General features: G+C 34.4%; 4 protein-coding genes across 5 annotated transcripts; 1 reads left to right on the top strand and 3 right to left on the bottom strand.

Annotated features, from left to right (window-relative positions):
- Positions 1-8054: 8054 nt before the first annotated feature.
- LOC141346100 (cortexin-2) lies at positions 8055-8416 on the bottom strand. Its single transcript, XM_073851013.1, has one exon. The coding sequence runs from the start codon at positions 8354-8356 to the stop codon at positions 8111-8113; it is 246 nt and encodes an 81-aa protein (XP_073707114.1). The 5' UTR covers positions 8357-8416; the 3' UTR covers positions 8055-8110.
- A 9695-nt stretch (positions 8417-18111) lies between these two features.
- Positions 18112-36917, top strand: LOC141345605 (myelin expression factor 2-like). Its single transcript, XM_073850485.1, has 17 exons — positions 18112-18258; positions 19998-20185; positions 23322-23374; positions 24002-24009; positions 25694-25787; positions 25856-26047; positions 27445-27598; positions 29878-29927; positions 30012-30072; positions 31181-31279; positions 31683-31724; positions 31807-31896; positions 33341-33436; positions 33515-33571; positions 36084-36265; positions 36343-36394; positions 36467-36917. The coding sequence occupies exons 1-17, from the start codon at positions 18134-18136 to the stop codon at positions 36628-36630; spliced, it is 1707 nt and encodes a 568-aa protein (XP_073706586.1). The 5' UTR covers positions 18112-18133; the 3' UTR covers positions 36631-36917.
- A 3749-nt stretch (positions 36918-40666) lies between these two features.
- LOC141345832 (sodium/potassium/calcium exchanger 5-like) lies at positions 40667-56780 on the bottom strand. Its single transcript, XM_073850751.1, has 9 exons — positions 56624-56780; positions 53672-53851; positions 53520-53603; positions 52760-52863; positions 52588-52688; positions 50284-50567; positions 48230-48436; positions 41539-41640; positions 40667-41459 (listed from the first exon to the last, which is right to left on the bottom strand). The coding sequence occupies exons 1-9, from the start codon at positions 56778-56780 to the stop codon at positions 41137-41139; spliced, it is 1542 nt and encodes a 513-aa protein (XP_073706852.1). The 3' UTR covers positions 40667-41136.
- Positions 56781-59089: 2309 nt separating this feature from the next.
- LOC141345641 (thrombospondin type-1 domain-containing protein 4-like) lies at positions 59090-106089 on the bottom strand. Of its 2 annotated transcripts, XM_073850526.1 has the most exons (13): positions 105992-106089; positions 104267-104403; positions 74365-74569; positions 71854-72029; positions 69403-69502; positions 69035-69229; positions 68219-68348; positions 66597-66801; positions 64965-65138; positions 64713-64886; positions 62843-63022; positions 62610-62754; positions 59090-61185 (listed from the first exon to the last, which is right to left on the bottom strand). In XM_073850526.1, exons 1-13 carry the CDS (start codon positions 106026-106028, stop codon positions 61040-61042), a joined length of 2004 nt encoding a protein of 667 aa, XP_073706627.1. In that variant the 5' UTR covers positions 106029-106089; the 3' UTR covers positions 59090-61039. The 2 variants fall into 2 exon arrangements, with proteins under 2 accessions (XP_073706627.1, XP_073706628.1); XM_073850527.1 differs by lacking the exons at positions 104267-104403; positions 105992-106089 and adding an exon at positions 92175-92275.
- Positions 106090-120698: the final 14609 nt, after the last annotated feature.

Below are 120698 nucleotides of genomic sequence, written 5' to 3'. Positions count from 1 at the left end.
GTAGTGGATAAACAGAGTCCCGTGCCAATTGTATAGTATTTTTTGACTGCGCAGATTGAGTCGACACAGTAAAAAACAGGGAATCCGCAAACCAAGTCCAAAGTCCTTTTATAACTTCAAACGAACATGAAAAATAAGATTCTTGTAAAGATTTCTACGGTTTTCTCTTTATGATGTAGGCATGTGGCGCGGGAGGTGTGATACCTGGTCATGTGAAGTGTTTCTCTCTTGATGGGGTTAATGTAAAGCCAGCAATAATGGGAACTTGCTCTGGGCGCTTCTGACACATTACTAAAATACTTCCTTATTACCTATAACTCCTAAGTTGTATAATGTTTTCACACACCGAGCCGACCTTGGGGAGGTTAATAGGAAAGGTCACCGGACGAGCGGTCGCCGATGTTGTTCTCCATCTCTCCTCTGATTGGCTGGAGGTAAAGCGGGCGTGGTCGTTTGACCTCTGACCTTGAGCCTAGCTGCGTTCTAGATACGCCAGATGTGATTTCAGGCCGATTATGTGATGTAAATCTGGTTTGACTCCCTCACAGTCGACATCAATTGAGTGTTTTGCTTTTCTGCCCTTCACGAATCCCCCGGCGCGCCTCCGGTAAGAAGACATAATGTTATCAGTGAGGTTCTGTGTGTGTGCGGCTGAAGGAATCGCTGTTAATAGCCAACTGTCTGGAAGCGGTTTCCCATCAATATGATGCTATAATTACAGATGCAACCAATGGTCAATTTCTACACTGCAAAAACAAAAAATGCTTTTCTTACTTAGATTTTTGGCTTGTTTCCAGTCAAAATATCTAAAGATTCATACACCAAGAAGGATTTTCTAGACGAGTAAAACTATTGTCAAAATGAAGTTAGTTTTCGCTTAGAACAAGGAAAATAATCTTCCAATGGGTTAAGCAAAAAAAAAAAAAAAAATCTTATTTTTAAACAAAAAACAAGATAATTCTTCTTACCCCATTGGCAGATTATTTTGCTTTTTTTTAAGAAAAATGCACTTAATTTAGTTCCCCCCCAGAAACAAGACTAAATATCTTCGGTCATTTTGCCTATTTAGTAAATTAATCTCAGTTTAAGAATTTTTTTGATATTTTGACCGAAAACCAGACTAAAAATACTAAGTAAGACAAGCTTTTTTCGCAGTGCAATGCTTTTCTTACTTAGATTTTTGTCTTTTGTCCTCCAGCCAAAATATCTAAAGATTCATACACTGTAAAAAGTTTTCACCAGTTTCAACTTAAAAACTTAAGTTTAGCAGCTGCCTTAAAATTTTAAGTTAAATCAACTTAAGTCATTTCAACTCACAAGTTAAATCAACTCAATTTTGTTGTAATAAGTTAAAATGACTTGTTGTTTTAAGCTGATTTAACTTAAAATTTTAAGGCAGCTGCTGAACTTAGGTTTTTAAGTTGAATCTGGTGAAAGCTTTTTTACAGTGTACATCAAGAAGGATTTTCTAGACGAGCAAAAATTATTGTCAAAATGAAGTGAGTTTTTGCTTAGAACAAGGAAAATAATCTGCCAATGGGTTAAGCAAAAAAAAAAATCTTATTTCAAACAGAAAACAAGATTATTTTTCTTACCCCATTGGCAGATTATTTTGCCTGTTTTAAGCAAAAACACACTTAATTTTGACTTGTTTTATTCTGAAAACAAGACAACAATCATTGCTCTTCTAGAAAATTCTTCTTGATGAATGAAACTTTAGATATTTTGGCTGGAAACAAGACCAAAAGCATTTTTTGCAGTGTATGGACACAGAAGCTGGCATAAAAACGGCAAAAAAAGGCTTGTCTTTAGTATTTTTGTCTTGTTTCCAGTCAAAATATCGAAAAATTCTTAAATCAAGTAGGATTTTCTAGATGAGTAAAAACTATTGTCTTGTTTTCAGAAAAAAGTGTGTTTTTGCCTGAAACAAGCTAAATTATCTGCCAATGGGGTAATAAAAATAAACTTATTTCAAACAGAAAACAAGATTATTTTTCTTACCCTATTGGCAGATTATTTTGCTTGTTCTAAGCAAAAACACACTTAATTTTGTTTTTTGTTTGTTTTTTTGAAAATGAGACAATAATTGTTGCTCATCTAGAAAATCCTTCTTGATTTAAGAATCTTTTGATATTTTGGCTGTGAACAAGACAGAAAATCTAAGTAAGAAAAGGCTTGTCTTTAGTATTTTTGTTTCTAGTCAAAATATCGAAAAATTCTTAAATTTAAATTATTTTACTAAATAAGCAAAATGACGCAAGATACACTGCAAAAATGCTTTTCTTACTTGTTTTCAGCCAAAATATGAAAAATTCTTAAATCAAGTAGGATTTTCTAAACAGGAAAAACTATTGTCTTGTTTTCAGAACAAAACAAGTCCAACATAAGTGCGTTTTTGCCTGTAAAATAATCTGCCAATGGGGTAAGAAAAATAACCTTATTTCAAACAGAAAACAAGATTATTTTTCTTACCCTATTGGCAGATTATTTTGCTTGTTTAAAGCAAAAACACACTTAATTTTGACTTGGTTTTTGTTTTTTTGAAAATGAGAATAATTGTTGCTCATCTAGAAAATCCTTCTTGATGTAAGAATCTTTAGATATTTTGGCTGTAAACAAGACAAAAAGAAAAGAAAAGAAAGAAAGTAAGAAAGTAAGAAAACGATTTTTTGCAGTGTATGGACACAGAAGCAGAAACATCTTATTCAGGCTTGATTGCACTGATATCCAGACTAAATCCAGCAGCGTGTGTAGTCCGGTTTACTGTGATAGTTAACACACGTATTCTGGGACTTGGTCTTTACTTTCTGAGAAAGAGCCACAAAGTACTGATTGATGTTTGCTTTACAGACCATATAAAAGAGCATGTACAATCATGTTACTTGCTTATTAAAATGCATTTCTGAGTGCAATCGGAAAAAAAAAAAATAGGGCGTGTGTGTAGATGAGAATGCGAGATTGCAGTGGATTTTGCAGCGTTTGCAAAAGTGGAGAAGTAGAGACACTTTTCAGGAGCATCTCCACGTATCCCAAAGGTAATGCATTGTTCTTGTCCTAGCTAGTCCTTATCTGATATTACTGCTGTAACCTTTATTTTAAGGGGAGACACTGCAGGCAAAAACTGTTTTTTTTTTATGCTCCTGTCAAGTTTAAGACTTTAGGCTATTTCGTTTTTTTATAGTGTTTTTTTTTTTTCAGACTAGTGGAAAGAAAACATCTAAAAGAGTTTTATACAACTTTATCTATTTGTGCACTACAAAAAATGCTTTTCTTACATATATTTTTTGTCTTGTTTCCAGCCAAAATATCTAAAAATTATTAAATCAAGAAGGATTTTCTGCGACGAGTTAAAATGGTCTTTTTTTCAGAAAAAAACAAGTCAAAATTAAGTGTGTTTTTGCTTAAAACATGCAAAATAATCTGCCAATGGGGTAAGAAAAATAATCTTGTTTTCTGTTTTCTTGTTTTCTGTTGCAGCTTGTTTCAGGCAAAAACACACTTATGTTTGACTTGGTTTTTTTTTCTGAAAACAAGACAATTTTTCCTGTTTAGAAGATCCTACTTGATTTAGGAATTTTTCGATATTTTGGCTGAAAACAAGTAAGAAAAGCATTTTTTTTGCAGTGTATCTTGTGTCATTTTGCTTATTTAGTAAATTAATTTAAATTTAAGAATTTTTCAATATTTTGACTAGAAACTAAAATACTAAAGACAAGCCTTTTTAAGTAAGAAAAAAAACTTTTCCTACTTAGATTTTTTGTCTTGTTTACAGCCAAAATATCTAAAGATTCTTAAATCAAGAAGGATTTTCTAGACGAGCAACAATTATTGTCTCATTTTCAAAAAAAAAAAAAAAAAAAGTCAAAATGAAGTGTGTTTTCACTTTAAACAAGCAAAATATTCTGCCAATGGGGTAAGAAAAATAATCTTGTTTTCTTTTTGAAATAAGTTTATTTTTATTACCCCATTGGCAGATTATTTTCCTTGTTCTAAGCAAAAACACACTTAATATTTTTCTGAAAACAAGAATATTTTTATTCGTCTAAAAAAATCCATCTTAATTTAAGAATGTTTAGTTATTTTGACCGGAAACAAGACAAAAAAATCTAAGTAATAAAATTATTTTTTGCAGTGTGTCAACAGTTTTAAATTACGATACATATTTTTAAAGGCTGTTTTCTCAAAATGATTTTATTTTTCTCCTGCGTTGAGCCATAAATCTCCATTTGAGCAGCACTTAAACACTAAAATGTATTTTTCTTCAGAATCCTGTCTATATCCTGAAGGTTTTTACAGAGGGATTTGTTCATATATAATTTGCTTGATTACATACATTGTATTCCCCCCAAAATTGTATTTTTTTTTTAATTATGGAGTGACAAAAATGAGATGCCCAAAAATTCCCTCTATAAAACATTTGATTGTTACACATCAAAAACAAAGTTGTAAACAAGAATTTTGAAACTGACTTTAATTTAATATGCAAATTAGTGCATATTTAATTAAACAATGCCTCATTTGCATATTTGAACCTAACATTTAGCCCAACTTGTAATACAAAAAGTTAGCAATTATCAATGTAATAAGTCAACTGGGTAAGTAAAGTGATAACTATTAATTTTCCAACCTATTCACCTGCAGTGTCTCGCCTTAAATGTTAATCAGCATGAAGTGATGTGTCACTGCATCATAATGTGCACAGATGAATCATTTACAGTAAGACGTGCATTGTGCATTTACAGTAAATAGAATGTTTTTTTCATGTTTCAGGAACGAAACAGGCCGCACGAGGAAAAGGTCCAGAACTGTTTTATTCCAGCAGATGAACACAGATCATCACTGCGAGGGATGTTCTGTCCTCTTCAGCATCAGAGAAACACAAAGAACAGTGGTCTTCATCCTCTTCATCATCATCACATGAACCCACACACAGACAGACGCACACAAACACAGAGCGTCCTGTGAGAGATATACGCTACCGTCGCTAAATGAAGGCACAGAAATCCAGTAAGGCAGATTGACAGCACTAGAACACTGGAGATGAGCTACGCTTTCATTGGTGCATCACTCGCATCCAGCTCGCATTTTTCTGCTGTTGTCATGGTGACACACCCCTTCCTCTGTCACACACACAAACAAACACGGAGGTGGCAGGATGTGTCACAATTTCAGACGTGACATTCAAGAATCTTCACTCGCAATGTCCTGCGGAGTCTCTGCGGATTGTGTGCAGATGTGTTCGTAGGCAGTAAGTGAAGAGAAACTGATTGCTAACACTTGCTAGAAAAACAGACACGGCTCTACAGAGATGTTTGCACTGCGTTAAAGGAGTAGTTCACTTTCAGAACAAGAATTTACAGATAATGTACTCACCCCTGTTGCATTCAAGGTGTCTTTCTTTCTTCAGTCGGAAGGAAATGGTGTTTTTTGAGGAAAACATTTCAGGATTTCTCTCCATATAGTGGACTTCTATGGTGCCCCCGAGTTTGAACTTCCAAAATGCAGCTTCAAAGGGCTCTAAACGATCACAGCCGAGGAAAAACGTCTTATCTATAGTGAAACGATTGGTTATTTTCTAAAAACATTCATAATTTATATACTTTTTAATCTTGCCGAGCTAGACAAGACGAGACGCATTTGATGTTAAAAGTATATACATTTTTTTTTTTTTTTTTAGGAAATAACCTGTCGTTTTGCTTGATAAGACTTTTTTTCCTCGGCTGTGATCGTTTAGAGCCCTTCGAAGCTGCATTTTGGAAGTTCAAACTCAGGGGCACCATAGAAGTCCACTATATGGAGAGAAATCACCACCAAACTTGACATTTGTCTTTAGATTCCTGTCTATATCCTGAAGGGTTTTACAGAGGGATTTGTTCATATATAATTTGCGTGATTACATACATTTTATTTTATTCTCCCAAAAATTGTACAGATATATTATTTTCTGTCTTTTCTAAGTACTTTCAGAATTACGGAGTGACAAAAATTAAATTCCCAAAATTACACAAAACATTTTTTAAACTGACTTCATCCAGTGTTTAAATTTTTGTACCAGATATTTATGCAAATTAGTGCAAATTTCATTAAATATTGGAAGAATTCCATTATATGGAGAGAAATCCTGAAATGTTTTAGGCAAAAAACTATTTCCTTATGACTGAAGAAAGAAAGACATGAACATCTTGGAGATCAAAAAGTATATAAATTGTAAATGTTTTTAGAAAATAACCAATCATTTCACTATAGATGAGACCCTTCTTCCTCGGCTGTGATCGTTTAGAGTCCTTTGAAGCTGCATTTTGGAAGTTCAAACTCGGGGCACCATAGAAGTCCACTATATGGAGAGAAATCCTGAAATGTTTTCCTTAAAAAACACCATTTCTTTACGACTGAAAGACATGAACATCTTGGATGACAAGGGGGTGAGTACATTATCTGTACATTTTGTTTTGAAAGTGAGCTACTCCTTTAAGACTTCACAGCTTTATACTTCTCAGAAACAGCAGGTTGTTTTAGTTCGATTGGTAAACAGTAAACAGGAGAGTTAGGCCAGTAACATGTGAACATGCGGTCCTCTGAAATGTGAAGGTGGAAGCTAGATGGACGAAATGAGTGAAAGGGCGAAGTTACCCTGTTTACGTCCAGGCATTGTCTTGCACGTGTGCCATCTTGTTATCTTTGAGTTCAAGTCTTCTCTACTCTTCCCTGAGATGCCCATTGGCTTAATGGTGTGACATCATATTCCGAAAATCCGTGTCTGTCCGAGAATGATGCCGTAACAGCAGGCCATGCGTCACAGTGTGTCGTTTGGATGAATGCACCACACCCTTTGGGGGCGTCCACACAGAATGCATTCTAATGATCCATCGCTATTGGGTGGGAAACTTCCCAAAAGAAAAAGTGTCCAAAACAAATAAAAATCCACCCCTTTGCAACCTTGTGCATGCACTGCAAAAAAAGGTTTATCTTACTTAGTATTTTTGTCTTGATTCTAGTCAAAATACCTAAAAATTCTTACATTAAGATGCATTTACTAGATGAACAAAATGACACAAGATAGGTCTTGTCTTAAGCAAACAGCACTTTGTAAAATATTTTTTAAACAAAAGTATTTTTCTTACCGCTCTGGCAGATCATTTTACTTATTTTAATCAAACTCCACTTAAAGGAGTAGTTCACTTCCAGAACCAAAATGTACAGATATTGTACTCAGCCCCTTGTCATCCAAGATGTTCATGTCTTTCTTTCTTCAGTTGTAAAGAAATGGTGTTTTTTGAGGATAACATTTCAGGATTTCTCTCCATATAGTGGACTTCTATGGTGCTCGTGAGTTTGAACTTCCAAAATGTGATTTAAATGCAGCTTCAAAGAGCTCTAAACGATCCCAGCCGAGTCTTATCCAGCAAAACGATCGGTTATTTTCTAAAAACATTTACAACTTATACTTTTTAATCTCAAATGCTCGTCTTGTCTAGCATTTGAGGTTAAAAAGAATATAAATTGTAATTTTAATTTTTTTTTTTTTTAGAAAATAACCCATTGTTTTGATAGATAAGACCCTTTTTTCTTTGGCTGGGATCATTTAGAGTCTTTTTGAAGCTGCGTTTTGGAAGTTCAAACTCGGGAGCACCATAGAAGTCCACTATATGGAGAGAAATCCTGAAATGTTTTACTCAAAAAACATAATTTCCTTACGACCGAAGAAAGAAAGATGTCTTGGATGACAAGGCGGTGAGTACATTATCTGTAAATTTTTGTTCTGAAAGTGAGCTACTCCTTTAAATTATTTTTTTCCCTTTGGGAAACGAGACTAAATATATAATGTAAGAATTTTTTAGATACTTTGACTAGAAACAAGACAAAAATACTAAGTAAGATAAGCCTTTTTTTGCAGTGTTCATCAAGTAGACATCTTTGGCCATTGCTTCACCAAACATTACGTATTTCTAGGAAGGTCAAAAATAGTCTCAAGTTAAAATGTTTTGCATCTCGAAACTTCCAGAATGCGTCCTGTGTGCACGTCCCCATACGGTGCAAAGGCTTTATATGATTCAAGGGGCTCTAGAATGAAGCCATGAACTTGCTATTTGGCGTCTTTGGGAGTGTAGTCTCAGGTAAGAGCGTATTCAAACGTCCCTTTTTCCAGGCCTTCCAGTCCGTCGCCCCAGCTGGACGATGGCATGCTGCTGTAGGGGTCCAGTAGAATCCGGAAACACCTGACGATCAGCAGGCCGAGGAACACCAGCAACATCCCTACGAAGGCAAATGCCGTCTTCTGCTCCAGGCTCAGAGAATAGGCCATGATATCACTCCCGCTCATGGCCGTTAGGCTGTGGTTATAGTGAACGCTACACATGTTCCAAGACGAGCCCCGTCATCCTGCATGCGGCGATAGGGTGGGGATCAGCATGGATAGATGGACGCCTGTGGAGATAGAAGGTTGGAATTAATTTACAGAATCAATCAGACAAGCATGCATGAGAGAATGTTAGGACAAGGGGTATTTTGGAGCATGCAAACTTGCGTAAAGTCTTCAGGGATGTGCATGAAAATATGGCTAGTGTTATGCAACAGACAGGACGTGGCTTCCAGCTATGGGGAATTCGTGCATGTGAATCCCGGAGGGAGTCGTCGTTTGATGTTGAGGATATATTACAAAAAAGTTCTAAGGCTGGTGCATCACGGTGAGGCATTAATGCAAATGCACTCGCTTATATCTTAAGTAAACAGGTTAGATCCGTGCATGCAGCACTTGACTCGCGCTCTATTAGTAACCACCAGCATGCACCCGTTTAATCGCAGGTGATAAGATTCTCAGCAGCACACTGCTGCAACAATAAAACGAAGACAAATGCACTCCCCCAGAAAACAAGCAGAATGCGGTGCAGCAAACATTTGGACTGCTTGGGAGGGATTGCTTCTGCAGAGATTACAGCACACATAGGTGACATCTGTAATCGGAGTGGCCACTTGAGTCAGCACATGCAGGGAATGACAGCTGGACCTGTTGCATTCCGCCTGCGACTGGAGCGATAACGCTCACTATGGTGTGTCGTTGGCATGCGTGCTTCATGCAGCAGGAAAGTGTTTGAGAGGAGGTGGGTGTGGATGAGCAGCAGGTGGCTGAGGAATGGCATGCATCGGAGCTGAAATTGAAATGCATCTCACCTTCATTTTGGCCTCATTCTGTCAGACCTGTTGTAGGCGGTCAGTCCGTTATTCCTGCGGTTGCCATTGTAGCCCTCATCGCTGCAGAAGAGCGTGTCGAGCCCTGCGCACAGCCAGCAGGAGTTCCACAGGCTCGGCTCGACTGCTCCTGAACAAAAAAAAAAAAAAAACAGAGGGTGATGGGAGGAGTGAGAGGCAGAGGCAGCGGCGCAGACACGCTCAGAGAAATCTGCGACTGCAATGCTCTCGCAGCCCTCCTGCCTGCTGTCGCCTGCGCTTCCTGAGCGCGCAGCTGCTCTGTGTGTCTCTGCAAACACACTCTCTCTCTCTCTCTCTCTCTCTCTCTCTCTCTCTCAGCCTGGCAACCACTTGTTAGTCTCAGCTGGTTTGACTCTGAAATGTTTTTTTTTCTCTCTCCTGCGCTCACCTGTTCTTGTTTATTTGGCCGGTCTGTGACCGATCCCCCTGATATATGATGTTCCCAGCGGGCTGTTCTGCCTCGGGGCATCTGCTGTCTGTGAGGACGGCTGGTGCAGCGGCCGCTTCGGCGTGTCGGTTTCATCAGCATGTAACTCAATTAGACCTTATGCTTAAGGCATCATTAGATGCTCCTGCATAACTGCTTTTAAAGGCACAGCGACGCCTTTAACCCAACATGACACCAATTGAGTATCGCATTGTGATATTTTTTACGTTACGCTGAACATGAGTGCAGCGCATGGGTGGTTGCTAGGGTGCAGTGTTTGCGTAGTTATGGATTACATAATCAGATTCTAAAAAGTTATTTGTAATTTAGATTAAATTACATTTAAAAAAAACTCTCATAATCAGACTACATGTACTTTTTCATGGATTACATATTGTTTACACAATAGCAATTAATTATTTTATATTAATAATAAATTATTATGTACCTTGTTTAAAAAATAGCATAACGCTTATATAATTCAGAAAGTCTTGTTTTGTGGATATTCACACAGCGTTTGACCACTAGATTTACAAAAATCATTTCAGGTTTAAGAATTCTTTCAAAATTGCGACAATTACTGATGTACACATTTTTTTTTAATTAACGCTCTGTAGCTAATTTAACCATGTATTTCTGTCTTTAAAAGGCTTTTGTCATTCAAACGCATTGAAATGCAAAAAATCATAACCTTTTAGTCATCTGATCCTCTTTCACTATATTTTTTGTTTGTTTAAAGTTCTCCTTAAAATGATTGATTTTAATTTAACATTTTTTATGATTTAATTATTAGCTTTTCGTTAAACTTATAAACCCCTGCAGTTCCTTCACAAACACTAGTTTGGGAAACCTTGACGTAATATGTGACCCTGGACCACAAAACCAGTCAACCAGTGAGATCTGAGATGTACCCTACATTTTTTTTTTTTACTGAGATTTATACAGTTTCTCACAAAAGTAAGTACACCCCACACATCTTCTAAAGGGACAATACTATAGAAAAGAAACTTGGATATATTTTAGAGCAGTCAATGTGCATCTTGAATATCAGTATAGATTTACTGTCCTCTGAAAATAACTCAACATACAGTCATTATTGTCAAAATAGCTGGCAACAAAAGTAAGTACACCCTAAGTGATAACCGCAGTGTGTTGTTTAACCATGCAAAGCCACATGTCATATTCATCATGTTTATGTTTTTGTCTGCTTGGCAGGACCATACAAAGTTGTGTATCTTCTATTAGAGTAGTTAAAATTAGACGCTTCAGGTACAATTCTCTCATATTGACCACTGGATGTTCAACATGACATCTCATGGCAAACAACTCTCTGAGGATTTGAGAATTAGAATTGTTGCTCTCCACAAAGATGGCCAAAGCTATCAGAGGTTCAGTAACACCCTGAAACCGATTTACACTACAGTAGTCAGGGTCATGCAGAGGTTTTCCAAAATGGGTTCCATTCGGAACAGGCCTCGCAAGAGATGATCAGAGAAGTTGAGTATAACTCCTCCGTTTAAGTTTTATTAAGCCTTAAAGTTCAGCATAATTAAGGGCGTGGCCACTTGAGTGACAGGGGGATTGCCGCTGCTGTCACCACTGTTGCACTAGGTGGGTGTGGTTTCAGCAACCAACTCCGCCCACATCCTGCCATTTTCGATTATGACACACGGTGATGTGATTCCAATATGGCGACAGTCGAATCCTGCCCACTATAGGCTTCAAAATCGCTCTTCAGAATCCTACAGGTGACTTCACTGACACTACATCCATATTTTTTTACAGTCTATGGTGCTAACACAATATATTGACACTTTGGACAAGTTCACTTAGGTTGTACTCACTTTTGTTGCCAGCTATTTTGACAATGACAACAAACCTCAGTTTGGGATACCCTTGCATAAAGTAATGTTTAAGACACGTCATGATGTTGAGTGGAATATATTTTGGGTCAAAAGTTATCTAAGAGTAATTAAGGAGTAGTAAGAATATATTACGTATTATGTGTAATCCAATAGATTACATGACAAACTATCATTTCTGTCATGTACTTTGTAATCAGTATAAGAATTAATGTGTTTTTCATTAATGTGTTTTTCAGTGCAGTTTCCTTGAGTTAATATTTTGTAGTTTTGTTCTTTGCAGTTTACTTCAGTTAAGAGAAACAGTTCGTTCTGGGAATGTTTTGTCTGTCTGTTTCAGGGTTATCTGTCGTCAGGAAACCAGTTGAGTGCGGCTGCACTATCTTCCTCTCATCCTTATAGTTGCCCTGGATCATCTGTAATTTTCCTTCCCATATGTAGAAGTATTTGCTTAAATGATATGTGAACCCCCGCCTACATGAAGGCTTGTAAGGGTGCTGTATAAAAGATGGGACTGCCCCATCTTCTTTAGTAGATAACAATAAACCAACTTGTATTAGACTTTGGTGTGTTGTTGTCTATCCCAAGCGCTTGTTGGTGATCCACTCGACAGATCTGAGAAAGGCCTGAGAAACTGCAGTGACCCAGAAACGAGGTTCTAACAATTTGGTGACCGCGACGTGATGTCTCTGATCAGGTAAGATGAAGTATAGTTTGTCTACCTGATTAGTTACATTATTGTTCGTGTTGTGAGTAGATACGATGAAGTATAGTTTGTCTATCTAGATATTGCGCAGACCAGGTAAGATGAAGTATAGTTTGCCTATCTGAAGGCCGCCGCAATATTCTCAGCTAAACTGAGAGAGCGCGCTCAAATAAATTAAAAGCAAAAGTGTGGGTCACGAGTTTCGGTCTGTCCAGTGGTGAGGTGAATATCTGTATATATTATCTGTATATATTATCTGTATATCTATCATGGGAGCCACCTATCCTAAACCAAATCCTGGCAAACACCAAATGATTGGATGAATAGATGTAGTTGGGGTTTTTAATTTAGTTAATAATTTGGTGAATAATTTAGCGGGTTGGACCGAAGCCAATGGGATGTATCCTACATATCCGCGAATGGGTTCTTTTGACCCAAATCATATGGCACAAGCTTTTCGATTGACATATAAAGGTGAAGGTGACCCTGAATGGGACCAAAAATATATGAAAGACGGGTATGATGTTTGGTTAAAAATGCAAACTGTATGGAATGATAAACAGGGTATTTCACTGCCAAAATCTGTCAGGAATGTGGTACCGAAAAAGCCGACAGGAAAGAACGAGAAAAAATTATTAGACGAAGCAGAGTCCAATTTGAAAAAAAAAAAAAAAACGACCAAAGCGACTCAATTTACAAACAAACTCTATCCAGTCTGTTTTCACATTCTCGCCATGCGCGCCGCCGCCTTATCCTGTACCCGCGCCTGTCGTGCCCGCGCTTACTTCAACAGCACACAGCGCGCCCCCACCAGCGCCCGTCGAGAAAATAAATGAAGCTCATTTATGGATAACAAAACGACAGGGCCACAGTGAGATAACTCCGCCGTCCGTCTCGACTTTGAAAGACATTTTGAGCATGTTACCAGAAGTGGACAAACCATTACACTTCGTGGAAATGTTGATAAAATTGTCGTGGCACAGCCATTTCACTGGCGCAGATTATAAATTTATAATAATGTCAAAAATGTGTAATAAGTATGATGAGACGCGTCTGCTCGAGGCTGTTCCCTGCCTAAAACCAGAAAATTATCGACCTAAGTGTGTGTGTCCAACACACTGATAAAGAGTCTTGCCTGGCTAAGACAACCTTGAAGATAGATAAAGCCTCTATGTGTGTGTGTGTGTCAGTCTCTATCTGCACTCAGTCGCTGTCTGCACTCCATCGAGAGTGTTGAAGCTGACTTCTGCTGATGAAACTGCAAATTATTTTCTTCAGTAAACAACAGCATCTTGTTGAAACACTTATTGAGGCCTCTTGTCGTTAGCTATAGTAAAAACAAAGGGTCACTCGAATTTATACACAGATGAGGCTACAGTAAGTGTAACTCACTGGCTGACTTAAATGCAAAAAGGGCAGCCCAAGAGGGGCCTCCAAGCCCCTATGTTAATGTAGCTCTAGTGTCAACCTCAAAAATGAAGTCATCACTAATTCCAGATGTTGACCTTATCGCTGTCCAGAAAGCAGCAAGTGAATCTGACCGTCAATTCTGGTCAGTTTTTTCTGCGTCTCAGGGACCTGATGACCTCTGGCGTGACAAAGATGGTCGACTGTGTTTACCTACGTCTGTTTTACCGTTTCTCGTCCGCGAATTTCATGGTATCACTCATCGCGGCCGAAGAGGGGTACTAGATACAATGCGAGGTCTATTTTGCGTCGACCAATTACCGCAAACGGTTAATGACATTCTTGACAGATGTTTAACTTGCGCTAAAAATAATATAAGCAAACCTCCAGCAAAACATCAACACCTGCCGAGGCCTAACCAACCATTTACTGAATGGCAGGTTGATTTTACACACATGCCCAAGAGGGGACCTTTTAAATACCTCTTGGTGCTTCTGGACAAATTTTCTAAGTGGGTAGAGACCTTTCCATGTGCCAAAGAAAACACCAATATGGTCGTACAGTTTTTAAACAAAGAAATCACACCCAGATATGGTATCCCGGTATCAATAGATTCCGATAAGGGCACACCTTTCACATCAAAAGTATCTTAACAAAAGATAAGAAAAGCAATGATCAGTATGAATACATCCGATTGGACAAGGGTTCTTCCAATTGTCTTAGCAGACCCAAGAATGATGCCTCAGCCAAATTAAGACAACTTATCACCCTATGAGGTGGTGATGGGCCGACCTTTCCCCATCCCTTGGCGCCACGGAATGGTAGGGATAGGTGTGGTGTTAACTGATCATATGTCTGAGTACTCTGTAGGCCTAATAGAAAAATTAACTGAGTTCTGGGAAAGGGTTAACATGAAACACCCTGAGATCCCTAAAGCTAACTCACACCCCTTTGAAGTGGGCAATCAAGTATTGATAAAGAAACTAAAAACCGGGGGCCTTAATGACTCTCTGTATGATGGGCCTACAGAGATACTAGCGGTGACCAGAACTGCTGTTTTAACTGATCTTTTTCCACAGTGGATTCATGCAACCAGAGTGAACCCCTTGAAATGAAGAACAATGTATTACAAGTACTAACTGTTTTTGTTTTCCAGAGCAATAATGTGTATTGTCCTAGCTGGACTCATGGTACCCAACGCTTCAAAGGAGGAGGTCAAAAGAAACCTCTTCTGGCAGTATGCCAACTGGACAGCGCGTCAACTGACCAATGAATCATGTGTGGTGTGTCAAGAATTATTCCCCACCATAATAACTGTATCCTTGAAACCATTTGTCTATAACTGTGAACCCCCCAATTTTACTGTGTTCTGTACATATTATGCAGGGGAAATGTATATATGGTCTCCTAGGTGTGTAAAGAGGGTAACAACACCCTATACTGATGAAACTAAACGGTATAATTACTGTTGTATGAATGAAACGTGCAAGAAAGAAGGTAGTGCATCAAGTAAAAATGAAACTGAAACTGTTGATGTAAAAGTTAGCCTGGTGTTACCAGAAGGTTTTATGTTTTCTTATTGTTTTAATGGGACATCAGGTGAAAGCGTGACAGGTATAAGTGCTACAAATTGTAAACAAATAATAAACCAAGGGCAGGGTATAGACATGTGGCTGCAAAGCTACTGTCCAAGGTTCGAGAGGGGCTCATGTGAGAAGAACACCGCAGCCTGTGCTAAGGGAAATAATAGAACTGTTTGTTACACCTCCACGAACACTGCCTGTGTATCACTACTAATGTACTGTGAGTCCCCCTGGCCAGCGAAAGGTGCAGTGCTGGCTGATAACTGGTACTGGTACTGTGGTAAACAACACTTGCAGAATGAGCTGGACAGGCCTCTGTGCACCAGTGCAGCTGCAACATCGTGTGACTGTTATGCATATACAACGTGATTTGTCTTTCAGGAGCAAACGATCAGTGGACAACGAGGACGTCCCTGAGGAACATCAGATGAGGTCACACTGGACTCGGTTCTGGAAGTCTATGGTACCTCAGTTCGGCGTCTCTGACCTACTGAGACAACAGAACATCATGCATTATCGACTGGCATCATTTGTTAACAGCACCACAGCTGCACTGGTAGGAGGGGTACAAAGCGAGCTGCGTGCACTGAGACAGGTGGTCGTGCAAAACAGGTTGGCCCTGGACATGCTTCTTGCCCAGCAGGGAGGGGTTTGTTCTGTTGTAGGTGACAAATGCTGCACATACATACCTGCAAATGATGAGCCCGAGGGATCAATTGGCACTGCTGTAGCTACTATGAAGCAGATCTCATCCCAGATATATGAGGATGAGCTAAAGTCTAGAACTAACAATTGGAATTGGGGTATTCTCTCTAGCCTATTTGGCACGTTTGCACCTTATGTCTCAATGATAATACCGGTATTACTTATTTTGTTTTTATTGTGTATTTTTGGTCCATGCATTGTGAAATGTTTCACACAACGTATGTATACTATGGTGTCTGCTATCTCTGCAGGATATCGCCCACTGCCACAGAAGGATAGAGAAGAATCCAGACTCTAGAGGAGAGTCTGGAAGAGGGGATTATAAGAATTAATGTGTTTTTCATTAATGTGTTTTTCAGTGCAGTTTCCTTGAGTTAATATTTTGTAGTTTTGTTCTTTGCAGTTTACTTCAGTTAAGAGAAACAGTTCGTTCTGGGAATGTTTTGTCTGTCTGTTTCAGGGTTATCTGTCGTCAGGAAACCAGTTGAGTGCGGCTGCACTATCTTCCTCTCATCCTTATAGTTGCCCTGGATCATCTGTAATTTTCCTTCCCATATGTAGAAGTATTTGCTTAAATGATATGTGAACCCCCGCCTACATGAAGGCTTGTAAGGGTGCTGTATAAAAGATGGGACTGCCCCATCTTCTTTAGTAGATAACAATAAACCAACTTGTATTAGACTTTGGTGTGTTGTTGTCTATCCCAAGCGCTTGTTGCTGATCCACTCGACAGATCTGAGAAAGGCCTGAGAAACTGGCCTTTTTCTAACAGAGTGAATGGAGTCAGAGTTTATAGAAGGTTTCTAGGAACTTTCTTCCTATTTCTATGATTTCCTGTCTCCTTTAATGTGCATCTGTGGAATTTTATTTTTATCTAGTACACTTTATTGTCATCATAAAAGCTAAAATTGTAGTTTATTGCACATTATTACGATAATTACCCACTGACTTTTAAAATAACGATATCTGTTTCTGTTTCAGTGTTCCCATATCTTACTCAAAAGTTGTGTAAATTGTGAAATGTTCACAAATGTGACCCTGGAGCACCAAACCAGTCGTAAGTAGCACAGGTATATTTGTAGCAATAAACAAAAATACATTGTACGGGTCAAAATTATAATTTTTTAGATGCCACAAATCATTTGGATATTAAGATCATGTTCTATGAAGATATTTAGTAAATTTCCTACCGTAAATATATCAAAATATAATTTTTGATTAGAAATATCCATTGCTAATTTTACAACTTTAAAACACGATTTTCTCAATATTTATTTATTTATTTGCACTCCAGATTTTTGAATAGTTGTATCTCGATCAAATATCTTGTTCCATCCTAACAAACCATACATCAATGGTAAGCTTATTTATTTAGCTTTCAGATGATGTACACATCTCAATTTACAAAAAAAAAAAAAAAAAAAAAAAAGAACTTATGACTGGTTTTGTAGTCCAGGTTCACAAATGTTCACAATAAATTGCATTGTGGTGTGGAAAACTAACGAAATGTGAATTAACCCAATTAGAGAAGATCCCTTTTGGAAATAAATGATCTTGTTACAAAAAAAAAAAAAAATACAAATGTATTTTATAGTTTTCCTCATATCTCTTTCACAGATATTTGTTACTCTAGACCACAAAACCACTCATAAGGGTCTTTTTTATTGAATAAATAAGCTTTCCATTAATTTATAGTTTGTAAGGATAGTACAGTATTTGGTTGAGATACAACTGTTTGAAAATCTAAAATCTGAGGGTGCAAAAAAATCTAAATATTAAAGTTGTCCAAGCAATGCATACAGTATTAGTACTCAAAAATTCAATTTTGATATATTTACAATAGGAAATGTACAAAATATCTTCATGGAACATGATCTTTACTTAACATCCTAATGATTTTTGGCATAAAAGAAAAAAATATCATTTTGACCCATACAATGTTAGCTATTATTACAAATATAGTTATACTTAAGACTGGTTTTGTGCTTCAGAGTCACATTTTAGTTTGCATTAACTTACTGTGACCTACAAAAGACAACAAATGTTACAAATGTTTTTTATTGTTTTTGAGTTGCTGGAGATACAATATTTCCCAGATAAGTATAATAATATTTCAAACTGAAAATGGCTTATTATCAAAAGGAATCCAGCAAAATCCAGTAACGCCACTGTTTGTCCCGCGTGTTCTCGCGATAGTTGAGTAAGCGGGGACGCGCGCCTGAGAGGAGCAGCAGTGATGGCGGACGAGGAGCTGACGCTGGACCTAACTGACACCAAACATGAAGAAACAGGCGATTCTCCCGCTGACGAAGAAGACGCGGAGTCCCAACAGACAGAGGACAACACTAATGGAGTTAAAACGTAACTGAGAGCTCTTTAAAACTCAAATCTTGCGTGTGTCTCGTCCATTACGCGCGTATTGTTAGCGAGGCCTGTGCGCGAGCAGAGCGCCATTCATAGTGCCAAGGAAACGCGTTAGTTTTTTCCTTCATATCAGTTTGTGTTCATAGTGCATGTGTCTGAAGACATATCCTCTAGTTCTCCGTTTCTCTCGGTGTGTATTTTTCTGTCGTTTGTTTGTTTTGAGGCGCTGAGTTCGTTAGTGGCGCGCGCCAATCAGAACGGTAACCCATAGCAACCGCCCCATCCTCTGCCATTGATCAACAGAGGCCGCCTACTTTAGCAACGGCCGAAAGATTTTTCCTGTTTAGTTTTCGTTAACGATTGATAAACCAATGAACCAACCCGACCGGATGAGTCACAACATTACAAACTTTGAACTGAAGCTAAAAAAGAAGTATTTGGGACAAAGATACATTCGCAGTGCTTGATATGAGTGGGCGGAGCTAGAGTTTGCAGTTCTTTGATTGGTTGAGATCTTTTGACTCTGCTGAATCATGGGTAATGTAGTTTCTCAACTGGATTCCAGCTGTTAAACATTATTATTTAGAAATTAGTTGAAATAACGGCGTCCGCAAACGCAAAAATCATCGGTTAATAACCTCGTAGTTCACAGTAGGTCTGTGTTTAGCGGTTATGATTTAGTTTGTAAATCAGTTCCCTCGAAAGGAGTCTGACGCAATCTATTTCCTCTTTAGAAAAGTGCTGCTTATAAATTAAAGTTTATGCTTATGGGCCCGGTTTCACAGACAGGGCTTAGACTAAGCAAGGATTAGCAGATAGTTCAATTAGGATATTTAAGTAATTTTTATAAACATGCTTAGAAAAAAACATTAAAAACGTTTATCCTCTTCACCAGGAGATAGCGGCAACTACACGTTTAAAAAAAAAAGTATTTGTCATTGAATTATACATTCAAGAGATTCCAATAGTAAAGCAAGCCTTTATTAATTGAGACATGGGCTCCTTCATTTTTATTTATTTTTTTAATTATTATTTCAGAACCACTAGTAAATTACATAATTTTGTTTAGATTTCTAATCCTTTTTTTCTTCTGAATCGTGATCTCCAGTTTATAAAAGAAAATTGTTTTTCAGTTTACCCAGAATCATGTAGCATTAGTTTACATTTTTATTACTGCATATAATTCATTAAAATATACGTTTGATTTCGTAAAGTACAAGTTCTTATCAAAATGCACCTACATTGTTTTGCATTTTGTTTACTGCTGAATAAAATACTATTTTCCCCTATATATTTCATTATTGAGGATTTATTTTAAAAAATTAAAAAAAAAAATCTTGCCTCATCCCGTGAGATAAGTGTCTCGTCACACCCCTAATATATATAGATAATATTATTTTTATTTATTTTCTATTCATTTTTTTTTTCTTTTTTTTCACCAATAGAGAAAATTTATTATAATTATTATTATTTTTTTTTATTTATTTTTTTTTCCCGTGTTTGGGATAAAGAACAAATACTACGGGTCAAAGACTTTTAGGGCAAAAAAATATAAAAAGTAAACTAATTAGAAAGCAGTTGTTTATAACTGAAGGACAAACTCCAACATATTTCTCCTGTAAATGTGTTCTGGTGCATTTTAGGTTGTTAGCTTTTCATACGATTTCTGTGTGTTTCTAAAGAAGGGTTTTTTGTTCTGTGAGTTAACCATGTCTCCTCTCTTTGTGTGTTTGCAGCGATGCAGAGGAGAAGCCGGAGCCCAAAGAGAAGAGCCGAAAGTCGCACCGCTACCATCCCTACAAAGAGCGTCACGGAGGCGGCGGCTCGGCGGACAAGAAGGCCGCCCACAGGAACCGGGTGTTCATTAGCAATATCCCTTATGATATGAAGTGGCAGGCAATTAAAGATCTAATGCGCGAGAAAGGTAACCCACGCAGAGACAGAGCTGCGTCCCGTCCCGTCCTCTCCTTCTCTCAGCTTTAGCTCGTTCAGTCTGTGTCGATGTAGAGAAGCGTGTGGCCAGGGGAGTTGACTGTGTTCTGGTGTGAATATGCCTGTGTTCTGGTGGTATTTGCTGTAGTCATTCACTGTAGAGATGATACTGATACTGATGTTGAAGGATTGTACAGGTGGGTGGCCTTGTGATTTTTCAACCTGTGTACAGTACCTGCCTAGAGGAATGAATGTAGCGCTAGAGCGGCCGGGTGTCGGCTACGCAGGTGCCGTTCGAGGAGCGGCCGCAGGGCTCAGGTGTATGTTTGTGTTTCACTGGGCTTTTCTTAGGGCTGGACAATAATTCTATATCAATATATATCGCCATATTTTTTTTTTTCAAAAACGGTGATATGATTTTTAAACGCATTTCTTATATTTCGATATGCATTAGCAGTGTTTTCCATACATTTGATTTATTTGTGTCATTTGACTTCGTTAAATAAACCCAAGAACGGAGCCGGTTTTTAATGTGAAGGTCAAAGACATAAAAGGGTTTAAGTATAAATTGTTGTTTTTCTAAAAAAAAAAAAAAGTTTTCTGTTTAATTTAATAGCATTTTTGTTTTTCTGAGCAAAAAATTAATATAAATTTTTTCCCTAATTTACAGAAGACACCCACAAAAATGTCATTCAGTGTCAATCTTGTCAGGCATATTTACAACAAAAATCAGTTTATGACATTAAAAGACTTACTTTCACCCCAAATACTAGTTAGTTATGATTCTACATGTTCAGTAAGAATTTTTACTCATTTAAAACGCAATGAAATGTAAAATGCTCCCTTATTCTTTTCTTTATTTTAATATGTACAAAGCAGAATAAACATGTTTTTTTGAATTTTTACATTAATATTGTGTTACACTAAATGACAATGGAACATTATTTCAACCAAATTTTGACAATTTATTCTCGAAAAACTTATTTGAAACCTTAAAAGTAGACACTTTACTTACATTTAATCACTTACATAAAATCAATTTGTAAAATTCTTTGATGTGGACATCTTAATGTCTTTGACCCATGAATGTATCTCTGAAGGGAACCGACTGTCTTCTAAAAAGTTGGGATGGCAGTTTCACTTGATCTAATATTATTATGTTGGCTTGGAGAGCCAACATACTGTTATGCTATTTAAACTTATTATTATTCTTATGAGACAAAATTTTTCTATACGCTACTCCTCCTAGGCCTTTAATGCCACAAGCCCCAAACTTGGCAGAGACTTGGGCCCTGGCTGCGAGATTGTTGCTGTATCTTTTTAGACTGATCAGACTTACAGTTTATTTATTATTAATTTTTGAATATGAAAAATGTCCCATAGACTTACATGGGCTGAGAAAAAATGCCCCCTCTAAAGGAGCAATTCACTCCACTGAACGGGCGGGGGGAGTGACCTTTTACCTAGTTTCACTTTGAAATCGGTGGAAAATACAAATAAATACCGCCTTTAATATTAAAATATTCCGATTTAATTTACTAAACCCATTAGAACACATCAAGAGCTAAATTCAGCTGTTTGTGAGCTGTTTTATTTCAAAGTTAAAAAAACCGTCTTTTAAAAGCATTTAAATAAAAACAGTCCAGCAATTCTACACAATAAATATAGAAGAACATTTTAAAGAGCTACATTGAGTGCATATGAGCTGTTTCATAGGTTTAACTAACATGGGATGCGGCTCAGAAATTATTGAAATAAATACATTTCATGCTTTAAATTGATTAAAACATGATGTTAGAAAATATGTCTATATCAGATAAATGCTGTTCTTCTGAACTTTCTATTAAAGACACCTGAAAGAAATCGACATAATAATAATAATGTTTTTGGAGCAGCAAATAAGAATATTAGAATTATTTCTGAAGGATCATGTTACTGGAGTAATGATGCTGAAAATTCAGCTTTGAAATCACAGGATTAAATTAGGTTTTAAAAAATAGTATTTATGTTAAAAGTGCAACTATTTCACAATATTACTGCTTTTGCTGTATTTTGGATCAAATAAATGCAGGCTTGATGAGCAGAAGAGAATTCTTTAAAAGAAATGTTAATGTTCCAAGTCTAACATACATAGTTAGAAATTAAAGATATTAATATTAATGACGTAAGTCTGGTTCTGCTTATTTGACAGTGATTTCACATTTCTTATTTCTTGTATGAAGACTTAATACAAGTAAATATGAATATTAATTTATTTGTTTATTTTTTTAGAAGCCATACTGATGCCAATTATTTGCATGTTTATGTGCCCGATTACCGATATGCAGAACCGATATTTGTTTACTGTTATAAAATAAACTAATGTAAGTCCATACTTCACTTTGATTATTCCTTCTTTCAGTCATTTAAGAAAAATAATTATATAAAAAAAAAAAAAATATATATATATATATATATATATATATATATATATATATAAGCATCAGCTGCAACACTAACAAGCAAAAATAATTTTGTAGAATGTCTAATGTCTTCAAATGGAGAAAATAAAGAACAGGAGTCATAACTTTGTTTTAAACTACAGTTTTAGCAGGTTTATAAGCTGTTTGATATAAAGAGTGAAGAATAATTCACTGAATAATCTCTGAAATATTGGAATATAACAAACAAAACATATTTTATTGCATTTCTTAACTGGTATGTTCAGAATTATTCATGTTTTTGTCATTCTGCATTCTGACAGCGCTGTTTATCTTTGCATTTACACAGAACTATACTCAAAATGCGTTTGCGGAGATAATAAATAATTTCAACTGATGAATCTGAAATGACAAAACCGATATCCGATTATGGTAAAATATCGGTAAACAGATATATCGGCCGATCTGTAGTTATGGGCATTCTTGGCAGTTTTTCTGAGTTGCTTTTAAATATTGTTTATATGGCTATTGGAATCATATCATATCGGCCGAAACGAATGAATATATGGTGATATAAATTTTGTCCCTATTGTCCAGCCCTAGCTTTTCTACCTGTAGCGTTGCAGCCAGGGCGACCCTGTGTTGAGACCACTGGTGATTTAAATGCCTTGTTCTCTGTGGTATTTTCCCTTTGTATGTCTCATGTAGTTGGTGAGGTTACATACGTGGAACTCTTTAAGGATGGAGAAGGAAAGTCAAGGGTAAGTGCTGGTGACTCTGCGCTGCCTGCGCGAGGTTTGAAAGGCCTCCGCAGCCTCACTCTCATGTGCTCGGGGCCGGTAGAGCCGATTTACGGTCGTACCTTTGACCTCGGGACGGTGTGTTGATGTGTAGCGTTACCGTAAAGCCCATTAAGACGATTATTTGGATGTCCTTTAAATTGGTGGTGACCCGTTTGGCTGGGGTCCATCTGTCTCTCTCACATCTGATGATTGCTTAGGTGTTTTTGATTTGGACTTAACTGACCTTACGAGAGTCATCTGTGTCAGGTGTCTTTCCTTAAACCCCTTCATCCATCTGTCTCTTTCCTTTCTCTCTCTTCCTCTGTCCCGTAACAACAGATCCAGTTTCATTTGCCCCGAGTTCATTTGCTTTCATTCGTCCATCTCACTGTAGCCACGTCCAAATGAAATGCTCCAAACAGCTAAAGTAGAGTCATGAGCATGAGCTGTAATTGATCTTTCTGAAGCACTAATGATCAGTCAATCAGATCTTTCTCTTTGTGCTGAAGCGCTTTGAACTGATGTGGTTCTGATCATGTTCTTTCTTGTCCTTCTCTCGCCTCCTCCTCCTCCTCCTCCTCGTTCTCCCGGGACGTGCTCCTGCAGGGCTGCGGGTAAGAACCGCCGTGGAGAAATTTATCAGACGCTAGCATCAAAGATTCAAGTAGAAATTATTCATATTTTTCCCAAACATTTAAAAATAAAGGTACTTACATTATTATATAAGTAATTATTATTAATTATTAATTATTATTCAGATTTTTCCAAGCATTGACAAAATTAATCAAACTTTGAACCATTATTTATTTATTTTTTACTGTTTTTAGTGCTTGGAAAAATCTAAATGATATGTTAATAAATAAATGTTAATATGTTAAATGTTAATAAGCTAGAATTTAAATTAAAAATCTATGATCAATTTTTTTTTTTACTTCTTTTTAGTGCTTGGAAAAATTTAAATGATATTGTAATCCAAAAAAATGTAAAAAATAAAGAAATGGTAATAAATAAAATGTAAATAAATGTTAATAGTAATATTTATTTAAATAAGCTAAAAAGTTCAAAAATAATTTATGAACTTTTTTTTAACTATTTTTAGTGCTTGAAAAATCTAAATGATATAGTAATAAAAATGGTAATAAATAAATTAACGGTAATAAATAAAATGTAAATGTTAATAGCAATATTTATTTAAATAAGCTAGAATTTAAATAAAAAATTATGAACACATTTTTTACTCTTTTTAGTGCTTGGAAAAAACTAAATGATATGGTAATAAAAGTAGTAATAAATAAAATGTTAATAAATTTTATAGTGATATTTATTTAAATAAGCTAGAATAAAAAAAAATTAGGAACCATTTTCTTTTACTCTTTTTAGTGCTTGGAAAAATCTAAATTACATGGTAATAAAACTGGTAATAAATAAAATGTAAATAAATGTTAATAGTAATACTTATTTAAATAAGCTAGAATGTATTTAGTGATGATAAAGACATTTATGATGTTTACAAAATATTTCTATTTGAGGTAAATGCTGTTCTTCTGAACTTTCTACTCATCAAAGAAACCTAAAAAATATTCTACTCGGCTGTTTTCAACCAAAATAATATTTTTTTTTTACCAGCAAATCAGTATATTAGAATGATTCCTGACGGATCATGTGACACTGAAGACTGGAGTAATGATGCTGAAAATTCAGCTTTAAAATCATAAACTTGAATATTTATAATATTCAAGTTTAAATGATAATAATTATTACTAGAATTTTTCAAACATTTAAAAAGGTAAAAAAAGGTTTTTAAATAGTTTTCTAAGCAGTGATTAAATTATTTTTTTCCAAGCTTTTTAAATAAATTAACTGTGAATAAATTTAAATTATTTAATATTATATTAGTTATTTAATAGTAATAGTAATATTTCTTTAGGTGTCTTGACAGCAGTATGACATAATTAAGTAATAATAATAATAGTTATTTTTATTCCAAACCTTGAAAAAAATTGACTTAAATGTTTTATAGAAATGATTTACCGGTATATTCTAAGCACTGAGAAAAGTCATCAGCTGTAAAAAAAAAATATCAAAATATAAATAAGCTAAAACAATGGGATGATTCCTTCAAGTATTTGTTCAGGTAGTTAACAGCCGTGACAAGTATTCAAGAAAGAAATATTATTGTTTTTATTTTTCCAAGCAGTTTTGAAAAAAGTAATCAACTGTAATACAAAGTCACTTTATTTTACAAAGTGTTCTGTTCTAAGCAGTACCGATTTAGTGACAGCTGCTCTTGTCTTTCAGTGTGGTTGAGTTCAAAGATGAAGAGTTTGTGAAGAAAGCCATTGAGGTCATGAGCAAACATGATCTGAACGGACGGCCGCTGAACATCAAGGAGGTAAACGCTCATCCTTGTTCATCCAGTGTGTGTTTGTCCAAACGCTTCCTGACGTGTGTCTGTTTCAGGATCCGGACGGTGAGCATGCGCGACGCGTCCTGCAGAGATCGGGCCGGATGTACGGAAGCGGCCGAGGGCAGGACAGCGGTCCGTCTGGAATGAACGTTCCTCCTTCTATCGCCAACAACCCCAACATCCCTCCAGAGATCATCAGTGCGCTGCAGGCCGGACGGCTGGGAACCACTGTGTTTGTCGCCAACGTGAGTCTGAATGCATCACGCAAGTCCTAAAGTCTTACAAAATCTTAATTTGATCTCTACTACAAATTAAAGCCTAAAAAGGTCTTACATCATAAAATTATGGCATTAAATGTTGCTAAAGTGCAAAAAATAAGTAAGTTCTCTCAGTGTTTTTGTCTTGTTTTCTAGTATAAATATCTAAACATCCTTAAATAAATCATCTGAGTAAATAAGCTGTTTGGTTTGTTAGGATAGGACAATTTTTGGCTGTACAACTATTTGAAAATCTAGAATCTGAGGGTGCAAAAAAAAAAATCTAAATTCTAAGAAAATCGTTTTTAAAGTTGTCCAAATGAAGTTCTTAGCAATGCATATTACAAATCAAAAAGTTCTGATATATGCTAGGACATTTACAAAATATCTTCATCAGGGTGTCTGCGGGTCCTTAAAAAGTCTTAAATAACTATTTCCTAATAAAAGGTCTTAAAAAGTCTTAAAATTTCGTCAATTCAGATTCGATGGGTCTTGAATATTTTTGGTCACATTACCAAAAAATATCTTCAGTCATTGGACACAACGAAGATTCCCCCAAACATTTCTAGTTTGTAAATTCATAAATGTATTTAAAACATTAATCTTATAACATTATTTATATATTATCTATTGCACTTGTAATTTTGCAGTGTAAAAAAATCTGCCTGGTAACAGCCCTATAGAATTTATTATTTGAATTTTATTGTAATAATTTGAAATAAAAGGTGATGCATACATTCAAAAAGTAAAAGAAAATAGGCCTTTAACATATTTAAATCAGCATATTTTTTATTTACCTGTATAAAGTTGAACGATGAAAATATTGCTTATAAAAGATTTTTGTCTGCTGATATGGACAGTTCACTGTGTATTGTAGTAATAAACACATTAAATAGTACATATACTGTATGTGTGTAATATAATGTGTATTTCTGTTACAGGTTTGTGTCTTAAATTTCATATAAGCAGGTATTAAAAAGTCTTAAATTTCACCCTGTTCATGGAACCTGATCTTCATTTAATATCCTACTGATTTGTGACATAAAAGAAAAATCAATAATTTTGACCCATACAATGTATTGTTGGCTATTGCTACAAATATACCCTTGCTACTTAAGACTTGAGACAAAATTAAGTGAGTTTATGATTAAAACAATAAAAAGGCAACGAGTCATCTTGTTTTCCTTTGAATTGTAAATTTTTCTGAGCTCATTTTCAAATATTTGTTCATGTTTTAATTGTAAACTTAGTTTATTTGACCATTTTCTGAGAAAACAAGACGACTTATTTAATGTCATTTTGCTTCTCCAGTAAATGAATCTTTGAGAATCATTAGACATTTGCACTGAAAAACATGTTTGTGTTTTGGTCTCTGTCGACTGCAGCTGGACTTTAAGGTGGGCTGGAAGAAGCTGAAGGAGGTGTTCGGTATGGCGGGGACGGTGAGGAGGGCCGACGTCAAAGAAGACAAAGACGGGAAGAGTCGAGGGATGGGGACGGTCACCTTCGAGCAGCCGCTGGAGGCCGTACAGGCCATCTGTATCCTCTCAACCTGAACCTCCGCATCCAGAAATAGTGCATGAAGTGCATGATGAAAGAATTAGTTTTATTTGTTTATTAAGATTAATTTATCTGTTCATGCATTTACTGAGAATCAAACCCAGGTAAAACTTTAGTACAGAAAGTAATGATTAAAAAATGAAAGGATGAAAAGAGTGAACATTTTAATTCATGTACTGTGCAGTTAATCAAAATTCAGTTTCGATTTCAGCTTTAAACAAGATAAAACGATTATTGCTCCCGATTCCGCCCCGTTTGTGCGCTTTCGCTCCTCTATAAAAGGCTAATTTCACATGCAAATCAGTCAGATTACGTAATGTGACTTGCATAAAATTGGATGTGCTTTATAACATGATTTATTAATGTTTATTTGATGTCGTGTTTTTAAAAGCATGAAAGAGAATTTGCGCTGTTCTGTGTATGCGCTCAGAGACTGAACAGAACAGACAAGTGAACGTTTAGCTAAAGATGTGTGCCTAAACGCTCAAATACATGCAAATATTGGTGATTATTCTTGTAAACCTTCGTCAATTAACAGTTGAGAAATGAAAATGAAATGCGTATGTAACAGTACAGTAGTCAACATTCGAAGTGGATCAAAACCTTTCATCAAATTTGTCCTAAAACCAAAAAGAATACCTGTTCTTATCTTAGGACAACTTTTGAGGAACTTTTTTGATCCACTTCGAATGTTGACTACTGTATATTGGATACATGCAGCTCTTAAAGCGGTAAAATTCCTTCTGCCGTCTCTTTGCTTAATGTTTATCAAATCAAAGATCGTACATTTTTTTTTAATGCTCTCTTTAAATTAATCAATCTTATATAGTTCTGGACCCACTCATAATCATGTTAAATAATCGTGATTATGGTTTTTGCCAAAATCGAGCAGCCCTAATACATTCCCCAGTTGATTAACTCTTTTTATCACTCCATAAATGGGAAAATACTGTCAGCAGACAGAAAATATACATTTTTAGCATGAATTTAGGAGTAAATGTGATATACACTGCTGCTCAAAAGTTTTGAATCAGTAAGATTTTTAACGGTTTTTAAAGATGTTTCTTATGCTCATCAAGGCTGAAATTATTTGATCAAAAATAGAGAAAAAATGTAATATTGTGAAATGTTTTTTAAATTATATATATATAATATATTTTAAATTAATTTTTTCTTGTGATACAAAGTTAAATTTTCAACATCATTACTTTTTTCTTGGAAGCTTTTTTTGTTTGTTTTCTCCCTAGGATTCTGTAACAAATAAAAAGTTGAAAAGAACAGCATTTATTTCAAATTGATAGTTGATAGTTTGTAACAATATAAAATAGTATGTAAAAGATTGAGGTCAGTAAATGTTTCTTTCTTTTTAAGAAAGTATAATACTTGTATTCAGCAAGGATGGTGTTCAACTGATAGATTTAAAGTCTTATATTGTTAGAAAAGATTTATATTTTGATTAATTGGTGTTCTTTTTAACTTTTTATTCATCAAAGAATCCTGAAAAAAGTATCACAGGTTCCAAAAATAATATTAAAGAGCACAACTGTTTCCAGCATTGAAAATAAAAGTAATTAATCAGCATATTAGCATGATTTCTGAAGAATCATGTGACAACGAAAACTGAAGTAATGGCTGATAAAAATTCAGCTTTGCATCTCAGGGATAAATTATATTTTTAAAAATATTATTCTAGAACACCATTATTTTTAACGGTAATAATGTTTCAGAATATAGTTTTTTTCTATATTTTTGATCAAATAAATCTAGCCTTAATGAGCATATAAGAATTTTTTAAAAAACATAAGTCTTACTGATCCCAAACTTTTGAGCAGCGGTGAAATGAAATCTGAACAAACCTTTAGAATGTAGAGAGGAATAAAACTAAAGTTTGGTGTGTGTAAGAGATGGCTTGAGATTGAAATCTGCAGGCAAATAGATAAAATAAACACATTTTCTTTCCATAAGTCTGAAAGAAGACATGATATGGAAAAATACTAACCATAAATTGAGCAGTGCATGAAACAAACACTGGGTTTGCCTGTAGTGTCTCTCTTTAAAATTGTAAATGTTTTATGTGCCGTTTATTTATAGGCTTATTAGAGCATCACATCATTATCTTTGCCACAGTTAATCTAATTCTGTTGGAATCATTTTCGACCTTCTAGTTTTTCTGGGTCACTTATTAGTGTGTACTGCTCTTAGGGTGTAAACAGTGTTTTTGAGCATCAGATGGTGTCTTCCTTTACTCACGGTCACAGCCATGTTCAACAATCAGATGCTGTTTGACAGACAGATGCATGTGAAAATGGTGAGCCGCTTGAGTGTTTATTCTCCTGCAGTATGTATGTGTTTATGAGGCTCAACATTCATTTATCTGTTGGTTTTACTGTAGGATGAAAAATCACTTCCACCAGATGACTTCAGGCCTGCAGAGAAACCGCCACAGTTACCCAGTAAGAGCTTTGTTGTGTGCTTGTTAGGGATAAATAAATATATAATATAATATTTTATATATATTTTGCCCCTCAAAGGTTTGATGTTTCTTAAGCTCGTCAAGGCAGCATTTATTTGATCAAAAATACAGAAAAAAAATAATATTGTGAAATACTATTTCAGTTTAAAATAACTGTTTTCTATGTGAATGTATTTTAAAATGTAATTTATTCCTGTGATCAAAGCTGAATTTTCAGCATCATTACTCCAGTCTTCAGTGTCACATGATCCTTCAGAAATCATTCAGATATGCTGATTTGTTATCAATGTTAAAAACAGCTGTTCTGCATAATATTTTTAGGATTCTATGATCAATAAAAAGTGAAAAAAAGAACAGCGTCTATTTAAAATAGAAAGGTTTTCTAACAATATACACTACTGTTCAAAAGTTTAGGGACAGTACATTTTATTCTTTTTTTTTAAAGAAATTAATTATTTTATTCACCAAAGATGTGTTAAATTAATAAAAAGTGATTAAAAAGCATGGATTTACAATGTTAGAAAATATTGATATTTAGAATAAATGCTGTTCTTTTAATTATTCTGTTCTGTTATTCATTAAAGAATCCTGTAATCAGAATCACAGCTTATTATAATAACAAAAAAATAATAATAATAATTTATATTTATCTTTTCATGCATTTGCATGTCTATATGTGACCCTGGACCACAAAACTAGTTTCAAGTAGCACAGGTATATTTGTAGCAATAGCCAAAAATATATTGTGTGGGTCAAAATTATACATTTTTCTTTCATGCCAAAATTCATTAGGATATTAAGTAAAGATCATGTTCCGTGAGGATATTTTGTAAATTTCCTACCGTAAATATATCAGAATTGTATTTTTGATTAGTAAGCACTTTTTTGAACATTTGGACAACTTTAAAGACGATTTTCTCAATATTTAGTTTTTTTTTGCACCCTTAGACTCCTGATTTTCAAACTACACATCAATGGAAAGTGTATTAATTTAGCCTTCAAATGTTGTTTGCATCTCAATAAAAATAGACCCTTATTTTGTGGTCCAGAGTCACATATATATTGTGTATAATAAACGTGTTTTGCAGGAGGTCTGGGTGGAGTCGGGATGGGTTTGGGTCCTGGTGGTCAGCCAATAAATGCCAACCGTCTCAGTGGAGGAGGCGTCGGCTCCATGGGACCTGGAGGTGTGTTCTTGTTTGCTTAATTATTCATGCAAATATTGCACTGTACACTTTATTTTTAAAGCATGCATGCTTACATGAATAAAGTATAATTTATTTGCATGCAAAGTAAAGCAAGTGTCATTGAATCAAGTGGTTTTAATTGATATATTTAAATGCACAGTTCAGATTGATTCACAGAATAATGATAGTGTGCTCAGTTCATCAGCTGAAATGAATCTAATTGACTGGAACAGCATTTTTGCTACTAATGCTACTTCAATCAGAAGTTTACATTTGATGCTACTAAGAAGTATCTGAATGCTGATGAAGATTATTAAACATGATGTGATTTTTAATGGCTGAATAAAAAAGAGCTTAAAACTGCTGGGATTGATGAGTTAAAGTAGGATTGGTTGTTTTGCAGGGATGGATGGGCCGGGATGCAGCAACATGAACCGCATGAGTGGTGAGAGTCACGTTCATCTGGAGTAGATCTGTCAGAGATCATGTGAGGACGCTCATCTGAGAGTGTGTGTGTGTGTGTTTAGGGATGGGTGGAGGCTTCTCTGGGATGGACTGTATGGGTGGAATGGGAGGATTCGGTGGCAGAGACATGGGACCCATGGGCCGAATGGGAGGTAAAACATCATTCCATTAGTCTGAATGTCTGACAGCATTAATCAAATCTAATCTAAATGTATTTCTGTGAAGTCATTCTAGGACAAATCTATTAAATTTCTGAATTTGCATTTTTTTTTTTTTTTGAAGACAAAGACTAATATAAATATTGATGAAATCCAAAATATGAGATGAATGTGTAATATTTTGTAGAGGAGGGTTAAAATGACCATTTTCACCTGAGATTTGGAGCTAAATACAGGAGGATAAAAATGACTTCAGAAAAATGGCAGCATCATTGCATTATTATTACACAGAGATTATTATATGTTAGTAAAATTAGTTTACTTTAGCAATCTTTGCTGCATTATTTGTGACCCTGGAGCACAAAACCAGTCTTAAGTAGCACAGGTATATTTGTAGCAATAGCCAAAAATATATTGTGGGTCAAAATTATACATTTTTCTTTTATGCCAAAAGTCATTAGGATATTAAGATCATGTTCCATGAAGATATTTAGTAAACTTCCTACCATAAATGTATCAACTTAATTTTTGATTAGTAACATGCATTGCTAAGAACTTTATTTGGACAACTGTAAAGACGATTTTCTCAATATTTAGATTTTTTTGCACCCTCAGATTTCAGATCTCGGCTAAATATTGTCCTATCCTAAAAAACTGAGCATTATAACTGGTTTCATTGTCCAACAGGTCACATATGCCAATAGAGGCAGGTCAAAAATATGAAAAATGCACTTTTCACGTTTCGTTTCAGAAGTTTTGCATGCCTGCAACTCAAGTAGTATTAAAAATATATTAATATCCTTTTAGATGTTACTACTTAACACACTTTTCTTTTGATATCTTAATTTTTAAGGCTGTATGTGGTTCATTTCCAGAGATATTGGGACCATTGTGAGTCCATGAGTTCTTTGTTAAATTGGTCACATTTTTAGTAGTCATAAACCAAACCCACTTTGCATTTACCTGAAATTTTTTTCTTATAATGGTAAATGGCTGAAGAACAAAAAATGCTGAAACTAAAATGTATATCTTGTTTTACTCTGTCTTAACTGCATAGAACATGCCTGAGCCTTGTCTGAGTGACAAAAATGATATTTTCCCAAAGTCTAGAATTAAAGAAGTTTTAAAGTTATTTCTGTGTAATTGTGGATTTTGGTTGCCAACAAAAGTTTCTTTTGATATGTTTATTTGTAAGGCCCTATATGGTTCAATCCCAGAGATTTGAGGACATAAGTGTTGCTCCATGGGCAAATTTTCAATGGTCAGAAAACATTAAACCAAAAAGTTTGCCAGGCACCTCTGGTTTAAATCAGCTTTACAAAGATAAACAGGATAATAACAGAATCAGTGATGTAAGCTGGATCAAATATGAGACAGATTCAGCTGTGACTATAATGTGTTCTTCAGATGAGTTTTGCTCACTCATGTTTGTGCACAGATATGTATCGCTCTGGAATGACGGGGATGGACAGAGACTTTGGCAGAAGTGACATGGGAATGAACCGCCCGTTCGGAGACTCGTTTGGAGGACTGGGTGTGTACAGCTGTTTGTGTGCATGCTTTTTTACACTTGAGTTGATGGTGATGTTGACTCTGTTCTCTTTATCCTCAGGTGGAGGATATTCTGGAATGGGGAATGCTGGGATGGGACCCATGGGGTCTGGATTAGGTCACTCATCTTATGCTCTCACGCACAAAATTACTTTAATTTAATATATCAGTAGACCACTATCCTGTGACCAATGTGTTTATGAAGTCATTAAATCAAATTAATTTCAAGTCATAATTCATAATTTCGTAATTGTAAAACATAGTCATAATTTTGACTTTTTATCTCATAAATCGAAATTGTGAGATAAATCAAAATTATGAGATTAAAAAAAATTAAATTATGAGATAAAAAAATTAAACTATGAGATAAGAAAAATTAAATTATGAGATAAAAATGTAAACCTAAGTCATAATTTTGACTTTCTATCTCGTAATTATGACTTAAGTATGTCATCATTTCAACTTTGTATCTCATAATTTTGACTTCCTCATAATTATCACTTAAGTATGTCATCATTTCAGCATTTTATCTCGTAATTACGACTTTTAAAGTCAGAATTTTTACTTTGTATCTTGTACTTATGTCTTAAGTCATCATTTCAACTTTTTATCTGGTAATTAAGTATATCATAATTTTTACTTTTTATATAGTAATTGACCTAAGTATATTATAATTTCGACTCTTTTATCTCATAATTTTGACTTCCTCGTAATTATCACTGTCATAATTTTGACATTTTATCTCGTAATTACGACTTTTAGGCCCGTTTCATAGACAGGGCTTAGCCTAAGACAGGATTAGGCCGTAGTTCAATTAAGACATTTAAGTAGTTTTTATAAATGTGCCTTAAAAAACATTACTGGTGTGCATCTTGAGACAAAACAAAAGCACTGATATATTACAAGATCAGTCAGTGCAAGTTTCTTTCAGCTGAAACAACTCAGACTTACATTTTAGTCTAGGACTAGGCTTAAGCCATGTCTGTGAAAACCGGGCAATAAAGACCTACTTCTAACTTTGTATCTCGTAATTATGACTTAAGTCAGAATTTTGATATAGTAAATCAGAATTTACACTTTTTATCTTGTAATTATGACTTAAGTATGTCATAATTTTGACTTTTTATCTCATAATTTTGACTTTCTCATAATTATCACTTATGTCATATTTACATTTTATCTCGTAATTACGACTTTTAATCTTGTAATTATGATTTAAGTATGTCATAATTTTGATTTAGTCATAATTAAATTTTTTTATCTCATAATTTAGACTTGGGTATATCATAATTTAGACTTCTGCCAAGTCAGATCATACGAGAGCTGCGGAAACACACACAACCCTTATCAAACACACTTCAGTAACTTCGACTTATCTCATAATTTCGATTTATGTCAATTTCGATTTATCTCATAATATCGATTTATCTCAATTTCGACTTAAATCATAATTTCGACTTCTCATAATTTTGACTTATCTCATAATTATGACTTAAGTATATCATAATTTCGATTTATCTCATAATTATGACTTAAGTATATCAAAATTTCGACTTATCTCATAATTTCGACTTATCTCAAAATTTTGATTTATCTCATAATTATGACTTAAGTATATCAAAATTTCGATTTATCTCATAATTTCGACTTCTCATAATTTTGACTTATCTCATAATTATGACTTAAGTATATCAAAATTTCGATTTATCTCATAATTTCGACTTCTCATAATTTTGACTTATCTCATAATTATGACTTAAGTATATCAAAATTTTGATTTATCTCATAATTTCGACTTCTCATAATTTTGACTTATCTCATAATTATGACTTAAGTATATCAAAATTTCGATTTATCTCATAATTTCGATTTATCATAATTTTGACTTATCTCATAATTATGACTTAAGTATATCAAAATTTCGATTTATCTCATAATTTCGATTTATCTCATAATTATGACTTAAGTATATCAAAATTTTGATTTATCTCATAATTATGACTTAAGTATATCAAAATTTCGATTTATCTCATAATTTTGACTTATCTCATAATTATGATTTAAGTATATCAATTTAGATTTATCTCATAATTTTGATTTATCTCAAAATTTTGATTTATATCATAACTATGACATAAGTATATCAAAATTTCGATTTATCTCATAATTTCGATTTATCTCATAATTATGACTTAAGTATATCAAAATTTTGACTTATCTCGTAATTTCGTTTTATCTCTTAATTGTGAATTCTCATAATTTCGATTTATCTCATAATTATGACTTTTAGTATATCAAAATTTCGACTTATCTCGTAATTACAATTTAAGTGATAATTTCGACGTATTAAGTCATAATTAGATATACCCAAGTCTAATTTTGACTTGGTCATAATTTTGACATTTTATCTCATAATTTTGACTTTTAAAGTCATAATTTCAATTTACAAAGTCATAATTCAGACTTTTTTAAGCATGATTTCCTGGCGGAAATGGGCTTTCATAGAAGTGTTGCTAATATAAAACATTTATATTCAGGGATCATTTTGATGTGTTGTGTTCCATTCAATTTATTCCTTAAATTTTCTTTACCTGATCTTTAAAAGCTCTTAATTTTTTTTTTTGTTTCAGGTGGAGGAGGAGGGATGGTGAACATGGGAATGGACCGCATGAATTCTGGCTTTGACCGGATGGGTGGGAACATGGACATGGGGCGTGGCTTCGGCCAATACGGAGGTGGCTCAGGTCACATGGGTGGAATGAGCGACAGGGGGGCGGGGTCTAAGGCCGGATGCCAGATATTTGTGAGAAATGTAAGTATGTCGATAATTGATTATGATTGTGTGTGTTACTGAAGTGTGTTTGATAAGGGTTGTGTGTGTTTCCGCAGCTCTCGTATGATCTGACTTGGCAGAAGCTCAAGGAGAAGTTCAGTCACTGTGGTACGTCTCTCTTATTTCTGAAATGGCACTGTGTAATACAAACATAGAAATGAACATGTCTGTGTTGTTCAGGTCAGGTGATGTACGCTGAAATAAAGATGGAGAACGGCAAATCCAAAGGCTGCGGGACGGTGCGTTTCGACTCTCCGGAGAGCGCTGAGAAAGCCTGTCGGATGATGAACGGAACCAAGATCAACGGACGAGAGGTTGATGTTCGTATCGACCGCAATGCTTAAACTACACACACACACACACACACACACACACACACACACACACACACACACACACACACACACACACACACACACACACACACACACACACACACATCACAGAGCCCAGCTTTTGTTTTGTTTTAAAAACATCATGACTGTCATATCAGCACTCTCACCAGCCGCTTTAGCTCCATGTGTTAGTGACCACCTCTCTTTCTTTTTCTTTTTTTGTAAACATTTTAATTTGTGGGACATTCGTCTCAAACTCAATTTTAAAAAAATAAAAGCTGGCTGTTGTAAATTCAGTCTGGGTCTCAGTCTGTCAGATCTCACATTGAAGATTTACTGTAGAATTCTCGACTGGAGCACAAAACAAGTCGTAAGTAGCAATAGCCAAAAATACATTGTATCGATTCTTCTTTTATGCCAAAAATCATTAGGATATTGTCCTATTCTAACAAACCACACATCAATGGAAAGCTTGCTTATTTGGCTTTTTCAGATGATGTATAAATCTCAATTTCAGAAAATTGACCCTTAGGACTGGTTTGTGGTCCAGGGTCATATATTTAGAAATTTTATCTTATTTTGTTCCAAAAATACTTGCTTTAAGATGAAACTTCATATTTTTAAAGGTCGTTGTAAATAGTTTTACGTAATTTAAAAATAAGTTTTCAAAAATGTGTGACTAGTTAAGTTGGAGTTCATTACATTATTAAATAGCTACATAAAATACAAATAGTGGATAAAGTAAATTCAGTTAATTTCATTTTCACATCTCATACTACATTAAAAAAAAGTGTGAATATAGGCCAGGGCTGCTCAACCCTGCTCCTGGAGATCTACCTACCTGCAGACTTTTGCTCCAACACAGCTGTCTGTAATTATCCAGGGCTACCTAAGAGATTAATGAGCTGCTTCAGGTGTGTTTGATTAGGGTTGGAGCTGAACTTTGTAGGATAGATCTCCAGGAACAGGGTTGGGCACCCCTGATATAGGCATACTTACTAGTGTGAGGCTTGAAATTTGTGTTAAGACAACCATATGAAAGGAGGAAACAAAACCTGTTCATTGTCTTAAGAACACTTTAAATTTCTTTAAAATTTAAGAACATATTTGAGACCTTATGAAATACTTTTCATAATTGCACTTTATGAATTTAGGATTAATTTGAGAAATCTTAATGTTCTTATACATTTCATAACTGCTATTTTAATTTAAATAAAAAAACATTTGTATTTACAAAAATACTCAATTTTATGAAGATTGCACTTGAGTTCAATAATAGTTATAAAGTCACCAAAAATATAACATTTAACACAGTGTTTATTAAATGGTTACAGTTCTTAAGATTATTTATGTCATCATTTAGTTTTATATCATAATTTAGACTTTTTATCCCATAATAACAACCTAAAGTCATAATTTCAACTTTGTATCTTATTTCGACTTAAGTCTGTCAAAATTGACTGTCATAATTTCGACTTGTCATAATTACAAAATAAAAAAAAATCTAAATTATGACTTCTCAAAATTATGACTCAAGTCAAAATTTCGACAAAGTCGAATATATGATACTTAGTAATTGACTTAATTATATCAAAATGTTGACTTGGTCATAATTTATTTTTATTCCATAATTATGACTTAAGTATATCATAATTTTGACTTATCTCATTATCACTTATGTCATATTTACATTTTATCTCAGAATTGCAACTTAAGTTATAATTTTGATTTACTAAGTCATAATTTAGTTTAGAAAGTCCTAATTTACATAAAAAATTATGCATCATGATTTTTTTTATTGCAATGTAATGTTACAGTAATAAGAACCTCCAAAAAATAAAATAAATTACATAATTACAACTTAAGTATATAATTGCGCTTCATGAATTTAGGATTAATTTGAGGAATCTTAATGTTCTTATACATTTCATAACTGCTATTTTCTTATTTTAATTTAAATAAAAAACATTTGTATTTACAAAAATACTCAATTTTTTGAAGATTTCAAGAGTTCGATAATTGTTTTAAAGCCACCAAAAATGTAACATTTAACACAGTGTTCATTAAATGGTTACAGTTCTTAAGATGATTTATATACAGTAAAAGAGAAACCGAGGAAAAATGTTAAGAATGTTTTGTATTCTTAAAAATTCTTAAGACATAACGTAAAATTATGCTTAGCAAGACATTTAATGGAATTTATTAGACTTTCAAATATTAAGCATTAATCGCACTGATCTAGCAAATGAACTGTCAATGTCAAGATGGACAAATATATGACTAAGATTTACAGTCATGCAACATAAAAAAGTTTTGAGAACTTTTCATCTGTGCACCAGACTTTAAACATTCTTAGAAACTTCATAAGTCATAATTTCGACTTCATAATTTAGACCTTTTATCTTATAATTGTGACTTAAGTATAAATATATATACATTAATTTCAACTTTTATCTCATAATTATGTTTAAATTCATAATTTCAACTTTGTATCTCGTAATTATTTGATTATATTGATTATTTAATAATTAACTTATAAAGTAAATTTCGATTTAGTAAGTCTTTTTTTACTTTTTATCTTGTAACTTTTTAAGTCATTATTTCGACTTATCTCATAATTATGATTTTTAAAGTCATAATTTCAACTTAAGTCATAATTGTCACTTTTCTAAACTCGTAATTATGACTTACGTGTCGTGATTTCGACTTTTTAAGGCATGAATTTTTTTAATGAATGAACCAGACTTTACACATGCTTAGAAACTTAGAATTCATCTTCAGAACTGTAACTTGACACTAACCTTTATCAGATGCATGAATGTAAAAATGCCTTTCAAAAAAAAAAAAATTATGAAAAAAATTATGCATCATGATTTTTTTTATTGCAATGTAATGTTACAGTAATAAGAACCTCCAAAAAATAAAATAAACCTTGTCTGGATGAATTCAGTGAGGTAGAAAACGGGAGTTAAAGCTTATACAAGTGATTCTGTGACTATAAACACTGGAAGATAAAACATGAACATACTGAGGAAATACATGATCTTTGACATATCGATTACTAAAAGAATTGAATTTAATTTGTTTTTTCAAATAACTCATTTTATCACATTGACCAAAATCCCTGAGCAATACAGTTTTAGAAAAACTCAACTCTTGCCACCATCAAAACAAATTGGGAAACCAGAAATAATTTAGACATCAAATGGTCAACTGGAGAAAATTACTGGAAATAACAAATGTATTACTGTTGTTCCACTTCATTTTTGGGTCACACTTGGTACATTCGTGGTCAAAAGTGATGAAGGCCTTGAAATGTTTTTTTTTTTTTTTGGAAAGTCAATGTACTACATTGAGTATTGTTTAGAATTGTAAGGGGATGTTACCATGCTATGCACTGTTTATGAGCCGTTTTACCAGTCATTTTTTAAATGCAAAGGTAACAAGTGTTACTTTATTCTTTGACTCTTTAACATCCAAATCATGATTTTGTGTGTGTGTGTTTGCATATCTAATGTGACAAAAGTCACCAAATGTCATCCCATTCCAAGCCAAAAAATGTACAAATTTTGAAAAGGTAAAAATTTTTAGTCTGACTTAACTGACTGCATTTTGGAAGTTCAAACTCAGAGCACCATTGAAATCCACTATATGGAGAGAAATCCTGCAATGTTTCCTCAAAAAACAATTTCTTATCGACTGAAGAAAGAAAGACATGAACATCTCGGATGACAAGGGGGTGAGTACATTATCTGTACATTTTTGTTCTGAAAGTGAACTTCTCCTTTAAGTTACAGTCTAAGAATTTTTGCTTCTTCCATATTAAAAAATAAAAATATTTGACTTTTGCATCGTTAACTAGTGCACAAAAGGAAAATGCTGAAAAGTCAAAATCAGTTTTGAAGTTATGTGAATATAAACGTTTTTATGATAGAGCGAGGTCAAGAGCATCCATTGTTACAGAATCACTTTATGGACAATTTTTTGTGATTTGTTTTCATTAATGTGACGCACTGATGCTCTGATGTGGTTGATGTTGATTGTGAAATCAATAAGCCAGTAAAAAAATGGCTTCTATTTAAAAAAAAAAAAAAAAAAAATGCACAACACTGCAAAAAATGCTTTTCTTAAGATTTTTTGTCTTGTTTCCAGCCAAAATATCTAAAAATTCTTTAATCAAGAAGGATTTTCTAGACAAGTTAAAATTAAGTGTTTTTGCTTGAAACAATCAAAATAATCTTCCAATGGGGTAAGAAAAATAATCTTATTTCAAACAGAAAACTAGACTATTTTTCCCCCACTGGCAGATTATTCATCTTGTTTCAAGCAAAAACACTTACTTTTGACTTGTTTTTACTGAAAACAATAAATAATTTTTACTCGTCTAGAAAATCCTTCTTGATTTAAGAATATTTAGATATTTTGGCTGGAAAAAAGACAAAAAATCTAAGTAAGGAAAGCATTATTTTGCATTGCCTCATCAGTGAGGTTATATCAGATCGTCCCATTTGGGCTTCAGTCACCGCAGGCGCGGATGGGATTGTTCCCAATGATCCCGAGCTCGTAGAGGATGGAGAGCGTGGCGAAGAGCACGTAACACGCCAGAGACACCAGACCCAGCTTCCAGTCCAGCTTCCATCCGTTGACGTGAACGGCCACGAAGAGGAAGACGATGGAGAGCAGCAGCGTGCAGGACATGAAGACCAGACCTGAGCTGTTGACCTCCACCGGAGACCCAGTGTCCACAAACACCGTCTTGATGAACCACGGCAGACCCAGACACAGCATGTCGAACACGTTTGAGCCCACGATGTTGGACATGGCCATGTCAGCTTTACCTGCGAGAGACACACAGAGCAGCTCTGATGAAGAGCACCTTCCACACAGCGACGACTGGACGCACGAGGGGGCCTTTACCTTCACGAGCGACCATCACGCTGGCCACGGTGTCTGGGATGCTGGTTCCCGCCGCTAGAAGTGTCATTCCCATCACCGTGTCCGGGATTCCCAGCGTCTCTCCTGAACACAAACAACAGATGAAACCCATCCACTGCAGATCCTGTTAAGATTTCCTTTAGTAACAGACATAACCACACAGCTGGCTGTTGACTTTCGTGGTATGAAAAATAATACTATGGAAGTCAATGGGTCAAACTGTTTGGTTCCAGACACCCTTTAAAATATTTAGTTCAACAAATAAAAGAAACTCGTAAAGGTTTGGAAAGACACGAGGAAGAGTAAATGGCAGAAGTTTCATTTTTTTCTTTAGGGTGAAGCAGCATATCAGCATATTAAAACTAGATTAAAAAAAGTTTGTCAAGACTAACTTTAAAGTTGGCTTGAGAAAGCTAAAACAGGAAGTTAGAAAGTTTTAAAAGCTAGAAGTTTGAAGTAGTTTTAAAGAGATTAGAAATAGTAGATAGCATTTTGCATGCAGCATGTTACTAGCAAAATTTGTAAGTGTTTATAACATGATTAGCATATTACTAGCTTGTTGTTAGCATGATTAGCATGTTGTTAACATGTTTCTAGCATGATTAACAAGTTACTGGTATTTTGCTAGCATGATTAGCACGTTACTAGATTGTTGCTAGCGTGATCAAAATGTTTCCAGCATGTTATTAGCATGATTAGCATGTAGTTAACCTGTTTCTAGCATGTTGTTAACATGATTAGCAAGTTACTAGCATGTTGTTAGCATGTTTATTGCATAATTAACATGTTATTGACATGTTACTAACATACTGGCATGCTTCTAACATGATTAGCATGTGGCTAGAATTTTTATAGCATGATTAGCATGTTGTTAGCATTTTGTTAGCATGATTAGCAAGTTGCTAGCATGTTAACATGATTAACAAATTGGAAGCATGTTACTACCATGATAGCATTATTAACAAGTTACTAGCATGTTTCTAGCATGATTAGCATGTGGCTAGAATTGTTATAGCATGATTAGCATGTTGTTAGCATGATTAGCAAGTTGTTAGCATGTTAACATGATTAACAAATTGGAAGCATGTTACTAACATGATAGCATTATTAACAAGTTACTAGCATGTTTCTAGCATGATTAGCATGTGGCTAGAATTGTTATAGCATGATTAGCATGTTGTTAGCATGATTAGCAAGTTGTTAGCATGTTAACATGATTAACAAATTGGAAGCATGTTACTAACATGATAGCATTATTAACAAGTTACTAGCATGTTTCTAGCATGATTAGCATGTGGCTAGAATTGTTATAGCATGATTAGCATGTTGTTAGCATGATTAGCAAGTTGTTAGCATGTTAACATGATTAACAAATTGGAAGCATGTTACTAACATGATAGCATTATTAACAAGTTACTAGCATGTTTCTAGCATGATTAGCATGTGGCTAGAATTGTTATAGCATGATTAGCACGTTACTAGCATGTTAACATGATTAGCAAATTGGAAGCATGTTACTAACATGATTAACAAGTTACTACAATGATTACCAAGTTAATATCATGTTACTAGCATGATTAGCAAGTTAGTAGCATATTACTAGCATGTTGTTAATATGTTTGTAGTATGATTAACATGTTACTAGCATTTTGTTAGCACGATTCTAGCATGATTAATATGTTAGTAGCATGATTATCAAGTTAGTAACATGTTAGCATGATTAGCAAGTTACTAGCATGTCGCTAACATGTTTGTAGCTTGTTACTTGCATGATTCTAGCATGATTAGCATGTTGATAGCATGAATGAGTCTCAAGGGATTCTGGGAGTTTAGATTTGAATTTTGACAGTTGGAGTTTGAAGAATCTTCACTGGTTTGACCATTCCGTCAATGTAAGTCTACAGGATTTTTGATAGTCTGGTTTTCGAAAACCGTAAGCCGAATCAGTCTAAAAAGATACAGCAACCCCTATCAGACCAGTCTGAAGGTCTGGGCCAAGTTTGGTGATTGTAGCTTAAAAATTCTAGGAGGAGACATATTTTATAAATTTAGTCTCATAAGAAGAAGTTTAAATATTATAACAGTAAATTGGCTTTTTCAAGCCAACTTGATGTTTTCTGAAGGATCATGTGAGCTGAAAATTCAGCTTCAATCACAGGAATAAATTACATTTTAGCATAGATTCACAAAGAAAACTGCTATTTTTTAATTGAAATAATATTTCATATTTTTCGATATTTTTGATCAAATAAATGCAGCCTTGGTGAGCAGAAGAATAACATTCAAACTCCATCTCAGGCGTCAGTGAGCTGCTTTACTGAGGGGCAGGAGGTTCAGTGGTTCCTGCAGTGGATGACGTCCTCATGGTTTCTCTCTGTCAGTACCTGCTCTCATTAGTGTTGCTCTAAAGCTCCGCCTGCTCTCCAGCGCTCATGTGAATCTGTGTGACCGTGTGCAGGATAATAATCCTATTATATACGGCTGCATCACATGGTTTCTCATGGGCCCCGTGGGCTTCAGCCGGCCGTAATCCAGCACGGACCGAGCGGAGAGACTGGAGTCTCCAGCATCATAATCCTTCAGGATACAGCGCTGGCATTTCAGGAATGGAGATCTGAGCATGTGACCCGATCCAAACCCCAACACACAGCTACTGGACGACTGCGATGCTAAATAATTGATCAGAACTAGACTAGACATTCTGATAACAGCCATACTGAACAACAGCAGCTTCTTCTTCTGTCAATTTCATACAGGAAACTTCCAGACAGTATGAAATATTCAGAAAGGGCAAATCAAATCACTAGATCTACTGCATGTTGCTATAAATCAGTCCTGCATGTCTGCACTGATGCTGAAATAATTGAGATGTTCTGGGAATTGTTTTGTAAGCCTTTAGTTAGTCTTTAGTTGAATACAGTTTTAGAATCACTCTTGCTTTGAACAAAACAAATGTTTAACAAATGTCAATGTCTTAATCCAGGGCTATTCAATTAGATCCATTTGAGGGCCGGATTATCGAACTGGAAATTTGAAGCGGGCCAAGGGGATGGGGGCCGTCCCGATCTTTTTCTAGGGGGCCTATACAATTACACTGAAATGCATTTTCACTAAAAGGAACTAATATTACCAACACCAACATCTATAAAAGGTTACGGTGCTGTCTGTCAATCAATTTAAAAAAAAAAAAAAATCACACATTTTTTTGTAATTAATCATGAATAATCGCATATTTATACTGTCATAATTTCACAATGAACCTCCAAATTAAGGTAGAAACAACAAAGTATTTTTAAATATGTGTTTAATAGCATCTTTTTACCAAGTAGCCTATTATTAATGAAGTATTGATTTCAATATTGCTACTGGTGACTCTATTAAATGAATTTTCTCTCAGTTTTACATATTAATTATGTCCATTAAACATTACAGTAGAATTGAAAGCCCAACATTTAATAGGCTCTGAAATATATAACAGCTTTTAATTTAGGTGATTTTAAAACAATCTTCATATAAACTATAAATTGTATATGCATAAAATAGACAGATTATTATTGCCATATACTGGTTATAATCGATATTTTATGTTTTTAATTTTACATAAGTGTTTGTTTACCACAAAGTATATTTTCAATATCAATATCAAGATAACATTCAAATTGAATCATAAGAGCTTTAAAGTGCTTAAAATGGTTGTGCAAAATGCTTGAAAGTCATTGAAAAGTGCTTGAATTTCTCTCTCAAAAGGTTATACAAACACTGAAATGAATAATGTAATAACATTCGACTTTGCTTAAGTTGGTGTGACTGGTTGTCTGACATAGCGTACATCAGCGCTGTTAAAAACAGAATTCTGAGCAGAATTTGAATGATTCTCACTGATCTTTCAGCAACCTTAATTCATTCTGGGCGAATTCAAACACTTTTCACTGGATCTCGCAGCACTGTGCAGTAACAGTGTCGCGAAATCAACTTTGGTTCCCGATGCTGTTCTGAGCTTGGACAAGTGTGTTTGCGTTGCGGTCCGAGCTGATAAACGGTCCGCGCTGCGCAGCTCAAATGTGGCGCGCTTTGGTTTCTCTTTCGCTTCGTTTGCCGTTTAATGTTTCTCATATGAAACAGAAATAGCAGCGCTTATGAGTTGAATAACGCGGTGGTCGCGCCATTGCGACCACTCACAAAATTTAGTCGCACCGGCAGAAAAAATGCGACCATTTGGTCGCAGTCTGGAGCCCTACAAGCGCTTGTCAAATCTGCCGTCTATTGATGATGTTGCGATCTCCGGTAGATTGTTGTTGTTCTTGGCTCTCTTGCTTTTCTTTTTTGGCTGGCCCGCCGCCTAGTGGACAAACTAATTAGTGCAAAAACCATTCAAGCCACCTGCTGCTCCCTCGGGCCGGACGAAGATGATTGGCGGGCCGCATTGGGCCCGCGGGCCGCCAATTGAATAGCCCTGTCTTAATCTAACAAAATCGACCAATTTTTAAATCTGTTAATCGAACATAGCTGACCAATATTTAAGTTTCGCAATAAAACAAACCTGACTGAGGTGTAAATCTGTTAATTGAACAAAACCAAACAATATTTAAATCTTGTAATCAAACAAAACCAATTGACGTTTAAATCTAACTGAACATAACTGACAAATGTTTAGTTCTTGAAATCGAACAAAAACAACCAATATTTAAATATCGTAAACAAACAAAACCAAACAAGTTTTATACTCTCGAAAAACAACAAACATTTAAGTCTCTTAATTGAACAAAACCAACCAATATTTAATTCTCATATTTAAACATAACCAACAAATATTTACATCTCATAATCGAACGAAACCAACCAATATATAAATCTCATACTCGAACGAAACCAACCAATATATAAATCTCATACTCGAACGAAACCAACCAATATATAAATCTCATAATCGAACGAAACCAACCAATATATAAATCTCATAATCGAACGAAACCAACCAATATATAAATCTCATACTCGAACGAAACCAACCAATATATAAATCTCATACTCGAACGAAACCAACCAATATATAAATCTCATACTCGAACAAAACCAACCAATATATAAATCTCATACTCGAACGAAACCAACCAATATATAAATCTCATAATCGAACGAAACCAACCAATATATAAATCTCATACTCGAACGAAACCAACCAATATATAAATCTCATACTCGAACAAAACCAACCAATATATAAATCTCATACTCGAACGAAACCAACCAATATATAAATCTCATAATCGAACGAAACCAACCAATATATAAATCTCATACTCGAACGAAACCAACCAATATATAAATCTCATAATCGAACGAAACCAACCAATATATAAATCTCATAATCGAACGAAACCAACCAATATATAAATCTCATAATCGAACGAAACCAACCAATATATAAATCTCATACTCGAACGAAACCAACCAATATATAAATCTCATACTCGAACAAAACCAACAAATATTTAAATCTCATACTCGAACGAAACCAACCAATATATAAATCTCATACTCGAACAAAACCAACCAATATATAAATCTCATACTCGAACGAAACCAACCAATATATAAATCTCATAATCGAACGAAACCAACCAATATATAAATCTCATACTCGAACAAAACCAACCAATATATAAATCTCATACTCGAACAAAACCAACCAATATATAAATCTCATACTCGAACGAAACCAACCAATATATAAATCTCATAATCGAACGAAACCAACCAATATATAAATCTCATAATCGAACGAAACCAACCAATATATAAATCTCATAATCGAACGAAACCAACCAATATATAAATCTCATACTCGAACGAAACCAACCAATATATAAATCTCATAATCGAACGAAACCAACCAATATATAAATCTCATACTCGAACGAAACCAACCAATATATAAATCTCATACTCGAACGAAACCAACCAATATATAAATCTCATACTCGAACGAAACCAACCAATATATAAATCTCATACTCGAACGAAACCAACCAATATATAAATCTCATACTCGAACGAAACCAACCAATATATAAATCTCATACTCGAACGAAACCAACCAATATATAAATCTCATAATCGAACGAAACCAACCAATATATAAATCTCATAATCGAACGAAACCAACCAATATATAAATCTCATAATCGAACGAAACCAACCAATATATAAATCTCATAATCGAACGAAACCAACCAATATATAAATCTCATACTCGAACGAAACCAACCAATATATAAATCTCATACTCGAACGAAACAACAAACATTTCAATCTCGAAAGCTAACAAAACCAATAAATATTTAGATCTCTTAATTGAACAAAATGACAAATATTTAGATCACATAGTTGAACAAAACCAACCAATATTAAGACCTCATACTTAAACGACAAATATTTGAATCTTCTAATCAAACGAAACTGACCGCAATCAAACAAAAGCACTGAAGCATTACAGACGAAACAGTATGACAGTCTGTAAAGCTGCTTTGAATCTATTCTTTTTAAAGTGCCATACAAATAAACTTGACTTGTATTTCCTGTAGCTCATCGGGTTGAGCATGATGTTCGTAACACAAAGCTCATTGGTTTGAATCACTACATGAACAGAACAAACAGACAAAGGTGTGTTTACCGACAATGGTGACCATCCACACCAGCACGTATGTGAATGCGGAGATCCAGACGGCAGACATCAGGAAGGTGATCATGTAGCATTTCCTCCAGAATCGTCTCCTGCAGTCGGGAACGGTCAGGAACAGCAGAACGATGATCGGCAGAGACAGAACCCACAGGATCCGCTTCACATCGTGATCCGGCATCGTGAACACACTCTTCTGCTCTGAGAGAGACAAATGTGCAAATGCTAAAAAACACTATTATTATGGTTTGTTACATGCAGCACAAGGTTATTTTCTTTAACGAAAACTAAAACTAAGACAAAAAACGACTGATCAGAAAACATCTTTGTAAACTGAAATAAAATAAAAACGTCAAAATAAATAAAAAACTAAAATGAAACAAAACTAACAACTTTTATTGAAAAACTACCTGGAATAAAAAAATAATAATCAAAAATAAATAATCGTTTTCGTAATCATTGCGTTCTCACCCCATGGCGGAAAAATAAAGACACGAACAGCACCTGCATTAAATCTAGTTAAGCTAAATTATTTAATTTTTATGTAACACAAGCAATCAAACCAATATACTAGAGCTGATTAATCATTAAAAGATAGAGATTCAAACACACACGTAATCTCATTTCTAAATGACAATGATTTTGATGGAACATTTAAATCTGTATTTGCACTGCCACTGACACAGAAAGAGCAGTCATCATGTTTAGGTAAGAAACAGTCATTAATATCATCACAGCAATACTGAGATTAAAGATCATAGTTTGGATATAAACACTGATGTCTATGATAGAAACCAACATAGAGCATGTTATCTTCTGAAAGTAATTGGCGCTTCAAATAACGTATGTGTCGATTGCATTGTTTGGCCTCTAGGTGGCAACAAGTAACTGTTAAAAAATGTATTTATCATTGAATAGAGATTCATTTAAAATGCTGATTCATCCAGTAATGTTTTTATTCATCCAAACCACTTTTTCATAAAAGTAATATTAAAATTGGTGAATTAAATACAGTATATTATATTTTAAATACAAATATTATGTATTGCATCATTTATAATTCATTCAAATAAATTAAACAATTTTAAATAGACTGCAGCAATTGATATTTTGTCTCACTTTATTTAGCTTACTTTAGAATCAAAATTGCGATACATGAACGTGCAATTGCAAGTAGTAGTTTATATCTTGGGATTCTTATATTGCAATATCTGCAGTTCTCTGGAATTGCATGATATAAACTCACAATTCTGAAAAATAAAGTTGGAATTGCATGATATAAACTTGCAATTGTGAGTTAAGTCAGAATTGTGAGATATAAAGTAAAAATTTCAAGATATAAACTCACAGTTCTGAGATTATTTCTTGCAATTGCAAGTTTATATCATGCAAATTGCGGCTGTTTCTCAGAACTGCAAGTTCATATCTCGGGATTGTGATATTGCAATATATACAATTCTCTGAAATTGCATAATGTAAACTCACAATTCTAAGTCGCAATTGCATGATGTAAAATTGTATTTATCATTGAATAGAGATTCATTTAAAATGCTGATTCATCAAGTAATGTTTTTATTCATCCAAACCACTTTTTCATAAAAGTAATATTAAAATTGGAGAATTAAATACAGTATATTATCTTTTAAATACAAATATTATGTATTGCATGATTAATCATTCATTCAAATAAATTAAACACTTTTAAATAGACTGCAGCAATTGATATTTTGTCTCACTTTATTTTTTGCTTATTGGTTGAATCTAAAACTGAAACTGAAACTGAAGTATATAAAAACTAAATAGAAATGTGTTCACAACATAAAAACGAAACTCAAAACTGATCAAACTGTTAATGAAGCTAATAAAAATGAAATTGCAAATTTGAACATTTAAAAAAAGCAAAACTATAATAACCTTGATGCAGCGGAAACGTGTTTTGTGGAGACGGGATTCTTTGTAGGTTTTACAAAAATTCAAAAAAGTGAGATGCAACAGAAAAGCATTTTTTATGCAAAAGTGCAGACGGACTGTGTGATGAGATGCTGTACCATCGGTGATCTCGTTGAGGCCGTGCAGGCTGAGTGACAGATGGGAATATCCCGAATCGTCCTGGAAGATGCCGCTGTCTGCTCTGGAGCGGCGGTGGAGGCGGAGGCTGCTTTCGTCACTCCATCCCACCAGCGGCTGCTGCTCGTCACGCTCCTGAGAACTCTTATTCAGACACGAGCAGCACGGACTGAAGCGCTGCATCACGTACTCGCTGATCTTCAGATCGAAACACAGCACACACACGTACACGCCGTACACCAGCAGGAGACACGCGCTGTCATACCTGCACACACACAACACACCACAGTCACAGCTCAAACACAGCAGATATACACACATGGATATTGGGGATGATGTGCTTTCATACATGGAAGCCTGTTTCCTCCACTGAATAAAACATAAAAAAGGTATTTGCGACTTAGCATCTCAGAATTCTGACTTTTCTTCTCGCAATTTCAAATTTACATCTCGCAATTCTGAGGTTTTTTTTTGAGATATAAACGCACAATTGTGAGTTATAAAGTCAGAATTACAGGATATAAAGTCAAAATTGTGAGATATAAACTTGCAATTCTGAGTTTTTTTTTTATTTCTCGGAATTCTGACTTAACTCGCAATTGCAGGTTTATATCAAGCAATTGCAACTTTATTTCTCAGAACTGTGAGTTTATATCATGCAGTTCCAGAGAATTGCATATATTGCAATATCATAATCCCGAGATATAAGTTTGCAATTCTGTAAATAAAATCAGAATTTCGAGATAAAAACTCAGAATTCTGAGAAATAGAGTCACAATTTGCATGATATAAACTTGCAATTCTGAGTCAGGTTACAAATTTCTATTATGCAAATTGCAACTTTATTTCTCAGAATTCCGAGTTTTATCTCGAAATCCTGACTTCATTACTCAGAATTGCGAACTTTTATCATTGCATGATATAAACTCACAATTCTGAAAAATAAAGTCGCAATTGCAAGTTAAGTCAGAATTGCAAGATATAAAATCAAACTTGTGAGATATAAACTCGCAATTCTAAGTTTTTTTCTTGCAATTGCAAGTAGTATCTCGCAATTCTGTCTCAGAATTGCAAGTTTCTATCCTGCAAATTGCGACTCTATTTATCAGAATTCCAAGAATCTTGAAATTCTGATTTTATTTTCAGAATTACAAACTTATATCTTGGGATTTTGATATTGCAATATATGCAGTTCTCTGGAATTGCATGATATAAACTCAAAATTCTGAGAATTAAAGTCGCAATTGTGTAATATAAACTTGCAATTGCGAGTAAAGTCAAACTTCCGAGAAATAAACTGCCAATTCTGAAAAATAAAAGAGTCAGAATTGTGATATAAGCCGCAATAAATTTGTTTAAATTTATTTTTAATTAAGTGGTGGAAACGGGCTTCCAAATTCATAGGCAAAACACTTCAATTTTCAAAACTATGCAATTTTGATTAAAAATTGCAAGTTGTTGCAAGACAGTTGTGAGATGGGTTTTTTTTTTTTTTTTCATTTTTGTAAAAAAAGTCAAACTGTAAGTGATTTTTACAATTTTCAAAATTTTGCAATTTTGATTTTAAAAAAGTGAATTGTAAGTTGGATGTTGTAAAAAAAAAATCTGAAATGTTTAGATTTTTTTTATTTTTTGAAAATTTTCAAGATTTTCACATTCTTAAAACAAATTGTAATTGTTATTTTTTTTTTTGCATTTCTAATAGAAAAATAGAAAAAGTCAGAATTGCGAGATATAATTGCGATTGTGTAAAATTGCAAAAAACCTTAGAAATGTGAGATAAAATCCACAATTACATTTTAAAAACTTTATTTTCTGGTCTGAGTTTGTATCTTACAATTCTGACTTTTTTTTCCAGGAAAAAGATGGATGACACGTCTCCAGTCCACTATAGAAAAGTGAAGCCAAAACATCTCAGAATTGCCACTGTCCTTTTGTAAAAATGAAGTCACGTGGAGCAAGCTCACAATCATGACGCCAAAAGCAAACTTATTAGAAAAACAAACACTTGAACATACATCAGCTTGACAAGAACTACCTAAAATGTAACCCTGGACCACAAAACCAGTCGTAAGGCTCAATTTATTGAGGGTTTATGATCTATACTGATACCAGCCACCAGATGGCGATCGAAATTCGAATTCAAATCGATTTCAGCTTCACTTTTCAGGATATGTGTAAACACTTGTTCTGAACAATGTGCTGCTACTAAGCACAAACAATGCATTTGTATTAAAACTGCTTTATTCAGGCTGTGTTTGGAAACAGAATGATCACAAACTCACCAGTGAACTCTGTTATCTGAGATGATGGCGATGACTGCAGCGACGCTGATGGCGTACGCCACACAATCCCTGAACAACGGCCAGCAGGAGAGACGACCCACCTGAAACAAACACTAAATCAGATACACAGACAATACAGATACGGCATGAGAATAATACTATGGTCACACACCACAGAGGACAGCAGGCCACACGCCGCACAGATGCACAGCAGGTTATAGACGGCTGATCCCATGATGGTGCTCACGCCGATGTCTCCCTTCGTCACAAACACACCTGAGCACAAACACACCTGATCATACTCTGCACTGAACGCCACGGATTCAATCTCACCATATGGTGCATTCAAGTCATCTCGGATAGATCTTATTTATGAGTTGGATGCACATGAATGCCACCACAAAGTTCTTATTATGAGTGGGAAACTCAAAATTTTCTTGTTAGGGCCGTCAGTGAAAAAACATGTCGGGGGCAATGGGCACATTAGATATTCAGTGTCTGTATTGACAGTAAATGTATTGAAATGAATAAAATTGTTATTTTTTGTAATGTACAATAAAACTTATGTATATGTAAAAAGTTACATATACAAAATATTATATTACGGTATAACTACCATAGAATATATAATGATGCAGTTTACATCACCTTCATAAACTGAATAAAAAACACAAAAAACAAAAAAGCAATGATGCACATTCTTTTTTCGTCACTTTGTAGATGCAGAGTTTTAAAAAAAATCATTGAATTTTATGCAGAAAGGGTAAATCGCCATCTTGTGAATCAATTAATCAGTCATTTTAATCATTCAGTAATAATTTAACAAAAAAAAAAAAAAAAAAAAAAAGTTACTACAATATTAGTTGTCTTTATGTATCAATTTTGTCTAAGATTTCTCTAAAAACTTTAAATAGAAAAAAAAAAAAAATTACCCAGAAATGCGGTGACGAGTTCCGGTGCTGAGCTCCCAGCGGCCATGAAAGTAGCTCCAGCGACGTCCTGCGAAAGACCGAGACCTAAAACACAGATCTGTTGAAATCACACTGAACACACACAAGCAGAAACACCACAAAACACAACTTACGTTCGCTGATGAGCTCCAGAGACGGCAGGAAGTAATCATCACACACGATCGACACAGCAAGAAGCATGTAGAAAATGATCATAAAATAAATCAGAATCCCTCCATCCTTCCTCTCCTGAACCGTGAAGAATCCATCAGGAAATTCAGACGACTGCGGTGGGATGCAGTCAGACACATTTTCTGAAACACACACACACACACACACACAGACACACACAGACAGACACACACACACACACACACACACACACACACACACACACACACACACACACACACATGTTGGGTTTACATGTTTTATGGGGACATTCCATAGGCGTAATGGTTTTTATACTGTACAAACCATATTTTCTATCGCCCTACACCTAAACCTAGCCCTCACAGGAGATTATGCAAACTTTTACTTCCTCAAAAAAACTCATTGTGCATGATTTATAAGCCTGTTTCCTCATGGGGACCTAAGAAATGTCCCCACAAGGTCAAAATCTACTGGTATTCCTATCCTTGTGGGGACATTTGGTCCCCACAACGTGATGAATACCAGGTACACACACACACACACACACACACACACACGCACACACACACACACACACACACACACACACACACACACGCACACGCACACGCACACACACACACACACACACATGTTGGGTTTACATGTTTTATGGGGACATTCCATAGGCGTAATGGTTTTCATACTGTACAAACCGTACTTTCTATGGCCCTACACCTACCCTACACCTAAACCTAGCCCTCACAGGAGATTGTGCACACTTTTACTTCCTCAAAAAAACTCATTGTGCATGATTTATAAGCCTGTTTCCTCATGGGGACCTAAGAAATGTCCCCACAAGGTCAAAATCTACTGGTATTCCTATCCTTGTGGGGACATTTGGTCCCCACAACGTGATGAATACCAGGTACACACACACACACACACACACACACACACACACACACGCACACACACACACACACACGCACACGCACACGCACACGCACACGCACACGCACACGCACACACACACACACACACACACACACACACACACACACACACACACACACACACACACACACACACACAGACACACACACACAGACACACACACACACACACACACACACACACACACACACACACACACACACACACACACACACACAGATCTTTGAGAGGTGTTTTTATCTCAGTGAAATAAATTTTCTACACTTGTTACAAGTAAATTGACTTAAGATATTATGTCTTGTTTTTGCTTAAACCAAGCCAAAAATATCTGCCAATGGAGCAAGAAAATTAATCTTAATTCAAAGGCTAAACAAGATTATTTTTGCCCCATTGGCAGATATCTGTGCTTGAATTAAGCAAAAACAAACTTTTTTTAAGACATAATATCTTAAGTAATTTTACTTTTAAAGTAAATTCATCTTGATTCAAGAATTCTTAGATATTTATACTAGAAAACAAGACACAAATACTATGCAAGAAAATCACTTTTTGAAGTTTAGTTTAATCATATTTTTTATTTAATATTTTGTATATTTAAGGGATGTTTGATGGTTCTGAAACCTATTTATGGAATAGTTTATTATTGGTTATCTATAACATGAAACTGAAAATGAAATTTTCAACTTGAACTATTTGGAGCACAAATTTGAGTTGACTCAAGTCTCTTTTTTTAAACAAAAACATTAAAAAGTAAAAAAAAAAGTGAAACTAAAAAAGCTTTGAATTTTTTTTTTTACATTTTATATGAAATATATATATGTTTTACTCTAAAACAGCATGCAAATAAAAGCCATAAATCTAAACAAGTTGTGTTCTGAATTTGAGGTTGATATCACAAAACAGATTGATATCACAGATTTTGTTTAGCCGCAGTACAAAGCATTTTCCGTGAACAATACAAGTGTGTCTTTTCAGGACCATTTAACCGTTTTTTTTTTTTTTTAAATTAAGTCCATTATTTTTTTTGTCCACATAGTGAATGTAAAAACCTTTACCAATTTTAAACAATACTAAAAAACCAAAACATAACTTTTTTGGTCAAAACTGACAGAAGCGCACCAGAGGGTTAAAGACAATTAATATGAAGTAATATGTGACCCTGTTCCACAAAACCAGTCTCAAGTAGCATGAGTATATTTGTAGCAATAGCCAAAAATACATTATCAATTTTTCTTTTATGCCAAAAATCATTAAGATATTAATATCATGTTCCATGAAGATGGATGTAAATTTCCTACCATAAATATATCAAAACTTAATTTGTGATATGAGTAATATGCATTGCTAAGAACTTATGGACAACTTTAAAGGCGATTTTCTCAATATTTAGATTTTTTTGCACCCTCAGATTCTAGATTGTCAAAAAGTTTCCAGCCAAAATATCAAAAAATTCTTAAATCAAGAAGGATTTTCTAGACGAGTAAAAATTATTGTCTTGTTTTCAGAAAAAAAACCAAGTCAAAATGAAGTGAGTTTTTGCTTAGAACAAGCTAAATAATCTGCCAATGAGGTAAGCAAAAAAATCTTATTATAAACAGAAAACAAGAATATTTTTCTTACCCCATTGGCAGATTATTTTGCTTGTTTTTTTGTTCAGTGTTGGAAAGCTTAATTATTAGCTTTCAGATGATGTATAAATCTCAATTTCAAAAAATTGACCCTTATGACTGGTTTTGTGGTCCAGGGTCACATATTATCAATTTGACACTATGAGACGAAATCAAAATCTGAACTGAACTGATCTGAATAATGTCTCTATTGTCTACTGGAAAGCTGAAAATTTGTTTTATAACTAATGCATTATACAACATTCACACAGTTATTTTCTTGTTTATTTCTGTAAAGCTGCTTTGCATTGTATAAAGCACAATAGAACTTCAGAGTTCAATCCGTGTCTGATTCTCAAACACTTGTTGAATGAATGAAATCTCTCTTACCCAGATCCCGCCGGACTCTCGCAGCAGCCGAACCCTGAAAACTCTTCCCAGCGTAGAAGATGAGATGAACCACCGCGAATATCAGCAAAACTACAGCGATGATGTACAGCAGAACGTCTCTGCGCTTCTTCCTGTGAAGAAGCACGTCTGTCCTCATCATTCCCACCTAAAGACTAAAGACACGGCAGGAGGAGACGCATGGAGACTCTGACGTTCAGAGAGTGTGTGAGTCAGGGTTAGAAGAGTGTGTGAGTGTCACGGGACTCATTTTTCTGCATGAATGAGTCTTAAGCCTTCAGGCCTGAAGTGGTTTGACAAATACAAATGTTATCCTGCACAATGATGTGCCTCTTAAAGAGATCATTTGATTCTCTGCGCATGTTGAGTCTGTGATCACTCTGATATATACTTCCGCTTAAAAGTTTGGGATCAGTAAGATTTTTAATGCTTTTTAAAAGAGACCTTTCTGCTGATCAAGGCTGCGTTTCCTTGATTAAAAATACAGAAAAAAACTGTAATATTGTGAAATATTTTTGCAAAAGTAAAGCTGAATTTTCAGCATCATTACTGCAGTCTTCAGTGTCACATGATCCTCCAGAAATCATTCTAATATGTTTAATGTTTAATATAATTTTTGGAACCTGTGATATTTTATAAATAAAACGTTAAAAAGAACAGCATTTATTTAAAATTGAAAACTTCTGTAACAATAAACACCTTGTTCAAAGTTTAGGGTCAAACTATGAAAGAAATTAATACTTTTATTCAGCAAGGATGTGTTTAAAATGATCATATTTATATATTTGAATAAAAAATGTTCTTTTAAACTTTTTATTCATTAAAATATCCTGAAAAAAGCATCACGGGACCAAAAAAATAAGTATATTCAAATAAAAAAACTGTTATTTTAAATTGCTATAATATTATTTTTTTCTTTATTTTTAATCAAATAAATGGAACTTTGACAAGCATAAGAGACTTTCGTAAAATAAAATAAAAACATTACAAGTCTTATTTTTAATCTTATCTTAAATGTTTATTTGATTAAAAATACAGAAAAAAACTGTAATATTGTGAAATATTTTTGCAATTTAAAATAGTGCATTTCTATTTTAATATACTTTAAAATCAAATGTATTCCTGTGATGTAAAGCTGAATTTTCAGCATCATTACTGCAGTCTTCAGTGTCACATGATCCTTCAGAAATCATTCTAATATTCTGATTTATTACTTTTATTATAAATGTTGAAAACAGTTGTGCTGCTTAATACTTTTGGAACCTGTGATACTTTATAAATAAAACTTTAAAAAGAACAGCATTTATTTAAAGTTCAAAAGTTTAGGGTCAAACTATAGAAGAAATTAATACTTTTATTCAGCAAGGATGTGTTAAAATGATCATATTTATATATGTTCTTTTAAACTTTTTATTCATCAAAGAATCCTGACAAAAGCACCATAGGTTCCAAAAAATATAAAGCAGCACAACTGTTCCCAACATTGTTAATAAAAGTAATAAATCAGTAAATTAGAATGATTTCTGAAGAATCATGAGACACTGAAGACTGGAGTTACAGCTGATGAAAATCACAGAAATAAATTATCTTTTAAAGTATATTCAAATAAAAAAACTCTCATTTTTAATTGCAATAATATTTCATAATATTACTTTTTTTTAAGAGACTTAAAAAATAAACATTACACATTTTTTTTCCTTACTTATTTTTAAATTATATTGAAATATTTTAATATAAATATTTTGTTTAATATTTTAATTTAGCAGTAGTAATAATAGAAATTTATAATTTATTTTTAAAAATCACTGTGATTATTATTATTATATATTATTTACAATAAAATTAATATGTAATCTTAAAATTGTCAGCCAAATTGTGCAAACAAGCAGCAAATCTGAAACATAAAACATCACATATTAAATAATAATAGCATTTTTTTATCCATTTTTTAACCCTAAATTGTGCAGTGTTACCTTTTTTCCTATTATGAGCTGTTATTATTTTATTATTTGATGCTGCAAAGATAGATGTTTTGATTCATCTCAAGATTCAGTCAGATCAGGAGGAATAGAGTTCAACATTAGACTTTAATCAGCTTTACAAAGATAAAAAGATAAAGCAAAACGGTTCTTAATGAGTATGAAAATGTTAAGGAATCTGTTTCAAAATGACAGAACTGAATGTGTTCGAAATATAAATACATGTGAGTACAGTAAAAATAGAGGATTTACATGTTAATGTACAGACGGCAGTGATCACGTCAGTTCAAACACACTTCATTGCTGTTATTATTATGGAGCTAAAATAGTCTCAAAATAAATCAAGCAACATTTTGCTAATTGAAAGCATCAAGCAAAGCACTTTACTATTGGCTAGACATAAAACTCACATCTGATTGGCCAGAGCAATTGAAATATACAGTATATACAATATGGAAATGTTCAGAGATGTGCTAAAATATTTATTTAATAATAGCATTTTAAGCAACGTTCAACGTTTAACTGAAACCACAGTTATAATGCATGAAAATACTCATTGTTACACCTTCAGAAAATCTAATGCATTAAAACATGACAAATAAACTTTCAAATATACTAAAGCCCGTAGGTATTTGCGACTTTTTATCTTGCAATTCTAATTTATCTTTAAATTTTTGTCTTTTTTCTTGCAATTGCAACTTTGTATCTCGCAAATCTGACTTTTTTCTCGCAATTGTGAGATACAGACTCTAAATTCTGTCTTTTTTCTTGCAATTGCAACTTTGTATCTTTCAATTCTGACTTTTTCCTTGCAATTGCGAGTTATAAAGTCCAGTTCTGATGAGAAAAAAGAGTAATGTATACAGAATTGAAAGTTTATATCTCACAATTCTGACTTTATTTCTCAGAATTGTGTATATCTTGCAATTCTGACTTTATAACTCGCAATTGCGAGTTTGTGTCATGCAATTGTGAGAAAAAGCCATAACTGCGAGTATGCATCATGCAATTCTGAAAAAAAGCCAGAATTGCCAGTTTGCATCATGCAATTGTGAGAAAAAAAGTCAGAATTTGCAAGTTCCTTTGCAAGAATTTGCAAAGTTGCAATAACCTTTTAAAAAAAAAAAATTCAGTGTCAGAAACAGGCTTCCATACGAATATTATAATGCATTTTAACTTTATAATTATTTATAAAAATATATAATGCATTTTAACATACAGTATTGCATTACACATAAAGGCTTTGTTTAATGAATGTGAACTAGCTTCTGCATTTGTGGCACTAATTTTGAGACTATTTTAGCTCCATATGTTAATTCTGACAACATGAATCATTGTCCATCTTTGTGTTTTTGCTCTTGAAGCTCAGTGATGAGAGTTTATTCATCAATAACAGATGAAAGAAAGCATATCTGAGGACTGCGTGAGAAAGCGGTTCCAGTTTTACAGTGAGCTGAACATGTTTCATCTTGCAATTTTCTCAGAACAGTGAGATATAAACTCACAATTGCGAGAAATAAAGTCAGAATTGTGAGATATAAACTTTTTTTTTGCAATTGCAATTTTCTTGCAGTTGAAACATTGTATCTTTTAATTTAAAAAAAATTCTCACAATTGCAACTTTGTATCTTTCAATTCTGACTTTTTCTCGCAATTGAGAGTTTGTATCTAGCAATACTGACTTTTTTCTCAAAATTGTGGGATATAAACTCACTATTGCGAGTTACAAAGTCCAGTTCTAAGGGAAAAAAAAGACAAATATGTTCACAGAATTTCAGTGTATATCTCACAATTCTGACTTAACTTGCAATTGCAATTTATATCATGCAACTCTGACTTTATTTGCTTTTTAACAGTACATAATGCATTACACATAAAGTCTTTGTTTAATGAATGTGAACCAGCTTCTGCATTTGTGGCATTAATTTTGAGACTATTTTAGCTCCATATGTTAATTCTGACAACATGAATCATTGTCCATCTTTGTGTTTTTGCTCTTGAAGCTCAGGGATGAGAGTTTATTCATCAATAACAGATGAAAGAAAGCATATCTGAGGACTGCGTGAGAAAGCGGTTCCAGTTTTACAGTGAGCTGAACATGTTCACACTCCTTTGAGAGATCGATTCTGTTCTGTTCACACACTCGATTCACTCTGAAGAACACTGAATTCACATTAAACCCGTGCAGCGTGAACAGAAGTGGTTTTTAAGGCAGTGATGTACAGAGAATCCCATTCTGATTCTCTCCTCATCCTCACACAGAGTTCATACTGATCTCACGATCACACGATCGACACGCTGCACCTGATCTGATGGAAACGTCCTCCGCTGCCGTTCTGTCTGGATGAGCTGCAGTTCCAGGTCATCTCCCGTCCAAAGACAACTAGTGAGGTCTGTGTTTGGGTCAGAGAAGGGCTGGTCATGAGCGCTGTCTCCAGTGTGCGGAGCTCCTCTGAGCCACACGCGTGCAGGACGCGCAACACGCTTTCTGATAGTAGTCGTACACGCAGAGACGCGCCTGCACCACCACGTTACAGTTGAAGTATTTATCACGACACTTCTCATCTGAAACACACAAATTCAACAGGTGCAACGGTGAAGCTCATGAAAACATGCACACGTCATCCTAAAATCAGAAGAAAAGAAACACATTTTTGCACAAGGATGAATGATAATCTTTTGCAGAAATAAATACTTTGCATAAGAAATGAAGCCTATTTTTGAATTCTGACATTATATTCATGATAACTAGGCAGATTTTCATGCAAATGCTCACTGCTATCTGTTTTTTGTTTTGTTTATTTGAATTTAGCACTTTTTATGATTTTATTAATTTGTATTATTTTCATCTCACCCTACCCTAAAATCATAAGATTTTTTTTTCATTTTCATATATTTTTTCTATTTTTGCATTTTGACATTATATTTATGATAATTAAGCACATTTTCCTACAAATGTCTCATTACTGCAATGAGTTTTATTTTGTTTATATTTAGCAATTTTATGATTTTATTAATTTGTAGTATTTTCATCTTACCCTATATATATATACCATATATATATAAATCATACTTTGCATAAGGAAATAATGCTTGTTTTCGCATTTTGACATTATATTCGTGATTATTAAGCATATCATTACAATGATTTTAATGATTTTTAGTATGTGTTTATTTTGATTGTGTTTAATTTACAGGTTAAATATTAATCGTAAAGATTTTCATCTGAAAAACACCAAAGTTATTAAATTAAATTATTATTATCTGTTATTAGTTAATATTATCTGTTTGATTTTGATTGTTTTTATTTTTAAATAATTTGTAATTAATTAATTAATTAAATTTATTACTATAATAGTATTTTAGTTTTTTTTGCTTTGTTTTTTAATGAAAGCAAACTTACTCTAATATATAGAAGCTATGGAACAAAAATGAGATAAAAACTGAAAAAAAAAAAAAAAAAGGTCAAAATTAAGTGCATTTTTGCCAGTGGGGTAACTAAAATAATCTTGTTTTTTTTTTTAAATAAGATTTTTTTGCGTATCTCAGCTTATTGGAAGATTATTTAGCTTGTTCTAAGCAAAAACTCACAAGAAAACAAGAAAATAATTTTTACTCGTCTAGAAAATCCTTCTTGATTTAAGAATTTTTAGATATTTTGGCTTGAAACAAGATAAAAAAAAATCGAAAAAAGAAAAGCACTTTTTGCAGTGTAAGTTTTTTTTTTTATCTCAGCAGAAATAAACTTTTATAGTAATATAATGTTTGTTGCTTATATAAATACCAGCATGATTCAAATAACTTCAATAACTTCAAATAACAAGTCATTATTATTCATATTTAATATTTGATATTCATTTTCTTCATGCAAAACACAATTTCTTTCATTTGATTTTGAGCAAATGTGTCAAGATTTCCAGAGGTGCTTTTATGAAATGAGCACAGCTGAATATGCAGTGGCATGTTTACATATTAATGAGGCGACTGACCAATCAGAGGCAGGCAGGGCTCAGGGTGACACTCCTCCTTGTCGTGTGGCTTCAGTGTTTCCTGGCAGCGGTCGCTAGTCGTCATTTCATCAGACAGACAGCGCACCTCTCTCACGCGGTAGCCCGTCTCACACGTCTTTGAGCACTGCACACAAACATCCCAGAAGAGCCACATGCGGTTATGCACTTCTTAGGGCAGTTTTAAGTGTGTTTGGATGGTGTGATGGTCTCACCGTGCTCCAGTCGGTGTGGTACCACTTGGCTCCACAGGTTTTGATGAAGCAGCTCTGTTGGCTGAGGGGTTTGTCCAGAGATGAGCACTCGAACGCCGGCATTACGGCCAAACCCTCGTCAGACCGCATCAGACACACCACCGCCCTCTGCTGACTGCCGGAGCCACACTCCGCCGAACACTGACGCACACACAAACACATCAATATTGACATAACCACTAACACTTTCATCACAGAAACCCTGCTCAAGTCAAATACTTTCATTAAGTTAATATGTGACTCTGGTTATATTTGTAGCAATAGCCAAAAATACATTGCATGGGTCAGAATGATCAATTTTATGCCAAAAATGATTAGGATATTAAGTGAAGATCATGTTCCATGAAGATATTTAGTAAATTTCCTACCGTGAAAATATATCAAAACTTAATTCTTGATTAGTAATACTGTATGAATTGTTTGGACAACTTTAAAAGTGATTTTCTCAATATTTAGATTTTTTGCACCCTCACATTCCAGATTTTCAAATAATTTTAAATCATTTAAATTTTAAATCATAAAAATGCTAAATTTGGAGCACAGGTATATTTGTAGCATAAGCCAAAAATACATTATATGAGTTAAAATTATGCATTGCTAAGAACTTCATTTGGACAGCTTTAAAGGTGATTTTTTTCAATGTTTTGATTTTTTTGCACCCTCGGATTCTAGATTATCAAATAGTTGCATCTCAGCCAAATATTGTCCTATCCTAACAAACCATACATCGATGGAACCTTGTTTATTTAGCTTTTTAGATGATGTACAAATCTCAATTTTAACAAATTGACCCTTATGACTGGTTTTGCGGTCCAGGGTCACATTTGTCAGTAATTTATCAACACATACTATATTGCATCTTCTTCAGTGTTTATTTTGATCATTTATTTTAATTTTGCATTTTGATTACATTTTTAGTACTTATTTTGTTTTTTAATTAAACATTTAGCAAGTGTTATATTTTGATTGCTTTTTTAAATAATTTATATCAATTTTGCGTTCTGACTTGATTTTTTTGTGTTTTATTTTGTCTTTATTTAAAAAATGACTCAATTTTAATTTATCACTTTATGATCTAATAATTTTGAGTTTTTTTATTTCGAACGTTTTGTATTTTAAAATCATCAAGTGTTTTTTATTTGTTATAATTTTTACTCGTCTAGAAAATCCTTCTTGATTTAAGAATTTTTAGATATTTTGGCTGGAAACAAGACTCTTAAAAAAAAAAAAAAAAAAAAAATTATTTTACTTACCGTACTGGCAGATAATTTTACTTATTTTAAGCAAACTGCACTTAATTTAGGTTTTTACCCTGGAAACAAGACTAAATATCTTACGTCATTTTGCTTATTTAGTAAATGCATCTTGATTTAAGAATTTTAAGATATTTTGACCAGAAACAAGACAAAAATACTGAACATCCACTCTGCAAAAGATGCTTTTCTTACTTAGATTTTTTGTCTTGTTTCCAGCCAAAATATCTAAAAATTCTTAAATCAAGAAAGATTTTCTAGACGAGTACAAATTATTGTCTTGTTTACAGAAAAAACAAGTATAAATTAAATGCCTTTTTGCTTGAAACAAGCATAATAATCTGCCAATGGGGTAAGAAAAATAATCTTGTTTTCTGTTTATAATAAGATTTTGTTTCTTACCCCATTCGCAGATTATTTGCTTGTTCTAAGCAAAAACTCACTTCATTTTGACTTTTTTCTGAAAACAAGATCATTTTTACTTGTATCGAAAATCCTTCTTTGATTTAAGAATTTTTAGATATTTTAACTAGAAACAAGACAAAAACAGTAAGATAAGACTTTTCTTGTAGTCGTACCTGACTCCAGGGCCCGGTGAACCACTCTGTGCGGCTCTCACAGGGGCCGTTGTTGCAGGGCTGCACTTCAGTGGGTCGTTGAGAGCCGCAGCCCTCCAGAGGCAGACTGCTGACCTGATTGGTCAGACACTGAACGCTGCGAGTCCGCATACCCGCGCCGCAGTCCGCCGAACACTGCAAACCCAGCAAACATGTTCATCACATTTAGTGGAGCCAGCGAGAAACGCCTGATCAGACACTAGCGGGACTCACCTGAGCGCTCCAGTCGCTGAAGAACCAGCTCTTGGTACACGCACCCGCATCGCAGTTCTCCACATCGCTGGGACGCAGCTTCATGTTGCACTCGTCATCAGCCACAATATCACCCACATTACTGACACAGTGCACCTCACGTGACCTTTGACCCACACCGCAGGGCACCGAACACTGACAACACACACAGGGCGTAATGTTAACCAAGCCAAGCATAAATGTATGAAAGCATATGGGTAGCAAAATTCAATTTGAAATGTGATATGCAAAATGGCAATGTATTTCTGCATTTAAATGCATCTTTTCCCATACATACATATGTGCAACATTACAAAATAGCTGTAAACACTGAGAGATGTTGTGGCAGCAGGGTTGCCAGGTCCCAGAAAAATTTCCAGCCCAATGTTTACTCAAAACCCACCCAAAAGGAATGAAAACTAGCCCATTTTTTTTCAAACACAGCTGACAGCAACTTTATTTTATTAGCCCTTTAAAATAAACATTTTGATTTTATTTATTCTATGTTTTGAATATAGCAAGACTTGTTTATATGTAGTTTTCTTTTTTAATTTTACCCTTTGTTTCATTTTAATTTAAAGCACTTTTCATAATGAATTTTTCCAGCACTTTTTCATAATCACACATATATATATATAAAAAAACAACAACTCATAGATGTCTGGAATCTGAGGGTGCAAATAATCTAAATATTGAGAAAATCATCTTTAAAGTTGTCCAAATGAAGTTCTTAGCAATGCATAATACTAATCAAAAATAAGTTTTGATAGATTCATGGTAGGAAATTTACAAAATATCTTTATGGAACATGATCTGTACTTAATCTTCCAATGATTTTTGGCATAAAAGAAAAATCGATCATTTTGATCCATACAGTGTATTTTTGGCTATTGCTACAAATATATCTGTGATACTTACTTATGACTGGTTTTGTGATCCAGGGTCACATATGTATGGGAAAAATGTAAATTTAAATACAGAAATACATTGCCATTTTACATATTGCATTTCAGATTGAATTTTGCTAACCATATGCTTCCATACTAATGTGTTACACACAATTAAAACTATGTTAAAATGTAAAAAAGTCATAAGGGTCAATTTTCTGAAATTAAGCTTTAGACATCATTTAAAAGCTGAATAAAAAAGCTTTCCACTGATGTACGGTTTGTTAGGATACAACAATGTCTGAAAATCAGGAATCTGAGGGTGCAAAAAAATCTAAATACTGAGAAAATCACCTTTAATGTTCTTAGCAATGCATATTAGTAATTCGTAGTTTTTACAGTAGAAATTCACAAAATATCTTTATGGAACATGATCTTTACTTAATATCCTAATGATTTTTGGCATAAAATCGATAATTCTGACTCGATGTTTTTTTGGCTATTTTTACAATTATACCCCTGCTATTTACGACTGGTTTTGTAATCCAGGGTCACAAATTAGTATTATAAATGCAATGTTCTTTTATAAAATAATAATACTAATAATTGCAATTAGATGTGTTTTTCTAATTTGCAATTCTCAACCCCAAGCTCCGCCCACTGCCCCCGCTCACGTGTGTGGCCAATCAGCGGGGAGGAGGGGCAGTGACTGACAGCTGTCACTCACGGGGCTCCAGTCCGAGCGGATCTGCCACTCGCTGCAGATCTTCAGCTGGCAGGAGCTGCTGGTCTCGGGTCGCTCCAAGTGTCGGCAGCGGCTGCTGTGAACGTTCAGCGTACGGTTGGCGTACGCCTGGCGACACAGGACCTGACGATGCTGCATGCCCAAACCGCACGTCTTACTGCACTCGGACCACTCGCCGATGTCCCAGCTGAATACACATTGAAAATCAGCAGTGAGAGATGAGAAACCGGTCAGAATGTGAATTCTTATAGAGCAAACCAATCAATATTTAAATACAACAAAACCTACGAAAGCATAAACATCATTATATGTGACCCCAAATCACAAAACCAGTCTTAAAGGAGTAGTTCACTTTCAGAACAAAAATTTACAGATAATATACTCACCCCCTTGTCATCCAAGATGTTCATGTCTTTCTTTCTTCAGCTGTAAAGAAATTATGTTTTTTGAGAAAAACATTTCAGGATTTCTCTCCATATAATGGACTTCTATGGTGCCCCTGAGTTTGAACTTCCAAAATGCAGTTTAAATGCAGCTTCAAAGGGCTCTAAATGATCCCAACTGAGGAAGGAGAGTCTTATCTAGCAAAATAATCGGAGAAACAATGTTTCTAAAAACAATTACACTTTATATACTTTTTAATCTCTACACAGAGTACACACAAGAGCTAGACAAGACAAGCATTTGAAGTTAAAAAGTATATAAATTGGATTTTTTTTTTTTTTTAGAAAATAACTGATCGTTTTGCTAGATAAGACCCTTCTTTCCTTGGCTGGGATGGTTTAGAGTCCTTTGAAGCTGCATTTTAGAAGTTCAAACTCGGGGCACCATAGAAGTCCATTATATGGAGAGAAATCCTGAAATGTTTTCCTCAAAAAACATAATTTCCTTACGACTGAAGAAAGAAAGACATGAACATCTTGGATGACAAGGGGCTGAGTACATTATCTGTAAATTTTTGTTCTGAAAGTGAACTACTCCTTTAAGTAGGTTTACTTAAGGTATATTTGTAGCAATAGCCAAAAATACATTGTATGGGTCAAAATTATAGATTTTTCTTTTATGCCAAAAATCATTAGGCTATTAAAGATCTTGCTCCATGAAGATATTTTGTACATTTCTTAGCATAAATATATCCAAACTTAATTTTTGATTAGTAATATGCATTGCTAAAAACTTCATTTGAACAACTTTAAAGGCGATTTTCTCAATATTTACATTTTTTGCACCCTCAGATTCTAGATTTTCAAATATTGTTCTACCCTGTCAAACCATACATCAATGGAAAAAACTTATTTATTTAAAAAAAACAGACCCTTTTGACTAGTTCTGTGGTCCAGGGTCACATTTGACTTACACCACAAGATGTCAGTATAAGCTCAAGCTGACTGTTATTGAATCATTTACTGCAGTGTTCTTCAAATCTGGTCCTGCTGAGTTTACTTCAAACCTGATCAAACTCACTTGAAGCAGATCATCAAGCATTCAGGATCATTAGAAATACCAGACAGTTTGATTAGGATTGGAGCTGAATGTTTCAAGAGCCCCGATTCACTGTGAACAGCTTAATCGACACACATGAAGAAGAAGAAGAAAAGACTCACAATGCAGGGCAGGGCTGGACGTTACAGGGTTCCTCCTGTGGGCTGGGTTTGGTGCTGCTGTCGCACAGAACGATCGGCACTTGAGCGTGAGTTACTCGATGAACACAGACGAACACAGTGAACCTGCTACCTGAACATCACATACAGTCAACAAATCAGCAACCAGCAAACCCTCAGGAATGTGTCTTTCTATCACTGTCTCACCAATGGATCCTCTGGAGTGAATGGGTGCCGTCAGAATGAGAGTCCAAACAGCTGATAAAAAACATCACAATAATCCACAAGTAATCCACACCACTCCAGTCCATCAGTTAACATTTTGACAAGACAAAAGCTGACACAAATCCATCATCAAGACGTTTTTAACTAAAATATGAGTCCATAATCCATAATAACGCTTCCTCCAGTGAAAAAGTCCATCTCCTCCAGCCTCATGTTTATTTAGAGCTGTTTTGGCTTGTAAATGTCTGTGCAGATTTCTCTCCTGATTCAGACCAGACTACTTTCTCACTGGAGGAAGCGTTATTATGGATTATGGACTCGTATTTTAGTTAAAAAAACATCTTAATGATGGATTTGTTTCAGCTTTTGTCTTTGTCTGGAGTGGTGTGGATTATTGTGATGTTTTTATCAGATGTTTGGACTCTCATTCTGACGGCACCCATTCACTCCAGAGGATCCATTGGTGAGCAAGTGATGGAATGACACATTTCTACAAATCTGATGAAGAAACAAACTCATCCTAATCTTGGATGGCCTAAGGGTAAGAACATTTTCATTTTTGGGTGAACTATTAGTGTTTCTGTAAATGAACACCTTGTCCGCAGGAGGCGCTGCAGTCTGTGGTGCCGCTGAGTTTCCAGTTATATTCTCTGACTCTGGTTGAAGGCGGAGCAGCAGGAAGCTGATTATCCGGGACTGGAGAAGGATATCTGACCCCTGGCCTCTCACGATCATCTGGGGTCGACCGGCCGTTTGCATCAGAACCAGCCTGACCGTTCACAGCATTCACTGTGGAGCAACGCAAGATTCATTGTAAAGATTGCAATATGATTTCACAAGACAGATCTCTAATATTCTAAAACAAACATTTCACAAGTGTGTTGGATTGCATGACCATGACATAAATCACATCTCTTCCCACATCCCTTTTCAAAAAATGAGCTTAATATATATTGACTAACCATCCAGCTGGTTCTCTTTAGGACGTGGGGCGTCTACGGCATTCTCTGACGGCATGATGAACTCATAATGAACGCCTGGATTGGGCTGCTGGTAGATCATCTGAGGACACACAAACACAGATGATCAGTGATGATTAGATGAGCGCATTACAAACTACTGTCAGCTACAGACTTTTAAAAATATTAGTAGTTCAAATATTAAAATTTCAAATATTAATTAGCAATTACAGGGCCAAGCACTAGGCAAGCAAGGCAGCAAGCAACTGAAGCAATAAGTAATTGAAGCCATTTAAAGATCAAAATTGGTAAAAAATAATTAAAACAACCCTAGTAATATATTTAATGTGTTATCACTTTTGACCAATAGGTGGCACTGTTATCAAATTGATGTGGTGTGTTTAGTCTGAGGTGACAATGGCGCATAAAAAGTTTGGTGTCAATATGTCAAAGCTTTGCAGAGATACAGCCTGAGAGTCATTTTGGCATCATGTCTCACATTTATTGCGGCACTGTACAAATATGTCTATCGACATGAAATCCCTAACTTTTTGTCAGCAGAGTCTAAAAATGATCTGACTTGATTTTGATGAAAATCAGAAGAACATTAACCAATAACAATAACTACTGTATTTCATATATTTAGATGAAATCCGTAACTTCTTGCCAGCATGGTCTGAAGATGATCTGAGCCAAACTTGGTGAAAATCGGACCAACAGTCTAGGAGGAGTTCGAATAAGTAGGTTTTTAACATAAATCAAAATGGCGGACAGGAAGTTTGGTATCTATGTTCTCTGCATGACCCAAAGAATACACTGAGACCAGTTTCAAAAGGCTAATACATTCAAAAGTTATTAGCATTTTTGCAAATTTCTATATAACTCTGCTGCCACAAAACCATCAGGGCAAGACGCCAAAGATACTTACTGAGTTTTGTAATGATATAGTAATGCGTTGTGTAAAAAAGTAGTGTTTTCGAAAACTAAACCTTACAGTTTTTGAATGTGTTAAACAATAACCATTTTATATATCGACATGAAATCCATAACTTTTTGCCAGCATGGTCTGAAGATGATCTGAGCCAAATTTGCTGAAAAATGGGCCAACAGTTTAGGAGGAGTTCGAAAAAGTAGGTTTTTTAACATATCTATGTTCTTGGCATGACCCAAAGAATATATTGAGACCAGTTTAATTACAATAGGCTAATATATTCAAAAGTTATTAGCATTTCTTTACTTTTTGAACTTTTGAGGTGGTGTTGCCACATAACTTTTTGAGTACCATCAGGGCCGATAATACATACTGAGTTTCGTAACAATACGGCAGTGTGTTTGTAATTATAGCATTTTATGACAAAATTCAAAATGGCTGACATGGGAAAATTGGCATGCTTCACTGAATCTAAAGAGACCAGTTTTGTGACTTTTGGCCAAAACATTCAGACGTTATTAGCAAAAATAGCAATTTTTCATATCTCCTGACCACTAGGTGGCGTTTCTCTGAAACTGTGCAGGTAGCCTCAGGTCATGCTCATTATAACACACACCAAGTTTGGTCTCAAAATGCCAAACCACTGCGGAAATACAGCCTTACATCCATTTTTGTGTGCTTTTCGTCAAATTCGTTTGTGCGTTATTTGAGAACAGTTTGACTAATCAACTTGAATTCCGTAACTTTTTGCCAGCATGGTCTGAAGATGATCTGAGCCAATTTTGATGAAAATCAGACAAACTGTCTAGGACGAGTTCGAAAAAGTAGGGTTTTTGAATTATTAAAAATAGCTAAAAAACTAAACCTTACGACTTTTTAAGTCCGAGAATTTCTTATGCATTTTGACAAGTTTTTTCCTATTTGTAATCCTTTTCTATCAAAATGCTTGCTATGGATGCGAAAATGCAGAAAATCAAACTTGATCTGAATTTTATGACAGACGAAAGTTTTGGAGGCATTGTGTAAACGTTTATTTTTTAACAAGCGAAAATTTCAGACGAGATAACATACACAGACCTTAAGTGTTCATTTGACTCGGCATGAGCCAAGAATTGAGAGGAAAAATTTTCCTTCTAGACCTTACGGTTCAAAAGCTATTAGTATAAACATGAGTGAAATTTTGGACAAGTGGTGACGCTAGAGAGTTTAAGTTAGAGACTCCAAACTTGCTATGGTTAATGTTGAGACTGTCCTCTATCAGTGTGCCAAATTTCAGAACTTTCCAGCAAGCGGTTCAATGGGCTTCCATAGATTCAATAGAGGAAGAAACGGAAGAAGAATCAGATATCTTAACAGATAGAAAAGGTGCCTTCGAACCTTCGGTGCTTGGCTCCTAATAATAACAATACTTAACTCTAAATTCTATTAGAGTTAAAAGAATAAAATAAAACATTATATTAATATAATATTACTTAAAAATGTGTTACAATGAAAGTGCCAACAATAGATATTCATTCACTCACAAACACATCCAGGATTTCATTGGTCGGCCCCTCAGCCAGGAAGGACTCTCCCGCAGTGCTGCTGATCTCATTGGGCCGTCGGTACGTGAACATCGTTCCCACTCCCTCATACATTCCTGGACGGTCAATGGCCCAGTTTCCATTAATAATGGATCGTCCAGACCGGCTGAGCAGGGCTGCACACACACACACACACACACACACACACACACACACACACACACACACACACACACACACACACACACACACACACACACACACACACACACACACACACACAGTAGCTGCTCAGAGTTATGGCCAGATTGTTGCTGACAGGGAAGTTCAGCAGTTAACGGTGCTTCTGACACACGCTGACACACACATAAAACTCAAAGCGCTCGCTGAATAACACACACAGCTCGGGCTCAGTGACCTCAGGCCAGCACACGGCTCATCTTTGCTCTCTGAGTGTTTACGTGGGATGTTTATTGAATCCCGTGGCTCATAAATCAGCAGAAGGAAAATCCGGACACTGTGAGAAAAGAATTTTCCATCCTCCGCTGAGTTTGTCATTGAATAAGCCGCGGTTAGTCCTGCAGCACTGACATCTGATCCTCCGCAACACAAACCATGTTCAGCTACTGGAAACAAGCAGCAAAAGCGTCACACTGTTGAATTAGAAACGCTGAGCTGGAGGCTGAATGATGGGGAATGCGTTTATCTGCGCAGCCGTGAAACCGCTGAGCAGCAGCGTGACATTCATTACAGCAGTGACTATAAAAACTCATTCAGTCTGGGTCTTTAACTAACAAACCGGCACTTACAGAGACTGAAATATACGTTAGGATGTTTTGCATTGTAATTGCACAGATCTGATGTGTTTTACAAGCGTATGTTGGTTAGGAGCTGGTTTAAAGTGAGGGGTTCTGAAATAGTTGGAGAAAACAGATCCTGATTTGACTTTTTAAGACGCTTTTTAAGCCACGTAATTATAGCCAATCAGAACTCTAGTTCAATCTGTGTGATGTGACAGAAACTGTAAACATGTGATGGTGTGATGAAGGCTGGTTATAAGGAGCTAGAAAATAAGAGCCTTTCATTCCAATAATTAAAACTGTAACAATAATGTTTTCAGAATTACACATTCCAACTATAAAAAATAATGACAGAAGAATGGTATAATTGGAATCACTGTTAAAATGTTTCTTTTTTAGCTGATGAATGAAAAAACCATTGACAGATCAGATCAGATTTGTATAAATGTGTCATTCCATTACTTGCTCACCAATGGATCCTCTGGAGTGAATGGGTGCCGTCAGAATGAGAGTCCAAACAGCTGATAAAAACATCACAATAATCCACAAGTAATCCACACCACTCCAGTCCATCAGTTAACATCTTGACAAGACAAAAGCTGAAACAAATCCATCATTAATATTTTTAACTAAAATAGGAGTCCATAATCCATAATAACGCTTCCTCATGTGAAAAAGTGGTCTGGTCTGAATCAAGAAAGAAATCTGCACAGATCAAGCACAGTTTACAAGCCAAAACAGCTCTAAACAAATATGTGGCTGGATTTTGATGTGAGCGACAACAGGAGATGGACTTTTTCACTCGAGGAAGCGTTATTATGGATTATGGACGCGTATTTAACGCCTTAATGAAGGTAAGTTTTAGCTTTTGTCTTCTCAAGATGTTAACTGATGGACTGGAGTGGGTTATTGTGGATTATTGTGATGTTTTTATCAGCTGTTTGGACTCCCATTATGACTGCACCCATTTACTGCAGAGGAGTTTTCAGTAATTACAGTAATTGTCATAATGCTATAGTTATCATAACAGTCATTGGTTATGGTTATAGTTACTCTCACATTATTAAGGAAAGGCCATTTGCAAAGATGCATAAAAACCCTTATACTCTCTTCTGCTGTGGGTGAAGCTGCATCACGAATGATTTGCACGAACATAGACGCATATGTAGATCGGGATCGGAGCTTTTCTTTCAAAAACGAAAGTAACGTTAATTCTCTGTGTCTTCAGCGGCTCAGATGTCAGGAGTAAATGACTACTGCTGTGTTCATTATTACATCAGTCGCTCAATTAGAGTCTTCCTCTGTACCTGAGTCACACAATGGCGATCTGAGTCGGACTGTTTCAGCTTGGTGAGGGCGGGGCTAAGGTAAAGCGCTCATGTCAATCAACTATCGTGGGAGGGGCCTCTGTCTGTGTGTCGTCACACCCACAAGAAGCTGAGAATGAGCTGATTTTAAAAAGGGGATATTACGTTTAAAGATTAAGAAAATACCACTGGGTGGATTTTTATCATTGTAGGGTGGTTGTGTTCACAAACTGCCAACACACAATAATGTTCAAACAACATGGAAAAGTGAGTTTTGCATCCAAAGACCTCTTTAAGACTGGTTTTGTGGTCCAGGGACACAAATTTATCATTGTAATTGTTATAGTTATCATTATAGCAATTGCTATAGTTATGGTTCCTGAAGCGAATCTCTATTTTCTTACCCAGGTAGTTCCTGCTCTTCACCATCTCGGTGACGTTGATCTTGGTGGCTCCTGGCGGGATCTCCACGATCTTGTGATAGCCCACTTTAGACAGACTGTGCTCAAACAAGCCGGAGATGAGCTTACACGCACTGTTGTCCCCTCCGCACACGCCACACTTATCCGGAATCTTCCCAGAACCCAGGAAATCGTCGCAGCCAGCACTCTGACACACACAAAAACAGACAGAAACACAGTCAGTGACCTCTAATGAACACAGACACACTTTGACCTCTGCCACACTGTCATGTGATCACTTTATCTGGCTAATGGTTTGGACAGCTTGATCTCTTCCGAACACTGTACGTCTGTTTTCATGATGTGACGTTGACATGGCCGGAAACGACTATTAATCAGATGTCAGCGCTGGACACGGGGAATATATTTCTCTTTTCATCGCTTCATAAATCCAGCCCAGACTGTAAAACCGCAGGTTTAGCAAGCAGGTGCGGAAAGACAGGAGTGAAAAAGGACAGAAAGACAGAGAAAAACTCAAAATGAGAAAATGATGGAGAAAAACAGTCTGGAGCCAGTGAGCCTGTTGGAGGCACAGACACAAACACCCATAATCCCTTACTGAAGTCAGAGCCAGCGGTCACTCAGCATCTGACCTTCTGTCAAACCCTGTCCAGATCACCAGAAAAACGTCTGGAGTGCAGCACTACTGATTCATAATCTGTGAACTCAAACACAAACACACAGCGCTCGCTGGAGACGAAGGAATGTTTGCCAGCAGGGTTGCCAGGTCTGTGAAACAAAACCAACCCATTCTTGTATTTTTCTGCTGTTATCCTCTCAATCGAAATAGTGTTACAGGAAGATCGCTCTAAACCGCGGACTTCAAAAACTTTAAATCTGTGGACTTGGCAACCCTGTTTGTCAATAATTAAAAACAGATCAAAATCAGACAAACTTTTGACTAAATAAGTTATTATGAAACTCTCCAACAAGTTGGACCAAAATACAAATCTTGATAATGACTTTCAAACTATGCACAATACAAAGAATCAAACAATTTTCCCCCAGCTGATAAACAATTAAAACATTGACAGTCAATCAGAATCCCTCTAAACAACTTCAGCATTTACAGTGGCAGATGACAAAATCAATGGAATATACTTGCCATTAAGGTTATAGATTATAACGTTTTGAGGTTAAATTTCGTAAAATGCATTGTCTTTATCATTAATATAGTTATCATTCAAATTATTGATCTATAGTTGTTATTCCAGTTACTGTTAAAGTAAACCAATTTTGGTCTGGATGAAAATGTAGTTATCATTATTTTTATTGGTTTAGTTATTGGTATTGCAACAGTTATAAACATAACATGTTTTTCTTGTTTGACCAAAATCCTTTCAGACACAAAATACAAATGATGGACGTTACTTTCAATCTATAACATATTAAAAAGTTAATCAACAGACAAACATTAGGTTGGTTAGATAGCCTAGCCTGAAAGTTTAAAGGAGTTACAAAAGCTTGAAGTTTAAAAATTTAGGTAGATAGATTATATGATTCACATGTTGCTAGCATGATTAACATGTAGTTAGCATGTTGCTAATCATGTTTCTAATATAATTAGCATTAAATTAGCCTGTTGCTTACCTGTTGCTTATCAATATTGTAACGCATTACTTATCATAAAAAGTTACTAAGTAATGTAATTAGTTACTTTTTAGGGAGTATTTCAATATTGTAACGCATTACTTTTCATAAAAAGTAACTAAATATTGTAAGGCATTACTTTCCATAAAAAGTAACTAAGTAACGTAATTAGTTACTTTTTTAGAGAGTAACTCAATATCGTAATGCATTACTTTTCATAAAAAGTAACTAAGTAACGTAATTAGTTACTTTTTTAGGGAGTAACTAAATACTGTAACGCATTACTTTCCATAAAAAGTAACTAAGTAACGTAATTAGTTACTTTTTAGGGAGTATCTCAATATTGTAAAACACAACCCTTTCCATAAAAAGTAACTAAGTAACGTAATTAGTTACTTTTTTAGAGAGTAACTCAATATCGTAATGCATTACTTTCCATAAAAAGTAACTAAGTAATGTAATTAGTTACTTTTTAGGGAGTATCTCAATATTGTAAAACACAACCCTTTCCATAAAAAGTAACTAAGTAACGTAATTAGTTACTTTATTAGGGAGTAACTCAATACTGTAATGCATTACTTTCCATAAAAAGTAACTAAGTAACGTAATTAGTTACTGTTTTAGAGAGTAACTCAATATCGTAATGCATTACTTTTCATAAAAAGTAACTAAGTAACGTAATTAGTTACTTTTTTAGGGAGTAACTAAATACTGTAACGCATTACTTTCCATAAAAAGTAACTAAGTAACGTAATTAGTTACTTTTTAGGGAGTATCTCAATATTGTAAAACACAACCCTTTCCATAAAAAGTAACTAAGTAACGTAATTAGTTACTTTTTTAGAGAGTAACTCAATATCGTAATGCATTACTTTCCATAAAAAGTAACTAAGTAACGTAATTAGTTACTTTTTAGGGAGTATCTCAATATTGTAAAACACAACCCTTTCCATAAAAAGTAACTAAGTAACGTAATTAGTTACTTTATTAGGGAGTAACTCAATACTGTAATGCATTACTTTCCATAAAAAGTAACTAAGTAACGTAATTAGTTACTGTTTTAGAGAGTAACTCAATATCGTAATGCATTACTTTCCATAAAAAGTAACTAAGTAACGTAATTAGTTACTTTTTAGGGAGTATCTCAATATTGTAAAACACAACCCTTTCCATAAAAAGTAACTAAGTAACGTAATTAGTTACTTTATTAGGGAGTAACTCAATACTGTAATGCATTACTTTCCATAAAAATAACTAAGTAACATAATTAGTTTCTTTTTAGGGAGTAACTCAGTATCGAAACGCATTACTTTCCATAAAAAGTAACTTTATTAGGGAGTAACTCAATATTGTAAGGCATTACTTTTCATAAAAAGTAACTAAGTAACGTAATTAGTTACTTTTTTAGAGAGTAACTCAATATCGTAATGCATTACTTTCCATAAAAATAACTAAGTAACATAATTAGTTTCTTTTTAGGGAGTAACTCAGTATCGAAACGCATTACTTTCCATAAAAAGTAACTTTATTAGGGAGTAACTCAATATTGTAAGGCATTACTTTTCATAAAAAGTAACTAAGTAACGTAATTAGTTACTTTTTTAGAGAGTAACTCAATATCGTAATGCATTACTTTTCATAAAAAGTAACTAAGTAACATAATTAGTTTCTTTTTAGGGAGTAACTCAGTATCGAAACGCATTACTTTCCATAAAAAGTAACTTTATTAGGGAGTAACTCAATATTGTAAGGCATTACTTTCCATAAAAAGTAACTAAGTAACGTAATTAGTTACTTTTTAGGGAGTATCTCAATATTGTAAAACACAACCCTTTCCATAAAAAGTAACTAAGTAACGTAATTAGTTACTTTTTTAGAGAGTAACTCAATATCGTAATGCATTACTTTCCATAAAAAGTAACTAAGTAACGTAATTAGTTACTTTTTAGGGAGTATCTCAATATTGTAAAACACAACCCTTTCCATAAAAAGTAACTAAGTAACGTAATTAGTTACTTTATTAGGGAGTAACTCAATACTGTAATGCATTACTTTCCATAAAAAGTAACTAAGTAACGTAATTAGTTACTTTTTTAGGGAGTAAATCAATATTGTAATGCATTACTTTACATAAAAATTAACTAAGTAACGTAATTAGTTACTTTTTAGGGAGTATCTCAATATTGTAACGCATTACTTTTCATAAAAAGTAACTAAATATTGTAAGGCATTACTTTCCATAAAAATTAACTAAGTAACGTAATTAGTTACTTTTTAGGGAGTATCTCAATATTGTAACGCATTACTTTTCATAAAAAGTAACTAAATATTGTAACGCATTACTTTCCATAAAAAGTAACTAAGTAACGTAATTAGTTACTTTTTTAGGGAGTAACTCAATACTGTAACGCATTACTTTCCATAAAAAGTAACTAAGTAACGTAATTAGTTACTTTTTTAGGGAGTAAATCAATATTGTAATGCATTACTTTACATAAAAAGTAACTAAGTAACGTAATTAGTTACTTTTTTAGGGAGTAACTCAATATTGTAATGCATTACTTTTAAAAGTACGTTTCCCCAACACTGATCATCATAACCAAAATCTCTTCAGACAGATGACAGTAATAACTTTCAGACATGTAAGTAGGACTTTCCCAGGAGGACCTGAAGGAAGACCTGAATCCAGGTCATTTAGTTCCCAGAGTCTCTCTCTCTCTTTCTCTGTAGGACATCCGGCCTGTTTGGCACCGGAGAAACACCAAAACACGGATTTCAGCATTCCTGAGATTCCCTTCAGACTCGCTGCTGCCGAAAGCTGACGGTGTTTCAGTGATGTTCAGTGCTCTTATAAAGACACTTCTCCTCGCAGGTGGAGATGATGGTGAAGAATCATGTAATCATCATCCATCATCATCACACGGATATTGCTCAACGGCGCGGATGTGACAGCTGGACGCATGACGGAAACACCAAACCTCTAGAGTTTCATCCTGACGGATCAGCGTCTCCTGTGATATGTAATATCCTCTCCACAGTGAGAGCTCTTTGAAGCCACGGACGGCTCCAGTTTGTGGTTCAGCAGCGAGAATGAAGCTGGCAGCAGGAAAGACGCAGTCGGACTGACCCGACGGCTACAGTTACGGCGGCCCGGGATATTTTACACTCCATAATGGGCGAATTTTAACAAAAGCACCTTCACACGCAGCAGAACACACACGTCTGTGCACAACCAATGGCCTCCAATTATTCCGCCTCAATTTATTGATATTTCAAGCCCTTGACTGAACCAGCACAATTATTACACTGCAAAAAATTATTTGGGATTTCTGCCTTGTTCTCCAGTACAAATATCCCAGCATTCTTTAATCCAAGATACATTCACTTGAGAAGCAAAATTAAGCAAATCTATGCATAAAACAAGAAAAAGCTTGTTTCCCTAGTTGATTTTTTTAGAAGCACTTGCAGATATTTGTTCTTGTTTTTAAGCAGTGTTAGTTTAGTATCAGTTAAGTTTTTATTAATATTTTGAATCAGCTTTTATTTTACTTTTGGTTTGAGGTTTAGCAATTTTGTTTTGTTTTTATCAGCTATAGTAGTTTTTAGGTTTGTTTATATAGTTTTTGTAAATTTTTATTTTATTATAAATGTTTTTAACCAGCTGAGATAAAAAGCTTTTATATTTTGTTTCAAATGTGTAGATATTTTTTCTTGTTTTTAAGCAGTGTTATTTTAGTATCAATTACGTTTATTATTATTTTGAATTAGCTTTTATTTTATTTTTATTTTAATTTTGGTTCGAGTTTTAGCTTTTCTTGTCAGTTTTTGGTGTTTATATAGTTTTTGTACATTTTTATTTTATTATAAATGTTTTTAACCAGCTGAAATAAAAAAGCTGTTATATTTAGTTTCAGTTCAAATTTATTTAGCATTTTTTAAATGTTTTTAAGCATTTATTTTAATATCAATTAAGTTTATTAATATTTTGAATTAGCTTTTATTTTATTTTTATTTTAAGTTTGGTTCGAGTTTTAGTTTTTTTGGTCAGTTTTTGGTGTTTGTATAGTTTTTGTAAATGTTTATTTTATTATAAATGTTCGTAACCAGGCTGTTATATTTTGTTTAAAAAGCAACGAGACTTAATATCTTCCACCATTTAACGTCTGAAGTAAATGCATCTTGATATTTGCTGGCAAACAAGACAGAAACACTGAGTAAGAACATCATTTTTTGCAGCGTTCAGGTGATTCAGACAAAGCAGCTCTCTGTGTGTTTCACCTGGATCTTGTTTATATTTCAGATTCACATTCTGACTTCTGTCATAAATAAGATGCAGTAGTTAGTGTCCTAAAGTCTCATATAATAAATAACAATCAGATGAAATACAGTCGCAAGCCGCTGGATGGACATCTGCGGCGCTGTTTTATGGCAGAGTCTCCCGCTCTCCGTACGAGTTTCCCACGATGCACTGGGAGCGGCAGCCAGCAGCTTATGGACATGCTGGAAACCTTTCAAGCTCTCTTTCCATCCAGATCAGCGTCTCCCTTATAAAGCCAACAAACACACACCAGCTCTAAGATCACTTCATCTGCCCACGGCCCTCAAACATCATCGTGTGCGGCGCCTATTTATGAGATAATAATCCAGAATGATGAGATCACATGATCATTATGAATTCAGATCATCATGACTGACACATAAAGATACAACCGGAATGAATTCAACCGGACCTTCTCAACCCTCTGGTCTAAAATGTTATTCAAACTTCTGAGACTAAAATGATCAACTCCTCCTAGAGCTAGAAAATGACGATTAAAACTGGGGAAAATCCCATAGACTTACAGTGCCTTGCGAAATTATGCATACCCTTCATTTTTTTCACATTTTGTTATGTTGCTGCATTTTCAGCTGTTAGACCTTTTCTGAGAGGTGTGTGTCTTTCTAAATCAGACTCATTCAAATGAATTTGCCACAGTTTAACTCCACTCCAAGTGTAGGAACATCTAGAAGCAATATGAATGCTCCTGAGATACATTTTGAGTGTCCCAGAAAAGGGTATGAATACTTATGCAACGGGATCTTTTCAGTTTTTTATTTTTAATAAATTTGCACAAATGTTAAAAACCTATTTTTTGCTTTGCCATTATGGAGTAGGGAGTGTAGATTGTAGATCTATCTAAATCATGTTAACAATATGTTAATCATGCTAGAATCATGTTAGAAACTAATCATAGAATCATTTGAGAAAATCACCTTTAAAGTTGTTCAAATGAAGTTCTTAGCAATGCATGCAGTATTACTAATCAAAAATAACGTTTTGATAAATTTACGGTAGGCAATTTACAAAATATCTTGTAAATAATGATTTTTGTAAACAAGTTGCAAATTTGTTGCAAATTGAAATTCAATTCAAATATAAAAAATATCGTTTTTTTTGATAAAGTTAATGATTATTTTTCTACAATTTAGTGAATGAAAATGAAATATTTGAAATTAAATTAAAGGTGATTAATCTTAATTGTTATTTTTTTTATTGATGGATGTTGATGGACTCAAATCAAACAGATCAGATGATTCACATTAAATACAAATATTTCATATATTTTATATTTATATTTATTTTCTTGATGGATTCAAATCAGATCAAAATACTTTCAAAATACATGAAGGTAATTATTTTAGCTGGAAATTCAATTAGAAATGTTTTACTTTTTAAATAATCAAGCGATATGTGTATTTAAAACCTAAAATAATTTTTTATTTGCATCTCGATTAACTCAAATCAACAAATCGAGTCTGACATAAAAACATAATCTTTGTGAAAACAGATTCACAAAATGTAATTTTTTTTCAATTATGTTGCAAATTCATTGAAAATCTTTATATTTTAAGCAGATATTTTATATTTTAACAGAAATAAATTTTATATTTTAAATAATCATGTGTAATGACTATTTTTCTACAATTCGGTGAATGAAAATAATATACTAGAAATTAAAATAAAGGTGATTAATCTTAAATTATTTTATATTACATAAAAGTAATTATTTTAGCTGGAAATTCAATGAAAATGTTTTATATTTTAAATAATCAATTGATATGTGTTTTTAAAATCGAAAATTAGATTTTTTTTTGCATCTTGATTAACTCAAATCAACTCATATCAAATAAATAAATCATTCTGACATAAAAACATAATCTTTGTGGAAACAGATTCACAAAATTAATATTTTTAAAATTCTGTTGCAAATTCAATGAAAGGTTTTAGATTTTAAACATATATTTTATATTTTGTAATCATCAATAATCATCTCTGACTCTTTTTCTACAGTTCAGTGAATGAAAATGAAACACTTTCCAAATCAAGTGTGATTAATTGTAAATTTTTTCTATTTTTATTGATGGATCTCGACTCAAATCAAACAATCAGATGATTCACATCAAATGAATGAATCAGAATCTAAACTAAATTCTCCAAACAGTCAAACTCATACGATGAAACACACTCAGACTGGATGTGAAGCTGTTCTCACATCTGTTTCACACATTGGTTTAATTAATATTTATGTGATAAGTTATTAGACAATATTAGACATCTAAAACCTCTGCATCTAGTTCTTAGCAATGCATATTACTAATCAAAAATTAAGTTTTGATATATTTACAGCAGGAAATATTTACTTAATATCCTAATGATTTTTGGCATTCAAGAAAAATCGACAATTGTGCTATAGAAACATTTATATAACAACTGAAGCAAAAGTCTGAGGAAATAGCAGAGACTCAGAGGACATTTACAGTAAGATGAGGGAATATATTTCCCAACAGTTTGTAACTGTTTGTGTGTCACATTCCTGTGAGACTCCTGCGGCGGGGCTCATGTGGACCCCATGTGGAGGAAGGGACGCAGCATGTGTCCTCCAAACGCACAGATGCACTCTGGGACTTTAAGAGCGCCACCGCAGGCTCATAACGGCCACCGTTTACCACGGTAAACTCCAGCACTGGAGCCGCTTTAATTACCTTCAGACTGTAAACGGCTGACTACCGGTCTGCCACGCACAAATACATACGCCACACACAAAGATAAACTCCACCAGCACCAGAACTCCAGCTCAAACTCATCAAACCTCTAGAACAGATGAAGCTGAGTGCAGTGCTTGTGCTCAAGAAATGAATGATTCCTCACATCATGTGTGTTACTGACTTCACCAAGTGATCAGATCAGACCATTTCTGCTGCTGAATAAAAAATAACAAGACTTTTTATCTCACAAGTCAGTATTGCGTGATATAAACTTGTAATTAAGAGGAAAAAAAAACAGAATTGTGAGAATTGTGACTATATCTCGCAATTTTGAGAAATAGTCGCAATTGTAATATAAACTCGTAATTTCAAGAAAAAAGTCAGAATTGCGAGAAAAAATCAGAATTGCAAGTTATAAAGTCAGAATTGCGAGAAAAAATCAGAATTGCAAGTTATAAAGTCAGAACTGCGAGAAAAAATTCAGAATTGCGAGAAAAAAGTCAGAATTGCGAAAAAAAATCAGAATTGCAAGTTATAAAGTCAGAACTGCGACTATATCTCGCAATTTTGAGAAATAGTCGCAATTGTGATAGAAACTCGTAATTTCAAGAAAAAAGTCAGAATTGCGAGAAAAAAGTCAGAAGTTGGAGATAAAAAGTCACAATTGCGAGTTATAAAGTCAGAACTGCGACTATATCTCGCAATTTTAAGAAATAAAGTCGCAATTGTGTGATATAAACTCGTAATTGTGAAAAAAAGTCAGAATTGCGAAAAAAAAATCAGAATTGCAAGTTATAAAGTCAGAACTGCGACTATATCTCGCAATTTTGAGAAATAGTCGCAATTGTGATAGAAACTCGTAATTTCAAGAAAAAAGTCAGAATTGCGAGAAAAAAGTCAGAAGTTGGAGATAAAAAGTCACAATTGCGAGTTATAAAGTCAGAACTGCGACTATATCTCGCAATTTTAAGAAATAAAGTCGCAATTGTGTGATATAAACTCGTAATTGTGAAAAAAAGTCAGAATTGCGAAAAAAAAATCAGAATTGCAAGTTATAAAGTCAGAACTGCGACTATATCTCGCAATTTTAAGAAATAAAGTCGCAATTGTGTGATATAAACTCGTAATTGTGAAAAAAAGTCAGAATTGCGAAAAAAATCAGAATTGCAAGTTATAAAGTCAGAACTGCGACTATATCTCGCAATTTTGAGAAATAGTCGCAATTGTGATAGAAACTCCTAATTTCAAGAAAAAAGTCAGAATTGCGAGATAAAAGTCAGAATTGCGAAAAAAATCAGAATTGCAAGTTATAAAGTCAGAACTGCGACTATATCTCGCAATTTTAAGAAATAAAGTCGCAATTGTGTGATATAAACTCGTAATTGTGAAAAAAAGTCAGAATTGCGAAAAAAATCAGAATTGCAAGTTATAAAGTCAGAACTGCGACTATATCTCGCAATTTTGAGAAATAGTCGCAATTGTGATAGAAACTCCTAATTTCAAGAAAAAAGTCAGAATTGCGAGATAAAAGTCAGAATTGCGAAAAAAATCAGAATTGCAAGTTATAAAGTCAGAACTGCGACTATATCTCGCAATTTTGAGAAATAGTCGCAATTGTGATAGAAACTCCTAATTTCAAGAAAAAAGTCAGAATTGCGAGATAAAAGTCAGAATTGCGAAAAAAATCAGAATTGCAAGTTATAAAGTCAGAACTGCGACTATATCTCGCAATTTTAAGAAATAAAGTCGCAATTGTGTGATATAAACTCGTAATTGTGAAAAAAAGTCAGAATTGCGAAAAAAATCAGAATTGCAAGTTATAAAGTCAGAACTGCGACTATATCTCGCAATTTTGAGAAATAGTCGCAATTGTGATAGAAACTCCTAATTTCAAGAAAAAAGTCAGAATTGCGAGATAAAAGTCAGAATTGCGAAAAAAATCAGAATTGCAAGTTATAAAGTCAGAACTGCGACTATATCTCGCAATTTTGAGAAATAGTCGCAATTGTGATAGAAACTCGTAATTTCAAGAAAAAAGTCAGAATTGCGAGAAAAAAGTCAGAAGTTGGAGATAAAAAGTCACAATTGCGAGTTATAAAGTCAGAACTGCGACTATATCTCGCAATTTTAAGAAATAAAGTCGCAATTGTGTGATATAAACTCGTAATTGTGAAAAAAAGTCAGAATTGCGAAAAAAATCAGAATTGCAAGTTATAAAGTCAGAACTGCGACTATATCTCGCAATTTTGAGAAATAGTCGCAATTGTGATATAAACTCCTAATTTCAAGAAAAAAGTCAGAATTGCGAGATAAAAGTCAGAATTGCGAAAAAAATCAGAATTGCAAGTTATAAAGTCAGAACTGCGACTATATCTCGCAATTTTGAGAAATAGTCGCAATTGTGATAGAAACTCGTAATTTCAAGAAAAAAGTCAGAATTGCGAGAAAAAAGTCAGAAGTTGGAGATAAAAAGTCACAATTGCGAGTTATAAAGTCAGAACTGCGACTATATCTCGCAATTTTAAGAAATAAAGTCGCAATTGTGTGATATAAACTCGTAATTGTGAAAAAAAGTCAGAATTGCGAAAAAAATCAGAATTGCAAGTTATAAAGTCAGAACTGCGACTATATCTCGCAATTTTGAGAAATAGTTGCAATTGTGATAGAAACTCCTAATTTCAAGAAAAAAGTCAGAATTGCGAGATAAAAGTCAGAATTGCGAAAAAAATCAGAATTGCGAGTTATAAAGTCAGAACTGCGACTATATCTAGCAATTTTGAGAAATAGTCGCAATTGTGATAGAAACTCGTAATTTCAAGAAAAAAGTCAGAATTGCGAGAAAAAAGTCAGAAGTTGGAGATAAAAAGTCACAATTGCGAGTTATAAAGTCAGAACTGCGACTATATCTCGCAATTTTAAGAAATAAAGTCGCAATTGTGTGATATAAACTCGTAATTGTGAAAAAAGTCAGAATTGCGAAAAAAATCAGAATTGCGAGTTATAAAGTCAGAACTGCGACTATATCTCGCAATTTTGAGAAATAGTCGCAATTGTGATAGAAACTCCTAATTTCAAGAAAAAAGTCAGAATTGCGAGATAAAAGTCAGAATTGCGAAAAAAATCAGAATTGCGAGAAAAAAGTCAGAAGTTGGAGATAAAAAGTCACAATTGCGAGTTATAAAGTCAGAACTGCGACTATATCTCGCAATTTTAAGAAATAAAGTCGCAATTGTGTGATATAAACTCGTAATTGTGAAAAAAAGTCAGAATTGTGAGAAAAAAGTCAGAATTGTGAGTTAATTTCTCACAATACTGACTTTATATCTCACAATTCAGACTTTTATTATTCACAATTGTGAGTTTATATCTCACAATTCTGAGAAAAATGGCAGTATTGTGAGTAAAAGTCAGAAAAAAGGTCAGAATTCTGACATTATATCTCACAATTCTGACTTTATAACTCGCAATTGTGAATTTTATCGCACAATTCTTTAAAAAAAGTCAAAAATGCTAGAAAAAAGTCAGTATTGCGAGTTTATCTTAATTCTGACTTTATATCTCGCAACTGCGTGACATAAGTTCGTAATATCAAGAAAAAAAGTCAGAATTGAGTGATAAAAAGTCCCAATTGCATGATATAAACTTGCAATTGCAAGAAAAAAGTCAGAATTGCAAGTTTCTCTCACAATTCTGCCTTTATTATTCGCAATTGTGAGTTTATATTTCACAATTCTGAGAAAGTAATGTCAGTAAAATTCTGATTGGCAAGATACAAACTCGCAATTGCGAGAAAAAAGTCAGAAGTCAGAGATAAAAAGTCACAATTGCGAGTTATAAAGTCAGAACTGCGACTATATCTTGAAATTTTAAGAAATAAAGTCACAATTGTGTGATATAAACTCATAATTGTGAAAAAAAATGTCAGAGTTGTGAGAAAAAAGTCAGAATTGTGAGTTTATTTCTCACAATACTGACTTTATATCTCACAATTCAGACTTTATTATTCACAATTGTGAGTTTATATCTCACAATTCTGAGAAAAAATGTCAGTGTTATGAGTAAAAGTCAGAATTGCAACATACAGACTCGCAATTGCGAGAAAAAAAGTCAAAATTGCCAGAAAAAAATAGTCAGAATGATGAAGAAAAAGTAAATTGTGAGATACAAACTTGGAATTGCAAGAAAAAAGGTCAGAATTCTGACATTATATCTCACAATTCTGACTTTATAACATGCAATTGTGAGTTTTTAATCGCACAATTCTTTTAAAAAAAGTCTAGAAAAAAGTCAGATTTGGGAGTTTATCTCAATTCTGACTTTATATCTCGCAATTCAGACTGTATTATTCGCAATTGTGAGTTTATATCTCACAATTCTGAGAAAAAAATGTCTGTATTGTAAGTAAAAGTCAGAATTGTGAGATACAAACTCGTAATTGGGAGGAAAAAAGTCAAAATTGCGGAAAAAAAAGTGTGAGATAAAAAGTCGCAATTACGAGTTATAAAGTCAGAACTGCAACTATATCTCGCAATTTTGGGAAATAAAGTCACAATTGCGTGATATATACTCGTAATTTTAAGAAAAATATAGATATAAACTCGCAATTCTGAGAAAAAAGTCAAAATCGCGAGAAAAAAGTTTATATTTTACAATTCTGACTTTTTTTCTTAAACTTACAAGTATATATAACGCAATTGTGACTTTATTTCTCAAAATTGTGAGATATAGTCGCAGTTCTGACTTTATAACTCGTAATTGCGAATTTTTATCTCACACTTTCTTTCTTTTTTTGCAATTTTGACTTTTTTCATCCCAATTGCGAGTTTGTATCTCACAATTCTGACTTTTACTCACAATACAGACATTTTTTTTGACTTTATAAAACTCGCAACTGAACTTTGACTTTATAACTCGCAATTGTGAGTTTATATTTCACAATTCTGAGAAAAAAAAGTCAGAATGGCAAGAAAAAAGTTAATTGCGAGATACAAACCCGCAGTTGTGAGAAAAAAAGTCAGAATTGTCAGATAAAAATACGCAATTGCGAGTTATAAAGTCAGAACTGCGACTATATCTCACAATTTTGAGAAATAAACTCTTTTTCAAGAAAAAATGTGAGTAAAAGTGAGAATTGCAAGATACAAACTCGCAATTGTGAGAAAAAAAGTCAGGATTGCGAGTTTATATCTCACAATTCTGACTTTATAACTCGCAGCTGTGAGTTTGTATCTCACAATTTTGATTAAAAAGTCAAAATTGTGAGAAAAAAGTCAGATTTGTAAGTTTATATTTCAGTTCATGTCTAACAGTTCTGACTTTATAACTTGCAATTGTGAGTTTATCTTATAATTCTGAGAAAAAAAAGTCAGAATTGAGATTTAAAGAGATATAAAGTCAGAATTGTGAGATATAAACTCACAATTGCGAGAAAATATCAGGATTGCGAGTTTATATCTCACAATTCTGACTTTTTTTCTCGCAATTGCAAGTTTGTATCTCGCAATTGACTTTTTTTCACCATTCTGAATTTTTTCTCAAAATTGTGAGATATAAAGCCAGAACTGTGAGATATTAAGTCAGAATTGTGAGATATAAACTTTTTTCTTGCAATTGCAAGTTTGAATCTCGCAATTCTGACTTTTTTCTCAGAATTATGAGACAGAAATTCATAATTGCCAGTTATAAAATCAGAACTGTGAGATATAAACTGAAATAAAACTCAGAATTCTGACTTTTTTTCTCGGAATTGCGAGATATAAAGTCAAAACTGAGATATAAAGTTAGAATTGTGAGTTTATATTTTATATTTATATTTTGTTATAATTCTGACTTTTTATCTCACAATTTTGACTTTATAACTCACAACTGTGAGTTTATATTTCACAATTCTGAGAAAAAAAAGTCAGAATGGCAAGAAAAAAAGTTAGTAAAGTTTTAAAGTCAGAAGTGTGAGATATAAAGTCAAAACTGAGATAAAAAGTCAGAATTGTGAGATATTTCATCACAATTCTGACTTTATATCTCACAATTCTGAGAAAAACGGTCAGAATTCCGAGATACAAACTTGCAATTGTGAGTTTATATCTCTCAATTCCGAGAAAAGTCAGAATTCTGAGTTTATATCTCATAATTCTGAGAAAAAAAGTCAGAACTGTGAGTAAAAGTCAGAATTGCAAGATACAAACTCGCAATTGTGAGAAAAAAAGTCAGGATTGCGAGTTTATATCTCACAATTCTGACTTTTTTTCTCGCAATTGACTTTTTTTCACCATTCTGAATTTTTTCTCAAAATTGTGAGATATAAAGCCAGAACTGTGAGATATTAAGTCAGAATTGTGAGATATAAACTTTTTTCTTGCAATTGCAAGTTTGAGATATAAAGAGATAAATTCATAATTGGCAGTTATAAAGTCAGAACTGTGAGATATAAACTGAAATAAAACTCAGAATTCTGACTTTTTTTCTCGGAATTGCGAGATTTAAAGTCAAAACTGAGATATAAAGTTAGAATTGTGAGTTTATATTTTATTATGACTTTTTATCTCACAATTTTGACTTTATAACTCGCAACTGTGAGTTTATATTTCACAATTCTGAGGAAAAAAAAAGTCAGAATGGCAAGAAAAAAAGTTAGTAAAGTTATAAAGTCACAACTGTGAGATATCAACAGAAATATAAACTCAGAATTCTGACTTTTCTCGGAATTGAGAGATATAAAGTCAGAAGTGTGAGATATAAAGTCAAAACTGACAAAAAAGGTCAGAATTGCGAGATACAAACTTGCAATTGCGAGAAAAAAAGTCTGAATTGTGAGATATAAACTCGCAATCCTGATATTTTCTCGCAATAGTGAGTTTATACAGACTTTATGTCTCGGAGTTCTTACTTTATAACTGGCAATTGTGAGTTTATATCTCATAATTCTGAGAAAAAAAGTCAGAATTGCGACATATATATATATACACACACATGTCGCAATTGCAAGTTTGTATCTCGCAATTCTGACCTTTTTTCTCAGAATTGTGAGATATAAAGTCAGAATATATCTCAGTTTTGACTTTATATCTCACATTTTCACCTGCTGGATCAGAAAACAAGTAAAAAAAGATCCGACAGATCACATCTCAATAAAAACACAAACATGTGAGGTGAATCTGCATCAGCTGTGATTTACGGCACATCTGAGCGCCGACATCAGCACGAGGGAAACGAAACGAGCGACACCCAGAGCCTTAAGGGTCAAGGTTAGACCGTAAACACGCAGAGTCCTCCAGTAAAGAGCGCTAAAATAGACAGCCACGCTCACAGCTGGCACAAACCCTGTACAAGCTCTCATTCTTTCATCTCTCGGATCCTGTTATTAAAAGGCGCTGAGATTTAAAGGGCCTCTGCGGTGTGGTATCTGCAGCGTTTGACATCTTCATGACGGAAGGGGAAGTGCTGGAGGAAGCGAACGTGGCCTTAGAAAGCATCTGTGCAGAATAGTCACTCTAATCACACCCAAACACACCATAAACGTCACAATCCCGCTCAAGGACGCTCGTTAAATCAGAGTATTTAGCAAAAATCAGGACCACGCATTACATCGTTTAAAGCTGAGCTGACATGACTTGTAGCACAAAAAAAGTCATTTTATTTCATCGCATCTGCATTTATCTTGCGAATTCAGTCGGAAATGTTCTACATATTTTACATTTGTTTATTTTCAAAAGATCAGATGATTCACATCAAATAAATGAATCAGACTGACATCAAACGTGACCCTGGACTACAAAACCAGTCATGAGGGTCAATGTGTTTTTTGAAATTGATTGAATGAATAAGCTTTCCATTGATGGATGGTTTGTTCGGATAGGATAATATTCGTCTGAGATACAACTATTTGATAATCTAGAATCTGTGGGTGCAAAAAAGTCAACATTTTGAGAAAATCACCTTTGAAGTTGTCCAAATGAAGTCCGTATATTAGCATATTACTAATCAAAAATTAAGATTTGATAAATTTACAGTATGCAACTTTGTAAATATCTTCATTGGAACATGATCTTTATTTAATTTGCTTAATACAAAATAATTTTTGTAAACAAATTGCAATTTTGTTGCAAATTGATATTAAATTCAAGTATAAAAGAAAAGTTTTTCTACAATTCAGTGAATGAAAATGAAATACTTGAAATTGAAATAAAGATGATTAATCTTAAATTATTTTCTATTTTTATTGATTGATCTAAATCAATCAGATGATTTATACCAAATAAAAATGTTTTATATATTTTATATTTATATATATATTTTTTTATTTTCTTGATGGACTCAAATCAAAAGATCAGATTATTCGCATCAAATGAATGAATCAGTCTGACATCAAAAAACACATGAAAGTAATTATTTGAGCTGGAAATTCAATCAAAAATGTTTTATATTTTAAATAATCAAGTGATGATGTGTATTTAAATAATAAAATAATTTTGAATTTGCATCTTGATTAACTCAAATCAACTCATATTAAATTAATAAAACATAAAAACATAACTTTGTGAAAACAGATTCACAAAATTAATATTATTTTCAATACTGTTGCAAATTCAATGAAATTAAACAGATATTTTATATTTTGTAATCATCAATAATCATCTCTGACTCTTTTTCTACAATTCAGTGAATGAAAATGAAACACTTTCCGAATCAAATGTGATTAATCTCGAATTGTTTTCTATTTTTATTGATGGATCTCGACTCAAATCAAATGATCAGATGATTCACATCAAATGAATGAATCAGAATCTAAACTAAATTCTCCCAACAGTCAAACTCATATGATAAAGCGCACCCAGACTAGATGTGAAGCTGTTCTCACATCTGTTTCACACATTGGTTTAATTAATATTTATGTGATAAGTTAGGCAATATTAGACATCTGCATCTAACAAACATCCTAAAAACATTCCAATTAATATTTTGCACAGCATATCAATCTCTCAAGCCACAGTGTGCAGCACAAAACAGATAACAGCAGCTAAACAATGTATTTAGGTCACTTAAGATCTTAAAATGCTTCCATGCTTGTCTAAATGCAAATGAAAAAGGTGATTTCCACAGAGACTCGCGTCATCAAATCAAACATGAAACACACAGACCTGCGTCCACGGCTTTCCCAGAACACGCATCTGCAGACAGACGAGCAGCAGAGCCACGGCAGACAGCATCATGACACACACACGCTCTCTGTTCGACTGTGTCGTCCTCCAGATCTCACACACACACTGAACACACAGAACACAGACGTGAAAGCTGAGCTCTGGAGGAGGAACACTGGGAATGAAGAGAGAGAGAGAGAGGCTGGGATTCTGGGACATGAGGTGGGAAGTTTCAGGATGACAGAGAAACACAACAGATGAAACCAATAGCACTGACTGCACTCCTGCTACTGAACATTTACCGCATAACTTTGCTACCGCTGTGTATGAAATGTACTAGATAAATAAATTAACCTTGCCTACATGCAGTGTTACTTTTAAAAGTAATGCGTTACAATCTTGAGTCGCTCCCTAAAAAAGTAACTAATTACGTTACTTAGTTACTTTTCATGGAAAGTAATGCGTTACGTTACTTTTCGGTACTTTTTAAATCTGGGCAGGGCTTGCTTGTTTGTTTTTAATATAGAAAGTTGTATTTTTGTCAAATGTAAAAGCCTTTTCACAGCAAAAGCCTCAGGTTTAGAGAAAAGCAAATTGACGTCTGTACAGTAGACCGCAGAAGAAAAAATGACAACTTTTCAGCAATAAAAAAGGCAAACAAATGTTAGATTATCTTGAGTCATTTTTGCTTATTAGTATGGATGAATTGGATCATCGAAGGTCGGCAGCAAAGACAACGGTTAATAAAATGGGATTAAATACATAAAGGATATTTGTATTATTGAACATATTTATTTATTGCAGGCTTGTGTTGAATTTCAGTGTTTTTATTTATTTTGAAGAACACTGGATCTGTTTTTTAGTGAGTGAGATGAATTAATGCATGTTCACATTTATTCTAGAACTAAAGTAACATCTTACTCACAATTTCTCTCAACATGGGGACAGGAGAGCTTTTAATCAACACATGAGGGGGAAAAGTAACTCAGATATTTTCTTGTCAATTAAAAAGTAACACGTTACTTTACTAGCTACTTGGAAAAAGTAATATTATTACGTAACTTGCGTTACTTGTAATGCGTTTCCCCCTACACTGCCTACATGCATACTCCAAAAATATGGTATTAACAGCACATGTCCAAAAATGCACTTAAGTTTGATACAGGGTTAGTTCACCCAAAAATGAAAATTAGCCCATGATAGGCATCCTAGGTGTATATGACTTGCTTCTTTCAGACGAATCCAATCGGATTTCATATTAAAAATTCTCCTCATATTATCCACGCTTTAGAATGGCATGTAAGTTTGTCGTTGTACCGTTTTGCTGTTGTCCATTCAATCAATTAAAGACAAATTGCCACTACTTCGAAAGTGAAAGTAAAATGCACACATGCATTTATGATAAATATATAGATATATAAATGGAATATATAAATAGAAATATACTCTAGTTAACTAGAGCGAACTACTACTTTTTTGTTTGCATTTGAGACACTTTTTATTATGTATGGATGCGCTTTATTGGACTTGTTTTGGACTGTTGAAGAGAAACTTAGATTAGATTCGTCTGAAGGAAGGAAGTCATATTCAGTCGTGGCCAAAAGTTTTGAGAATTACATAAATATTGGAAATTGGAAAAGTTGCTGCTTAAGTTTTTATAATAGCAATTTGCATATACTCCAGACTGTTATGAAGAGTGATCAGATGAATTGCATAGTCCTTCTTTGCCATGAAAATTAACTTAATCCCAAAAAAAACTTTCCACTGCATTTCATTGCTGTCAATAAAGGACCTGCTGAGATCATTTCAGTAATCGTCTTGTTAACTCAGGTGAGAATGTTGAGGAGCACAAGGCTGGAGATCATTATGTCAGGCTGATTGGGTTAGAATGGCAGACTTGACATGTTAAAAGAAGGGTGATGCTTGAAATCATTGTTCTTCCATTGTTAACCATGGTGACCTGCAAAGAAACACGTGCAGCCATCATTGCGTTGCATAAAAATGGCTTCACAGGCAAGGATATTGTGGCTACTAAGATTGCACCTAAATCAACAATTTATAGGATCATCAAGAACTTCAAGGAAAGAGGTTCAATTCTTGTTAAGAAGGCTTCAGGGCGTCCAAGAAAGTCCAGCAAGCGCCAGGATGGTCTCCTAAAGAGGATTGAGCTGCGGGATCGGAGTGCCACCAGTGCAGAGCTTGCTCAGGAATGGCAGCAGGCAGGTGTGAGCGCATCTGAACACACAGTGAGGACAAGACTTTTGGAAGATGGCCTGGTGTCAAGAAGGGCTGCAAAGAAGCCACTTCTCTACAAAAAAAAAACATCAGGGACAGATTGATCTTCTGCAGAAAGTATGGCGAATGGACTGCTGAGGACTGGGGCAAAGTCATATTCTCCGATGAAGCCTCTTTCCGATTGTTTGGGGCATCTGGAAAAAGGCTTGTCCGGAGAATAAAAGGTGAGCGCTACCATCAGTCCTGTGTCATGCCAACAGTAAAGCATCCTGAGACCATTCATGTGTGGGGTTGCTTCTCATCCAAGGGAGTGGGCTCACTCACAATTTTGCCCAAAAACACAGCCATGAATAAAGAATGTGATCAAAACACCCTCCAACAGCAACTTCTTCCAACAATCCAACAACAGTTTGGTGAAGAACAATGCATTTTCCAGCACGATGGAGCACCGTGCCATAAGGCAAAAGTGATAACTAAGTGGCTCGGGGACCAAAATGTTGAAATTTTGGGTCCATGGCCTGGAAACTCCCCAGATCTTAATCCCATTGAGAACTTGTGGTCAATCCTCAAGAGGCGGGTGGACAAACAAAAACCCACTAATTCTGACAAACTCCAAGAAGTGATTGTGAAAGAATGGGTTGCTATCAGTCAGGATTTAGCCCAGAAGTTGATTGAGAGCATGCCCAGTCCAATTGCAGAGGTCCTGAAAAAGAAGGGCCAACACTGCAAATACTGACTCTTTGCATAAATGTCATGTAAGTGTCGATAAAAGCCTTTGAAACGTATGAAGTGCTTGTAATTATATTTCAGTACATCACAGAAACAACTGAAACAAAGATCTAAAAGCAGTTGAGCAGCAAACTTTGTGAAAACTAATATTTGTGTACACTTAGGATGCCTGAAGGGTGAGTAAATAATGGGCTAATTTTCATTTTTGGCTGAACTAACTCTTCAACACTGAAGTCTGGAGGTGGGATGCACAGAAAAATGCTCCTGTATACATGTGGGAAACTGATCACAGCATAGTCCAGATGCATGTGAGCGTGGAGGTAAAGGCCACTGACGATGAGTTTAACAGATCGCCGGCCTCTACTTCTCCTGAGACGCTTCTGTAAACTGTAAAATCAACCCAATGAAAGCAGAACTAAACGTACCGAATCACACACATGAGACAAAAGAGATAGCAACACCCTGGCAACTATCCAGAACACCCTGGCAACAATAAAGCAACCTCCTGGCAACACTGTAGCAATGACACAACAATACAATTAAAACACATTTGGGAAACCTCAATAATGATTACAACACTCACAGAAAAACACCACAGCAAAAACTTCAAAATCATCTGAACAGTCTCAGAGGAACAGAGTGTTAATAGAAAAGCCACTAGATTCCTATATAGCTCTATATAAAATGCATATAAACACTGTAGTGGTTTAAAAACATAAATACAAATTTTTATTAGGTTGTGGATTCGGATATATATTGAGACATTCTCCAAGACAACTTTTTGTAAAGGTTTAGATTTTTTGTGTGCTCTCTTTTTCTGCATCATGAATTATTTGTAGATGTGCCCACAAAAAAAATCTGTCATTTTCAATGGCGGTCATTTTTAATCATGAACAACCGTGTGGCTATTTTTTTTAACACCATTTAGCTGTTTCAAGTTAAGTCCATTAAGCAAAGGCTTCTGAATCATCTGAACAGTCTCAGAGGAAAAGAATGCTCATTTCCAACAAGTAAAACTGGATTCCCAGTGTTATTATGTGTGAAGTGTGTGAGCGTTTGTCATCATCAGTCTTTGCATTCAGACTCTAATGTGAAGCTACAGCGATAAATCCAGCCCAGTGTAAGCAGCAGGCGCTGACGGACGACTCTGAAATGCATTATAAGCGCTCAAATCGGCCCATGAGACACGTTTGATGAGCCTCCTGACATCTCACGCTCAACATCACCATCAGAACCACAAAAACACAAACACATGCTAGAGATTAGTGCTGGAGAAAGGTGAAGACAACTTTAGTTGCTTTTTAACAAAATATTAGTGAAATGAGGCACTAAAGATGCTGAAAAAACCCGATTTTCATGATGAAAATCAATTGCAATTTTTTTAATATCAGTAAGTCTCGAGCTATACGTAAATATGTTAACAGACTTGAACTATACTAAGTATAAAATAAATGCATTTTAAATCTATTTCTTTTTTATTAGAGTACGTGCACACTCCAAAATCATGGTATTATGTTTCCAAGCTACTTTTCATGTCTCTCTGTGAAGCACATGAGGTTTGCACCTTTACTGCTTTTATAAATATGTTGTGGGAAACCCAGTTTGAGCTAATGTTGGAAAGTGCTGTTGTTTCTCTGCTCTCCTTGTGTTTCTCTGCAGTATTTCATCTCGCTCACATTCTCCATCACTGATGCTGTCGCACAGACAAAAGCAGCGTTCAGAGCCGTAACTCACCACATTTACATTAATGCATCTGGCAGATGCTTTAATCCAAGGAGACTTACATTCCATTGAAAGCATATATAATATAAGTTCATGCATTCCCTGAGCATCAAATCCGTGTCTGTGAAGTTTTTACTGACATGAGCTACGGGTGCGCTGACATCAATCTCATTCATTAACAAGTCAATATTATTTATATAGCGCTTTTCACAATGTGCAACATTTGAAAGCCGCTTTACTGCAGTAATGATGTCTTAAATTCCAGAAAGTCTTCATTTACAGTAGCGGTTAAAAATAGGGCAACTATGGCAATGAACAAAAACTTCTTAAGATGTTTTCCAGTGAACTAAAAAAATAAGATACACCCTGAACGAACTGTGTGAGAAAAAGTGTTGCAATAACCTTTTTAATTTTTTTTTTTAATGGGTATATGTGAATGCAATGCACTCACATATTAGATTTTGAAAGGTAAACATGGGTATTTCAAGCAAATAATGTAGGTCACAGGGGTTCCAATGACAAAAAAAGGTTGGGAACTCCAGCTGTAAAGACACAAACACACACTCAGACACACTCAGACACACACACACACACACACACACACACACACACACACACACACACACACACACACACACACACACACACACACACACACACACACACACACACTCCTCTGGCTTTCCGCCGCAGCTCAGTGCTCAGTGGGATTCCCTTCATAAAGGCTCTTTCTTTTCTTCATTGTGTGAAACGGTGAAATTCCCTCTCAGGCTCGTCTACAGCTGCAGTTACACTTCTTCAGCATTTACCAACATGCCAAACTGTTTCAGGAGAGGGAATGCACCCCGAAACACTTGTTTGTTCATCTCTGCATGAATTTTTTTTAGCAGCTAAAAATGTGCAAACTTAATAAAAATACAAACAAATTTATTTTGTGAGACATAAAGTCAGAACTGCAAGATGTAAAGTCAGAATTGTGAGACGTTAAGTCAATTGCGAGACATAAAGTCAGAACTGCAAACGTAAAGTCAGAGACGTAAATTGTGAGACGTAAAATTAGAATTGCAAGATGTAGAATCAGAATTTCAAGACGTAAAGTCAGAATTGTGAAACGTAAATTCAGAATTGTGAGACCTAAAGTTAGAATTGTGAGACGTAAAGTTAGAATTGTGAGATGTAAAGTCAATTGCGAGACGTAAAGTCAGAAATGTGAGATGTAAAGTCAATTGTGAAATGTAAAGTCAGAATTGCGAGACGTAAAGTCAGAATTGCGAGACGTAAAGTCAGAATTGTGAGACATAAAGTCAATTGTGAGACGTAAAGTCAAAATTGTGAGACGTAAAGTCAGAATTGAGACGTAAAATCAGAATTGTGAGACGTAAAGTCAGAATTGAGAGACGTAAAGTCAATTGTAAGACGTAAAGAATTGTGAAATGTAAAGTCAGTTGCAAGACTTTAAGCCAGAATTGTGAGACGTAAAGTCAGAAATGAGACGTAAAGTTAGAATTGTGAGACGTAAAGTCAGAATTGAGAGACGTAAAGTCAATTGTGAGACGTAAAGTCAGAATTGTAAAGTCAAAATTGTGAGACGTAAAGTCAGAATTGAGACGTAAAATCAGAATTGTGAGACGTAAAGTCAGAATTGAGAGACGTAAAGTCAATTGTAAGACGTAAAGAATTGTGAAATGTAAAGTCAGTTGCAAGACTTTAAGCCAGAATTGTGAGACGTAAAGTCAGAAATGAGACGTAAAGTTAGAATTGTGAGACGTAAAGTCAGAATTGAGAGACGTAAAGTCAATTGTGAGACGTAAAGTCAGAATTGTGAGACGTAAAGTCAGAATTGTGAGACATAAAGTCAATTGTGAGACGTAAAGTGAGAATTGTGAAATGTAAAGTCTTTTGCAAGACTTTAAGCCAGAATTGGGAGACGTAAAGTCAGAAATGAGACGTAAAGTCAGAATTGTGAGACGTAAAGTCAGAATTGAGAGATGTAAAGTCAATTGTGAGATGTAAAGTCAGAATTGTAAGATGTAAAATCAGAATTGTGAGACGTAAAGTCAAAATTGTGAGATGTAAAGTCAGTTGCAAGACTTTAAGCCAGAATTGTGAGTCATAAAGTCAGAATTGTGAGACGTAAAGTCAATTGTGAGACGTAAAGTCAGAATTGCGAGACGTAAAGTCAGAATTGAGAGATGTAAAATCAGAATTGTAAGACGTAAAGTGAGTTGCAAGACTTTAAGCCAGAATTGTGAGACGTAAAATCAGAATTGCAAGACGTAAAGTCACAATTGTGAAACGTAAATTCAGAATTGTGAGACGTAAAGTTAGAATTGTGAGACGTAAAGTTAGAATTGTGAGACGTAAAGTTAGAATTGTGAAATGTAAAGTCAGAATTGTGAGACGTAAAGTCAACTGTAAGACGTAAAGTCAGAATTGTGAAATGTAAAGTCAGTTGCAAGACTTTAAGCCAGAATTGTGAGACGTAAAGTCAGAAATGAGACGTAAAGTCAGAATTGTGAGACGTAAAGCCAGAATTGAGAAACGTAAAGTCAAAATTGTGAGATGTAAAGTCAGAACTGTGAAATGTAAAGTCAGTTGCAAGACTTTAAGCCAGAATTGTGAGACGTAAAGTTAGAATTGTGAGACGTAAAGTCAGAATTGTGAGACGTAAAGTCAACTGTAAGACGTAAAGTCAGAATTGTGAGACGTAAAGTCAGAATTGTGAGACATAAAGTCAGAATTGAGAAACGTAAAGTCAAAATTGTGAGATGTAAAGTCAGAACTGTGAAATGTAAAGTCAGTTGCAAGACTTTAAGCCAGAATTGTGAGACGTAAAGTCAGAATTGTGAGACATAAAGTCAGAATTGAGAAACGTAAAGTCAAAATTGTGAGATGTAAAGTCAGAACTGTGAAATGTAAAGTCAGTTGCAAGACTTTAAGCCAGAATTGTGAGACGTAAAGTCAGAATTGTGAGACGTAAAGTCAGAATTGTGAGACGTAAAGTCAGAATTGTGAGACGTAAAGTCAACTGTAAGACGTAAAGTCAGAATTGTGAAATGTAAAGTCAGTTGTAAGACTTTAAGCCAGAATTGTGAGACGTAAAGTCAGAAATGAGACGTAAAGTCAGAATTGTGAGACGTAAAGCCAGAATTGAGAAACGTAAAGTCAAAATTGTGAGATGTAAAGTCAGAACTGTGAAATGTAAAGTCAGTTGCAAGACTTTAAGCTAGAATTGTGAGACGTAAAGTCAGAATTGTGAGACGTAAAGTCAACTGTAAGACGTAAAGTCAGAATTGTGAGACGTAAAGTCAGAATTGTGAGACATAAAGTCAGAATTGAGAAACGTAAAGTCAAAATTGTGAGATGTAAAGTCAGAACTGTGAAATGTAAAGTCAGTTGCAAGACTTTAAGCCAGAATTGTGAGACGTAAAGTCAGAATTGTGAGACATAAAGTCAGAATTGAGAAACGTAAAGTCAAAATTGTGAGATGTAAAGTCAGAACTGTGAAATGTAAAGTCAGTTGCAAGACTTTAAGCCAGAATTGTGAGACGTAAAGTCAGAATTGTGAGACGTAAAGTCAGAATTGTGAGACGTAAAGTCAACTGTAAGACGTAAAGTCAGAATTGTGAAATGTAAAGTCAGTTGTAAGACTTTAAGCCAGAATTGTGAGACGTAAAGTCAGAAATGAGACGTAAAGTCAGAATTGTGAGACGTAAAGCCAGAATTGAGAAACGTAAAGTCAAAATTGTGAGATGTAAAGTCAGAACTGTGAAATGTAAAGTCAGTTGCAAGACTTTAAGCCAGAATTGTGAGACGTAAAGTTAGAATTGTGAGACACAAAGTCAGAATTGAGAGACGTAAAGTCAATTGTGAGACGTAAAGTCAGAATTGAGACGTAAAGTCAGAATTGAGATGTAAAGTCAGAATTGGTAGACGTGAAGTCAGTTGCAAAACTTTAAGCCAGAATTGCGAGACGTAAAGTCAGAATTGAGATGTAAAGTCAGAATTGAGACGTAAAGTCAGAATTTAAACGTAAAGTCAGAATTGAGAGACGTAAAGTCAGAATTGAGACGTAAAGTCAGAATTGTGAGACGTAAAGTCAGAATTTAAACGTAAAGTCAGAATTGAGAGACGTAAAGTCAATTGTGAGACGTAAAGTCAGAATTGTGAGACGTAAAGTCAATTGTGAGACGTAAAGTCAGAATTGAGAGACGTAAAGTCAGAATTGAGAGACGTAAAGTCAGAATTGTGAGACGTAAAGTCAGAATTGCAAGAATAAAAAGGAAGAATAAGAGGGGGGAAAAGCTGCAAATACTATTTCTGTTTTCATTCTGTGGTGGATACAAGGTTTCATAGAAACTACATGCACAAAGAGACAAGAAAACCTGTAAGCGCAAATAACTACAACCTCCCTGACAAGTACAACATTGTCATACAGTGATCATGTTTCTATTATATTCACACAGAATGTGACCATATTTGAGTTTCAGATGCTCACTGAATCATGTTTTGGAAAAGATGCCTAAATCCAACCCAAATGCCCTTCCTGCCAACATATCTAAATGTCAAGGCTAATGCGGTGGATTTGGTGTGTGATATCTTCATCCCGTCACAGATCTTCCTCATTACCCGAGGAAGAAATCTTTAAGCTCTGGATTTGTGGACTGATCTCCGTCAGCTTGCAGAAGAATTCAAAGCATCTGAGAGAAACGCCACAAAACATCCTACAGCGGCGGAATGGAAGCGTCGTTGAGATTTAACCTTTTGTTTGTGCAGCGCGGCCATGTGTTGGCATGTGCAGCTTGTTATTGCGGCGTCTGTGTTACATCTTATTTCTGCAGGATTTGTTGAAGTGACATGTCTGAAAAAAGCACAGCTGGACGACGGGCAGATTCCGGAGCGCTGAAAGCGTGGCTAATTCACTCACAAACACAAAAGATCCTCCGGCTTAGACACTCGGCAACTGTTGTGCGTCTTTACATGCAGGATGTGGCACACCGCTCTGAACTCTGGGTAATTAACGCTTGTACAGAATAACAGTTAACGGAGATTCAGACGAAATGCAAGAACATAAAATATTAGTAAGAGAAGAGCTTTAATACAGATGACAAAGAGACTGACGTCCAGATGATCGGCTGTTAACATCCTGTTAGGATCAAACTCATGAAGAAACAACTGGCTCGTCATCGAGATACTATTATAGTTTCAAATTTGATTTATACATATATATATATATATATATATATATATATATATATATATAGTTATTTTGTTGTGTCATTTTGTTTTTTGTTTTAATGTCTATATAGTTTTTATTCATTTTTAACTCAGCTTTAGGTTTTTGCAAGTTAAACTAAGTGAAAATGAGAAATTTTACCTGGTAACTAGCTGAAAGTTGAATTTTTTAATATTTAAGCATATAATATGTGACCCTGGACCACAAAACCAGTCATAATCAATTTTATGCATAGAAAAGCTGAATAAATCAGCTTTCCATTGATGTATGATCTGTTAGAATAGGGCAATATTTGGCTGAGATATAACTACTGGAATCAGAGGGTGCAAAAAATCAAAATATTGAAAAAATCACCTTAAAAGTTGTCCAAATGAAGTTCATAGCAATGCATATTACTAATCAAAAATGTTTTGATATATTTACGGTAGGATATATTTACAAAATATCCTCATGGAACATGATCTGTACTTAATATCGATAATTTTGACCCATACAATGTATTTTTGGCTATTCCTACAAATATTCACCCTTGCTACTTATGACTAGTTTTGTGCTCCAAGGTCACATATTTGATTTCAGTTAACGTTTTAGTTAAAATAAACGTTTGTTTTTATATTATGTGTCACTCTTTTTATGACAATTCAGCACATTTTCTCCACAAATTCTCATTACTGCAATAGCTACAATAATGAAAATCATCCTGTTTTTTTAAACACTTTATAATAAGGTCACATTTGTTAACGAGTTAATTAGTAAATGCATTAGTTAACATAACTAATGCAACTAATAATGATAAATATATTTAATAAATTCTGTATTAATCTTTTAATGTTACACTGCAAAAAATGCTTTTCTTACATAGATTTTTTGTCTCGTTTTCATCCAAAATATCTACAAATTCTTAAATCAGGAAGGATTTTCTAGACGAATAAAAAGTTATTTTCTTATTTTCCGAAAAAACAAGTCAAAATTAAGTGAGATTTTGCTTAGAACAACCAAAATAATCTGACAATGGGGTAAGAAAAAAAATCATATTGTAAACAGAAAAGATTATTTTTCTTAATTTTCTTAATTTTGAGTATTTTTTTCTGAAAACAAGACAATAATTTTTATTAGCCTAGAAAAATCTTCTTGATTTAAGAATTTTTAGATATTTGGGCTGGAAACAAGACTAAAAACTAAGTAAGAAAAGCATTTTTTTGCATTGTAGTTAAAAGTGTAGTTTATTATAAATGAATAAATATTATTACAATTTAACAAATACCACTATTGATTTTAAAAATATATTGTAAATGTTGAAATTAACATAGACTAAAATGCTTTAGAAATATTGTTTATTGTTCATGTCAACTTTAACTAATGTTAACAAATAAAACCTTACTGTAAAGTATAAAAATCAGCATTTAATAAAACAAACACTATCATACTTTAAATTTACTTTACAAATAATATGTGATCCTGGACCACAAAACCAGTCAAAAGGGCCATTTTTTTAAATTGAGATTTATACATCATATGAAAGTTGAACAAATAAGCTTTCCACTGATGTATGTTTTTTTTAGAATAGGGCAATATTTGGATAATATGAAATCAGAGGGTGCATAAAAATCAAAATATTCAGAAAATGACCTTTAAAGTTGTCCAAATGAAGTCCTTAGCAATGCATATTACTAATCAAAATTTAAGTTTTGATATATTTACAGTGGAAATATATCATGATGGAACATGATCTTTACTTAATATCCTAATGATTTATAGGCATAAAAGAAAAATTGATAATTTTGACCCATGCAATCTATTTTTGGCTACTGCTTCAAATATACATGTGCTACTTAAAACTGGTTATATTTGCATCAAAGTAATAGGATGCTAGTTTTTTAGGTTTTTGACTGTAAATGATCTGGACTAGAAACTCAAATCACATGATATTCAAACCCGTGAACAGACGCTTAAGTTGTAAATTAAAGCAAAAAGAGCAAACCAGCTTTGGGATGTTTTCATCTCCATCAATCTCTACTGCCCTCCACTGCACAACCGCAGCTCCTGCACTTACTAGTGTGCTGCTCACTAATACACTTATTTTGCATTTATAATTCAACCTGTTAAAAAATATATCACCAGTAAGGATATGTCTGGAAGCCAAATAGTCCAGTGGATACCTGATTCCTACCTGACACAGTCCGGCCACACACACAGATGTCTGGTTCTGTCCACACGGAGTGCCGTCGATGACTCTGTCCGCCTGACGAACGTAGAAACGAAAGCCGACGGCGCGACAGTTGAGCTCACAGCGCTGCTCACTGGAAACTGATCAAACACAGATGACTTCACATGAGAGAATCAATCCAAATGAGCCACAAAGCTTAGTATTTAACAGAATGAATTCAAAATCAGTGTTGGGGGTAACACATCAAAAATAACACAAGTTACAGAATAATATTACTTTTTCCAAGTAACTAAGTAATGCATTATTTCTTTAGTGACAAGGAAATATCCAAGGTACTTTTTCAAATAAGTAACGCCAGTTACTTCCCCCCTCATTTATTGATTAAAAGCTCTCCTAATTTTATTCCTGTGATGCAAAGTTGAATTTTCATCAGCTGTTACTGTTCTTAAGTGTCACATGATCCTTCAGAAATCATTCTAATATACTGATTTATTAGGATTATCAATGTTGTCAAACGTTTTTTTTGGAAAATATGAATGTTTTTAAAGGATTTTTTTTCATGAAAAACAAGTTAAAAAGAACAGTATTTATTCAAAATATAAATCTTTTCTAACAATGTAAATCTATGCAATCACTTTTTATTAATAAAACACATCCTTGGTGAATAAAAGTATTAATTTCTTTCAAAAAAAAAAAAAAAAAGAACGATTGCAAATTTACAGATCCCGAACTTTTAATCAGTAGAGTATATTGTTAGAAAACCCTTATATTTTAAATAAATGCTGTTCTTTTTAACCTTGCTTTTATTGATTAAAGAATCCTGAAAAACAATCACAGGTTCCAAAAAAATATTTGGTAGCACAACTGTTGCCAACATTGATAAATTTAATAATAAATCAGAATATTAGAATGATTTCGGAAGGATCATGTGACACTGAAGACTGGACTAATGATGCTGAAAATTTAGCTTTGCATCACAGAAATAAATTAGATTTTAACAGATATTCACATAGAAAACATTTATTTTAAATTGAAATAATATTTCACATATTACCGTTTTCTGTATTTTTTTTTTCATCAAATTCATGTTAAAAACCATTCAAAATCTTACTGATCCGAAACTTATAAATCACTATACACACTAGAACTAATGCACTACTGATGAGAACAGAATCAGACGCCTGTAATGATTCACAGCAGCCATAAGAGGACAGCAAAGACTTGTGATGAAGGTAAAATGATGTAGAATGAGTCTGAAAAAATAATTTGATTCTCAGTTGAAAAGAAACTAGTTTGTCACTGAAACTAAAAGACTAAATTTTGGCATGTCTTCACTTCTGTTCCTCATCTACCGCCTGCAGGCAGAAGAATCCACACAAACCATAAACAGAAGTGAATATGAATCAAACACTGGCACAGTTTCACAGTCCATAAATCAGATCTATTCAGAGGAGAACATTTACTGCTGCGCAGGATCCGACATGCCGGGACACTCCACTGCAGCACAAATCAACTCGCTCAAATGCGACTGTAACTTTAATTACAACATGATCATTAGAGACAATTAACAACACAAATAAGTGTCATTCAGGACATTGCTCCGCAGGGTAACAGAACAGACTTCTGCCAAAAACTTTAGGGTTGGTAAGGTTTTCTTAATGTTTTTGAAAGAAGTCTCTCCCAACAGCAGAAGCTCATTCATGTCATGATCTGAGAGAATCCACTCACCGTCATTAAAAGGTTCCCAGTGGTAGAGTCGGCCCATGAAGGGCTGCGTGTTGAACGTGGAGCACTGCAGCTCTCTGATTGGTCTGCTGGGTGATGGACAGGTCTGGTGATTCATAAACACACACTGCTTTTAGTTTTGTGAGTAAATCTGGCATCTTTCCAGTGTTTTCAAACAGCAGTTCTTTTGCAACTACAAGTTAAATGGTCATTAATTTGTAACTAAATTTCAACTAACTTGTTACTTTGCAGCTACATCTCAACAAATTGTCATTAATTTGAAACTACGTCAGCTAACTCTCATTCAAGTGCAACTACATGTCAACCAGTTCTCGTTTATTTGCAACTACATATCAACAAATTTTCATTCATTTGCGACCACGTTAACTACAGAACGTCAACAAAATTCTCATTAATTTGCAACTACATGTCAACTAACTCTCATTAATTTGCAACTACATGTCAACTAACTCTTATTAATGCAACTACATGTCAACTAATTCTCATTAATTTGCAACTACATGTCTACAAAATTCTCATTAATTTGCAACTACATGTCAACTAACTCTTATTAATGCAACTACATGTCAACTAACTCATTAATTTGCAACTACATGTCAACTAACTCTCATTAATTTGCAACTACATGTCAACTAACTCTTATTAATGCAACTACATGTCAACTAATTCTCATTAATTTCCAACTACATGTCTACAAAATTCTCATTAATTTGCAACTACATGTCAACTAACTCTTATTAATGCAACTACATGTCAACTAACTCATTAATTTGCAACTACATGTCAACTAACTCTTATTAATGCAACTACATGTCAACTAATTCTCATTAATTTGCAACTACATGTCAACTAACTCTTATTAATGCAACTACATGTCAACTAACTCATTAATTTGCAACTACATGTCAACTAACTCTTATTAATGCAACTACATGTCAACTAATTCTCATTAATTTGCAACTACATGTCAACTAATTCTCCTTAATTTCCAACTACATGTCTACAAAATTCTCATTAATTTGCAACTACATGTCAACTAACTCTCATTAATGCAACTACATGTCAACTAACTCTCATTAATTTGCAACTACATGTCAACTAATTCTCATTAATTTGCAACTACATGTCAACTAACTCTCATTAATGCAACTACATGTCAACTAACTCTCATTAATTTGCAACTACATGTCAACTAACTCTCATTAATGCAACTACATGTCAACTAACTCTCATTAATGCAACTACATGTCAACTAACTCTCATTAATGCAACTACATGTCAACTAATTCTCATTAATTTGCAACTACATGTCAACTAACTCTCATTAATGCAACTACATGTCAACTAACTCTCATTAATTTGCAACTACATGTCAACTAATTCTCATTAATTTGCAACTACATGTCAACTAACTCTCATTAATGCAACTACATGTCAACTAACTCTCATTAATTTGCAACTACATGTCAACTAACTCTCATTAATTTGCAACTACATGTCAACTAATTCTCATTAATTTCCAACTACATGTCTACAAAATTCTCATTAATTTGCAACTACATGTCAACTAACTCTCATTAATGCAACTACATGTCAACTAACTCTCATTAATTTGCAACTATGCAACTACATGTCAACTAATTCTCATTAATTTGCAACTACATGTCTACAAAATTCTCATTAATTTGCAACTACATGTCAACTAACTCTCATTAATGCAACTACATGTCAACTAACTCTCATTAATTTGCAACTATGCAACTACATGTCAACTAATTCTCATTAATTTCCAACTACATGTCTACAAAATTCTCATTAATTTGCAACTACATGTCAACTAACTCTCATTAATGCAACTACATGTCAACTAACTCTCATTAATTTGCAACTATGCAACTACATGTCAACTAATTCTCATTAATTTCCAACTACATGTCTACAAAATTCTCATTAATTTGCAACTACATGTCAACTAACTCTCATTAATGCAACTACATGTCAACTAACTCTCATTAATTTGCAACTACATGTCTACAAAATTCTCATTAATTTGCAACTACATGTCAACTAACTCTCATCAATGCAACTACATGTCAACTAACTCTCATTAATTTGCAACTATGCAACTACATGTCAACTAACTCTCATTAATTTGCAACTACATGTCAACTAATTCTCATTAATTTCCAACTACATGTCTACAAAATTCTCATTAATTTGCAACTACATGTCAACTAACTCTCATTAATGCAACTACATGTCAACTAACTCTCATTAATGCAACTACATGTCAACTAACTCTCATTAATTTGCAACTACATGTCAACTAACTCTCATTAATGCAACTACATGTCAACTAACTCTCATTAATGCAACTACATGTCAACTAATTCTCATTAATTTGCAACTACATGTCAACTAACTCTCATTAATGCAACTACATGTCAACTAACTCTCATTAATTTGCAACTACATGTCAACTAACTCTCATTAATTTGCAACTACATGTCAACTAACTCTCATTAATTTGCAACTACATGTCAACTAATTCACATTAATTTGCAACTACATGTCAACTAACTCACATTAATTTGCAACTACATGTCAACTAACTCACATTAATGCAACTACATGTCAACTAATTCTCATTAATTTGCAACTACATGTCAACTAACTCTCATTAATGCAACTACATGTCAACTAATTCTCATTAATTTGCAACTACATGTCAACTAACTCTCATTAATGCAACTACATGTCAACTAACTCTCATTAATTTGCAACTACATGTCAACTAACTCTCATTAATTTGCAACTACATGTCAACTAACTCACATTAATTTGCAACTACATGTCAACTAACTCTCATTCATTTGCAACTACATGTCAACTAACTCTCATTCATTTGCAACTACATGTCAACTAACTCTCATTCATTTGCAACTACATGTCAACTAACTCTCATTAATTTGCAACTACATGTCAACTAACTCTCATTCATTTGCAACTACATGTCAACTAACTCTCATTAATTTGCAACTACATGTCAACTAACTCTCATTAATTTGCAACTACATGTCAACTAACTCTTATTAAAGCAACTACATGTCAACTAACTCTCATTAATTTGCAACTACATGTCAACTAACTCTCATTAATTTGCAACTACATGTCAACTAACTCTCATTAATTTGCAACTACATGTCAACTAACTCTCATTAATTTGCAACTACATGTCAACTAACTCTCATTAATTTGCAACTACATGTCAACTAACTCTCATTAATTTGCAACTACATGTCAACTAATTCTAATTAATTTCCAACTACATGTCTACAAAATTCTCATTAATTTGCAACTACATGTCAACTAACTCTCATTAATTTGCAACTACATGTCAACTAACTCTTATTAATGCAACTACATGTCAACTAACTCTCATTAATTTGCAACTACATGTCAACTAACTCTCATTAATTTGCAACTACATGTCAACTAACTCTCATTAATTTGCAACTACATGTCAACTAACTCTCATTAATTTGCAACTACATGTCAACTAACTCTTATTAATGCAACTACATGTCTACAAAATTCTCATTAATTTGCAACTACATGTCAACTAACTCTCATTAATTTGCAACTACATGTCAACTAACTCTTATTAATGCAACTACATGTCAACTAACTCTCATTAATTTGCAACTACATGTCAACTAACTCTCATTAATTTGCAACTACATGTCAACTAATTCTAATTAATTTCCAACTACATGTCTACAAAATTCTCATTAATTTGCAACTACATGTCAACTAACTCACATTAATTTGCAACTACATGTCAACTAACTCTCATTAATTTGCAACTACATGTCAACTAACTCTCATTAATTTGCAACTACATGTCAACTAACTCACATTAATTTGCAACTACATGTCAACTAACTCTCATTAATTTGCAACTACATGTCAACTAATTCACATTAATTTGCAACTACATGTCAACTAACTCACATTAATTTGCAACTACATGTCAACTAACTCACATTAATTTGCAACTACATGTCAACTAACTCTCATTAATTTGCAACTACATGTCAACTAACTCACATTAATTTGCAACTACATGTCAACTAACTCACATTAATTTGCAACTACATGTCAACTAACTCTCATTCATTTGCAACTACATGTCAACTAACTCTCATTCATTTGCAACTACATGTCAACTAACTCTCATTCATTTGCAACTACATGTCAACTAACTCTCATTCATTTGCAACTACATGTCAACTAACTCACATTAATTTGCAACTACATGTCAACTAACTCTCATTATTTTGCAACTACATGTCAACTAACTCTCATTAATTTGCAACTACATGTCAACTAACTCTTATTAAAGCAACTACATGTCAACTAACTCACATTAATTTGCAACTACATGTCAACTAACTCTCATTAATTTGCAACTACATGTCAACTAATTCTCATTAATTTGCAACTACATGTCAACTAACTCACATTAATTTGCAACTACATGTCAACTAACTCTCATTCATTTGCAACTACATGTCAACTAACTCACATTAATTTGCAACTACATGTCAACGAACTCTCATTAATTTGCAACTACATGTCAACTAACTCACATTAATTTGCAACTACATGTCAACGAACTCTCATTAATTTGCAACTACATGTCAACGAACTCTCATTAATTTGCAACTACACGTCAACTAACTCAATTTGCAACTACATGTCAACAATCTCTCATTAATTTGCAACTACATGTCAACGAACTCTCATTAATTTGCAACTACACGTCAACTAACTCAATTTGCAACTACATGTCAACAATCTCTCATTAATTTGCAACTACATGTCAACGAACTCTCATTAATTTGCAACTACACGTCAACTAACTCAATTTGCAACTACATGTCAACAATCTCTCATTAATTTGCAACTACATGTCAACTAACTCTCATTCATTTGCAACTACATGTCAACAAATTTTCATTCAGTTGCAACTAAGTTAACTATCATTAATTTGCAACTAATTGTCAACTAACTCTTATTAGAGTATTAGTAGATTGTTAGGTTAGGGTTAGTAGAATAAGTTGACATGTATTTGCAAAGTACAGTAGTAGAATGTCTGTTAAGCAGACACTCTAATGACTGCTAGTTGACAAAATAATCACAATAAAGTGTAACCAATATTAACAGCTATAAACAGATGTGTAATGTATGTTTAACTTTAAACAGAGGCATCTTTCTACAGATGTTACCATAGTGTTGCAGATCTTGTGGCGGTTTGGGGCTCCAGGGCAGGAGGCATTTGGTAGTGGGCTGTATGGTCTCGTCTGCACTGCCGCTGTGTTCATCTGCGGTCGGGTGTGTTGGGCAGGCGGCTGGATGGCTGTGTGATAGCGAGTGTTTTGATACGGGTTTCTCTGACGAGTCCTGTAACTCTGGCGTGGAAGGTTTGATGTTGATCGTCTCTGTTTGTGAGTCGTTCGGCTGGATTCTTTCTGTAGAGGCGTTACAAATGGCATCCTGCCGTATCCGTACGTCCCTGGACCGATGCGGCTACTGTTCGCTCTCCTTCAACACATTGTGAAAACAGAGAAAATTAGTTAGTCACCACATGTTTGCTCCAGTGGATATGATGATAAAAGCTAATAATTAAAGAGATAGTTCACCCAAAAATGAAAATTAGATGTTTATCTGCTTACCCCCAGGGCATCCAAGATGTAGGTGACTTTGTTTCTTCAGTCGAACACAAACCAAGTTTTTTAACTCAAACCGTTGCAGTCTGTCAGTCATATAATGGCAGTCAATGATTACTAAATCTTTCGAGTTAAAAAAACATACACAGACAAAACCAAATTAAACCCTGCAGCTTGTGAGGATTCATTGAGGTCTTAAGACAAAACGATCGGTCTGTGCAAAAAACTGAACAGTATTACTTACCTCTGATCCAACGCAATGTTCTACTCTCCTGAGCGTTATCACTACAGGCGGTGCGGAAGCCATCTGTCGCACATATAGACCTTTTTCCTGAGTAAACGATGAGCGCCGCCATTACGAATTCTAACGTCAGATTGAATGCTTTTCTGTTCCGGTTTCCATAGGAACCCATTCAAATAGCGCCCATCTGTTTTTAATGTAGCTAACGTCCGCTGCTTCGTGTCATCTACACACTCATTAAAGTGAGGCACTGACAAATGACGGTCATTGCGACATTGCCAAGTAATGGCGCTATGGAGCCATGTGCTTTTTAAAAACATTTTAATAGGTTTAACATTAGTTTATTAGCTTGGAATATACCCTAATTTGACTAGAAACAATGCAGACCGGAAATGCAAAACATTCTTTCTGTTAAGAGTCCGACTTACTTCCGTGTTCAGGAAAAACGTCTATACGTCACTCATTGTTTACATAGTGCATATTGTCCTCTCAAAATGGTAATTACTTGTGCTTATCCTGATTCTGGCAAACCGATTCAATTCTAAAAGATTATGTTTCCTTAGGCAAACTCATCCGGGAGTGTTGACTTTTCCTTCACTACATTGTCAGATCACATGAACACTCTCCATACTGATGAACATTGCGGTGGATCAGAAATAAATAGAAAATGATATAAATACTGTTCAGTTTCTTGCACAGACTGATCGTTATGTGTCTTAAGACCTCAAAGCATCGGCACGAGCCGCAGGGTGTAATTTGGTTTTGTCTGTGTATGTTTTTTCACTCTTAAAGATTTGGTAACCATTGACTGCTATTATATGACTGACAGACTGCAACAGTTTGAGTTAAAAAATCTTTGTTTATGTTCTACTGAAGAAACAAAGTCACCTACATCTAGGATGCCCTGGGGGTAAACAGATAAACATCACATTTTCATTTTGGGGTCAACTATCCCTTTAAATAAATGAAATGTATATGCAATGTATGATATAAATACTGTTCAGTTTCTTGCACAGACTGATCGTTTTGTGTTTTAAGACCTCAATGTATCGTCACGAGCCGCAGGGTGTAATTTGGTTTTTGTCTGTGTATGTTTTTTTACTCTTAAAGATTTGGTAACCATTGACTGCCATTATGTGACTGACAAACTGCAAAATCTTTGTTTGTGTTCTACTTAAGAAACAAAGTCACATACATCTTGGATGCACTAGGGGTAGGCAGATAAAAATCTAATTTTCATTTTTGAGTGAACTATCCCTTTAAATAAATAACAAACTTTAAAATGCAACTTGTCTGCTGAAGACAATGTCATACCTCCATCCATATCTGCTGGTGCTCACGTGTCTCTGCTGGCTCTGGTTCGGCGTGTCTGAGGCCGTGTTGTGTGCTGCTGATGGATACTGCGGCAGACAGACTCTGGTCTGTTCCTGAACTCCTCCGCCGCAGGAGCGCGAACACTCGCCCCACGAACCCCAGGAGCTCCACGACTTCAAAGATGCTCCTTCAGAACCAGTCTGCTGTGGATCAGACCGACTCTGACCATATGTGATGGCGCGTCAGGCACATACAGAGGGAAAAAAATGACATGTAGTTTGATGATGAGCCAGAGTGTCAGACTGTCAATCAACAGCTGATGGCCAATCAGAGAGCAGAGGGCGTGACCTCACTCAGCCAGACCCTAAAACTCAAAGCCGAGGGTCAGCGAGAGGTCAGACAGCTGGAGATCATGTGATCACTCTCACTACGACAGGAATGAGACGACACTCAAGCACATGTTTTCCTCTCTGGAAATGCCTTGTTTTTTTCTCCAGAAATCCATGTGGTGACACTTTGAGTTCTGATATTATGTAAAATACTATATGTGACCCTGGAGCACAAAACCAGTCATAAGGGTCAATTTTTGGATTTTGAGATTTATGCATCATCTGAAAGCTGAATATATAAGCCTTCCATTAATGTATGGTTTGTTAGGATAGGACCGAGATTGGAACTATTTGAAAATCTGAGGGTGCAAAAAAATCTAAATATTGAGAAAATCACCTTTTGTGATGCATATTACTAAACAAAAAGTAAGTTTTGATATATTTACTGTAGGAAATATACAAAATATCTTCATGGAACATGATGTTAATATCCAAATAATTTTTGGCATAAAGAAAAATCGATAATTTTGACCCATACAACGTATTTTTTGGTACAAATATTCCCATGCTACTAAAGACTGGTTTGGTGCTCGAGGGTCACATGTAATTAAACAAAATCCAAGCCAAATACAGTATCAGTAATCTCCTCAATTTACCTCAGTTAATCAGCCAGTGATGTACAAATCAAAGTTTGGACACCTAATTTTTTTGCTATTTCTTAATTTTGGAAATAGCAAAATGGTTAAATAAATAAATACATGCATAAATAGTCTTACCTGCCTTGTGGTGTGATGACACATGAAGATCAGCCACAGGATCACAGTGACACTACAAATACAAGATCACACACAAAAGTCACTAATACACACTAATAAAGTCTCTTCGACTCATCAAGGTTGCATTTATTTGATCAAAAATACATTCACATGTGAAATATTATTACAATTTAAAATATCAGTTTTCTACGTGGATATCTGTTCAAATGTAATTTATTTCTGTGATCAAAGCTGAATTTTCAGCATCATTACTTTACTTTAGTGTCACATGATGCTTCAGAAATCATTCTAATATGCTGTTTTGCTGCTCAAGAAATATTTCCGATTATTTCCAGTGTACAATGTTTGTGTGGAAACTGTGATACATTTTACTTTTCAGGATTCACAGATGAATAGAAAGTTCAAAAGAACAGCATTTATTTGAAATAGAAATCTTTTGTAGCATTATAAATGTCTGCACTGGCACTTTTGATTAATCTGATGCATCCTTGCAGAATTTTCATGAATGCAGAAAATTCAGGAAATTATACATGCTGAAAGGAATGAATGAATAAATGTGAACACACAGTGTTCCTCACCTGATGTTCAGAGCTGCTCTCATACTGAAGACTGATTGCAGCGCTGCACCTGTACACACACACACACACACACACACACACACACACACACACACACACACACACACACACACACACACACACACACACACACACACACACACACACACACACACACACACACACACACCTGTGTCACTGAAGTTCAAACTCATGTTGTACTCTTTTTAGACATCACTTGACCTTTGACCTGACCTGCTGACCTCCGGAGTGCCCTGAGCTGTTAAATGTGTTAAAGACTGCAATACTGCAGCTGCTGCATTCAAGTGCATGTGGGAAAGTCATGCAGGAGAGACTGACCACACATTCATGAAGATTTGTGCGACTTTGATATTAATAGCGAGATATTACATGACAGTTATATGTAGTGTTGGGTCGAGTCCACGTAAGTCGAGTCCGAGTCGAGTCCGAGTCTTTAACCAGTCGAGTCCGAGTCAAGTCCGAGTCCAAAATGGGGCGAGTCGGACTCAAGTCCGAGTCCAAATGGGTCGAGTCCGAGTCGAGTCCGACCGAGTCCAACTAAAAACTACTGTTTGTCAGTATCTTAACCTTGTTTTAATTTGTACAACTACAATAAGGCAATGACAATTTAAATGTAACAAAAGGAAACCTCTGTTGCATATTGCCATTTTGATTTTTTTATTTCACACCATCTCATTAGTGTCCTGCTCAGCAAACTTAAAGTCATGTAACAGAAGTTATGACTGACTTGATATTATGACATATTTCAGAGTGAAACAGCTTTTAGAATGTGGGAAGGACAATGTGGGAATTATAAGGGAAGGACAGGACTGTACCTACGAGTAAAAGAATGAATCTGTGATAAAGGGAGGGGTAGGTGAAGAGATGGACAGCTAGTGACATATTTTTCTTAGATGAAAATGAGGCTGTGAGGGTTAATGACATGGAAGTCATGGAATAAAAGAATAAAATTCTGACTTTATTTTCTCAATTTCGAGATTATATCTCACAATTCTGATAAGAAAATACATTCTCCCTTTTCCTCTCAGCTAAAGTCATGAGTTTATTTTTTCCCTCAGAACTGACAAACTTGCTATTGCTGCGTTAAATTGAGTTCTAAAGTCTTAAATACAACATATAAACGACATAAAAAAATTCTGAATTCTGAGATAAAATAGGTAAATGTAAAATGTTATAGGTTTAAATAGTATTTTTTTACTGACATAACTGTAACGTCTACTCCAAATTGGTCTATTGACAACGGGCCATTGAATTATTAGAAAATAATGCACACCCAAGTAAGTAAGTAAAACATTCTCAAGCTTACTGAAGGAAAATAAACAGTCTAATAATTAATTACAAGCAAAAGCATAAATAAATATAATAATCAAAATACAAATGAAATAGTTTTATACGTTTTTCAGATTGATCTATATGGTAAAGTATACCATAGAAATAGTGTACTACAAACATTTAATGAAGTAATAAATGTAAAAATAAAACTCTCTACAATCTTCACCGTATATAATAAATATAGATGATTCTTATTAAAATTGCTAAACTGCTTCAATCAAGAGCAGTGAGTGATTTTCTCTTTTTATTTTGTTGTTTGATTATGACGCAGTCTGTGGCAGGTTTACACTGCTGTCGCTTTAAGACCGGACGCACAGATCATATATTTTGACACATCTGTATTTCTAACTCAACACAAAACCGATAGCATTTACATGAATGCTCTCCAAGACGATGCATTTTGACATTACCTTTCGTGTAAGTGTGTAGCAATAGAGAAAGAGTTTAATTCAGCATTGTGCGCTGACTGAGAGGCAGGCTTTCAAGTACCGGCAAGACTTTAAAACACATGCCAATAATACTGAATGTCACTTTCGTAATAATGCATCGAGTCAGTAAAATTTCCATCAACTGTCCCTGGACTCTAGCCTGGCAAGCCAGACCCACATAAATGTAGGGTCTGGGCACTCTCCATAGACAGGGCTCAACCGGAGGGGTGGGATAAACGGTTGTCTTTCAAACTCCTCTCCACGCAATAGGATAGCGCTACAACCAATCAGAGACTTAGTCGGTCAGGTGACGTAGTCAGAGCGACGAAGATTTTTAACAAAAATCAGTGCACTGTGCAGTCTGTCAGCCAAATAATAGACATAGATGGGCACTAAACCTTTAAAAGTAAACAAAAACATGCACAGACAAATCCAAATTACACCCTGCGGCTCGTGACGATACATTGATGTCCTAAGACACGAAACGATCGGTTTTTGCAAGAAAATGAACATTATTCATATAATTTTCTTTTTACCTTTGATACAAACCCACGTCCATCTGTCATGAGCACGAGTTTAGCATATCTATGATTCGACTCGTCACATGTGAACGCGCTTTGATGTAGTATACGCAAACACCGAAAGGGGAAATATGTAAAAAAAAGTCCAGGATGAGTTTGCGCAAGCAAACGTAATCTTTTTCAGCTTTAAATGGGTTTGAACAACCAGGACAAGCGCAAGTAATTACCATTTTGAATAGCCGCTATATCCACAATCTCTTGTGCTGTGTAAACAATGAGTGTCGTATACACGCCACAGATCGCTTCCGGTGTTTGCGTATTCTACACCACAGCGCGTTCAGATGTAACGAGCTCCTGCTCAGGACACATGGACGTGGCTGTGTATCAAAAGTAAAAAAATATATAAATACTGTTCAGTTTTCCACGCTTAATTCACGGAACCAGGAATTCATGTCTGACTGAACTTATGGTCGCAGGTCAGTCGTCATCATGTTAAGCCCGCCCACCGACTCGTGATTGGCCCGGTACATCTTGGATTTTTCGGAAATTTAAGTGAATTGAGAGTAACTAGACTGACCTTAGAAGCAAATGTAATTTGCTGCCGCTAGGGGCGCGTCTAGATTCTAGGCTACCTGGACTCGGCTGGACTCGGCAATAATTCCCGAGTCCGAAAAGCTCAAGTCCGAGTCAAGTCCGAGTCAAAATGCATCCGAGTCCGTGACAAGTCCGAGTCCGCTAAAAATTGTACTCGAGACCGGACTCGAGTCCGAGTACAAGTCCGAGTACCCCAACTCTAGTTATATGTTATGTGAAGGTGTAAGTTGCTAACATCAAAGTATCAAAAAAGCTGCATAGTAATACAGAACTAATATATATATATATATATATATATATATATATATATATATATATATATGAAAACGTACTATGGTGCAACTATCTGGTTATATATTTATTTTTTAATACAATAAAATGTTAACACTTTAGGTTTAAATGCTAATGTCTTTCAAATACACTGCCACTAAGAAGTTTGGGATTTGTAATGTTTTTTTTTTTAAAGAATTCTTTAATGCTCATCAAGGCTGCATTTACTTGATCAAAAATACAGAAAAAAAAATATTGTGAAATGTTATTACAGTTTAAAATAATAGTGTTCTATATTAATATACTTTAAAATATAATTTATTCCTGTGATGCAAAGCTGAATTTTCATCAGCTGTTTTAAGTGTCACATGACTCTTCAAAAATAATTCTAGCGCTGCTTTTTTTTGGAACTTGTGATTCTTTTTTTTAAACATTCTTGATGAAAAAAAGATTTAAAGGAAAAGTGTTTATTCAAAATATAAATCTTTTCTAACATATAAGTCTTTGCTATCACTTTTTATCAATTTAGCACATCCATGATGAGTAAAAGTATAAAAAAAAATTTCAAAAAAGAAAGAGTAAAAATGTACTGACCCTAAACTTTTAAACAGTTGTTTTAAACATACCCTTCTGTTTTACATAAATGCTGTTCTTTTTAACTTTTTATTGATCAAAGTATCCTGGAAAAAAGTATCACATGTTCCAACGGTTCCAAAAAAATATTAAGCAGTACAACTGTTTTCAACATTAATAATAAAATCAGTATATTAGAATGATTTCTGAAGGATCATGTGACACTGAAGACTGGAGTAATGAAGCTGAAAATTCAGCTTTGCATCACAGAAATAAATTACATTTTAAAATAAATTCACATAGAAAACAGTTATTTTAAATTGCCATAATATTAAAAAAAAATTCTATATTTTTGATCAAACTAATGCAGCCTTGATGAGCATAAAAAGCGTCTTTAAAAAACAATATACATCTAACTGATCCCAAACTTTTGAGCGGCAGTGAAAATGTGAAAAATACATTTATTAGAGCTCTTATACATATGGTACCATAGTAAAATGATAGAAATACTATGCTACTCTGTGTTGGTGCCTGATAGAGTTTGTGTGGTGATAGTGAGTGCAGTAATAGTGCGGTACCCGTTGAGCTCCAGCTGTTCTAATGGAGAACGCGTTGATGGATCGTGACGCGTCCTGACGCGCGTAATCCAGCGCGTTCATTAATAATCCAGCAGATCACGCGTCCCTCATTAGCAATTATCTCCATCATCAATGACATTCAGCCTGTTCAAATACGATGTTTTAAATCCAGTAGAAGTTTCTCCGTCAGTCAGACATCCGAAGAGAGTCGAGGCTCAGAGACAGAACGAGAGCGCGCTGCGCGCCACCTCCTGAGAGAGAGAGAGAGAGAGAGAGAGAGAGAGAGAGAGAGAGAGAGAGAGAGAGAGAGAGAGTAAAAACAGGAAACACGATTCAAAGGCATCTGCTACAATTTATCGAATGTAATGCCATCATTTACAGGTCTAAATCTCTCAAGCAGATTTTAGAGTCTGTTTTATAACATGCCCTAAATAATCACTGTCCTCCAATTAAAGGTGTGCAAATCTGATACAATTCTTTAAAAAAAATAATGCTACATAACATCCACCGATATTTTCTAAAGGTTAAACTGGTCTTTTCACTGACATTTTGTTAGGAACACTCACCTTCAGTCAGATGGACTCTTGGTCATCTATCATCTCTAGGGCTTGAGGACAAATACATCAAACAAATATATAATGTGTGTGCTTTGATTACATACTTAGTCTGTTGTTGGTCTCATATATGCCTCTTTTTTGCCATTAAAACAAAAAGTGGGTTCAAAAATGAATATGAAAATGAAAAATGAATCTTTATTTGTCACTTCATCTGCTCAAATGTTTTCATTTTGTATGATTAGGTTGCAATGTTTTCTTTTGTCTCTGCAGATTTAAACATGTTTAAGGAGATCTGAGAAGGATTCCTGTGTGACAGCATCACTATCAGCAGCAAACATTTTTTTTTTTAGATTATTAATACAAATAAATATTTAAAAATATTAAATTAAATATGAAATTAAAACTGTTGGACAATTAAAGTAAAACATCTGAAGGCCACGGTGACATACAATAATAGAATAATAATAATAAAATAATAATAATAATAACATTATATATATATAAAAATTAATTAATTGCATTAAATTACTGTTGCACAAATAAAGCTCTCTGAAGCCCATACCAACCTCAAATAATAATAATAATAAAAAAAAATTTTTTAGGGTCCAAGCTAATTTTAATGTTTTATATATATATATATATATATATATATATATATATATATATATATATATATATATATATATATATATATACACACATAACATTAAAATTAGCTTGGACCCTAAAAAATAAACAAACAAATAAATAAATAACAATTAATGAATTGCAATAAAATAACTGTTGCACAAATAAATGCCTCTGCAGCCCATGACAACCTAAAATAGTAGAATAATAAAAATAAA

This window comes from Garra rufa, chromosome 11 (assembly GCF_049309525.1).
Source record: "Garra rufa chromosome 11, GarRuf1.0, whole genome shotgun sequence".
Lineage (NCBI taxonomy): Eukaryota > Metazoa > Chordata > Actinopteri > Cypriniformes > Cyprinidae > Garra > Garra rufa.
This window is presented reverse-complemented; position numbering and strand designations above follow the sequence as displayed.

Coding starts and splice junctions, on each gene's coding strand:
- LOC141345641 (XM_073850526.1), bottom strand. CDS start 106,028: ATGGGCCGACTCTACCACTGGGAACCTTTTAATGACG. Junction 69,503..71,853: donor ATGAAATCCTGGATGTGTTT/GTGAGTGAATGA, acceptor GTGTGTCCTCAG/ATGATCTACCAGCAGCCCAA. Junction 64,887..64,964: donor TCAGCGACTGGAGCGCTCAG/GTGAGTCCCGCT, acceptor CTGGGTTTGCAG/TGTTCGGCGGACTGCGGCGC.
- LOC141346100 (XM_073851013.1), bottom strand. CDS start 8,356: ATGTGTAGCGTTCACTATAACCACAGCCTAACGGCCATGAGCGGGAGT.
- LOC141345605 (XM_073850485.1), top strand. CDS start 18,134: ATGGCGGACGAGGAGCTGACGCTGGACCTAACTGACACCAAACATGAA. Junction 26,048..27,444: donor CCACTGTGTTTGTCGCCAAC/GTGAGTCTGAAT, acceptor TGTCGACTGCAG/CTGGACTTTAAGGTGGGCTG. Junction 27,599..29,877: donor GGAGGCCGTACAGGCCATCT/GTATCCTCTCAA, acceptor TCACGGTCACAG/CCATGTTCAACAATCAGATG.
- LOC141345832 (XM_073850751.1), bottom strand. CDS start 56,780: ATGAGGACAGACGTGCTTCTTCACAGGAAGAAGCGCAGAGACGTTCTG. Junction 53,604..53,671: donor TCTGGAGCTCATCAGCGAAC/GTAAGTTGTGTT, acceptor TCTGTGTTTTAG/GTCTCGGTCTTTCGCAGGAC. Junction 52,689..52,759: donor GTGGCCTGCTGTCCTCTGTG/GTGTGTGACCAT, acceptor TGTTTGTTTCAG/GTGGGTCGTCTCTCCTGCTG.